The 143,666-nt window shown below is 46.3% G+C and overlaps 2 protein-coding genes and 2 long non-coding RNA genes across 15 annotated transcripts; 1 reads left to right on the top strand and 3 right to left on the bottom strand.

The window, feature by feature from the left end:
• Window positions 1–51,075: 51,075 nt before the first annotated feature.
• Window positions 51,076–68,221, bottom strand: LOC103691652 (uncharacterized). Of its 12 annotated transcripts, XR_015672374.1 has the most exons (10): window positions 67,299–67,599; window positions 66,073–66,237; window positions 65,867–65,967; window positions 62,219–62,423; window positions 61,753–61,875; window positions 60,271–60,451; window positions 58,943–59,033; window positions 56,028–57,057; window positions 54,697–54,779; window positions 51,076–53,750 (listed from the first exon to the last, which is right to left on the bottom strand). XR_015672374.1 is itself a non-coding variant. In XM_087637656.1 (8 exons), the coding sequence occupies exon 1, from the start codon at window positions 68,156–68,158 to the stop codon at window positions 67,628–67,630; it is 531 nt and encodes a 176-aa protein (XP_087493782.1). In that variant the 5' UTR covers window positions 68,159–68,221; the 3' UTR covers window positions 51,076–53,750; window positions 58,943–59,033; window positions 60,271–60,451; window positions 61,753–61,849; window positions 62,219–62,423; window positions 65,867–65,967; window positions 66,073–66,314; window positions 67,299–67,627. The 12 variants fall into 12 exon arrangements, 1 of the variants encoding a protein (XP_087493782.1); XR_015672369.1 differs by lacking the exon at window positions 56,028–57,057 and having other exon boundaries at window positions 66,073–66,314; XR_015672375.1 differs by lacking the exon at window positions 54,697–54,779 and having other exon boundaries at window positions 61,753–61,849.
• On the top strand, window positions 67,777–95,908 carry Atp1a1 (ATPase Na+/K+ transporting subunit alpha 1). Its single transcript, NM_012504.1, is given in 23 exon segments — window positions 67,777–68,025; window positions 77,462–77,572; window positions 78,329–78,388; window positions 79,960–80,163; window positions 80,716–80,829; window positions 81,238–81,372; window positions 81,481–81,598; window positions 81,993–82,261; window positions 82,748–82,946; window positions 83,629–83,738; window positions 85,666–85,800; window positions 86,251–86,443; window positions 87,608–87,783; window positions 88,754–88,890; window positions 89,838–89,988; window positions 90,258–90,426; window positions 90,549–90,703; window positions 90,863–90,986; window positions 92,149–92,294; window positions 92,416–92,546; window positions 92,969–93,070; window positions 95,090–95,181; window positions 95,553–95,908. Coding segments are annotated over 23 exon segments (3,072 nt in total). The 5' UTR covers window positions 67,777–68,013; the 3' UTR covers window positions 95,582–95,908.
• On the bottom strand, window positions 86,335–88,479 carry LOC148006733 (uncharacterized). The gene is made up of 2 exons (XR_015672380.1): window positions 87,981–88,479; window positions 86,335–87,930 (listed from the first exon to the last, which is right to left on the bottom strand). It is a non-coding gene; the product is annotated as an uncharacterized LOC148006733 (long non-coding RNA).
• A 5,436-nt stretch (window positions 95,909–101,344) lies between the features above and the next one.
• Window positions 101,345–119,157, bottom strand: LOC147996461 (uncharacterized). Its single transcript, XR_015672368.1, has 3 exons — window positions 119,004–119,157; window positions 114,400–114,717; window positions 101,345–101,822 (listed from the first exon to the last, which is right to left on the bottom strand). It is a non-coding gene; the product is annotated as an uncharacterized LOC147996461 (long non-coding RNA).
• Window positions 119,158–143,666: the final 24,509 nt, after the last annotated feature.

The raw sequence follows: 143,666 nt of genomic DNA, 5'->3' as shown, positions 1-143,666 counted from the left end.
ATGTGCGAGTCACAGGAGCAAAGCGATGGCTTCCTCATCCTTGTGATCTCAACTGAGACATTCTATGAAGAACAAAAAGAATGTTCTTAACTCTTCCTGGCTTCTTACCTTACCTACAGAGCTCACTCTGCTCTTAGTAAATTACTTCCCCCACAAAAAAGCACAGTTCTCTCTCTCTCTCTCTCTCTCTCTCTCTCTCTCTCTCTCTCTCTCTCTTCTGATCCTGAGTACTCCTGCTGACTAGCATACTGACCCTGCATCCCAAACCCAGTACTGTTAACAGCTCCTCACTGGATCCCAACTTTTGCTCTCCTCCCAACACTCCACCTATGACCAGCCAGACTGAGGCTTAGCAACTCTCCTTCCATTGTCCCTCATCCCTTCCATGGTCCTCATTTATATGAAGTCCTGAGACAGCCTTTTATCTCTCTACCTCCCAGGGACCTTTCCCCAGACCTGTCTTCCCTCATGCCTTTAGACATATTTCTGAACTGAATATGGTCATGTCAAGCCTTAATGTAAACCCCTGGAAGCCTATCTGACATCACCAGAAACAAGCCAGCTAGCATGCTTTATGGCCATTTGGCTTAGGGTAGCCTTTAGACCTACCTTATTATTTAATGTGTTCATCAACAGCAATACACTCCTTTACCTAGCTCATTAAAATTTTCATTCCTTCTACTGGGGTGAAATTCAGTGACAGAGTAGTTAGCTAACAGGATAGAGGCCCTGAGTTTGACCCCAGAACTGCAAATAAATAAATAAATAAATAAATAAATAAATAAATAAATAAATGCATATTTTGTTAGAGGGTTTGTCTGTCATTCGGCTTTACAAAAGCTAGAGTAATTTGGAAAAAGTGAATCACAAATGGAAAAAAAATGCCTACATCAGACTGGCCTGTAAGTGGGTCTGTGAGGCATTTTTTGTTTTGTTTTTGTTTTTAGTGATGATTGATGTAGGAGGGTTCAACTCCCTGTGGGTAGTGCCATCTCTGGGCAGGTGATTCTGGGGTGCACAAGAAAGCAGGATGAGCAAGCCAAGGAGAACAAGCCAGAAAGCAGTGTTCTTCCATGGCCTCTGCTTCAGTTCCAGCCTCCAGGTTCCTGCCTCCAGGTTCCTGCCTCCAGGTTCCTGTCCTGACTTCCCTCCATGATGGGCTTTAAGAAGAAATTAACTCTACTTCCTCAAGTTGCTTTTGATTATTGTCTCCCTCCAACTTTATGCCCATCCTCTTTTTAATAAGCCACTGAGTCTGGTTACTGTCACCCATACGTGCTTGGGTATGGGGCCATGCCCTGGAATATGGGCAACCTACCAGAGGCTGCACTCACAGAGAGAATTACCCTCTCTTCCCTACCAGCTATTGACTACCCATAGCTTCCTTGCCAGGGGTAGGGGATTTCATGAGCCTTTTCCCTATCTATTCTGAAACCTTGGCTGGCTGGACCTTGTGGAATAACCACAATAGTTCGTGAGTGTGGTGGCCAAGTCATGTCCAGAAGAAGTATTCCACAGCTTTGCTCTCCACCCAACAGCATTGACATTCTCCCCACCCCAACCCCTTCTGAGATATTCCGTGAGCTTTGGTGGCATGTAGAGAGGAGGGAGATGTTAGTATAGATGTCCCAGGTAGGACTGAGCACCTCATTGTCAGCACTTTTATATGAGTTCTGTTTGATCTCAGCAGTAGAAACCCTAAGACAATAAGTAAATGAATAACAGTATTTCAATAGGACTAATTTCCAATTTGCTGCATAATCCTGCATTTTAAATTTGACTTTTTTCATAGGGGAAGGGTCAGAAGAGGACATCAGATTCCCTAGACCTGGAGTTATGAACATTTGTAAGCCACCATGTGAGTGCTGGGAAGCAGCAGACTCAAATCTTTTGCAAAAAGCAGCAAGTGCTCTAACAGCCGAGCTACCTCTCTGGGCTCCAAAATATGTATTAATCGAGGCTGGAAATTCGGAGATGGGGAAAGTAGAAATTAACCCTGGGAGACAAGAAGACAAACAGGGCGGCAGTCTGGAGACAGTGGTGTCTAAACGGGAGGTCTGAACGAGGGTAGGGAAAAGCAAAGAGAAAAGCCACCTCATCTTGGAGAACTCAGAAGTGACAGGGGACGTTTGAAGCGATGATTAAAAGCTGGGTAAGTAAACCTGGGAGACTATTCACCTGGTCCAACCATACGTAACGCAGAGACGATCACTTCCACAGCGTTCCATCCCAGGGAAATCCAGCCTTAGCTTCAGAGGCTGGAGAGTAGACACGTGCGTGCAGAGAGTGGCTGGGGCAGAAGAGGTGTTGAATTTGATAGGCAAAGTCACTTGGTAAAGGGCATGGGCCTGATACAAGACAGTCTGGCAAGGAAGGAGATTCAAGATCACCAGGGCACATTGGCTGGGACCACATAAAATCTTGACGTGAGACTCAGTCAGACCTAGATTCCAATGTAGGTCTCACACACATTATCTAATCTCTCTGAGCCCATTTTAGCCCATATAAGTATGAACTAATACCGTGTTTCAGACTTGTGACGATTGAGTGTTAAGTCTATGGAGACACTTCGTGTGGGTGAGAGCTTAAGAATTATTAGGATGGTCTCTTCTGTCTCCGTTGGCAGGCTGCTCCACCACCTTCAGAGTCCCAGTTGTATCACCCACCTATCGACCAGACTCAGTTGTAGGACTTAGATCTATTAACGTCTTCCTATGTGCTACCCCTTGCCTAAGACCTGCCTGGTTTCTACAGTTGCAAGAGGTAATTAACTTCTTATTATGTGACGGCCCATGAGCTGAGACTTGTCTCCTTTTAGCTGCACAAAGCCTCAGTAAAGTCAGAAATCCATTTTATACATGAAGAAACAGGCTTAGAGATGTGACACGGCTGGCTCAGTCTCATGCTGAGCAAACGGCAAAAGTGAAATTTATAGCCAGGTCTGGCCTGACATTAGGTATCTGGTCTGTGTTGTGTCATTTCTACGAGGACAGTCAGGGCGGGGGGTCGGGGGTGGGCACTCAGTTGTGTGAGACTTTAATCCCCAACTATTGATGATTGCCCAAAGACTGAGTATGGCTGCACCTCCACACACAATGTGTTACACATCTAAATAAACAAAAGCATAAAAGCAGAATAATGAGACACACAAGTAACAGCTTTCAAAAAGAAAACAATGTAAACAAACAGGACAGCATTCTCTTGGGTCTGAATTCAGCTCCATCCTTCCCAGGCAGCTCACGGCAACCACCTCAGGAAGACTGGAGACACCAGCTCTTGTGATTTTGGATCCTAGGATGATGCTACCTCATGCCACAACCTCTCTCCTGTCACTGATCTGGAGAGACCCGGGTTGTGAAGACTCACGTTTGGGTGGCACTTACTAAACATTCACTTTTACTTGATGCCAGGACCCTTTGACAGGACTGGGGCTGAGGTCATTTGTGTTCTCAGAAACTGGAGCTCAGAGAAGCAAGGTCACTCACTCAAGGTCAAAACAGAGAGCCCTGATTTCAACTTTATCTCCTCACTCTACTCTAGGGTCTTACCCACCCTGAGTCCAAGTGAGGATGGAACTCATGTGTGGAGATTGGAAGACAATTTGAAGGAGTCAGTTCTATGTGGGTCCCGGGAATCGAACTCAGGTTGTCAGGCTTGGTGGCAAGCACCTTTAGCCATCTCGCCAGCCCTTCCTGGGTGTTGATTTGAGCCATTTTCTTATCTTTATAGTATATACTTTACAGATTTAAGGGTGCCCTCCACGATGCTTTAGTTACACACACAAGGTTCAGAAGGCTGTGCCTTGGCTTTCATTTATCTGTGGGCATCCTTTCTGAGTTCTCTTTCAATCCACTGATTAATTGGGACTATCTTGCTCAATTTCTCTATATATGAATTTCCCAAAATTCCTTCTATTACTGACTTTCAGTTTCATGCCATTGTAATCCAAGAGAATATTCTGGATGGCTTTCTCCTTTGTGAGTGCATTGAGGAACATGGTCTGTTCTGTGGAGTTTTGTCTCCTGTGGTTGTTGGATAATCTGGGTGTCCACTGATGTCTAACTCACAAGTACTATTGTTTTCTTCTCATTAACCTTCAGTAACCATGCAAAGCAATGGGTTCATGATATTTTCATACTTGAATATCAGTGTACTTTGTTATAATCGCCCACCTTCCCCTGTCCCAGCCACCCTTCTTTCTGGACCCCTCCTTCCCCAAATAGTCATCTCTGCTTTCATATAGAAAGTGTTTAATTTTCCTGTTTCAGTCTCTCTCAACCTTCCTAATGCCGAGACCCTTTGATACAGTTATTACTTTGTGGTGACCCCAACCATAAGATTACTTTCATTGTTACTTCAGAACTGTCATTTGGCTGCTGTCATGAATCACGATGTAAATAAATATCTGTGATTTCCAATGAGTTTAGGTGTCTCCTGTGAAAAGGTCATTCGCCTTCCCCCAGAAGGGGGCACAACCCCACAGGTTAAGAACCACTGTCGTATTTTCAAATATTTCATACATGTATAGTTGATAGAGTCTGCATGAAAGACACTGTATTTTCTCTCCCTGTCACCCCCTCTCTCTTGCTTCTCTACCTACTCTTTATAGACTTCCCTTTCCACCATACAATCTCCCTTCTACTTTTATACATATATATATATATATATATATATATATATATATATATATATGAGATCAGTCACTTTTCTGTTGCTATAATAAAACACCACAACCATGGCACTAATAGAAAGAGTTTAGTTCCAGAAGGATAAGTCTGTCACATCAGGGTGGAGCTATGCTTAGCAAGCAGCAGCCATGCTGAGATCTTACATCTTAGCCACAAGTATGAAACCGAGAGAGGGAACTGGATGTGGTTGCTGGATTTTCATTTCAAATCCACCCTGGTGACACACTTCCTCCAGCAAGGCTGTGTACCACCCAAACCTCCCCAAACAGCACCACCAATTAGGCACCAAGTATTCAAATGCCCAAGACTGTGGGGGCATTTCTCAACCAAACAGTAAGTTTTTAAATATACATTCAGCATGAGCCAGGTATACATCTTTTAACCAGAATGCTAATATCATTTACATGGGATTGGCATTTATTTAGCTGAAACACTGTTCTATGCTTTTTTTCTGGCTCCTAGGGTTCCTACTGAGATGTCTGATGTCTAACTCATAAGTATCATTGTTTTCCTTTCATTAACCTGTCATATCTTTCCTGACCGTTGACTTATCATTTTTCTTTTTCACCTTTTAGTCCTGTTTCTTTGTTTTGTGATTTTGTTATTGTACTACAATGCACTGTGTAACAGGCTCCCTTGGGTCATTCCTGTTTCTAAGTGTCTCGTGTGCTTAGACGTACGTCTCTTTCTCTAGATTTGGAAACTTCTCTGCTATAGTTCCATTTACTTTTCATGCCTTTGGCTTTATCTCATCTCTTTCTTCTACCCTGTGCATTCTTAGAATTGCTTTCTTGGTTGTGTCCAAGATCTTGGGTGTCTATGGTGAGTAAGGCTTACTTCTTTAATTGTCAGTTTATAGATGAAGTATTTCTCATGACCTTGTCTTTCAGCTCTTGTTTTTCTGGGATCCAGTCTATTGGTGATTAACTAATTATTTTCCCTCTTTTATCTGAGTCACTGAGTTTTTTATTACCAACATCTCTCTTTGTTCGTTTTTCAAATATCTTGCTCTTTGCTGGCTTTGCCATCTAAGTAGTAGGCTTTCTTTTCTAGGTCCTTCATTTATTTCCCTGTTTTACTCATTTACTTGCTTGAATCCTCCTTGAGTCATTCGCTGTTCATTCCACAAGTACGCTTTGGCTTCCTTCATCTGGCATTTTTATCCATCTTGATATCTTTGGGTTCAATAATTGAGCAGTGATGATCTTTTAAGTGTCTCACATTGCTTTGCTTGTGTGTGTGTGTGTGTGTGTGTGTGTGTGTGTGTGTGTGCGTGCGTGTGTGTGTTTCTGTGCTGTGACTTGTGTATCTGTTTGGGTAGACGTCTAAGTTTAAAAAGACAAATCCAAAGTGAGAAAGTGAGAATTCAATATTGTAGGCAGCAAACCAGTGAGAAAAGAATGAGAAGAGAAATTGAGATTGAGACGGGCTGTGATCTCAATCAGGCTTTAAAAGCTTTTTTGAACAGAGTCACGCACACAAAGCTGCTCACATGGAGACAAGAACATCTCTTGGAACTCTTTTCCCCACAGACAAACCTTGACTATCTTCAGGAAGCCACGGTCAAGTGACTAAGCCATAGGCATGGGTCACTCTTGGGCAGCCTGAGACCCATGACTTAGACCAGCATACAAAGAAATACGTAGATCGGATTCTCCTTGGGAGCCTGAACTTTACAATTTGAGAAGCAAAAATGACAGAAATAACACCACAGGCAGATGCCCAAAGACTGGGAACAAGTGCTTCCTGTGAGACTAGAGAGTCTAAGGCTAGCTGAAGTCACACAAAAGCCAACACTGTTAGAAACCAGAAACTGTGGGGTGAGCAGAATCAGCTAGGGAGGAGAGGAGCAGACGCTCAGCAGGGGGCCATGCGTAAGGAAAAGAGTAAGCTATGAGGCAGCCTGTACTGGGTCCTCTGGGAACTTGATGTCTTGCCAGAGCTGTTTAAGCCTGCATGCGGTCTGACAGCCACACCTCACTCCGACTTTCCTGGTAACTGATTGACAGTTGAGGGCTAAACTGAAGCAGACTCAATTTGACAGAGAAGAAAAAGCCTTCCAGGAGGCCGGGTCAACCAGGATGGTGCCAGGAGGAATGAGAGGGCACAGAGTACTTCTTAGAGTAGGAGATAAAAATGACTGTCACATGTCAGGTCTTCAGTAATGTTATGTCAAACTAAGTATTTGATATATAGATGAATGAATATAGGGCAAGGCCAAAAATTAAACTTTGAGTAACAGCATCAAGACTTTAAGCTTGGTACCATGGGCTATAGGAAACCTCAGCTGTCTGCTGTACAAAATCCTGAAGGTGTGGGTGACATTTCACTTCAACATTCTTATCCATAGCCAACAGTGATGGGCTGAACGCATATGGCTGAGTGTGAGAGCAGCCCATGGTGGGAACCAGAGCTACATGTCAGACTGACTGAGCAAAGATTCTACCAGAATGCCCAGAAGCTAGGAAGAAGCCAAAGGCATCAACCCAGCAGGCTGCTGTGAGAACTGATGGAACTCCTCGGCTTCTGGAAGCGGTTTCAACATCTTGGGATGGGCACCATTGGTTTTCAGTGGTTGGACGGGACAGAGGCCATTCGCCTCTTAGAGGCTGCATGTAGACCCGTGACATTCGGTCCCACAGGCTTCTGTAGCTGCTGTCATTTTCATACCTTGTCAACATGAAGACACATTTCAGCAGCCCTTGGGTCCTGAGTCTAGTGGCAGAGCCATCATGGGAAACAGAGGAGCTCTGGACATTTCCAGGAAGATACAAGAGGGAGTTTGCATTTCCCATCCCACAGCGAGTAAATAGAAACGGTGGAGTGGAGTCCTAGGGAGGAACAGAGAACTCCATACTGCAGGCCGGTCTGCCTATGCATGTAGCCATTATGGAAACCTGTGTGGAAGTCCTCCAAAATACAGACAAAGGAACTGTGTTGCCTATCACCATCTTACTGGGTAGTTACCACAGGGAAGAAAGTGAGTGTAAAACAGATGTCTGCCCTTGCCTCAACCCTGTTCACTGTAGTTTGGGGGCAACTAAGTGTCAGTCGGATGAACCAATAGCAAGGGACCTACGTGGTACCTGCAAGCCACAGAATACCACTGAGCCATAAAACCCCAAATCCTGAATTTATGATAACCCAGAAGGAATTATTTTAAGTGAAATGAGACAGAGGAAAAAAACAAACCTGCTCTGATCTCACTCATGTATGGGAGGTAAAGAGTTGTTCATGGAGAGAGCAGAATGATGCTGTCCAGAGATTTGAATGGTTAGAGGGAGGCCTGGGGGAAGGGAAAGGTACAGGTCAAAGGTTAGAGGGAAGGACTGGGAGTGGGGGTAGGGTGTAGGTCAAAGGTTAGAGGGAAGGACTGAGGGTTGGGGTGCAGGTCAAAGGTACATACAATTAGAAAGAACAAGTTCAGAGGGCTGCTGAATGGTCTGCAATCTCTTACAATCTGGAAAGATGAGCAGTGTGGATGATGAACGTTTCATAAAAACGAAACCTGCATGAAGCAATGTGTTTGATTAGCGAATTCCACAATATGTAAATATATTTAAATATCCTGTTGTATATCACACACACACACACACACACACACACACACACACACACACGCACGCACGCACGCACATAAACAAATAGCACCAAGCCATACGCTTTGCTGAAAAACCACACAGGATTTTTTTTCCACACAGACCAGGTTAGGTAAAGGTTTACTCTTCTCACAGTTTAAGGCCCACCCTAATGGGTAAGGAATAAAGTATTTTCTTGTTGAATGCAGAGCAATGAGCACAAGATCGAGTCCCCCCAACTATCAGTTTGTTCTCAGGCTCTGTTTCACATATGTGTGCAGAGGGATGTATACCAAGGAAACAGTGTTTGTGTGTGTGTGTGTGTGTGTGTGGTGTGTGTGGTGTGTGTGTATGTGTGTGTAAGTATGGTGTGTGCATGTGTATGTATGTATGGTGTGTATATATGTGGGGGGGGGTGTGGTGTGTGGTATGTGTGTATGTATGTATGTATGTATGGTGTGTATATGTGTGTGCATGTGTGTGTATGTATGTATATATGATATGTGTATGTATGGTGTGTGTATATGTGTGTGTGGTGTGTGGTATGTATGTATGTATGTATGTATGTATGTATGTATGTATGGTGTGTATGTGTGTGCATATGTGTGTGTATGTATGTATGTATGTTGTATGGTGTGTGTGTTGTATGGTGAGTGTGCTTGAATGGTGTGTGCATGTGTATGTATGTATGGTATGTGTATGTGTGTGTATGTATGTATGTATGATATGTGTGTGTATGGTGTGTGCGTATGTATGTATGGTGTGTGTATATGTGTGTGTATGTATGTATGTATGATGTGTGTGTGGTGTGTGTGTGTATGCATGTGTGTACATGCATATGAAAGCCAGAGGCTGACTTCCTCTGCTGTTCTCCTCATTTTTTTTTTTTGAGATGGATTCTCTCACTGAAATTGACTGGCCTATGAGTACTGGGGATCCACCTGTCTCTGCCAGATATGCCTACCTAGCTTTTACACAGATGGTGGGGATCTGAACTCAGGTCCAACAGCAAGCACTCTATCAGGTGAGCACCCGTACCCCTCTTACTCCTGTTTCTTACTCCATGGTATTAGAGATGGGGCAGGATATCTATCTGAATCAATGCCATCTACCACCCAGCCCCGGGTTTGGACTATTCAAAAGGATAAAATAAAGGGAGATGACTGTGAAGAAAGCAGCTGCTTAAAGTCAATCCTGTGAGCTAGGGGAGCAAGGGGAGAAAGGGATGTTGGGCCACATGGGGTCCTAAGACAAGAGATGCAAATCTTGGGCTTCCCTGTGGTGTATGGCCTGGCTGCCTCTCCAGCAGCCGGAGATGCTGGCTTCAGAGCAGGACAAAAAGAGGAAAGATGGCTTTGTTTCTGCAGCCACCCACGCTCTGGCTGCATTAAGGGTCACACTGAGCCCACAATGACTTTCTGACAAAGTGGACACAGCCTCCTGCAGGGCCAGCAATCCCACAACCTCAGAGGGAGGCTGGGAGAGCAGCAGAAAACACACCTGGTTCTCCAGCCTGCTCTTGTCACTGGGTGCTTTTAAAGCATGCCTTCCAGGGGCTGTTTTCATTCTAAGCTATCCACAGCCTCCCAGGCAGCAGCAAGATGTGGGTAGCAGGGACCAGCAACAGCCTTCACCAAGGGACCAGTGTCTGTGGAACACCTATGGATGTATACTGTTCCCAGCGGGAGCAGAACAAAGTCCCTTTTATCTTTTGCTTTCCAAAAGCCTTTGTGTGCCTTAGAAGCTGGGTTTTATTGCATTATTAAAGCCCCAGTGAGCCTGGCCAAGGCGAGGATCCACAGAGCTGTCCCAGGCAGCTTCAGCTGGTTCAGACTTCTCCCTGTGACCCCACCTGACTCTTAGCTGGGAGAAGCAGCTGCTGGGGAAGGGAATAACAACCAGGTAGGGAGAGGCTGGCCCTTGCTGAAGGTGCCCCCAGCTTCTCACTAGACTGGATCAACCAGTTCCCAGGAATTGTTCTAAGCATAACCCTTGTGGCCAATATTGTGTTTCTTAAAGGACCAGCAACGGAGTAAAGGAGATGGTGAGTTTGTAATAACCAGCGTTCTTTCAGCTTGAGCAAGGAGGCACTTGGGCAGTTCGAGGGTGCTGAGTGGTCAGGTTCCTGTGGGTTCTGGGACTTGGGGACCAGGAGGGTTGTAGCAGTTTGCTGAGGGCAGGTAATTCTGTCACTTTGTAACCTTCCAGCTTTCACAGAGTAGAGAAGGCCACCGACGGGAGGTGACTGGTCCAAGGTCTCACAGTAGCTTGTGCTTAGTTCTTTAATTCAGATAACTACAGCCTAGACTCTTGCTGAGCTCTCAGGGCTCCATTCCCTGGTTGGCAGGCTCAGATAACCTTCCAATGGTAGTGTGTGTCTGGTGTTAGTGCCCAGGAAGAGAAACTTCCAAAAAGGAGGTCTGACATGCAGTTAGCAAGACTCAAGCAGTCTTTGGTGCTTCTGATCAGAGAGTCTCAAGTCACACTCTCCAACCAGATCAGACATTGTGCAAGTGTGGAGAGACAGCTAAAGAGGATGTGGTACCTCAGTACCAGAACCTACCCTGCCCACCACCAACTGGGTAGCCATTTTGCAAACCGGCTTGTTTTTCTGATACAGTTTGAAACTTACCTTCAGTTTGTTTTGAGACAAGACCTTAAGCAACCCTAGACAACCTTGAACTCACACTGTAGCAGAGGCTAGCCCTGAACTGATGCTCCATCCTCCCAAGTGCAGGATCTCAGGTTTGCACCACCATGGTTCACCTTTGAGGAAAAAGTTTCCAGCCCTTTCTCTCTAATTTCTCTCCTACTTCAGTCTTACTCTACCTGCTAAGACTTTTCATTTCATTTATTTTTTTTAAAAAAAAGATTTATTGGTGGTGGTACGGGGCCTTTAATCCTAGCACTTTGGAAGCAGAGGCAGGTTCTGTGAGTTCAAGGTCAGCCAAGGCCAGCCTGGTCTACAAAGTGAGTTACAGGACAGCCAAGGCTGTACAGAGAAACCCTGCCTCCAAAAACAGAAAACAGAACAAAATAAGAAGATTTATTATCTTTATTTTTAATTATATACAGGGTGTGTGGGCATCGCAGTGTAAGTGCCCACAGGGGCCAAAGGCTGGATCTCCTGAAGCTGAAGTCACTGGTGGTTGCCAGCTACCTGATGTGGGTACTGGGAACAGAACTTGGGTCCTCTAGAAGTCTAGTGCTCGCATCTAACCCCTAAGGCATCTCCCCAGCCCTGACTTTTTACTTTTTTAAGTCTATGCTTTCCAGGTTTCTAAGATGTTGCTGAGCCCTGCTTGGGTTGTTCCATGCCCCTGAGCCCGTATTCAGGTCTCTTAGTCTACGGTCCAGACTGGCTCTCCCTGGGCTCACCCACTGCCTCTGTTCCCACATTGCCCCTCCTTTTCTCTTCTCTCCCTCCTATTTCACCCATGGAGCTCTCACAAAGTTGCTCCAAAGTGATTTGTTTATGAACTTCCCTTCCCTGAGGATCTGTCCTGTCCCACGGCGTAGCTGCCAGCTGTGATGAGCATTTGAAAACAGATATTGTCATGAATCAAAGATACATTCTAGATGCGATGAATATCTACTGTGAAGAAAGTGTAAAATATCATGATCATTTTTACTGTAAAGATGATGTTTCAGATGTATTGAATAAAGTCAAAGACAGAATTAAAACTACTTTCTGGCTTTTTTAATGTGACTACTAGAAAAATATTAAAATACATATTCAATGGCTGGCATTACCTTTATCTCTGTGGTTCAGGCTTCAAGCTTTGTAAGACCAGACACTATGTTATTCATTCTGCACCCCCAGAGTAATAACACAGACACATATGTGGATGCTGAAAAGCCTTTGTAGCAAGGCAGGTGTGGTGGTTTGAATATGCTTGACCCATGGGAAGTGGCACTATTAGGAGGTGTGGCCTTGTTAAGGGGGTGTGGCCTTGTTGGAGGAAGTACATCACTGTGGGGGTGAGCTTTGATTTCCTATGCCTAAGCTCCCATCAAGGCCGAAGAGACCCTTCTCATGGCTGCCTGCAGAAGAAGGTCTCCTCCTGGCTGCCTTAGGATCAAGATGTAGAACTCTTGATTTCTCCAGCACCAAGTCTGCCTTGCCTGTATGAGGCCATACTTCCCACCAGGATGATAATGGCCTAAACCTCTGAATCTTTAAACTAGCCCCCATTAATGTTTTCCTTTATAAGAGTTGCCTTGGGCATGGTGTCTCTTCATAGCAATGAAACCCTAAGACAGCTGGCATCACTGTGTGTTATTATTCCCATGGCCCACCTGCCTCCTCTCCCAGAATTCTTTGCCTGAACTATGTACAAGACAGGGCCTCTCCTATCAAGCACTCTGTAAGTGACAGGTCCTGAATAAATCTAGAAGACTTTTTAACTAAATATGTAACTAGAGAAGTTTTTAAAACTATTAGTCTTAAGATGGCATAATTTCTCAGTAGTCAAAGGTACCCAATGCCAAGCCTGAGCACCTGAGTCCAAATCCTGGAACCCAGGTGGTGGGAGGAGAGAACTGACTCCCAAAAGTTATCCTCCGACCTCCACACACATGCTCCATTGGGTTCTAACACCAACAAGGGGTCACCTCAGCAGCAGGATAGGTGAACTTGCCCACAAGGGTGAGGACAAACAAAACCTTCCTTCTTCCATTTTCTTATATGTGGGCTGCCACCAGAAAGTGTGGCCCACATTTAGGGTGGGTCTTTCCACCTCAAATGATCCAATCAAGAAAATCCTGCACAGGCCTGTCTAGCTACTTGGGTTTTAGCTGATTCCAGATGTAGTCAAGTTGCCAACCAAGATTATTAGCACCATCACACATGTCAGGGCACACATGCACACAAATACACACATACATGATAAATACATGTGGGTCTGTTTGGTTTTTTAAGTCTTGTTTAGTTCTGCTTGGGAACCATAGATGTGATATCGATGTTGATACCTTCGGGTGAGAGGGGAATTGTGTGGCTGCAAGTTTCTTTTTCCTCAGTGTGTGTGTGTGTGTGTGTGTGTGTGTGTGTGTGTGTGTGTGTGTACAGTGTTAGATGCATCCCCTTATCCTGTTCTATCTTTCTCATTAAGCCAACCTGGAGCTCACTGATTCAGTTAGACCAACTGGTCATGGGTCATCTGACTCTCACTCCAGCTACTGCTATTGCAAACACATGCTGAAATGTGTGGGGTTTTTATGTGGATGCTGGGGGTCATGACCCAGGTCCTTGTGCTTGCATGGTAAACACTTTGCCACCTCAATCATTTCTCTGCATCCTCTAAAATTCTTTTTTTTTTTCGAACCTGAGGACCAAACCCAGGGCCTTGCGCTTGCTAGGCAAGCACTCTACCACTGAGCTAAATCCCCAGCCTCTCTCTAAATTTCTTAAAACAAATGAACAAACTAAAAAGCAACTCTGAGCTTTACCAACAAATGCCAAGATAAAGTACGTAGACTACAGAGGCTAACACTAACTGTAATGATTATTACATTGTCATCCCCTGTGGTATGAGGTACCTTTTAGAACTCACCAGAGACTCACAGAGAAGCAGGAGAAACTTGGCTCCTGTCTTCCCTAGCTGGCAGCTGGTGCCTGCTTGTCTAGGCATGCTCAGTTCATCCAGGGGCTGAAAAGTTTCAGGCAGTCTGCTAGGTGATTTAGCCCACAGACCAGAAAAGAAGGGAACCTTGAATCCCAGGAGACACCCTAGATAAGGCTTGTGCTCTGAACCAATAGGATGGGGAATCTGTGTAAGCACAATAGTGGACATCAGCAAGATTATACCTCCCTGAAGAACTTGGCCAATGAAGAATTCAGGAGGCAGAGAAATACAATTAGAAATACAAAAATGCCATTTTGTGCCAAATCGGCGCGTCAGCCATTTTCTCTAGGCTGACACCCAACTTTGAAGGTTGTAAAATAAGCATCTTCTATTTCTCCCAAGTCTCCAGCACTCTTATTATGAAATGGGTATCAGTGCTTCTCACGTGGATGACAGTGGTCAAGGATGAGCTTAGCCTGAGAACTTTCCAAAGAAGGAAAAAGCTCAGTTCACATGACTCTCATCCCCTAGCTCCACAGTTCTACAGCCATGTGTCTTTTATTTAATCTGAGCATTTTCTGAAGTCTTGGTTTGGGACCAGGCTGTGTGACATCCAGGAACATTATCCCACTTAGATTCTGGGTGGACATCAACTGTAGATATCCTCAGGTGGGCACTGGCTAGGCTGCTCCCACCCTTATCTATTGAGAGGCTTGGCAGAGTCTTCAGTTACACAAACAACTAAGATTTAAAGTTCAAAACAATAGTATGCCCTTCATAATTTTTCTGAGAAATAAAAACCCTAGTGAACAGTTCCACTGGGGATTCCCCTTCGCCGTGAATTGCATCCCACACCATGCTGGCCTGGCTTATACTAATGGTGTAGACAGATGTTGGATCTCTAAGTTCATGTTTGCTGGCCAGCAACATGCTGTACCTTAGTTTCTTTCTGTTGTTATAACAGAATAAACGAGACTAGTTAATTTATAAAGAATAAAAGTTGGCATGGGAAGATGACTCAGCAAATACTTGCCCCATAAGCAGGGCAATGGGAATTTAGATCCCCAAAGCTCTGTAAAAGCCACGCAGGCATGGCAGCCCTCTGTAATCTCAACATACCGTAGAGGCAGAGGGGACACATTTCCTGGGGCAGGCTAGACAGGGAGATTAGCTGGAATTCGCAAGCTCCGGTTTCAGAGAGAGACCTTATCTCTGTAAGTAAAGTGGAGAGCACTGAGGAAAGACATCCAACATCAACTGACAGCCTTCTCACGAATGTACATGAACGCATGGGGGTTTTATTAGCCTTGCAAAGCCAGGTGCCTACACATTCAAACACGCACGTGCACACACACACACACACACACACACACACACGGTTCTAGAGGCTGACACTGGTGTCGGATTCGCTTCTGGTGAGGGCCTCATCAGGTGACACACAGCAAACATACTAGACTGGGTCTGTTCCGTCATCTTATTCAGCCATCAATGCCATCATGGGGACCTCACACAAGTGACCTCATCTATCTCTAACCACTTCCCTCCTACAGGCTCCACATCTAAATAATCTTGGTGAGGGTTACTATGGCTGGAGTGAAACATCAGGACCAAAAGCAAACTGGGGAGGAAAGGGTTGATTTGGGTTGTGTTTCCACATCACTGTTCATCATCTAAGGAAGTCAGGACAGGAACTCAAGCAGGGCAGGGCCTGGACACAGCAGCTGATGCAGAGGCCATGGAGGGCTGCTGCTGACTGGCGTGTTCCCCATGGCTTGCTCAACCTCCTTTCTTATACAACCCAGAACCACCAGTTAGGGATGGCCCCACCCAAAATGAGCCGGGCTCTTCCTCATCAATCACTAAATAAGAAAATGCTCTGCAGCTGGACCTTCTGGAGGCATTTTCTTTCATTATGGTTCCTTCCTCTCAGATGACTTTAGCTTGTGTCAAGTTGACATCAAACTTGCACCTCTACTCATGAATGAAACTGAGAGTCAAATGTCCAACCCATAGACATTTGTGTGGACGCATTCAAACCATAGAGGGGTCCTCCCTGCTCGGAATCATTACCGTCTTGATTAAAGGTAGAAAACCTGAGAACAAAAGTGTGTGTTCACGTGATGGCAGCCCTTACAGTTCCAATGACATCTTCCAGGATTAATAGCAGAAAGAAGATAACATGAAAAGGTAGTAAGGAGGGGGGAAATCCCAAGAATGCTAGTAACAAATGTAGATATTTCAAACTGCAGCCCTTTTGATATCTGTTGCTATGGTGCCTGGAAGGCTTGGCTCCTCAGAAAGCATCGTGTGCTGGGAAATTCATGCACATCACCTTACTGGCCAGGTAAGGATGCTCTCCCCATTTCATGAATAGGAAAGCTAAGACCCCTGAAGTTCGGTGACCTCAGGTTTATGACAATAGTAAGCAGATGTGCTATTAGTAAAACCCTGATCAATGTGTCCCCAGGGTGAGCATATCCCTGACCAGTCTGCGTCTGCTGCACCAAGCCACTGACCAAAGTCCCAGCGGCTTCCCATCTCCCATGTAGCTTTCTTACTTGACCCTGCCGTGGTTACCATGGTAACAGATTCAAATCTCCCTCTTGCCTTGGTTTGATTCTCCACTACATCAATCAGCGTTCTTCCCGCTGCAGTGAGCAGAAAGTCAGTGAAACTGGCTTTAGCATGTCAGGGACAAAATGTACTCATGTTCAGCAGAAGCCAAATAGTGCTTCAGGCCTGGCCACACTCAAAGCTCTTAGAGCATTAATCTGGGCCCTATCTATGGCTTTCATCTCACTACCCAACCTCCTAGCTTCTGAGCTTAGCTTTATTTTCAAAGGGCTCTCTCCTCTGAACAGAAATTTCACAGTCTTCCTTTCTCCCAAGGTCTCTACTATTCATATACCAAACATTTGTAGGAACCGGTGTGCCCAGCCCAGCACATTCCTCTGATCTCGATTGATGTCGAGTATGTATGCTGTGTATGCATCAGCTTGTGTTTAGCATCCTGAGTTTATACCTAAAGCTGTTTTAACCATGACAGAGTGGCTGCTTCCTGGTGATGTCATTCCAAGGGAGTTATGGGTCGTTTTCTCGTGAATGTTTCAGCACATAAACGCTGGGTTGTAAAGAGCAAAGGACACAGTTACTCCCAATTAGCACCAGTGACAGCAAGCCCAGAGCAATGTAGCAGGATCCTGCTGCTGTGTACAGGACTGCAGCCACCTCTGCTTAAACCTGCTGATGAAACAGTGGACCCTCAACTGACCACACTTGTAGATGCCTCAGTGTGTTTGTTAGGCCACAATCCTGGCCTTCCCTGTGGCCATGAGCTACATGGCTGCTTCTGCAGTGCCAAGAACTGCAGCTCTTTCTCTTCTGGGGAATACAGACCCCCTTTTACCACGAGGTCTCTGAAGCTTGGCCTCAGGAACCCTCACTTGTGAGATTTTCCTAAGGGACCAAGAGCTTCCATAAATGCCAGCTGTAAATAAACTCGGGGGTTCACCAACTCTATTTTGAATTTGAAAGGTAAGGTTTTTCTAACTGTACTTGGTTATCCCCCATGCTCTCCTGATTCCCACTCTAGTCATACTTCTCTCTCTAGGAGAGGTGATCATATAGAGTCCCCCAGGCATGCTGGGGGAAGAGAACTACATTGTGTTTGCTTTCATGTGGGTCACAGCCATTTCTGCACACATCGCACTATTGCAAGTCATCCAGAGGAGGAATAGCTTTCTAGAACATTCCTTTTGCCCACTGCACCAACTTAGCGCACCCACTGGTGTACTCTGGGACTGAGGATATGTGGAAATGAAATGGACTCCATAGTGCCCATCACTAGACACACTGGAGCCTCAAGGAAAAAGCAAATCAGAAATGTATGAAGGCAGAAAATATATGGAAAGTTCTCTCAAGACAGGCAGGATGATAATTCTGCTCTCTCCATACCTCGTCAAACCAGAAGTCCCTTCTTATCAAGAAGAAACCTGAAAGTGCAGTTATGAAACCATCAAGGATGAATAACTTCTGTTGTTGTTTTACTGGATTAGCGATCAAACCCAAGACAAGCGCTTGACCACTGAGCCCCAGCTAGTGGGGCTAGCCCTACAGCTCCTAATGATGAGTGTTGTAAGCAACAGAATTGATGGGGATTCCTATTTGCATGGTGTGGCATGGCGACACATGATAGAAAAGATTTTCAAGTTTGAATATAATTATAAAGATAAATATGGGGGGTTGGGGATTTAGCTCAGTGGTAGAGCACTTGCCTAGGAAGCACAAGGCCCTGGGTTCGGTCCCCAGCTCCGAAAAAAAGAACCAAAAAAAAAAAAAAGATAAATATGACTTGACCAGTGAAAAGATGAGGTGCCAAAACACAAGAAAATTTAAAAAAAAATCTGGAGCTAGAGAGATGACTTGGTGGCTAAGAGCAACATCCTGTTCTTGCAAAGGTCCTGAGTCTGGTTCCCAGCATCTATATGGATGATTACTCCATATAGTAACTGGAACTTGAATTCTAGAAGACCTGATACCTCTTCTACCCTTTGTGGCATCTATATTCAGGAATGCATGTGCTCTCTCTCTCTCTCTCTCTCTCTCTCTCACACACACACACACACACACACACACACACACACACACACACACATACTCACTCAAAACAATACTTCTAGAACGAAATTCTGATCCACCACGTGAAAACATAAAATTGCCTTCTCTTTTAAGTAGGGCTGTAATCAGCCGAAAAGACAATCAAGGGCCAGGGAAATAGCTCAGCAGGAAGACATCCCTGCCACCAAGGCTGATGGCCTGAATTTGATCTCCAAAATCTACATGGTAAAAGGGAGCCAAGCCAGGCAAGCTGTACCCTGACTGCATATGCACTCCATGGTATGTGCACACCCGTCCCCAGCACCCATAAAAAGAATCTGCAGCGAAAGCTTCTCAAGAGAAAACATGCGCTGTTATGCCAGCCAGTTCATAAAATACTTTTGTAGTACTTGTGCTATCTGTCACCTTTAGAACATTTAGTTTCTTAGGATTCCTCTCCCAGTCTTTATGAATTTTGCTATGCGTACGTGATGGTTTATCCACGCTTCGTAGTACTAGAGCTTCAACATCCCTACCCCCAGCCTTCCGCTGGCCTGGGAAGGATGGAGGAAGGGAAAGATAGTGAAGCCCAAGTTTGCTTTCCTCATCTGGGTCTGCATCTCTGTTGGAGGTCACGCATAGAGGAAAAGGGAGATGGGTCTAGGAGGAAACAGACAGCACATGTAAAAACGACTTGTTATTTTCAATTCTGTTTGTGTCTGTGTCTGTGTGTGAATGTGTACACATGATTAAAAGCATCAGTGCAGGTCAGGAGAGAGTGCCCCCGGGAACAGAAGGTAAAGTGTTGTGAGCAACTTCATGACATGGGCCAGAGAACTAAACCGGGGTCCTCTGCAAAAGCAGTAAGTACTCTGGCCTGCTGAGCCATCGCTCTAGCCCCAGGAACACTAATATAAAAGGGCAAAACAACAACAATAAAACTCCTTTCATTTACATTTTTGTTTGAAGACACCATGACCACAGCAACTCTTTCTTATATTTAAAAAAAAAAAAAGAAGCATGTAATTGGGGCTGTTTTAGTCTCAGAGGTTTAGTGCATTATCTGCACGGTGAGAAGCTTGGCAGTGTGCAGGCAGACATGGTTTTGGAGAGGTAGCCGAGAGTTCTACGGTTGGATCTGAAGGCAACATGAAGGAGAGAGAATGGGCCTGATTCAAGCATTCGAAACCTTGAAGCCCACCCACAGTGACACATTTTCTCCAGCAAGGCCACCTCCCAATCTCTGTCAAGTAGTGCCACTCCCTAATGACCAAACATTCAAATACATGAGCCTATGGGGGCCGTTCCTATTCAAACCTGAGTGTTCTCTCCTTGTGACGTGGGATCTCGTGTACGGGCTATTCTAACCATGATCTCTGTTAAGAGTGGTGGTGTATCTTGGACACCTTGGTGAGCTAAGTATATGGAGAGCCAGAGAATCAGCACCTAGATGCTTAAGTATGACTCTATGTTTAAGCATGTGCAGTAAAAGCTCAGCGCTCTTTCTGAGCACACCTAGCAACTCCACCACTATACCACCAGAATGCCACGCAAGTTCTCTGTTATTTTCACTTTGAGTGAGTCAGGCTTTCCCCATGTAGACCAGGCTAGCCTCGAACTCAGAGATCTGCCTATCTCTGCCTCCATCATGCTGGGATTAAAGGCACATGCTACCACCACACCACCCTGCCCCACACTGTGTCTTTGCAGTGACATCTTTCAGATGTGGCTTGTGAGATACACAAACCCATGATGACTTGAGCAGTTTCGTGGACCTTCTTAAAGAGAACACAACTATTTGAACCTCTTGACTTATATGGGTTTGCAGGGGTTTTCCACGTCAAAAGTCATGAATGATTTTCATTAGTCACCCCAGGCTGTATTTGGGGCAAGACTGGAGGTAAGCTTTGGTCCTTCTCCAAGCTGACCCACAATGCAGCCTGGACTGACAGCAGACATGATTTTTCAGTTCTAGTCTTGGTTGTCTGATAGAATGAGAATCCAGACATCTTCCTGACTTAGAGTCAGTCCCATAGTGTCTATGTCTAAGTCTTGTTTTGTTTTGTTTTTCAAGGTGCTAGGGATTGAATTCAGGGCCTGGTGCACATCTGGCGAATACTGTTCCACAGAGCTGTACTTGAAACCCAAGCTGCAAAGGTGGAGTACAGTTCACTGGAAGTCCGTTCAGTTCTTGATTCCGTCTTGCACAGCTGAGTGTAGCTAAACCCAGGTATTCCAGGGCTTGCTGGAGAGAATGCGGGAGTGACTCATGAATTTTTAATCTGTAAATGGCCACCCTTAAGTGTGTGAAGCCGGATCATCCTCATAAGAAGGTTAAACATATCCCTTATCTATTATTTCATGTGCTCAATTATTTAATAAATCCCTTTCTGTAGCAGGGCAGAAGTGAACTTCTGAATGCCCTCTCTGGGTGCTCATGAATTCTGCACTAGTGGAGTCCAACGCCAACGCAACTGAGCTTCGCTGTTACAAGGATTTACTACTCGTTACTCTGTATCCGTTCTCGGTTTTTTGACTACCTCATTTATGCTGTCTTATTTTTATCTTTACCAAATCTTAGGGGGTAAATGGAGCAAGGATAACAATTTCCATTTAACAAGTGTGGAGGCAGAAGGGAGGCTCAAGCTGTCTTCTATTAGTTTTACTTGACCTAGGGGGAAAATATGATTAGGACCCAGGTCTTCCGATGCGCCAGTCACCACAAAAGTTGTTATTTAGTAATGAATGTCTGCAGTGAGAAGGCGGGCACTCTGGTTATTACCAGCTACTTACCGTGTTAGCTGAAAACCCTAATGGTGCCAGATGACAGGAACTCAAGCAAAGTAAGTTCACTCACAAAAATAAGAGAGAGATTTGGAATTCATTCTAAATACTAAAGGAAGAACAATTGGGGAGTAGCCAGTTCTTGAAAACAAAGTGAACAGTGTCCCAGCCCCTCTAGCCAGTCCCTGTATACAGCTAAACATACCGTCTGAGCACTTGGTGCTGTCACCTAGCTCTAAGTCTGTGGAATACAGGGAAGACATTTGGATTCGGGTCAGTTGGCTACCAGTGCCCCATTCGCACAAACTTGTTCTCTAACGGATGTTTGCCATTGAGCCCCAGGAAGGAGATGCAGACACGCCCAGCACCTGTGCTCCTCCATGTGCGTGTGCTCAGGAGCCTCTGTTTAAATATTGATCAACAGTAGCCCTGTCACCATAGCCACCCAGTCAGGACCTCTCTGTTTCACCTCCCAGTGAAATGGGAGCCCCTCTGAAATTCAGGCTCATTTATGTCTACACTACCCTGCTCCTTGGGTATGAAGTCTGGAAGTTAGTTATTGCCAGACATTCCCTTACACACACACACACACACACACACACACACAGAGAGAGAGAGAGAGAGAGAGAGAGAGAGACTGAGACAGAGACAGAAAGAGAGTTAGAGATAGAGACAGACAGACAGACAGACAAATAGACACCTCACTACAACAAACATATCCTGGGCACATTTTAGATGTATAGGTGATGACAGCTCACAGATTGGGCCCATTTAGACATCATTCACAGGAGGCTGTTGTCAGAACTCATTTTCTTTTGTCACATTCTGTATAGCAGGTTGGTCACTAACTCACTGTACAGTGCCTCAGCCTCCTGTGTGCTGGGATCATAGACATGTGTCATGCACGGTCACACCCAGCAGTCAGAACATCTTCTACTTGCATTTAATGCCTCCAATAAAATAAATACTTCCAGTGTTCCCCTCTGCCTATGCTATGCCATGCTCTTCTTCCTTGGGTATCAGAGGAAAAGAGAAGACAATAAAAGAGAAGTCATACTTGGTGAATGTGGTCCGGACCCAGTAGTCTACGCAGATACATCTTCTCTTTTATGATCTCTGCCGGGAGCTAAGAGTTTAGGATTAGCTCCCCGTGTGTACAGAGTCTCCTAAACACTAAGCGGTTCACAGAACAACACAGAGTTGATCCTGGTCTGCTCAGCTCTGAAGATTCATCTCCAATGCCTAAATCTGGAAAATCTGCTTACGAAAGACAACTCAAGAGAGACTACAGCGAGTAAAATCGGTCTGCATCCACAGTTACCTCAAAGCCTGACATTTCACCACTGCAAGGCAAACTCATAAAATATTTTATGTGGTAGAACTGCTGATAAAGGCTAATCTGTTAAGGACCCAGAGAACAGACTGTTCCCTACTTACCTAATTGTTCCTTGATGCTAATGTCCCTAGTAGTGGAATGAAGAATCAATCAGCCTGCAAATTTCACCTACAGCCTTGGCTTTTCTCTGTGGCTAGAAAGTGATCTTGATATGTCATTCAACTTCACTGTGTCCTACTTGCCTTCTCTGTAAAATAGGCTCGATAAAATACCGGAGGCACCGTGAGGCTATATACAGTAAAACTCAAAGAAATAGTACCCAGGGAGTCTTGACTTGGGGGTTTGAGAAAGCTCAGAGAGTTTGAGAAATACAAACATGATATAAAATATTGAAAATAAATAACAGCTCCTGGACCACACTGTGCATACTAGGTCCTGTGCTGAGTGCTGAAGGCACCATGCTGAGTACTACGAGCCTTATGCTGAGTGCTGCAAGCCTGTGCTGAGTACTTATAAGCCCCGTGCTGAGCAATGCACAGGCATCGTGATAGATGCTGTGAGCACTGCAATGAGCACTGCCGGCCCATGCTAAGTGCTGTAGGTCCTGAATTAAGTGCTGCGTGCTCTAAGCTGGGTACTATAGGCTCTACACCGAATGCTGCAGACACTATTCTGAGTGATGCAAGTGCCGTGCTAAGTACTCCCTGCCCCACCCTGTGTACCCAGTTACCATTTCATTTCATTCTTTCAATCCTATGAGATAGGTCTTTGCACTCCTAATTTACAGATGGGAACAAACAAAGTACAGAGAAACGTCCCTGTCACACAGCTGGGAAAAGGAAGTGCTGAATGAGATCCCAAGCCCGAGGGTGTCTTTCCAAAGGTTGTACCATTAAGCTTTACCGGTTCCCAGATGTAAACCTAAACAGGAAAAGGAAAAAGAAGGGGAAGGATGGGGGGAGGGGGGGCGGAAGAGCTCATTACCTAATTATCAATTAATTATCAAGGACACACAGTTGATCTATACACCTTCCCAGGAGATTCACCAAGCCTATCCCTTACTGCAGTGCACCCTGGCAGAAAGCCTCTTTTGTCTCCGTGGGTAAAATCTCTGTGCTTGGCACTTCCTGACAAATCTTTCCCGACTTCTTCCAGCAACACACTGGATCACAGAGGATTCTTCCAGATCCTCTGTCTTTCAGCAAAAGGGCCACAACTCCTTCCCATCCCCTCAAATCCGCATGCCCTACATTCCTTTCCTGACCCCAGCTATTTCTTCTCCTCCTCGGGCTTCCCTGGCCCATGCTGTCAGAGTGAATCCATCCCACCACTGATTTCCATCTGCTCTCTGGTTTATGCTAAGCACTATGCCCAAATATAGGCTCTGCCTACATTCTTCTCCTGTTACATTGTGTCCGCCGAAGTCAGAACCTTGGTCTCTTCCTTCCATTACCCCCACTGTCTGACTAACTGGATAGGGCAACTGCCCATAAATATTTACTGAGCTCTCTTCAGATGCTTGGATAGAAACCAAGATTATTGGCATGCAATAAATATTAGAAATGCAGGTAATGATTTTGAAATCTCCCCTATCAGAGGTAATGGGAAAGAGAACTCAGGTTTAGTTCAAATGGTTAAGGCAGTTTAGATTCAACTGAAGGACTAAGCCAGAGTTTGAATTAAAACCAGCGTAGACCCTCATTCCCACTTGCTTGATGGCCTGAGCCCTGGTTGGCTACAGTTCTGAGAGCTGACAGAATGACCATCAATTCACTGCTAGCCTTGGGCCAAAATAGACCAAGTTGGCAGGTGGCATGAATAAAATGGGTGTTAGCACCAGGGCAGCTGGATATGAAATCTATCTAGCCCTGCCAACCTCGTGGATCTGAGTTCTACCTAGCCTGGTCATTCTCAGGGCTATTTATTTGTTTAATGTCATGAATCTCTTTAGCAACTGGCAGAGCCTATGGGCAATATCTTAATCTTAAGTTTTTAATGCATAAATAATGTATATAAGATGACAGAAGGAATGAATTTTATCAAAATACAAATGAAACAATGTCAAAATTTCTCTGAATGTTTACAACTGATGCTACCATAATCCTTCTGCTTCCTGAGTTCATAGGCCATGCAGTCTAGAGGCAGGCTTCATAAGAACCAAAATATTGACATAATGTTAAATATGACAGGTATTTCCAGATATTAGTAGCTGGAATGTGATATTAAGTGACCGGCAGGTTTTACTACAACCAGTGATGCTATTGCTACCTTGGCTTGGGGCTTAAATTTGGGTAAAATGAAACACCAACTTTCTGCTTGAGTCTTATTGTTAGAGGTGAGTGTGTTGGGGGAGGTCTCTCCTGCTTCATTCCAAATTCCACAAGAACAGTTGTTAGTACCCCAGAGTAGAATTCAGGACAAAGAACAGTCTATGTTTCAGTGTACTTGTCTGAAACAAAGTGTGGGCAGCCTTTGGTCGTGTTTTACATAACAGTGGGGGAGTTGAGGTTTCCTCAGACATTCTCTAGCATCTTCCTGCCAGTCACTCCCCTCAGCTGACCAGGGGGAAGCCATCACCAACCATACCCACTATGGTACTGTAGGGATAGAACACATGGCTTCCTGTGTGCTAGGGAAGAGCTCTGCCACCAGACTCTGCCACTGACCTATTGAAGGAAGACTTTTAAAATGCATTCCTCTCTCTCTCTCTCTCTCTCTCTCTCTCTCTCTCTCTCTCTCTGTGTGTGTGTGTGTGTGTGTGTGTGTGTGTATGTGTGTGTGTTTGCACGCACGCACGCAGGCGCACAGAAAGGGCACACTTGTCACCATGCAAAGCATGTGGAGAGAATAACTTGTAGCGAGTCAGTCCACTCTTCTACCTTGTAGGTCTCAGGGATCAAACTCAGGTCACCAGGCTTGGCAGCCAAGTACCTATCCTCCTGAGCCACCTCCCTGACTCAGAAGTTGTCTCCTGAAGCAAACGATTACTACTTTCCCAATGTTCCTTTCCAATCTGGAGTGTTGCCTTGAGAGAAGCACAGATGTTTTTGGAACTAAAAGCCTAAATTTTAAGAAACGAGAAAGGAAGTCTAAGTACTGGCTAACTACCGGAGGGCCAAACCCCTAAGTTCTAGCGAGATCTTTCTATTTCTAAGTTATAGAGTTAAGACACTTGCTGGCTCGGAAGAAAATCTGAGTGATCACAAAAACAAAATACACACCTGGAACAATCCCTCACAGCTCACTCCTCTCAGCCTCATAACACCGTGTGTTTCCCACCCTTCCTAAAGCTGCCATCTTTATTATTGATCCTCGTGTTGTGCTGACCCCCAACCATAAAATTACCCTGTCTCTACTTCATAACTGTGATGTCTGCTTCTGTTATGAGTCACCATGTAAATATCTGCTATACAGGCTATCTGATGTGTGACCTACCAAGGGGTCATGACCCACAGGTTGAGAACCATTGCTCTAAGGAGTCTCCATTGTTTGCCAAATAAGATAGTATTAGGAGTGTGACTCTGGGCGTCCAGGAGATTTCCCTAAAGCTTAGCAATGCATGTGCCTGTGTCCACAGAGCCTTACAGAGCCAACCCTCCAGCTGCTGTCCATTTTACCACAGTATTTTTACCATTCCTGGGAGACAGTATTTCCACGTACTTGAGAGGAAGGGCTTTCTCTGGGCTGAGGCCCTGGCCCTGCTCTTTGTCACCACCTGTGTAGTCTGTGGAAGTTTGGTAGTAGAAGGTTCCTTAGACTTCCTGTATCCCAGAATCACTTGGGGGAAACCATCAAACCACAGACTGTGGATGCACCCTCAGGGAATCCGGCTTAGTAGGCCAAAGGAATGGCCTGGGTATCACCATTTTAACAGGCTGCCGTGTTTACCAGGATAAAGCTTTACAGGATGTTTGAGCAGATTAGAAAACAAAGAAGATAAGAAGACCATAGAGTTAAAGTGTTAAGCCCCTCACAGAAATTTAATAGCTGCTAACCCTCGGGGGTGGATTATTATGGGGAGAACAGGATGACATCAGTCTTGAAGCAATAGACAAGTGGGGGTGGAGGGAGGAGAGGTGGACATGCTCCAGAATGAAAAACAGTGTTAGTGTGGATGGCTCAGCAGTCAAGAGCACTGGCTGCTGCTCTTGCAGCAGACCCAAGTTCAATTCCCAGTGCTCACACAGCAGCTCAAAAACAAAAACAAACAAACAAACAAAAAAAAACTTTAGCTTCAATTCCGGGGGATCTGATGTCTTCTTCTGACCTCTGTGGACTCAGGCATGCGCATGATGCACAGACACAGGCAGGTGAAACATCTGTACAAGAAGTGAAATTTAAAACAACAACAATGATAAACTAGCATGTTATGGCCGAGTGTGCAAAAACACACAGATTCAGAAAGCCGCCAGAAGCCGCACTTGACTGAAGCAGACGCGGATGGCAGGCGCATAGGCAGGGACAGGATAATAAGAGTCCTCTGCGGGACACCCGGTGGTTTCAGTGCTGTTTTGAAAGAGATAGGAAACCACTGGAGATCTTAAAGCAGGTCAGTAAGAGGTGGTAAAGACGTGAGGAGAAGAAGGAAGGACTCAAGGCTGATGCCCAAGTTGATATGGATGTGCTAATATGCAACCCATAGACGCGTCTCAGAGCGTGAGCTGTTGGGAGGGAAGATGTATATAAACCTGCTATACTTGAGGTCTCATGACGCATCCACAAAGGGACATCAAATGGCGGTTAGATATATGAGTCTAATGAACTAGAGAAATCTGGAAGCGTAAATGTAGCAGACCCTAAAATAGAGGTATATGTAACACAAGTTATATTCACAGGACTAGATGAGCTAGCTCAGAAGCCTTGAAGATAGAATTCTGCAGCATAATCAATAATGATGATGATGATGATAATAATAATAATAATAATAATAATAATAATAATAATATTGCAATCTCCAACAAAGCTGAAGTGGGCATGGTCTGTGCTGCCTCTTCCCATAACATCTACATGCAAGCCGATTGTGGAGTAAGTGATTGTCAGGGTCAGCCCTGGCCATCGGCAGCAACAGAGACCTATCCCGCACAGCACTTGGCTGGCTTAAGCCACGGGAGCAAATGGTGCCAACAGCCCACAGGGTGTTGTAAGCACGTGTCCTGGCTGATAACGATACAGGGTGAATGCCACCACAGCCCTGTCCTTCCCAACCCTCAACTGTCACTGTCCCTGGAGAAGGAGGTGGAGGGACAACTACTCTATGCAAGGAGGAGTTCTTCCCTGAGCAGTTTTTTTCATGAGCAAGTGTGCTGAGCTTGCCCTAGCTCAGAAGTCATCCGTAGAGCGGAAGATGCTGGCCCTGAGTCATTATAAAAATGAATCCAGTCCGCAGTTCTTACTTCAGATAAACAAGACACCAACGTGGATCTTACTTTGTACTGCCAGACCTGGGGCCGAGCCAAAGCTCCACAGACAATCAGGAACCTGCACCAGGCAGCTGTGAACTCTCACCTTTCCTTCTGCGGCCTTCGGTATAGTCTGGCCCACCTCAGAGCTCCAAGGCATGGTCCAGAGGAGACTGGGATATTAAGGATTACAGAAAAAAGGGAGCCCACACCATTTCTATATGAAATAGGACAACGGAGGGACCGTGGGGAGTTAGTCCACAGGGAGGGAGGAAAATCACATTGGAGACCATTCAAGGGTCTCCCCATTGGAAAAAGGTCTAGAAATTCAGTGTTCACAAGGAGCCAAGATGCAGGTACATTAGAAGGTAATTTCTATTTTCTTCCTCTCGTTCATAAAAAGATAAGAATTTGTTTTTGTTGTTGTTGTTGTTGAGACAGGATTTCTCTGTGTAGCCCTGGCTGTACTGGAACTGGTTCTGTAGACCAGGCTGGCCTCAAACTCACAGAGATCCACCTGCCTCTGCCTCCCCAGTACTGGGATTAAAGGCACGAGTCACTACCCACCACTGCCCGACCTAAAAGGTGAATTTTTAGCACGAGTTCATACTGAGACTCTTCTCTTATCATCCATAAGCCATATTTTGTAAAAGACAAGGCAGCTGTGGCCAGCTGTTCTTCAGAGGGTTTTCTTGGGAAGAAATACTAGCGCTTACCACTTGGGAGAATAGCCCTGTCCTGACTTCAGAGGGCTAGAGGTTCAGAAAGGCAACTACTGACTGGGGCACTGACAAGACTGTCACGGGCTTGGCAAGCCCAGGAACTGTTCGATCAGATGGAATGGAAACACAGTGTACGGATGCAAATCTCATCTCATAGCAGATCTTTATTACTACTGGAGGGGAAGGGGAGCCAAGCAACAGGGAACAAATCTAAGGCTGCCGGACTGCTGACACAGAGCAGTAACAGTGCAAAAAGCCCTCCAGTTGGAAACGGTCTGTGCAGCCAGCGATAAACACCTGGGCATGCCTGGAGCCATGGAATTCAGGGTCCCAAGTACCTGAGGCTGGAACATACTCGTCTCACCGGCTGAGTCCGTGAACTTTCCAGATGAATTTGTCCCTATTTTAATCATCAGTTGACATGTTAAGGCTTTAACTTTAAACCTAAAGAAACGACTTTTCGAGGCAGTGTTCCATGAAAAAGAGAGAAGTGGGACAAAGGCCATTTCTGGCCCCAGCGCTCTGGAGAGGGAGGAGGCATGGCGAGCTCAAACTAAGTCTTGGCTCCTCCCCCTTTGTGGTTTAGGCTCCTAAAGTAATCTGAGTGGGCGTGGTCATTCATCTGTCAGTCAGTAGCCTAATTTAGAAACCCAAGGCAAAAAAAAAAAAAAAGGCAGAATTTATTCTTTCTTTCTTTCTTCCTTTCGTTCTTTCTTTCTTTCTCTCTATCCTTCCTTCCTTCCTTTCTTTTTTCTTTTTAGTTTTTGTTTTCCTTTTGTTTGTTTTTGAGGCAAGATCTCATGATATGTAACCCTTGCCTAGAATTTGATGTGTAGACCAGGCTGGCCTTGAATTCACAGACATGCCCTGCCTCTGCCCAGTGAATGCTGGGATTGAAGATGTATACCACCACATGAGCCAGGGGTCCCTTTCTTATGGTTCTCTACTACCTACTCTAGAAATGGGAAAGGGCAACTCTCCTCAGGAACTAAGAGGTGCTGGTTAAATCCTTACAGTTTGAATGAGGTAAGAATCAACATCACTGGGGTTGGAACCTTCTTTAATTTATTTGCTGCTTTATGACATTTTCTCAAAGAAAATCTACTTGGGGACTTGGGGTAGAAAAATCCAGCCTCCTGGGTAACATGACCAGTAGGTAGGCCCAGTGCCCTCCAGAGCTCAGCATCTCCCAACACTTCCCGGGTCTCCTCTAGGACAGCCCCTGGGCCCTTCACTCCTCTGAGTTCAGCTGAACAACCTGAGTTGGTCAGCACCACTAAGAGTCTGCCTTGCCTCCAGCTCCCTTCACCCGCACACATAGGTTTGAGAGGAGATGTTGGAGGAGACCAGAATGGCTGGCAACTTGGCCAGTATTTGTCCTGATTACTTTAGGAGGCCCCAGGGCCAAGTCTGAAGTAACCCTTTAAGTAAACCAGTAGCTTGGATCCCAGGAATAGGCTGCTGCTGGTCTCTGGAACCTTCATTATATAAGCCCCGAACCAACAAGAGTTTGGTTGAGCTGTGCTCGTGGATGCCCTCTCTCATTCACTGTCGGCCACCATGAATAATCCCTGTGATGGCCAATTATACAGCCGGTCTAAATTAATCTCCTGCAGAATGAATGCACCCTTAGTACTCACACCAAAAACAAATTAACGTGTTCTGCTGTGGGAAAGGGAGGGGGCTCTCCTGCTTCCAAGCACATTGTATCAACAACCCACTTACTGCTCTCTGCTCAACACTCCAGAGCTACTAAAAGTCAAGGTCACACATGTCACTGAGAACCTATAATTAACGTGCAAGCATAGCATTAGACTCTCTAGACTGCCTCACTCTGCGTAAAATGGGGAGAGGAGAGGGAGGTGGTTTTTTTTTTTAATTGGGAGAGCTTTAGGAAACATAACCTTTACTGGGTCCTAGACTTTGTTTCTGTTATAAAGAGATAAAAATATGTAAAATAAAATCTGAGCTGGTCAGTGGTGGTGCATACCTTTAATCCCAGCACTTGGCAGGCAAAGGCAGGCAGATCTCCAAGTCTGAAGCTGACCTGGTCTACAGAGTGAGTTCCGGGACAGCCAGGACTACACAAAGAAATCCTGTTTCAAAAACTAAAATTAAATTAAAAATAAAATAAAAATAGACCCTGTTGAAATGGTATAGCCATCTTTTAGAGGGGTTAGAGACAGTAGCAATGTCACAGCCCAGAGAAGCTAATGAAGTACAATTCATTCCCATTCAAGCACCCCACCTATGTGTGCATGTGCATGCTCACGCGAGTGCGTGCCCACACACACACACACACACACAGACACAGACACAGACACACCCACACACACCCCACACACACACACTCTACAAATAAGGAAAATGTGGATCAGATGAGGTCGGAGATTTTCTTCCCATCCTAAAGCTGTCAATCTGCAGCGATTGAGGCCTTGACTATGACCTCACAAACCAATTACAGCATAGCCACTTAATATCTCTCAGGCCCACTATTTTTGCTTATGCTGCATTTTAAACAATATCATCAGACTCCTTTAGATGAAGCCAACCCTGAAAGCCTGCCTGGCCTGTGTCCTGCATGCATTGCCATACACAAGTCCTCCCTAGCTCTCAAGGCTCTCTCTCTCTTTTGTTGGGCTTTTGTGACAATCAGGGTGAGCTTATTTCTGCAAAGCCAAAGACAGCAAGCAGAAGACCATAGCCTGGGGCTTGTCCTGGGTAGGGAAAGGCAGTGAGGGGCAGTTGCTGGGTTTCAGTTCTGTGATTACTCGGAGACTGGGAAGTCCAATGCCACCTGTACTTGGAGCGGTTCTCATGAGTGCAGTGTGGGCTGGGGTTGCAGGCAGGGGCATTTTCTAGGGTTCCTTGGAAATTTACATGTGCAGAGAGGGTTAAGAACTACTAGAAAGCAAAGTTTGCATATCAGGTAGAACTGGAATTATAAAAGTCCCTAACCCTGAATAAAAGCCCGTCTTTACACTCTGACTTCCTGTAATAAACTAGACAGCAAGGATCTAAAGCCTTAGACCTAAATGGACCAGATTGTTCATTTAGGCTTTGGTCAGAACTATGCAGAAAAGCAGTAGACTACTTCTGGTGGTCCTGATCCCTCAACTTCCTGATATAGGATCCTGAGCGATTTGACGAATCACAAATATGTGGGTGTGTGTGTGTGTGTGTGTGTGTGTGTGTGTGTGTGTGTGTGTGTGTACCTATATAGGAGTTGAAAATAATTCATATTCATTTATTCTGTTGCTAGGATAAACACCATGACCAATAGTAACTTGGGGAGGGGAGGGTTGATTTTAACTTACTGTTTATAGTCCATAGTGCAGAGAGGCCAAGGCAGGAGCACAGGGCCAGATCTTGAAGCAGAAACCTCAGAAGAATGCTGCTCACCGGCTTACTCCCTCAGACTCTCTCAGTCAGCTTTCTGGCACAGCTCAAGCCCTCAAGCCCACTTGCCTAGAGATGGTGCCACCCACAGTGGGCTGGGCCTTCCCACATTCATTAGCAATCAAGAAAATGCCCCCACAAGCTTGCCCAAAGGCCAATTTGATGGAGGCAATTTCTCAATTGGAGTTCCCTCTTCCCAAGTTGGGTTAGGCTGATAAATTAGTATAGCAATTATAATACCGAAAGCAGTTCTGATAGATAAATACATAGATAGGTAGATAGATAGATAGATAGATAGATAGATAGATAGATAGATAGATAGATAGATAGATGACAGAAAGAAGGGAAGAGTTGTGATGCTATAAGCACATCCGTTGTGGTGGAATATTACAACCATCTAAATGTATTAGCATATAGTGTATACTGCTTTCCCGGTACATTTGACATCTTTCCCCTTCCCTGTAGACACCGATAGGTCAGAAAGTAGCCTGAAGCCATCCTGGGAAGGAGACAAAGAGTGAGGGTAGTCATAGGGCCTCGCATTGTGAGAGGTATTTGTTACAGAACCAATATATCTGCATTTCTCTCAGCCCTGCGCACTCTCCCTTTTGGTCAGGATGTCGATCTCAGCTGTACTATTGTATGACATGATTTCTTGAGAGACATGAGAAACTGTCTACTCACCCCAGGTAGAGAACTGACAACAGAGTAAAGTAAGACCACTGGACTCCAACTTGGTGAACCAATGAGCTTTGTAGGAGTCACTGACAGGAGTGTGGCTGAAACAGAAATGATTAAAAGACAGTGGCATCACCAAAGCCCACTGCACCATGGGTTGACAGCTCACAAAGCTGGGAGCCTGGAGCACAGAGCACAGGCTGGAGGCAGCTCAGTCGGCTGGAGAGTGTCCTCTCCAGACAACTCAACTGATCTGTTCTATCGTTCAGGCAGCTTGGTTGGAAGTCTTCTAGCCAACAGAGCCAGTGTCTCTCTGCAGTCTGTACAACTTATATGTGTTTGGGGCGGGAGGGCCCATGAGCACCCAACTGTATCTGGTGCCTTTGTTCCCTGTATTTTCTTTAGCGTGTATATCAGTTAGTTCCTCTCAGAGCTCTCAATGCCTGAGCATTTAATCCTCTGCTCCTGATCATAATTTGGCATCAACCTTAGTCCAGTGGAAGCACAGTGCATCCTCCCAGGTCTCTGCTCCATTGGTGTACCTGTGGCCTTTTATTCCTATTCTTGCTTTTGTGGAACACTCCAGAACCAGTCTCTAGGTCAACACTGCCTCAGGCTCTTCTCCAGGCCCTGTGTCATTTGGAATCCACATTTCATAACCCCAGAGCACCGGGCTTACCAATGCTGTAGGGGCAAAGCTCTACCTCACACAGGAATGTTTGCTCCCTGAGCATCACCATTCAGCTTGGGCGGGGAAGAGTGAAGCACAGAGGAGTGCCGAGTAATGCAGCAGCCTCACAGTCCCATGATGTCATTGCTCAGGGAACTTAAAGATCACTATCTAACAGCCACCGGCTGCCTCTTCCTGATGGTTTTGTTGAGTAACACTGCCATTGCTGTGTGGATTTTTGCATGCTAGGCAAGCGCCCAGCCCAGGTATCTGGAGTGTTTAAATGGGAAACATGGCTACAGACTCCAAGCCTTGGGAATTCCCAGCCCCTTTTTCCTCATTTTCCAATATCTCCAGGCCATTCCCCAGCAGTCATTAGATATGTGAACCAGTCTAGTGTGTAGTTGTTTTTACTAAAGTATGAGAGTCTTCCATAGTAGAATGCACACTTAGCAGTGTTTAAAGTTCCCATTGCACAACCAGTGGAATTCATGTCTAGATCACTAAACAGTTTGCCGTAGGCCCTTCCTATCTTTACTCCTCTATAAATTGGCTTGTCCATTCCTTACATATTTCCTTTTAACACAGTATCCATAATTGACTGTCAAAGCCTTTGTCCACTGAAAGAAAGAAAACCTCTGTCTTTCCAGATTTCCGTTTTCTCCTGGAGCTTGGATGGAATTTTTCTCTCAGCACTGGAATCTCTGCTGCAGCAGGAATCTAGGAGGGGATGTTAGCTGGGACCTTTTGTGTGCTGAACTATAGCCTTGGAACCCTTTATCACGTGCTTGGAATCGCAAGTCACCAATAGCTGACATGACAGTCAGGCTGAGTCAGTGAGACAGGACTACGAGGCCTCCTTCTGAGCGGGAAGGTGAAGATGAGGGCTCCAAGCTGATACACATACTGGAGAGCAGCCAGAGATGGGTCTATATGGGCGCATCTCCCATGGCACACAGATGCTCCTTCAGGTATTAGCCATGTTGCCTGCAGAGTCTCCATTGTCGCCTTGGACAGGAAGCGTGTTGGCTCCAGGTGTCACATGTTCAAGGTCCCATCACCTTCCTGGGCAGCCTGTGACCAACAACTCTTGGAGTTGGTTGATAAAGGCCTGGCCTTCTTCACCTATATTCCAGGCAACTCTAGAATAATATTTCTGCTTCAGAGAGAGACAGTACCATGGCCAACCTCCCCACCTCCAATATCCACTGGCGTACACCTCACTGTCTCACAAGCTCTTCCTAGAACATGCCTCCTTGCTAATCTCCACCTCAGATGCCGGCTTCCCAGGAGACATCAGGCTATCCCTGGAGTAGCTGAGAAATGCAAAAGCCCTGCCCCATTTTAGAATCTGTAGCTGATTCATAAGAACCATGAAGTTCATAAGGACCATGAAGTTCCAGGCCCCGACCAAGTAATGAGTGGGTGAGGAAGGCTTCTGCAGGTGTGATCTGTACCCCAGGATACCCTGATCCCACCTTTTCCTGTCTGATGGGGATAGGTTGCCCTTCGCTAACTCGCTAATAGGAGTTATGAAGAGATTATCTTGCCATAGAATTACAAGAGGGCTGAAAGCACAGAGAGCAAGGGGCTGGAGGGGGCGGGGTAAGGAGAGGGGCCCCAAACTTCTGCAGTGAGCAATGGGAAGAGGATATGAAATGCATCCAGGAAGAGACGAAGAGTCTCCCTGGGCATATGCTCAGTGGGCTTTGAACTCAAGCAGTGAATGGATCTTCTCTGGGTGGCAATAGGAGCCTAATCTAAGAAGCTGTCCCTAAAACTGTGTATACATATTCAAGGAGCCAGATGGCCTCACACCTGAGGAAACTCCATTAGCCTAGCCACGTCCATCTAAAGGTTACGCTAAAGGAGAAACATTTCAACCTAAGGCAGCATAGCAAGAGCTTATGGTAGGGCACATGCTTGCATGTTAAGGGCTAACAAAATGCTCCATCGCAAGGCAGGGCACGTTCAATAGAATCTTCTGCTGTTCACAAACACTGCAGCCTCTCTACATGTCTTCGTGCAGGGATATCTTGACAAAGTTTTGGCCTTCACGTGGCTCTTTCAATAAAGGTCCCACAGTAGGCAAGGCTGGCTAGGTGACTCTCATGAAGGGCATTCTCCAGCATGATTTACTTATGCTGGTCTGTGGCCTTTTCCTGCTCAAGGCCAAGTATAACAGGTGGATACCAGGACAGTGGAGAGGGTAGTCCAGAATGGTGTTGGCATTTGTTGAGACAGTGTCTTGTGGAGACTAGGTGAGCACTTAGCTCACAATGACCTGAGGATGACCTGGAACTTCTGGTCTTCCTGCCTCCCCCTCCAGAGTACATGTATCACCATGCCCAGGGCTTTTTACACACTAGACATTATTCTATTAACTGAATTATAACTCCAAGCCTCAACAGGTTTCCTTCCTTCCTTCCTTCTTTCCTTTTTTCCTTCCTTCCCTCCCTTCCTCCTGTTTTTCTTCTCCATTCTTTCATGTGGCACCTGAAATGACACCAATAGCAGGGACATTGGCGCCCACCAGAAACATCCCTGCTCTGATAGACAGATGCTGTGGTCTTTAAAGAATGGGAAAATGCCCATAACTTTCGCTGTTCTTCCACTTCAGTGGCCACGCTCATGAACATGTGGTACAGAAGGATAAACACATTTGCTTTCCACGGGGTAGGAAAGAAGAGTAGCTGAGCGCCATGCAGGCTGAGAAGAGCACAGAAAGGGGAGTGTCTTCCTCCCCTCCACCCCGACCCAGGCCTATGTTGAGATGCCATCGAAACACACTAATGCCTGTAAGAAACAAGCTTAGGAGAAACAGAGCCCCATCCAGCTCCCAGACTGCACAGACACCAGCAAACTCTAAGAGCTGCAGAGAAAAATATCAGCACAGAAGCTACAGCCCAAAGTCAGTGTCATGTCACAATAGCAAAATACTGAGTAATCAGTGATTCAGGTTGTGGAATGAGTGACCACAGCTTTGACCTTAAAAGATCAGGTTCTGTTTGGGTGTTTTGTTTTTAGAATAAGGCTTGCTATATTGCTGGTCCTCAGCTCCTGACTCAAGCAGTCCTCCCACCTCAACCTCTGAGGTACTAGGATTATAGGCCAATGCCACCAATCCTGGCTACAACTTGCCTTGTTTTAAGGATTTGTACATCGAACATCTAAAAACAGCTTTGCCAGGCAAAGGCCATGCCCTGGTGGAACTGGTTTCTGCTGGAGGCTCTCAGGAGAATCTGTCTTGCCTAGCCTCTAGCCATCTTATAAACCCTCTTCCTCCTTGCTCAAAGCCAGCTATATAATATCCCTTTGACCCTCATGGTGTCACATTCCTTTCTACCCGCAGCCAAGGGTATTTTAAATTTTTTAAAATGTTTCTGGTGTGCTGGTATGCTGGCTCTGTGGATAAAGGCAGTTGCCACAGAGCCAGACAACCTGAGTTTAGTGTCTGGAACCACAGAGTGGAAGGAGAGGACTGACTTCCACAAATTGTCCTCTGACTTCAACACACATGTCCTGTGACCCACGTGGGTGCCTGTATGTACACACACACACACACACACACACACACACACACTCACTCACACACACACACACAGAGAGAGAGAGGTACAGACAGACAGAGACTGTTTACTGAGTAAATAAAACGTAACTTAAAAATATCACATAAACAAACCAATTCCCTCAACAACCTTAATTCAAAATGGTTTAATAGGTAAAGGGCTAGCTTTGAAGGCCTGGTGACCTGCATTAGATCCCCCCATAACTTCCATAAATATGGAAGGAAGGAAGGAAGGAAGGAAGGAAGGAAGGAAGGAAGGAAGGAAGGAAGGCAGGCCACAAAGCAGTCCTCTGACCTCTACATGTATGCATGTGCCATCACATCACAATGAAAATAAAGTGTTTTTAAACATTTGTGAGGGATGCTTTGTTTTAGCGTTATCTCTGAGCATGTGCAGGACCATGGTGTCTCAGCTCGCTTGAGCTGACCTGGGAATGCAAAGAAGATGCAGATTCTGTAATTGATGATAAAGGCTTTAAAGCTTGTGTTCACTATTCCAAGAAGGATGAGTGGAAAGACGGACAGTCTTGACAGAGAGATAGATATTATAAAGACAGTCCAAATGTTAATTTTGGAGCCAAAAATAGAACTGAACTCCTACAACTCCCCGAATAGACGAATAAAAACTGAGCAGTGTAACTGAGAGGAAGAGGTAGAGAAAAGAGATCCTTCCAGCTCAGAGGGATGGTGTCAGCATCTCTAGTGTCTGTCACTGGAGTCCCAGCAAAGGAGGGAAGAAATAATGACTAAAAACGCCTCAGATTTTGACAAGAGATATGAAGTCAAAAATTCTAGAAACATAGTGACTCCAAACAGTATAAACCCATAAACCCATCTCCAGATGCACCACAGCTAACTCAAAACTATTCTTATGAAGACTTTTAAAACATCCAAAACAATGGCTTCTTACTTACGGAATAACAGGCCAAATGATGAGGATTTCTTAGCCATCATGAATATGCAAATAGAGATAAGTTACATGTTTATCCCCATCAAATAATGATGATGATGAAGGAGGAGGAGGAAGAGGAGGAGGAGGAAGAGGAGGAGGAGGAGGAGGAAGAGGAGGAGGAGGAGGAGGAGGAGGCCCAGAATAGCACAGATGTGGTGTTAGGGTATGAGAAGGTTGGTGGAAAACGATGTAAGCCAACAATGGTAAAGGGTAATTAGGTATCAACTATTAACCCTTTTAATAGACACGCTTCTTTATCCTCAGTTTCACATCTAGAAATTTATCTCATAGGATTATTTTTAGGGGTCCTCTAAGATGTTTATTACAGCATCATGTGCAATGACAAAAACACACTAACTAGTAACTGACTAGTTATCTAGTCATCTAGTAGTACCTCGTTATCTAGTTTATCTAATATAGTAACTAGATAAACACAACTAACTGGTAAGATGTTACAGACTGATGCCGATGAAGTCATTCTTAAATGGATAACAGAGCCCCACACTGGGATACAATGTACCTTTTAGAGCAATTACTCTGGAGCCAGGTCTGTTGGCATGGGAAGGAAGCTATGATATATTGCGAAACAGCAAAATAAAATTTGCCAAACAGTACATGCATAAATCAGGACTTGTAATTGTGCCTGTGTGGCTATAATTGCCGAGGAAAAGAACTGAAATAAAACCAATGTGATGTCAGCTGTCGCTGCTGGGAGGGGACCAGGAGAGTAAAAAAAGAACATTTATTCTTTATTATATTCCTGTATGGATTTTATGAAGAGCACTCTCCTGCAGGGCTTTAGTCTTAGAAATTCATCAGTCTTCCATTGTTTTCTGGAAACAGCTCTCACCCATTTTTTTTTTACAGAAATTCAATCATTCCCGGTAAGGAAAATTCATCTCCCGGTAAGGAAGCTATTCAGTGCTGCATAACAAATTATGCTAAAATTTACCAGCTCAAAACATCCACCATTGTTGTCTCATGAATCCTTTAAAGACTGGGAACCTTGAGTGACATGGCTAGGTGCTGTGGTCACAGGGTCTGTGCTGAGGTTGTGATGAAGATATCGTCTGGAGCTATAGCCATCTGAATGCTCGCCTGGGGTGAGAGGGTTGGTGTCCAGAACTCCCGATATAACTTGTCCAAGATTCTCATTGGTCTTGATTCCTCATCATGTGGGCCTTACTACAGAGTGCTACTAGGCCAGCTCCCTTGTCCTGGTGTGACTGTTCAACAACCAAGACAGAACCACAGTGACATTTGTATTGTTTTCAAAATGGAGCACTGAGACTTCTTTCTGCAGTGCAAGCGGAGTTGGGGCTTTAGTCATGTATGCGCCTGTGGGTAGGTGCAAGTGTGTGTGTGTGTGTGTGTGTGTGTGTGTGTGTGTGTGTGTGTGTGTGTGTGTCTGTGTGTCTGTGTGTGTGTGTCTGTCTCTCTGTGTGTCTGTGTGTGAGTGTCTGTATGTGTGTGTGTCTGTGTGTATGTGTCTGTGTGTGTGTGTCTGTATGTGTGTGTGTCTGTGTGTGTGTGTGTGTGTCTGTGGGTGTGTCTCTCTCTCTGTGTCTATGTGTGTGTGTCTGTATGTGTGTGTGTCTGTGTGTGTGTGTCTGTGTGTGTGTGTGTCTGTGAGTATGTCTCTCTCTCTCTGTGTGTCTGTGTGTGTGTCTGTATGTGTGTGTGTGTCTGTGGGTGTGTCTCTCTCTCTCTGTGTCTGTGTGTGTGTCTGTATGTGTATGTGTCTGTGTGTGTGTGTCTGTGTGTGTGTGTGTCTGTGTGTCTGTGTGTCTGTGGGTATGTCTCTCTCTCTCTGTGTCTGTGTGTGTGTGTGTCTGTATGTGTGTGTGTCTGTATGTGTGTGTGTCTGTATGTGTGTGTGTCTGTGTGTCTGTGTGTCTGTGTGTGTGTCTCTCTCTCTGTGTGTCTGTGTGTGTGTCTGTGTGTTTGTGTCTGTGTGTGTATGTCTGTGTGTGTGTCTCTCTCTCTGTGTCTGTGTGTGTGTCTGTATGTGTGTGTGTGTGTGTGTGTGTGTGTGTGTGTGTGTGTGTGCCAGAGTCGGTATTGGTGGTGATACTCAATTGCACTCCACCTTAATCTTTGAGACTGAATCTGGAGCTCACCAGTTCAGCTAGACTGGCCAGCCCCTGGGCTGTAGGCTCTACCTGTGCCCGTGGGCTTACAGACACATGCACCTGTGCCTGGCTTCTTACATGGGTGCTGGAGATCTGAACTCAGATTCCCGTGCTTAGTACCAAGCACTTTACCCACTGACCCATCTTGCCACCCCTACTGTGACTTCTGTTCCAGTCTACAGGACATGCAAGCTGACTGTGATGGATGAGGAGAATATGTGGAGACAGAGAGCATTGTGCTCCCTTTGAAGACACCAAGGAGAGAACGTTCCTTACTCTCTTCCTATTTGAGGTCACCGGCCTAGGAACCTAAGTACAGACCTGTTCTCATGTCATCACAGGTAAAGGGGTTTGGGGACTTCCAATCTTGCTTAAGAAGAAAACCTTAGGAGCTAACTAGCAACATCAACTCATAGAGACCCCAATCTTTTCTTATCAACAGGGAAACCTCAGTTTACCCAGAGTGTAGTGAGTCAGGAACACTGGGAAAACTTCAAGTATGAACAACTGACAGAGAGGAGCCAGGCAACTCAGCCACGGTCCCTTCAACAGGCCCAGAGCCTGTCATTCGCTTCTGCCCTGCAGTCCAGGCATCTAGAAGTGGAAGTACTTGCCAGTTACAGACCAATGGGAGAGTCCTGTTAGATTTTATTCAGAAAATATCAGAGGGTCATCAATAAAATCTGAGGATTTTCCTGACATATGTAAAAACAAAAGATTTGTATTTCCTACCCTGGAGTATGACTGGATGGCTTTGTACTGGCTTGTTTCTGTTCAGCCAAGCATTTCACTAAGTCTTGCATAATGTGCTTGGAGAAATAATGGCGAGGGCTGCTTCATTGCAAGTTAGGCAACCCTTATTTGAAATGTGCTGATTAAACCGTTGTCAGCTTGAAAGAAGTTGCACACCTTAGGGCTTTGAAATTGGCCCTGCCTCGTGCAACATTTTTAATGAACTAATTGGAGAAATTTAAAAAAAAAAAGTGTCCGTTATATTTGCAAGGATTGTCTAGTTAGGTGGGAGAGTTAAAAAGTGGAGTCAATGTTTTTACAGGTTTCTGAAAAGCTGAAACAAAAGATGGGCCCTCCTGAAAGGAAAGGAGTGGTAAACGACATAAAGTCCTGCTGGAGTCTAAAACAAGAGAGATGTGTGGCACCACTGATGAGTTCATTTAGAACCCCTTATGGGATCCACAGATACGCCAAGTCGGCCTTTTGTCAAGTCTGCCCGCTAGGTAATGGGAAATTATTCTGCATTGTGAAAATATACCCAGAGACTGAGCCTGATGACCAAGTGTGTGGATTCCCGCTGCGATCAGGAGCTAGGAGAGCTCCAGGTTCATTCGTACATTTAGCTCCAAGATCACACTGTGCTCTACTAATAACGATACCCTTCATGACCAGTCTGGTAATTGTGTTCAAAAAGAGAGGAAAAGAACATTGTACAAACACATTCGAGCATTGCCTAATAGAAAGATATATTTACCAGGAATTCTGCTGGAATCTGGAAAACACACATGTTTGGGTCACAGAACCCGAGGGTTAAAATAGGATCTAGGGATGATGGGGAGCTGATCAGTCATACCCTCCCCAGATTCATGTTGAAACCAAATCCTCACTGTGACATTAGAGTGTGGGGCCTTTGGGAGGCAACTGGGTGATAGGCTCTGCCTGACCTGTGAGAGTGAGGCTACCACACTGAATGCTGCCACCTGGATCTCAGAATCCTCCAGAGCTATGAGCAGTGCCAATTAGCTGCTTACCAGTTACTCTACTGAGGTATTTTCTTATAGTGGCTTGAATAGATTAGCATGGGGATATGAAAGGGGGTCTATGGGATATCTCACCGCCAAGATCCTTAGCCTTGGTTTTCATTCATACACACTCCCACTTCTACTTATTCCAGAATGAATGCTGGTTCTTCTCTAAAAGATTTTTGCCTGCGCCATTAAGGTTCCCGATAAATGGACTTTAAGAAAGATTGCCTGATAGACTCGTCCTAAGTGATGGACTCTTTACAGAGAGTTTCCTCTGCTGGTGCCAGGAGACGCAGGAGGACCATTTACCATTGCTTGCTTGAAGACAGAAGGAACCGTGAGGTGAACGATATGGCTAGTTCTTGGAGCGGAGAGTCCCAGGAACCCAAACCAGCTGATCAGCCTGTAAGGAAACAGAGACTTCAGCCCCATAGCCACAAGAAATGAACCCTGCTAGTAGCCACCTATGGGCTTGGAGGGGACCCTGAGTCCCATGAGGAAACTGCAGCTTCGGCCTGATAAGATCCTGAACAAGGCCTGAAGCCATGCTGTTGGCACTAATTAATCACCCTTGGTATACCCCTCTAGCAAAACAGTTTATTATAGCCAACGGAGTTTAAGTAATTTGTCCAAAGGCACACTATTCACTGAAGAACACAGATTCTACTAAACTCTCTGTTCACCCCACCACGGCACCACAAAATCTCAGTTTCTTCCACTACCTTTGCTACTAAGCGGGAAAGTCCTTAGAAGAGGAGTTCATGAATGTGAGCTCTCCTGGAACCCTCCCCTGTTCTGAAGACAAACTACGAGGAGTGCTGCAGATAGCTGTGGACATCTACAGAGTGCTGACTGACTGTGCATGCTGCACTAAGCTGTGTTTAATCCTGGATGAAAACTCCACCAAGACGGAGAGGCTAAGGGCTGTGCCTGTGGTCCCGCAGCAAAGTGGCAGAGCTGAGATGAGGACACAGGCAATCTGGAGCCCGAGCCCACGCTCTTCCCACTCTGCCTCTGAGCTCTTCTGTATTCCTGGTACCAGACAGGGTCCTTTGCATACATTTTCTCAGATATTCGCACCATTCCTATAAAAGACTTATGTCCTCAATTTCATATCCAAGAAACCGAAGTGTCAGAGGGATTAAATAAACTTGCCCACGATCCTGGTTTGAATGTAAAGGTTGGGTCTCCACCAGATCTATGCTGTTCTGAAGTTGTTTGTCTTTCTGCACCGTAACCAGCTTCTCTATTGTCCACCCAGGATCTGGCTGAGAACTGGGGTCTAGATCTTAGTTCTGGGAAAGGTGCAAAAGGGATAGGGACAGAGGAAGGTGATGTCTGCCAGCTGCTGCTTCAAACAAAATGCACCTACATGTACAAAGACCCTGGAGCTGGTTGTCTAGCAACATCTCTCTACCTCCCAAGTCCTCTCCATCCATCCTGACCCCCCACCACACATCCACCCAGTGAGGTATGCAAGGCCCTTGGGAGCCCTTCACTTCGAGGCTGGATTTATGCTTCTTTGCCCAATTCACTAGGAAAATGCTTACCGCAAACAGCTCATAGGAAGTCCAGGTAGCATAACATCACGTGCCACTCATGACCCTGGAACAAGGCAAAATAGAGCTGCCCTCTGCATAGCCTGTCTTTCAGCATTTACAGGATAGGTAATGCTTTGAGAAGGAAAGGTCTAATTTGGGACTTTCTGTCATGTCCGTTCAGGTTTTTAAAAAGAGTTTTGTGTTTCTCATGTACCAGGTACTTTAAATAGTCCTTTGAAATAAAAATGCTTGATTGGGATAGAATTAGAGCCGGCTGTCTGCTTTCTTTTTTTCATTTTATCTTCCACATTTGAAGTCAGAGCCTCTTAAATTTAAACTTCAGTTCAACTAGCCTGAACAGCCTCAGGGCTCTTCTTGTCTGGGAGTCAATGAGACAGGATAAGACACACAATGCAAAGTTTTCTGCACTCTTTAAGCATAAACCAAAAGGCTGTTCAGAAGCCTCCCGCTTCACCAAGAGTGGGAAGCACCACTGAATCCCAGCTATGTTAGCACTTTCATGGGTTCGGCCCCTTCTGCTTTCCTTGCCTCGTCTTCCATCAAAACCAAGGCAACAATATAAAAGGCTGTACCTTGTGACTATATTGTGAAAGACCTAAGATATACATCCTCTGTGTTAGACAACAGTCATTTCTCCCTTAATTCTAAAAGGGAGTAGAATGTTCTCACAGGCTTCTGAGAGGATTGCAGGTTTGTGCAGGATTGAGCCACTGTGCCGATGGTAAGTGACCCTGCTGAGACAAATGCTCCTAGGACACTGGTGCCCAGTCCCTTATGTGGAGCTGGGACAAGAAAGACACAAGTTGTAGCAACTGCCTTCATAGGACCGGAAACCCAGTTGGCGGGAAAAATAAGTTTGCTGACTTGCATCACTAAAGTGTGGAAAGTCAAACGTGGTGGCCTGTAAGGCAGTCACCAGCACCCTTTTCTTACTCACTCGTATTCTCATTTAACTAGCGATACATTTTCCCCAAAATATGGTCTTTTTTTTTTTTGATGCTCTCCTTAAAAGTCACCTAAATCTTCCAATTCACAAAATTTCAAAGACAAATGGAAGACATCTTTAACAAGAGCAACTGGAGACTTAGGCCATGAAAACGGGCGTCCATGGAAGAACTGAACAGAGTCTTTTGAAATCACAGATTACGGGGAAACATCCAGAGAGGTGAGAAGTGATGCTGGTCCCCGCGAAGACAGCTAGGATGCAGAATTCTAGCAGAGTCCACGGGGATTTCTAGATTGGGCTTTGGTGACCATCAGGAAGGAGGACACAGAGACAATGTATCCACTGTTGTGCTAAATGGCTTGAGATACTTCTGGAGAGGAAAAGGCTTCTCGGAAGTCAGAGCCTGACTTTCTATTTGTAGTAAGTAAAAACACTTGTGGAATCAAGTGGATACAGTTGAATAAGCCTAGTGACAAACTGTCTTTACAGTTCAGGTACCCAGAGCAGAGGCCTGAACTAAAGCTAATGCCCTATTGTACTAGTTATGTTTATTATCACTGTGGTCATATATCCAACAGGAAGTAACTTAAGAACTGACTTGCCTTGTGCTTGTCACTGACCTCTGTGCTGAGGTCAGTGACAAGGAGGTCATCACAGTATCCCAGGGCTGTGCTGATGGCAGTAGAGGTTAATAGTAAAGTCTAGAGACATCCAGAGACCTGCTAACCGCCATGCAGCACAGCAGAGGCAGGAAAAGACACCCAGAGACCAGCCCTTCACCACGGGCAGAGGGGACGATAGATGCACAAATTCAACCCCCCTCTCCATGGAGGAGGGAGAAGACACCCGCCACCATGCCACTGTAGACCTCCAGAGGCCTGCTTACCCCCATGCCGTGCAACATGGACAGAGGAGGTTATCCAGTGGCCTCCCAGCTGCATGGCCCACCTTCAAGGAGAGTCACTGCAGTGTGCAAGTGTGTGGTGGACAGATGGGAAAGAGAAGTGAAACCGTGGGAGCGTTGTGAAGGGAAACGAAACTGGAGGCAGAAGGGAGGAGAGAAATAGCCTTTTGTGAGTGGCCAGCCCTGCCACCTAAGGCCATGGCAAAGTCCTGTACTACGCCTCCACTGAGGGTCATGTTTGGGTCCACGGGCATGCAGTGGCAGGGGAATGTGTTGATGTCCATGGCCCCACAGAGACCATGGGGATATTCCTGATCTTGGCAGTCACTTGGAACCACATGGATGGCCAAGGGCTGTAAAGAACTGGCCCTGACCTTCACAGTTCTGGAAAGTGGGCCCTGTCTCCCACCAGAGAGGAGGGAGAGGCAGGTCCTATACATTTTCTGAGCAGCAAAATGGAGCTGGCCCTAGTGGAAGGGGCATGAGTGAGCTAGCCTTGAGGGCAAGAGTGAGGGAGAGATAACCCCACCACTCTTCCACCATAAGATGGCATGGGTCCAGGGCTGATGCCCTCCCCACCCCTCTCACTTCAGTGCCTACAGTAGTTGAGAGAGGTGGCCCTTGGGTCATCAGAAAAGGTGAACTTCTGTGGCCCTCACTGTTTGTAGTAGTAGGGAGAGCACCTTGGGTGACACAGTGGAACTGACTCCAACAGTAAAGGCACAGGTGAACTTTCCCAGAAGGTGTGCGAGTGGGAGAGCTGGCCCAGCCCTTTGCCAGCTGTAGCACTTGGGAGAGTGGGCCCTGTACTCAACTGGGCATCACAGTAGAACTGGCTCTGGAGGCATACGTGCAGGTAAGTAAGCCCCAAAGGCACAAGACCAGGAGAGGAGACCCTGCATTCTGTCTACTGTGGCATTAGGTAGCCTAGCCACAGCAGTGCAGGAGAGCTTGCCTCTGTCAGGTGCTTCCTTCTTCACAACTATGGTACAAATTCCACACCATAAAATTCACTGAATTCATCGATCTTAGTGTATTGATGGAGCTATGAACATATCAGTACGATCTAATTTAGGAGTACACCTGCTTAATCATTTAGTAAAACTGCATTGTACGGTTAAAGCAACTGCCAAACTGCCACTCCATTTTACATTGGTACCCACAGTGTTTCAAGAGCTCCATGTTCTTAACAGGACTTGTTATTGTCCGTGTGTGTGTGTGTGTGTGTGTGTGTGTGTGTGTGTGTGTATGAATGTGTGTGTGAATGTGTGTGTATGTGTGTGTGTGTGTGTGAATGTGTGTGTGTGTGAATGTGTGTGTGTGTATGTGTATGAATGTGTGTGTGAATGTGTGTGTATGTGTGTGTGTGTGTGTGAATGTGTGTGTGTGTGTAGGTCAGAGGTCAACTTCAGTGTCATTCCTTAGAAGCTATCCACCTTGGGTTTTTTAAAACAGAGTCTCTCCCTTGGCCTGGAACTGATTGATTAGGCTACCTGGCTGGCCAGCAAGCCCAAGGATCCTCCTGTTTCCAATATTCAGCGTGGCAATCAGATGCCCACAGCATCCTAAAAGATTCTAGGCATCACATCCAAAACTCCATGGTTGTGTGGCAAGCACTTTTACCAAATGAGCTATCACCACCCAACTCAGGCCATCTCAATCCCGGTGCTTCTAGTTTGCATGGGGTGGTATTTAAGTATGCGTTGGTTTGCAGCTCCCAGTGGCTGATGACAGTGAACGCCTTGTGTTAATTGGCAAAATGCATCACTTTTATCACCATGCAAAGCAGGCTACAGCTGAAAGTCAGATTGTAGAGCACCCATGTAGCACACACAAAGCCCGCACATGAAAACAGTTACGATTCTGTGTCTACACCTATAATCCTCAAACTTAGGAAGTGGAGAAAGGAGGGTTAGAAATCCAAGGTCATCCTCGACTAAATAGGGAGTTTAAGGCCACACATGGAACCCTGACTCGGAAACTAAAAACAAGCACAACCACCCCCAACACTAAGAAATAAAAATATCTTGATAGCTACTATGGCATGTAATCATCCAGATGACCTTTGACCTTTGACTGTATGCAGTGAGGCTGCCTGTGCATGAGTTCTCCATTTCACTATTGCTGTCAAAGCTTTGGGCCAACTTCTGCAGCAGCCACATTGTGCCAATGACTAAAATGAAACCATCACCCAACGCACTGCCCTGCCGTCCTGTTCTCGTTGACCACTGTGGAGCTGGCCTCTCTCATTCTCAACTGAGCCATTGATTTTGTTGAATCTAAGAGCTGGAGTTAATGCTTGGCCCTACTGAATTTCATTCTGTTACTCATCTCAATATTGTCACCTGTGAAACAATATGTCATCTCTTCTTGCTCAGGCAATCGACTTCTGCATGTCAGAAATATACAAGAGATGGATTTTTAAAAAATTATTTATGTGTGCACACATGCCTGAGCGTGTGTGTGTGTGTGTGTGTGTGTGTGTGTGTGTGTGTGTGTGTAAATACCTTTAGAGACCAGAAGATGGCATCAGATCTCCTAGAGCTGGAGTAACAAATGTGGTTGTGAGCAGCCTAGCATGGGTTCTGGGAGCCTAACTGGGGTTAGCTGGAATAGCCACAGAAGCTCTTAACCAATGAGTCACTTCTCGCCCCTAAGGGGTAGATTTTTCACTATTACATTTTTTGTCATTCCTGAATCAAAATGAAGCTAATTTTCCATAGGTTACACAAGCACTCAATTATGATACATGAAAATCTGTTTCTTTTTAAGTGTTTCAAAAATCAAAGCAAATGCTGGAGGTCCATACAGCTTCACGGTCTCATTCCTCAGCCCGGGGGCACAGTTTTAATACATTGGAAATTGTTTCAGGTGATCACTACCGTCAACTTGGCCTCAGAGTAAGAGCCACTTTTAGTAAGATTTTCTATTAACGAGGAGAGCAAGCATGTGGGTGATGTGATCAAATGTAAGACACACCTTCCTATCATTTTAAAATAGCTGGTATTTTGTCTTTGTCAGTTCCACTCACATACACAATCCACCCTGCTCATATCTACTCCCAACCCCTTCATCACATTTTAAATCCCATTTCACTGTCAGTAGGAAATTCACCTTGCAACTGTGGTACCATTGTCACCTTTATGCGTGAATGCCTTTTAATTTTTTTTTTTAGGTTTATTTATGTGCATGGGTATTTTCCCTGTATGTGTGTAAGGGCACCATGTGTATGCAGTACCTGTGAAGACCTGAAGAAGACACCAGTTTACCCCCCAGCAATGGAGTTACAGATGGTTACCATTACACACCATCATATGGGTGCTGGGAACCAAATCCAGATCCTCTGCAAGAACGAGTGCTGTTTACCACTGAGCTCTCCAGCCTTACATGCATGGGTTTCTTTACCCAGAGTCCATTCATAGGCTATCTCTTCCTTGAAGTCCCTGGGGCCTTCTGAAACTTGGAGTCAGTCCATTTCTTTGACGTTCCTCAGCCTGTGTTTCTTCGTTGGTGTTAACGCCTGTTTTATTTCTACCCCTTTTCCAGTTGTCTTGGTTTGCTTTTCTGTTGCTGCGATAAACACCCGTTACCAAAAGCAACATGGTGAGGAAAGGGTTTGTTTGGCTTACGGCTCATAGTTCATCATCAAGAGGAGGTAGATACAGGAACTTGAAGGTAGAAAGTGATGCAGGGGCCATGAAGGACCGCTGCTGACTTACCTCTTGATCCTGGGCTCATATTCAGCTAACAGATCCCAAGCCCAGCTCCCTAGAGATGGTGCCACCTCTACGTCAATTAGCAAAAAAAAAAAAAAAAAAAAAGCCCCAAAGCCAGTGTGGTGGCGACAACGCCTCAACTGAGGTCCTCCATTCCTAAGAGTACCTAAGAGTACCAAGGCGACAACAACCTAATTATGGTACCTTCCATCCTCAGTCCCTAGGGTGCTCTCTGCTACAGCTCCAAGTCTAGTGTATTTCAGTCTCCCGGACCAGCTTGGCTGTGTTTGTTTAGGCAAATGTGAATTCATAAGGGAATGTGTGTATGTCTGTGTTTTAAAATATGTAAATCAAATGGGGCTATAAGTCCTGTTTGATTTCTTACTCAAACATTGTTTATGAAAACCGTCCATGTGCTACATGGAAATCTAATTTATACTCCCGCAAGCTGAACTCCATTCCATCACACACCAGAAGTTTTTATCTATATCCTTCAGAATGCATGCTTGCCTCGGAATATCACCTCGTGGACAACTCCGTAAATCTACTGCACCTACACTGCTCTAGCTGTCAGAGAAATTTCCCTCAAAGAGGAATGTGCCGTTTCTGCTAGTGACCAGTTCCTCTGGGGTACGTCCACAAGAAGGTGATCACTGAATTATAGGTTCATGGACATGTAATTTCTATAAAATCTGCTGTGCTGGTCTCCAGCTAGAAGAGCAGTATTTAGCAGTATTCAGAGGCTTTGTTTCATCTTCTACTCTGCAAAACTCACTCCTGCCTGGCTGCATAGATTTTACCAGACTCATGAGGTAAAGTGGCCTCTCAGTGGTACCCTGTGGCATTTCCCTGTGATTGCTGGTCCTGGTGAACATCATCTCTTTATAGGATATGCAAATTGTCTATGCTTGCCTACTGTCCTGTGTGTGTGTGTGTGTGTGTGTGTGTGCGCGCATGTGTGTGTCCGTGTGTACATGTGAAAGCCAGAAGTCAATCCCAGGCATCATTATTTAGGTGCTGCCACCTCGTTTTTATTCAAACAAGGCCTTGCAGTGGCTAGAACTTGCAGATTTGGCTAGGCTGTCTGACCACCGGTATCTGTCTTCCCTGTACTGGGGTTATAATCCCTCACAACCAAGGCCAGGGTTTTCATACATGCTCTGCAGATCAAACTCAGGTCCTGAAAGCACTTCACCGAATTCTCGCCCCAGCTCTTACTGTTCTTTTAAATTTTTTCCATTTTCTCTCTTATTGCTGATTGCCACGAATCCTCTGTGCACGCTGCTACAGATGCTTTAAAGGTTTCATGCCTTGCAGCGATCTTTCAGAGTGTCACCAACCGTTTGTCACTGTCCACTTTGTCTAGACTGGACTCAAGTCTTTTTGCTTTTGATTGTTGTTAAAATTCAACCATTTGTTTTTTGAAATCTTGTGACTAGAGCTTTTCCTTAAGAGAGTCTCAGCTTTCCAAGGGCAGACAGATATCCCAATCTTTTCTCCTATTAGCTTTAGGGTGTTCCTTTCATATTTTAACATTAATCCATCTTGAAGTTGTTTGTGAATAGGTCAAGACAGGGCTTCAACTGTGCATTTTTCTCCACATAAGACTTTCTCCAAAGCATATTCTAAATAGCCTCTTGGTTACTGCTCTATGTCTATGGAGAAACACCATGACCAAGGCAACTTATAAAGGGAGGTGTTTACTTGGCTGGCTTATAGTTTCAAAGGGTTGCCCATGATCATTGTGGCAGAGAAGGCAAGCAGGCAGGCAGGTAGACAGTCATGGTGCTGGAGCAGTAGTTAAGCGCTTACATCCTGTCCCTAGGCAGGAGGCAGAAAAAGTGAGACTGCGCCTGCACTGAGTTTTTAAAACTTCAAAGCCTACTCCTAGTATCACCCCTCCTCTCCCAAAGCCATATTTCATTTCATAATCCTTCCTAAACAGTTCACCAACTGGGAACCAAACATTCAAATCCATGAGCCTATGAGAGTCACTCTCATTCAAACCACCACACTGTCCATCTGCCGTGCTTGTCCATCTGTTTCTCATCGTTTTATCAACCCTTTCTCTGGGGAAATAGACCAATGACAGACCCAAGCTCCATTCCACTAAAGTCCAACTTGGTGAGTTAATAACTTTATTTTTACTTACAGAGCATGGGTGAAGAATTATTTATAGGTATATTAATGACCCCAAAGTAGCCACACAACCACTCCCAATGTCAATGATGGGTGACTTCCCCACCACTGCAAATATGGAGTCACTCCCTTCCACTAGCCTGCCACAGACTGTATACTCCCAAGACTATGAGACCATGTGCAGGTGGAACAGAATTATATACAACTGGCTGGGAGGTTCAGGAAGAAAAAGCTGGAGTCTCAAGAGAAGGTGTAATAAGCTTCCCCATGTTCTCTTTTCCCCTGTAAGGGAGCATCAGTGGTCAACAGGCCTGATCTTGAAGATTTCCTGATTTTACATGGTCGCAGCCTCTCCGATGAAGAACAGCTGCTGTGTTGAGTTCCGTCAGTGCACTGCAGCACAAGTGACCTTGCTTTAGGGATTCTCCATCGGTTTATTTGTTTGTTCTGCACCTTCTCAACAATGTCTCATTTACTAGTCGAGTGCTCCCATTCCTGTGTTTTCTTTTTCAGTGTTGATTACTCAAAAGCCTTTATTACTTTCATAGAAAACTCAAAATGAGTTTATCACAATCCCACAAATTCCTGCTATGATTTTGATTTGAATTGTGATGAAATCTGTAAAGCAATCTAGGGACAATCTAGGGACAAATGCCACCAGAGTAAGACTATGTTTCCCCGATCACTTGTGTAGATTTTTTTTCTTTCCTTTAATAAATAATGAAGCTGCAGTCCTATGTTTTATCTGTATAATGCACTTGTTGCCATTATAAATAGTGTTTTTTATTTACAATAAAAGTATCATGTATGATTACATGTATGTAACCTTATGAATGCCATATGCTCTATTTGAACTTCTGTGTCCTCTTCAGGGTTATATTAAACGTAAGAGAAGTCAAGATGTGAGGGATACACCACCTCCTCTGTAATCGTGTTTAATCTATGTCATGGACACATCCACTGTAGCTTTCACTTGTAACCAGTGGTCCCAATGAAACAAATCTTTACAAAGATGAATGCTTGCGCATTGCATTTAACCTCAGTTTCCTCAAGATGTGAGTCAATACTGTGTGTAAAAAGAAAGGTAGGAGAGCTCCAGCCTGCAAGTCCATGTACTGGGGTCAGAAGACTTGCACGTGTTTCTACCCCTACATTTGACTTTGAGCTAGCCCTTAATTCACCTGAGCCTCACCTCTCTATCCCTGACACAGAGCACTAAGCCATCACAAAATCCCAAGGAGATATGTCTTGCATAGGGCTTGGCAAAGAGAACCAGTAATGGCTATTTGAATCCAAAGGCAACGTATTCTTCAATTAGCTACAATAAAGAGAATAAATGAATTGAAAACTCCCAACCTATCTCTAATGATTAGAAATCATGACCAAGCTTACTCTAGCCAGCGATCTCAAAGACAATTGATAATAGTGTGTACAGATAACACCTGCATTCCTGAAGCATGATTAAAGAGCAAAGTTCTCATCTGTGTCTCTGAACTTTCTAGAACAGTCTTAGGAACTTTTATTTTCTGGGAATCTGTTCTGGGTGAAGGAGGAAGCTGATGTGGGTGGTGAGATACTCTTCCTCTGCAAAGAGATAATTTCAGCAGAGTCCCAAATAGTAAAGTGAACTTAGCAGTACTGCAGTGTAAACCTTATGCGTATTAAAAGAGACATGCCCCTTTTATCTCAGAGGATCCATTCCCAGACCCCCAGTGAATGCTTGAAACCCAGATAGCATCAAATCCTATATGCACTCTTTTCTCCTATAAACAAATATTAATATTGACAAATAATTTATAAAGCATAGTAAATGATTACCAACAACTAATAACAAAGTAGAGCCATATAACAAAATGCTATAATAAAAGTCACTTAAATTAATAAACTGCTTATTTCTAATAATTTTCTTTTCAATATTTTCCCATGATGATTGAACACACATAACTGAAGTCTTAGAAAATGAAGAGATTACTGTGGCTGAAGCAAATAGGAATCATTCTCGGTGCCAACTTCATCCTACTTTCTATAATGAGGTGCCAGAGTGAAGGACCATTATAGAGTGTGGGTTTATAAGTAGTAGGATAGCATATGGCTTGCTGTGGGAGGCTCTGAGAAGCCTTCCTGGGGTCCTACAGCTGAAATGGCGGAGGAAAGGCACTAAGATCAAGTCATGAGAGCCATGATATTAAGAAATGGGCCAAGAAGATTCAAAGCACAGGCCTCAGGGACAATGTTAAATACTTCCCCAAAAGTTGACCTCCCTGACCACAGGGCAGACATATTCTCCTTGGCCCCCGGATCCTCTGCTTTATGGTCTTCACTGGGCTGTCATCATGCATTATCCTGCTCATTCATGTCTGCGCTGTTGTCGATCATCTCTTTGAACCAACTCTGTCTTGTTCCCATAACTTCCTTGTTCCGGCACCTTCATTGTAGATCAGTAGTAGGGCAGAGTGGGTGTTCAATCCATGTCATGTTGACTAATGAAAGGAGCCCAGATCTAGCAGAAATGGGGTAACAACTTGTGTTAGTCACTTTCCTCTTTGCTGTGAAAAAATGCCCGGTGAACGTGACTCAGGGAAAGAAGTGTTTCTTTGGGCTGGCTCAAGGGTGCAGTCCATCACAGAGAGGAAGGTAGCCATCCACAGGGCATCTGCAGTCTGAAGCAGAGAGAGACAAACACTGGTGCTTAGCTTGGTTTCTCCTTTCGAATCGTCTCCAGCTCACTGAGTTGTGGCTCCATGAAGCTTCTCTGGAAACTTCCTTACAGCCACGCCCAGAGGTTTGTCTTGTAGGTGATTCTAAAACCTACCAGCCTGACAGCTAAGAATTAAGCACCACACAGTAGTTTCCTGCTTCTTCTCCTCAAATAGTGACCTCCATGAAGGAATTAAAGTCACAGTTGGAGCCTGCTATCAAACACTTGGGTGAAAGAAACAACCTCTAGGTTAAGGTCTACCTCAGCCCATCTTCCTGGAACTTTATTCATAAGGCGTCCCTGCCCTGCTTTAACACCCTGTGAATCCACACGTTCCTGATTTGTGTTTAGATAACTACCCCTAAGTATGCAGAGATGTAAGGCCCATGGTGACCTTGGATGCATGCATGAGTCATGCAGCAAATTATGAAGCTCCGTAAAGGTCTGTTTATTGCATGTGGAGGGAGGGCTGTGGGGAAGGGATTTATACGAAGAGACATGCAAGTGTTTTGTTCTTGTTACTGATACTCAACTATCATTATCATTATAATAATCATTATTGATAGGGTCTTCAAGTTATCATGTAGCCCAAGCTGACCTCAATATCCTCCTGTTTCAGCCTCTGGGGTGCTAGGACTATAGACTTGTGCCATTAGATCAGGTTCTAGCTTTATTTTTTTTTTTTCAAGGAGAATTAAGAAACCAGGGAGTAGAAAGGTGACAGACAACTAATAAAAGTTTTTGAAAAGAACTTTTAAGGGGTAGGGGGAGGGAAACAATAACCCTAAAACCATCAGGCAAACCAGTAGGGGGTGTTAAAGATAAAAATCACCACCAGGAAGTCAATGGGAATGTAGTTACAGCAATTGCTGCAAGATCTCTGCTTCCCTGTAAGTAAATGAACTGACCTTTCAAAAGAAGATTGCCTTGGGTTTGTTTTGTTTTTTTTTAAATCTCATTTTCTGTTTCTGACTTTGTTTCCAACTTTTGTCTGCATAAAAAAAGAAAACAACACAACAACCACAAAGAAACAGATTTCCCACAAGTCCAAGGCTAGCCTAGTATACAGAATGAGTTCCGGGCCAGCATAGGCTATATGGAGGGATCTTTTCTTAACCCCTCCCAAGGAAACAAAAACTCCAAGGGTATTGTTGTAAATAAAAGTACGTTTTTTAAAAACTGCCTTGCATTATTTCCTCTTCTGCATTTTAAAAAATTCATATTATATCCCTTATTACAAACATATAAACTATGATGTAAAAAAAAATGAGTAGTCTGGACCCACAAGTCTGTACGTTTTAAGCCATATTTTATGATAACATTCAGAAATGTTCACTATTAAGCTCTTCTATTTTTAAAAGCCTAGAAAACTAAAGATAGAGAACATTTTTCATTGCGTTTCATTATATTTAAAATGATTATGGGCTTCTGGGTATAATTACAGGTGAATTTTTTTTTTTTTTGGTTCTTTTTTTCGGAGCTGGGGACCGAACCCAGGGCCTTGCGCTTCCTAGGCAAGCACTCTACCGCTGAGCTAAATCCCCAGCCCTACAGGTGAATTTTATTTCTTCTCTTTTTTAACAGTTCCTCCAGCATTTCTGAATTCTGGTCAATACATATGACCCTTAAAGTTCAAAAATGTTAATAAGGATGCTGAGATAGTTTTATGGGAAAAAATCATATTTCACATATCTTTTGAGTAGGTGGGGGATCGATTTTGCCCTTCTGTTTTAAAGGGAAATTACTGAGGCGTTGGGGCATTGTGAAAACGCTCTGCCTGTAATCACAGAGTTCATTCCAAGAGCTGGAATCTGAAAGAGAAACCGTGCTCCTGCCCTGACTGTGCAGATCTGTGACGATCTCCCAGCCCACACTCCATGCCCTGGCAGAGACAGCCTGGGTGGACACTCAACCTCTGGAAGGACTTCCTCTTTGCCCTGACTGTACCTCCAGGAAGGCAGAGACTGGGCTCGCTTGTGACACCCTCTAGGCTTTAGTCAGGGGAAGGGAAGAGCCCTGAGATGGTCGCCTTGGTTTGTCTGGCTAGGACGATTTCAGATACAATTGCTGTGGCAATGCAGGATTCCCACGCTTCCAGACGACTAGGTGCCTAACTCGGTAATGCCATGCTCCTCTCTTCTTGAGACTCCTCAAGGACAGGGTCTGTCCCTGTTCTTTTCCAGACTCCTTGACAAGGCCTAGGTACGAAGACTTACGTGAACATACAATAGCCACTCACCAGCTTTAGGAATTGGTACCCTGACAAGGTCAGCCTTGGACCGTGGATACAGAAAGCAATGGTTCACTGTTCAAATGGGGTGGGGTGGTCTGACTTTCTCCTTAGAGAATCAAAATTGACTTGTCCTTTTCTTCTCTCATCCAAACTGTTCTTATTTACTGCAGTTTTTAACAGTAAATGTGACGACAGCAGTTTCCTCCTCCCTTGTCATGTTTTCCCGTGTGGCTCCTTCTAATATTTTAAGTGCCGATGACACTTTTTCCCTATATTTGTTCTTGGTTCTTGATAAGTCAAAATACAAAGCTCTAAATTATTTTTTTAAATGGTTACCTGGACCCACCCATGGAAATCTGGCTTCATCTGGTTCCAGATGGGACCTAGGCATCAGTATTTCTTATTCAATCTCCTTTGACAATTCTGATGCTCAGCTGAGTTTAAGAACTCAACTGCCTTAAACTGTGAGTCCTTGTCTCTGTGACATATTTAGTATCTGTGATTTATCTGATGCCAAGTCTCTGGTCAAGAATGCAGTGTCCAATTATAACACAGATCCCACGGGGAAGATCAATTTTAGGATTTTCCATGTGGCTTCCAGAAATGTATTGTGGTGAGAAGGAAGCATTGTCCGGTATTTTATATTTCCCCAATGTCTCACTGACCCCCAAAAGAAGTTCCTGAGAGAACCTTGTCTTCTTGATGTTCACAGAGGCTGTGGGATAGCCCTCTTCCACAATCACAGTGTGAGTTCCCTACAATAGCCCAGTCTTTCATTACTGGTGGGGGTGCTGTGAGAAAACAGAACACCAAAACTGATACCTATGTTGAAACAGACCAGCTACACTGCTAAGAAATCAGTTCTTGTGTCTGAGGTCCTGGGACCTCGGGTCCCTCTGCCTCCTTGTGCCTTTTCCGTAACTTATCCAGAACGCATACACTCCAACATATAGGATTTGATCTTCTGGACACCATGCATGGACCCAGTGTGGGAAGATGGAGTCCTAGCAGATTCCAGACCAGAGAAGAGGCCATTCTGCATAAAAGGAGAGAGAGGCAAGGCTAATGGAAACCACAGCAGCAGGAACACGGTGAGTTGATACTGCCCACTTGGCAAGAGAAAGAGCATAAAGAGACAGCAGTCTCTCCCAGGCTTAAAAATGTGAGTGACTAGATCAACAGTTCTCAACCTGGGGGTCGTGACCCCTTTGGGGGATCCCATAACAGACATACTGCATATCAGATATTTACATTACAATTCATAACAGTAGAAAAATTACAGTTATGAAGCGGCAATGAATAATTTTATGGTTGGGGTTCACCACCACATGAGGAACTGTGTTAGGAAGGTTGAGAACCACTGTTTTAGATGGGATAAAACTCATTCTGCGAAGGAAATTTGAGGACTTCAATGCTCGAGGACAAGATACTACGGATAAGACAACTTTCTAAATTTAAACAAGTGACCCTTTATTAGATTAAAAAGGGAGCGCCAAGGCTTCCAGAGCATCAGAGAGCTGCTGGCTGGGAGTTGGTGCTGACAAGACCAGGCTCCTCGGTAACTCCTACTTCTCTGCCCCAGGCTCCAGAATGTGTGTACCAAGCATATCCCCCATCACCTCTCACCTCAGCCACTGCCCACCATATCTTCCTTGAAAGGCTCCTGTTTGCCCCTTCTTTGAGAGAAGAGGCTCTGAAATGGAAGGGAACAAAGGCACCCAGCAGCATGGCGTACCTCCCTGAAGGTGTGAGGTGGGCCCAGGGTTTTATGCTTGTGGGGAGAAGTATCTCCCAAGGAAAGAAGCATAAAGGACTCTTCCTGAGTGTGTAGACCAGGCTAGCCTCAAGCTCACAGAGATCCCCCTGCTTTTGCTTACAGAGTTCTAGGATTAAAGTCATGCACTACTCTGGTCCTAATGGTTTTGGTCCCTGAACCTAGAAACCCTGCAGAGGTTTTTTTTTTTTTTTTTTTTTTTTTTTTGGTTTTGTTTTGTTTTGTTTTTAACTTAGCTTTACTCTTACATCAAGTTGAAATGAGAAAGATGCTTTTTTGAATGCTCTACAGTTGAAAATTATAGTGTGCATTTATGTATACATTTAGATATAACTCCATAGGCGAGAAAGGAAGGAAGGAAGGAAGGAAGGAAGAAAGAAAGAAAGAAAGGAAGGAAGGAAGGAAGGAAGGAGGAAGAAAGAAAGAAAGACAGACAGACAGACAGACAGACAGACAGACAGAAAGAAAGAAAGAAAGAAAGAAAGAAAGAAAGAAAGAAAGAAAGAAAGAAAGACAGACATTTCTTTTTTTTTTTTTTCTTCTAGACACAGAGTCTCTCTTTGTAGTCCTGGCCACCCTGGAACTCTCTATGTAGACCAGGCTGGCCTCGAACTCCGAGATCTTCCTGCCTCCTGTGCTGGGATTAAAGGTATGAGCCCCACACCTGGCTCACCTTTTTGTCTCCTTTCCTCTTTGTTTTCTATTTCTGAGATTAGCTATTTAGCCCATGCTGGCCTTGACCTCACCCTGCAACACCCCCCCCCCCCCCCGTAGATACATCTCTCTAGAGAAATGAGGCTTTGAAGATGTACTGTATGAATACCCAGGCCATCATGGAAAATTCCATTTTAAAGGATTTGGGTTTTTTTTTATTTGCATGTTTTAGATAACCCTCTTTTCCCCTTTTTGTCTTGTTTAGAAGCAAAACATTTCTGTCCCCAAAGCTGATTGTTTTCTAGTTGCCCTACAGAGGAGGAAGCTGCTGGAAAGGGCAAGGCCTGGAAATCATTCCAATTAAGCATCAGCTCTTAAGGCAGCAGAGAAACCTTTGTGCCCTCAGCCTTATCCCATCCGGTAGGAGGAGGTTGGGACCGTTATTCCTGCTGTAAGATTCTTATTCCATAAAGTCCTTTGTAAAACTCCATACCTGTGGGAAGAGCTTCATCCAACGCAGAGGCCGTCTTCCAACTAAAACCCAGATGTTGTCTGCACGAGTCACCGGGCTGCACCCAGCTCTGCTACAGACCCCGGGGAACAGAAGAAACAGGCTGAGACACAAGACTTGCTCATGGCCATCCAAGTTCCCAGCTCCTTGCTTTTCTCGTCTGCGCCAACCCTTCCTCTTGACATCAGCAAGGTCACTCCATGTTAATACAAGACAGTCTTGGCTAAGACAGCCCTGGCTGGGAAGCCACACAGTTAGCGCTATGATTCCTGTGCTCTCTGAGTGTATGGTTCTGAAGTGGGAGGGGGAGCCTGGGCTGCAGCCCCCTCATGCTGTGCATCCTCCTGAAATACATCTCCCGTTGGTGAAGAGGGGTGGGCAGCTCCATAGGAAGCAGCGGGGAGGAGGAGGCTGACATTCCTCCAGGGCTGCCCACTCCTCCTCCACTATTCGAAAATTGCAAACACTCAACTCCCTGACTCTTCAAGGAGAGCGAGGTGATTTAAGCCACTTGTGTGACTTTGACATGGATGTCCAAACAGGAAGCCAAAGGGAACTGGCGTTTTAGCGTTGGGTTTATAAAGAGAGCGTGTGACCAGGAACCGACAAAGCCAACCATTCGTGCTGTAATTCTCAACTGTCTGCAGTCAGGGAAACCTCCCCGTGCATCGAGGTAACATGATATAAGGCGGCTGTCACTGCTTAGAAATTAAGGTCTCTCCAGTGGCCGTGGAACGTGAGCAAGCCTGTGTTTAGAAGTCAAGGCAGGGGTTGTGCTGCTACTTCCATACCTGCCAAGAGCCGCTGATGTGAACCAGGCGGCCTGCTTCAAGCAGAATGCAATTACCCAGATGGCAACTGCTTCTTAATTCAAAACTTTCACAGCGGCTTTTTTTTTTTTTTCCATTATGAAAAATGAGAGGGCGAAGAGAATATATTGAGTTTGAGCACTTCTGGTTTATGAGATTAGAGCTATGGGAGGGAAGTGTGTCTCTGGCCTGTGCTGGCTCCCTGCAGCTCCAGCCCCAAGCAAGATGCCTGCCTGGCATGGTGTGGCCGCTGCTTCCTGGAACATAAGTAACCTGCCCGTAACACAGCTCCCTCTTGGGTTCATTCTTAGGAGGATGGAATAGCTTTCCTCAGCTAATTAGCAATTTTATTAGCAGATGGCATCTACTTCTGGGGGGGGGGGGGAGAAAAGGAAAATAGGTTTTAAATTGCATTTGGAGACAATTCGACAGTATTTTTCTCCCTAAGGCTGTTCGGCATCAGCCCCTACAGTGAGGACCCTGGGCTTCCAGGCTTCTTACCCTGAAGGTGTCTTGTCTGGACAGCAGCTGCCACATTTTGGTGGTCTTGTTCGCCTGGTTCTTAACAGGCTATGTAACAGCCAGCTATTCCAACAGGCAGCTTGTTGGGTGACCCATGCCACCTGACTTGATGGGACCAGCTGGCAGTGTGTCAGCGGCTAAGTTGCTTGTTGGTTGAGAGCTGGAGACAGGGAGTGAGAGAGTGAGAGCACAAGTAGGCTCTGCTCACCCGCCCTCCTCTTTTACATCAATGTCAGTGGACCTTCCTCCTTCTTGGGCCCTTACATCACTGAGACGAAATAGGTGTTTAGAACCAAGTAATTCTTTACACTTTCGGAATTGTTACTGTTTTGATTTGTTACTACCACTGTGAGCATCGCCACCATCAGCAGCATCTGTACCACCACCATCTGCATCTCTGTCACCTCCATCAGCACCCCATCATTTTCACAATCATCTGCATCACTACCACCACCACCACCACCATCACCACCATCTCCACCACTACCACCACCACCATCTCCACCACCACCATCTCCACCACCACCACCATCTCCACCACCACCACCACCATCACCACCATCTCCACCACTACCACCACAACCACCATCACCACCACCACCATCTCCACCACCACCACCACCATCTCCACCACCACCATCTCCACCACCACCACCACCACTACCACCACCATCACCACCATCTCCACCACTACCACCACCACCACCATCACCACCACCACCATCTCCACCACCACCACCACCATCTCCACCACCACCATCACCACCACCACCATCTCCACCACCACCACCACCATCTCCACCATCTCCACCACCACCACCACCATCACCACCACCACCACCACCACCACCACCACCATGACCTCCACCACCATCTCCACCACCACCATCTCCACCACCACCATCACCACCACCACCACCACCATCTCCACCACCATCATCTCCACCACCACCACCACCATCACCACCACCACCGTTATCTCTATTCATCTCTCCCATCAGCATCTAGTCCACCATCATTGTCATCACCCACCATCACTGTCTCCACCACCTCTACCTCTACTGTGATGTCTGCAATCAAATAGCAAATGTCAAGTTGGCAGGAACCTTTTAAGAAAGCAGAACGCTAAGATTCTTCGCCACAAAGAGCAAATATAACCTGAACGCTTTGGGCGACTGAAGCTAAATTATTAATTAATTTGGACTCTTCTTCCTTTTCCTATCCCCTATAATGCCAATCTTTATTGTGAGATCGGTTGCCAGGTGGCTTAATTTTTCTTTAGTCAACGCAATTGCATTAAGCACTGGTTTCTGACAATGCCAATAACAACAACAGAAAGCCTCTGGTCTATTCGGGAGTTTCATTTAACAGCCTGTATCAGGAAACCAGAAGGGGAGAGGGATGCCCTGCCTTCCCAGAAAATTGGGCCATCTTCGGGGTTGGGGCTGTATGTTAACGTACTGTGAAATGTATACTGCAAGTCCAGTCTGCTTTCTCTTCCATCCTCAGCAGTTTAGAAAGCGCGGTTGGGAGGAAGTAGTGGATAATGGGGACGATGCTGGAAACGAAGAGATACTGTATGTGCTTCAAAATAAAACGAGTAGGCCATCAGGAAGGTGGCGGGAGGAACAGATGTCCTGAGATTCTGAATTCAGCAGGGCTGGAGGAACGTTGATAAGCTGGCTGCTGTGGAAACCTAGCACACTTTCCTTCCTGCCAAAGAAGTCTTTGCAAAGCCACACCCCTTCTCAAAACCCTGCCACATCTTCCTGTGTCTTCCAGAATGAAGCTCAAGTCCCTCAGCAGGTTGTTTGACAGCCACCTCCCCAAGCCACACGGGCTCCTCTCCCTCCTGACCCAGGCTCCAACCGTTATGAATTGCTAGCCCACTGTCCTGCAGACCAGGCATAGAGTCTGAAGACTTTACCCATGTGATGTGCTCGATTGGAGTTTCCTTGATCCTCCTGATCTGTCTCTGAAGGTCCAGTCAGGGTTTTTTCCTGTCTCTTGGCAGAGCTGGCTGCTTCTTACTTTGTGCTTTGGGGACTTGAGATCCAGCTCCTCTCACCATGTTACTAATTGTCTCCTCAAGTGTCTTTCTTGGAGGATGGAGAGGGAATTCCTTTTGATCTCTACACATTAACACCAGACATTGTGTCAGGCTCTGTAATAAGCCTGGAGATCCTGTAATAGTTATTCTGGGGGTGCTTGGGAGGGGGTTGTTTGTTTGTGCTTTGAGGGGGTGTTGTTTTTTATTAAATGGTTCTTATTGCCGTTAACTAATACAGGAGTACCAGAGTTATGGGTTGGGGAAGGGTCTTTATGAGAGAGGAAGTAAAAGAGGGAACACTTCCTAGGGACTTCCTTGTAAGAGTTCACACATGGGGGTCATCCATCACTAAAATGGCAGCCTCCTGGCTAAACATAAGCTGTTAGGAATTGAGCTGGTTACTATTTTTGCACCTGACCTACTTTTCTGTTGCTTCTATGACCATTACAAAAGCTTCCAGACTTTTATAAATGAATCAAACTACACCAAGATGGCCTTGTATTCTCTCCTCTTAAGGTAGCTCTTTCCTAAAAGAAATTTTGTATATTCTCTGACTCCTAGCTCTGGCATCTTGGCATCTCTAGAAGAGTGTTTCTTTCAGTAGGACCAACCTCCATACAGCACCTTTGGTTGTTTTTGTATAGAACATTTTCAGGCCAGGAATAGTGAACCCATCTTGGCCAGAGATGGCATTTGCTTCCTTCCTCATGACTTTACCCTCCTGAAGTCAGTCACCCATGTTGCCTATTCTAGACTCAGGGCATGCCCATGCTCAGATGCTGCACATCTGGATGGCTGAAGATGAAACTCTAGGAACAGAGTATTTCCAAGTCCCAGATCCCTTCCTTTTGCCATTTGATTTTTCTTTGCTGTTCCCCAACCAGTGTTGATCTGTGTAAACAATGTGTTTTTCACTGCAAGGATGCTATACTGTTTCACAGTGTTTGGGGTTGAGATGAAGGGAGTAGAAGTCTTGGGTAGTGAGTGCTAGAATGTAGCTATCTTTTTGCTACTTTGTGGGTTCTTTTTCTTTTCCACCCTTCTCCACCCTTTTTCCATCTTCCAATGCCCTAACACTAAAAAGGAGAGGAAAAATGATACAAAGAAAAGGAAGTAACATTATTGTTAGAGTACTCCCTGATCATTGGGGGCATCTAGTTCCTTGGGAGCAAGTTTGATCTTTACAGCCTTCAAGATACCTAGTATCTTCCTCCTCTTCCTCCTCCTCATTCTCCTTCTCCTCCCTCCTCCTCGTCCTCCTCTTCTTCCTCTTCTTTGCACATGAATATTTAACAAACCTCAACCAACAGCAACCATCAACCACCAACCACCACCTCTGGGGCCCTGGCATTTATACACCCTCTGAAAAGTTCGCAAAATGTCAAACATCACACAATCACAGAGACTATCTGCCACTGGCAAAATCACATCCCTGCAAAAGGCAAATCATAGTCAGCTGTTCTAGACCATCTGAAGCGTATCCCACACCTGGGATTAAAGTGAAAACATACTCCTATAATGTTTCTGTCTTTCTACACTAGAAAACAGAATCCTGATTTGTAAATTCAGGACCCAAAGTAGAACACAGAAGAAATAGCTAAAAGACCTTTACTGCTGCTTTATTTTTAAATGCTGCTCTTAATGAGAGTAAATTATTTAGGTGACAGTTTCCTTAAAAGGATGGTAAGTAAAGGACCTACAACGTAGACTGTTATGGATGGCGATAATCCATGACAGTCACCATTGTATGCTGAGCCTTTGACATTCCCAGAGGTACAACCTGAGGTCTTCTGTAGCCATTAGTATGGAAGGATATACCAAAAAGCTTTCAAAAGGAATTAAGAGCTCAGCAGGAAATGGAATTTGGGAGGAAAGCTTACAGGAGCTGGAGTTATTTCTCTGCCAATTGGGATGGCGAGCTATGTGCATGGACTGTGCTTTTAAAGTAGGCAGTAATGGGGTGGTGAAATGGCTCAGTGGGTAAAGGTGCTTGCTGCCAAACGACAACCTAAGTTCAATCCTTGGGACTCACAAAGTGGAAAGAGAGCCAACTTCTGCAAGCTGTCATTGTGTATGCTGTGGTGTGCCCTTCACCTAAAGAAAAAAAAGTAGGTGTGATTTTTTTAAAATTAAAAATCAAGCAGGCAACAATTTTTCTGCTGCCAAACAGGAAAAAAAAAAAGGTGGATTTTCCTTGGAGGGGTAGAAATGAGTTAGGAAGAACTTTTCAGGTGATAAATAGGGTTTGAAGGAAGGAGAGGGGCTCCTTCTGGGAGCCTGGGAATGGGAAAACATAAAGAGGGATACTTATAAATAAATGTTTTCATGCTAACTCTAGGGCAAGCAAGGCCAAGGAAAATCTCATCATCCTAAATTCCTAGCTCACTGATGGCCCAAGTATTTGCTTCCTATAGAAAATGCTAATTAGTGTGGGCGCCCAGCCATCTCCTAAAGTCCTTAATTGCAATTGTTTATTCAACTCTGCAAGTGCTCACTCTAAGTGCTAATGTTCTTGGCTCAGAACCCTGACTTGCATCATATTTTTCATACATCTGCTGACTCTCTTCACGGTGATTGGGTCAATGCTCCTAGCCGGGATCAGAGCCTCCTCCTGGAGGCATCCATCCACACCTGGCAGCCCTGAGGTCTGCAAATGCGGAGACCAAGCCCATCCATTTAACTATGCTCCAAGCTAGCAGCGTTAAGGAGTTGCTAGATTAAGAAGCAGGGAGGCCTAGTGTTCATGACTCCCTGAATCTCAGTTTTGTCATCATAAAAGGAAGAGCCTGTTCATCTTTGATTTCTAAGATTTGATTCAGAAATCTCTCCTGAGAATATCGAGGGAAATCCCTTTCCAAAAAAGGTGAACTTTTACACCTGAGACCGCCAAACCCCCATCTTAACCATGCCTTGATTTTACTTGATTCTGGTGTTTTGTGTTGTTTTGTTTCCCTTTTGGTTTTGTTGTTGGTTTTTTGAGACAGGATTTCATCCTGTAGCCCTGGCTGTCCTGGAACTTGCTCTGTAGACCAGGCTGGCCTCGAACTCACAGAGATCTGCCTGCTTCTATCTTCTGAGTGCTAGGATCAAAGGCATACACCACCACCACCTTTACTTGGTTCTCTACCCACATCCACAGCTCTGCATTTCAACAAGACAGGGAGTCTTTCCATTACTTGTCCATGAGAAGTTGGTTCTATGTTTAGACACGGAAGTATGAAGTTCAAGTTTAAGTTGGTTTAAGTTTCCAAATTCAAAGACCACACACACACACACACACACACACACACACACACACACTGTGCAGTTTCACTGCTTCATTTGAAGCCATGTAAGAACTCCAGGACAAGTTAAAAACTATTGAATAAAGTCAAGAGCAAAATACAGGGTTTAATTAGACATCCATACTTATTTTGCTCTTTCCACCCTTGAACACAACCAGAAGCCCAGGGTCCCCTGAGAGGCTGGCAGTACCCCACAGCTGCAAGGAAGCAGCTGAGGAGAGAAGACAGCATCTTGACCTACCTGACTTATCTTGATGGATGAGTGGATGAGTAAGGAGGACAACAGCTCTGGCTTGTGCTTCTGATATTTTCCTTGTTGTGTTTTCCCGTTTAGATCAGGGCCTATGGGTAATTAATCTTAAAGTAAGGTCTTCAGTAAGCAAAGCCTCCCGCACAGTAGCAGCGATCTGCCGGGCACAGTAATGAACTTTCTTAAGTCTAACTCACATGCTGCAGCCTTCAGTTGAACTAGCAGGGCTGGTACTACAGGGCTCTGGATTTGGGGGTCTCTTTCCCCAGAATCGTGATTTTTGAATTTTGCTTACAATTCATCTTCTCTCTGAGGCCCGAACTGATTTCATCAAGTCTGTGGATCACTGGAAGAGATAAAGGCTGTCTTCTGCTATAAGCAACAGTTGTATAAGCAACAGTTGTTTCTAAGAAGTGCAGAGAATTGCTCTATGGAAGAACTGATAACACAGTGATTAGTTGTTTTGGGTGTTTTTCCTCCCTCCCTCCCCCCTTTTCTTTTTTTTTTAAAGATTTATTCATTCATTTATTCATTTATTTTATGTATGTTGCTCTCTTCACCACCACCACACCAGAAGAGGGCAGGCATCAGATCTCATTACAGATGGCTGTGAGCCACCATGTGGTTGCTGGGATTTGAACTCAGGACCTCTGGAAGAGCAGACAATGCTCTTAACCACTGAGCTATCTCTCCAGCCCCCCTCCCCCCTTTTCTTTGCAAGCCCCACATCCTACAAAAAGCATTGGCGCTTGAAGTTGATAGGTCTAGATCTAAGAAGTTAATGTTTTCCTTGCTTCTCCCAGGAGTTTCCAGAGATGGAAATCGAGTTTCTCCACCGAATCCTGCGCTTTCCCAGAGTGCTTGCTTTCCTGACATTGATGATGACGATGATGATGATGATACTTTGTTATTTTTAATGATAAGTTTCAGCCATCATAGCACCTGCTAAGCCACTGAAACGGAAGCCCTGCTCTCAACTTTGCCAGGCCAAGAGCGGGCGACTGGCTGGGCGTGAGACTGATTAGTCCCTCAGGGTAACCAAGGATGCTGTGCATGATGTGGGGCGCTGCTGTTGGGAGGTGCGGAGCTGCAGAGCGTTTTGAGCCACCTCTTTTACTAAAGATAGGTGTTCTTTTGGGTTTCAGATTTCTCTACCATAAAAAGGGGAATCTCTCTGAAAAGCAGGTTAACACCCCTCCCCCCTCCTCTTGCAAGTAGATTTCATTCATACAGTGCTGTGAATGAACTTCTTACTGGCTTTTTTTTTTTTTAATAGTCACTTGGGGTCATAAGGAAAGGGAAGTGTAAGTGACGCGCGCACGCGCGCGAGTGTGTGTGTGTGTATATGTCTGAAGCATTTCTCTAGTGGTGGAATGAGAAGTTGTAAGAGGATCCCAGAACAGAGGAATCAAAGGGAAGGTACCATCTGCAGATAGGTGCGGGCCTGGATCTGCAGAGAAGAGTCCCTCGGAGTCGCGCAGCTGCTGTCCAACCCCGGCCCCTCGAGACCCCCGACGCTCTAGAAAAGCTACGCTGAGCAAGTGGGCTAGCCCCGACTGCGCCGCGCCGCACCCACTGCGGACCTTCCGCGCTCTACTTCGCAGGCTGCTCAGTCAAATACCCGGTCCTGGAGGCAGACGCGCTCCGTAGCCCTCTAGAGACCGGGGCACTCGGGTACTGGGCCCGGGCGCCCTCCTGCCGGGAGCCCGGGCTAGGCAGCGGCTAGCGTGGTCCGGGCCCGGCGGGGAGGGGTTAGAGGCGGAGGCGGAGCCAGCTGGAGCCGGTGTCAGGTTGCTCCGGTAACGGTGACGTGCACGCGTGGGCGGAGCCATCACGCAGGTTGCATATTTTAGGAAGTGAGGAGGAGGCAAGGGCTGGAGCTGCGGCTGGGTCTGGGGCGCGGAGCCTCGGCGGGAGGAGGCGGACACGTGGCAGCGGCGGCGGCAGCGGCAGCAGCAGCGGCGGCAGCAGCGGCGGCCTCGGTCCGGGGCGCCGGCCGTCCTCCCTCTTTCCTCCGGCGGCAGCCCTAGTTCCCGCCTCTCGGCTCCCCCGGCTCCACTCTCCCAGCCGGGAGCTGCTCTCTCCTCTTTCTAGTCTCCAGCCACAGGACCCGGCGCGGGGCCCGCAGCGCCGCCACCATGGGGAAGGGGGTGAGTGTCTGGCGAGCCCGGGCCGCGGGCGGGGGCGCGGGAGGAAGCGGCTTGGAGACCCGGCTCTCCGCAATGGAGGGGCGGGTGCTGAGAGCCGGCAGCGGCCCTGGAGGAGTAGCACCCGGGGCGGCATCCCTGAGCCCGGCGCCTGCCCTGCCTGAGCCCTTTGGTCGCCTTCACCGCGCGCCTTGCGCTTCCTTTCTCCCTCCTCCCACCGTGCCCAGGGAAAGGAGCGCTCCTCCCCTTCCCCCGGGGAGCTCCGCCAGGGCCCCCTCGCGGTGGCCGTTCTCGCCGCGGCCCGGCGCCGGCTAGGGCAGCCTCCGGGTCGAGACTCCCTTCTCCAGGAGGCTCTGGGGCTCGGCCAGCTCCCCGCAGAGGCGACCGCCCTCCCCCAAAGGAAAAAAACTGGCTTCCCCTTAGGCCGAACCAGCCCAGCGAAGCTAGTGCCAGAAAGGGTGTGACTTCACAGCCCAAAGATAGCCTTTAAGGTATACTTTTGAGAGCTTTAAAATGGGCCACTGTCCATAACAGGATGTGCCTTTGGTAACTGGTGTTGTCTTAACGGTGGGGAGGGGTGTGTGAATTTATGTTAGGGGACGATTCTTAAAGGGGGCTAGGCTGACCCTCTAGGGCCGCAGGCTACTGTCAATCCAACAAAGGACTGGAGACTGGACAGTTAATGGTGCTAGAAAAGCCATGCGGGTTTCCTGCACTGCTGTCTCATCCAAGAGGTGTTCCGAAAAGAATGAGGGATTCGGGGCACGAACAACGCCGAGGTCCCACCTTGATAACTGCTATCCACCTCGGAAGAGTTAGTTCCTGACCTCTCAGCAGCAGATAAAAACTTAAAAAATAACCCTGAAAACATCAGTTCCTAGGTTGAAAAAGCACCAGTCATGAGAATACAGGTGGGAGAGTCCACTCCACCCTCTTCAGGGCTGACCAAGCAGACGAGCTGAGGACACTCTGCAGGTCCTAAGGCACCTGGGTGTATACTGAGATGGAGCGAGAGCACATTCTTTGGAGACTTGGAAGAGACGATTATAAAACGTGGCCAGGAAGAGAGATTAGGGACCCTGACGGTGCCCCCGCACAGGTTTTGCAGCATCGCAGCAAAGAACTGATTCCCTCCTGGCCTCCACTTCCAGGATGGAAACCGGATCTGTAGGTCATACTGTTCTAGCCGTTCCTATAAACCATTTATTCGTTAAAGCCCCATCTTTTTATCTCCTATCCCTTCAAAAAGAATCTTTGTCATTTGGAGACCTTGAGCAGCTTTTAGGAGCACAGAGACAGGCGGAAGCCTAGGAAGGTGAAGTGACTTGTTCAAGGTCAAACGGTTGTTTAGTGACAACAGGTGCTCTACAACCTGTTGCTCTCAAGCTTATTCATAACGTCTGCCTCTGAAGCATCGTTTTGTGTGTAGAACTCTAAAGTTCTCCTCCAGAAGAAATCGGGGTGTTTGTAATAGTAAATAAACCAGGAAGATGTTTAAGTTGGAGTTACGCCTTTAGGCCTAGGGCATATACACTGGAGTAGTGCAATAACAGTTCAACTGAGAGTTTGGTCAAGTTCAACCTAAGTGTTTTATGAACCCTAAAGATGTCTAGAGTACTTAGTATTTGAAGTACTCTGATACATTGGATATTAAATTGCCTGCATGCATTCATGTATGAATGCCTGTCTTTCTCAATGACTTACAATGGCAAATTGGTCAGAGGAATATTTCATACTGAAATGTTGGGATTTTTCCACATGGGGATTAAAATGTGGGTGGAGCAATGACTAAAGCCCTGTTGATAATTGGTTAACCAAGAAGCTTAAGGGCAGCTAATTTTTAAGGTCATCGTGATCTTCCCCCACCCTCACCCCTTTTCTTAAGTGCCATCTAGGGTTTAGGTGTGGGTGATATTTCCAGATGATTCTTCCTAGCTTTCAAAACTGGGGTCCTGAACGTTTGGTAAGAAAAATGAAGGACCAGCTTGCTGAATCATTCCTGGGATAAAATAGGATTTTGTTCCTTTTTTTTTTTTCTTATTCAGTGTTTATTTGCCAGTGACTCGGCTTAAATCCTCATGAGGCCTACCACCCACAACTGTTTAGCTCACCAAAGGTACACATCATAATTGTTTAGAAATGCAGGGGACTTGGTTTGTTTTGTTTGAAGTTTATAAAAGGTGGGAGAAGGGAGGGTCTAACCTAGCCTTTCATTTCAGTTCTGGATTTGGTTTAATATTAACTTAGATGCTGAGAAAAGAAATCCTAGCTTATGGGTAGTGATTTAAAGACCAGGCAGGGAAAGAGGCTCTAGTGGAGGTGACACAAGGTACTCTTGTCAGCAGGAATCTTGGTTGTAGGGTAACATTATCAGCCGCCCTTTTGGAGCTAAACTCGAAAGTGTGAGTAAATGCCCACTGGCTGCTATAAAGCTAGTACTTTAGACTCACAACACGGTGAGGCAGAGTCTTCCCAATGGAGAGCCGCTCAGCCTGGATAGGAACAAGTAAGGCACTTAAAGGACACACTGGGGCTGGTCCTGGAAGTCCCGGAAAACAGAAGAGTAGGTTGTTTCCACCTTTTCTCTGCCAGTCATACAGTGTAAGAGTGAAACAGTTCCCTGCCTGGAAGGTTCTCTGCCCCACTCCCCACCTCCACCACCACCCCCCAATTATAAGGCTGTATGTTCTTGGCTGCTGTCTGTCTGTTAATTTGTAGCGTTCTCTGTTGGCAAGTTTGTAACAATGGTGACTCACCTTGGGGTGAAGAGTAAGAAATGGGAGGCTGCTCTTTATAAACCCAAGATGATAGAAAACACCCCCCACCCCACCCAAAGAAGCTTTAGAAAGATCTAGTAGGGCGTTTATCCAGATGAGAGCTAAAACTTAAAATCACATTTAAGACTAAAGAGCAGGCCCAGTGTCAAGACAGAGACTTGGCACTCACACTGGTCCATCCCTGCACTCTTCAAAACCAACGCCTAAGGATTTCTTAGCAACAAGTGCACAGAGAAGTGTCTTTCTCTTCTCAACAGACTGTTCTTTTAGGAGTACCTCAATAATGAGAGGGAACCATTAACCAAAGAGCCCTGAAGGACTTTGTATGAAGAACTAAGTTAAGTTTTTACTTCATGGGGAAGACAAACAATTTTTTCGAAAAAGCAAAGCCTCGAAGCTCTGGTTTCTGGTCTGGCCAGCTGTAGAGTCCTCACCCTGAGGATCAAATGGAGTCATCTTTGTGCTGTGTGGAGAGTGTGCCATAGCAGTATGTTACTGCTGGGGCTTACTAAGTCATGGGACAAACAGACCTTCATAAACTGCTATTCTTCAATCCCAGGCCCTTTCAAAGCTATGGAACAATTTTCCTTTCCCCTGAGAAATATTAAAGATAGGAGGAAATGAGAAATGCTGTTAACTGCTCCTCCAGGGTACATTGGTATGACTGGGCACTCTATCACTGCCCAACAAGCAAATCCAGTCGGCAGCATCTTAGACATCCCATCAGCATTCACGTTTCAAGGGAAGACTTTCACCATGAGCGGTGGTCATCTTTAACTTCTTGAAAGTGTCATAGGAAGAGAGAGTGGTTTCTCAGCTAGAAACACTGATGCCCAGGGCCCCCTGCCAGCCAGCAGGCCTGAAGAAGAAATCCGAGTGTCAGATCAGATGGGCTCACAGTAATCAGAGTGGCTGGGTTTGGATAACAAAGCACTGGGCGGATTGTTTCTCCAGCCCTGTCTAATTCTAGACTACTCTGAGAATATGGCTAGGGGGTACTAATATGAGGTAAAGGGAATGTTACAATGTGACATCTTTAAACACTCCGGCATTTATATGTATATTTGGGGCGGGGACTAAGGAGCCTAGTTGTGTCTGAACATTCTCACTTTGCCTTGAATTGAGAGTGCGAGAGGAAGTATGTTCTTTGGCTGGAGTCAGAGCGAGTGTTCTCTGCATATGACTCACCTCATTAGCTGTGCTGAAATCTGGTGTGAGAAATCCGTAAGACGTTCTTAACATGTATTTGTTGGATGTTTGGGGTAACAGGTTCTGTGAATTAGAAAAGAGGAAACACACACACACACACACACTTTAACCCTGATTTGGTTTCATTTGGGTCCTGAGCCAAAGGTGTTGGTGTTGTTGTTGTTGTTGTTGTTGTTTTTAGTCCAATAGACCTCATCCTCTAGTTGCTTTGTGACTTTACAATGAAATGCATCTGGGCATTGTCTCTTAGCGGGTTTTACTCAAACCCCATTTAGTAACAGCTATCTGCTAACAGCATTGTCTGCCGGTAATTTGAAAGGTTGATTGATGGTGGCTCTGGCTCTATCTTTGGGGCCTTCATTATTTGAGGACTAGTAATCACTGTAACATTTTGTCATCCCTGGGCCCCGGTGTTTATCTTTCCAGTCTGTTCTCCTGATGTTATTCAGAGCCTTGGGGCAGTTGGGGTGCGCAGCCTCTCTGTTTGCATGCTCCCTGTCGTGCTTCCATGGCACCAAGCTGCGCTTCTGAAGCCAGTAAGCACCTTTGCCCACTTCCGGCCCAGCAGTCCGCTTGCTTCCCAGGCTCCTAACCACCTGTTAAAGAGTGGTCTCCTGGAAACTGACGGCGGCTCTGCTTTTTTAAGCTATTCCTCTCAAACAAGTGATGGGGCAAGCAAGGGGGCTTATGAGGGAGGACAGGTGGCAGGTGGTGAGGCGCAAGCAGAACATTTTTGATTCATTCAGGCCTCTTGGAGAGGTCAAATGTCCATGGGGCTGGTGCTTTTTAGTAAGTACAAGAACAAAATGCATTTTAAGAGGAAGATCTAAAACACAGTGACTCTTCACATACTTTAGGATTTTTTATTTTTTTCAAATGGTCATGGTATGTTCTGTGGAAAGGTGGACTGGCAGGGTTGTTTGAGAATTCAGTGGGGAGGCATGTTTGGTGATGTTCCCGTGGGATGAGGGAACCCAGTGGCTAGAGCTGTGGCTGATCTCATCCCTGTGGCTGATGAACACAGCCCAGGTTTAGATACAGAAGTGGGTTCACAGGGCTCTGGCTCTGTAAGAGTTCATTTCTCAGCATGTTGTCTTCAGGTGTGAGAGGAGGAACCCACGGCATGGGATGGGGGTGCCCCTTGGTTACCTCCTCTGCAGAGAAATTCTATTCCAAAGGGTCACTGTGGGCTGGAGAACAGCTAAAGGACCATAACTGTCTATCCCTTGTCTTCCATTTACCAATTCTTACCTAGCCCAGGCTTTGGTACAGCCCTTAGGTCCCTACCTAGAGAAGATGAACCTATACTAAGCCATTTAGACTCAGGATGGTTGGAAATGTAGGACAGATTGATACTTTCTTTAACATGTCTCTGAAAGCTACCTCTATAGGAAGCAAGGAATGGCAGTAATGTGAGTAGTGACTGGGTTATCACAGAGACCTTTGTACAGCGCTGGGCAGAAGACCTTTATAGACAGAGCTGAGCTTGAGGTTTTGATAAGAGAACCAGGAAAATTGGGGGATACTCCCCCACTTTATACTAACAGTTGGCCAAAATTAGGCAGAGCCTTTTGTTGCTGAATCAGGCTGTGTCTGACTTCCCTGCCAAATTGGAGTTTGCTAAATTGAGTTTGAAGGTGCCGTCTCCCTAGCCCTCTTGGCCAGCTGTGAATTGGCAACACTGGAGCAGTTACTTTGTGTTTGTAGCCTCTCTCGCTAGTCAAAAGCTTCTGTTCTGGGTTCTGGAAACAATGTGGGGGATTGTTTAGTTTTGTTAGGTGTTCTGTTTTTAGATTCTACTAACCAAACTATCAGAATGCATTAGGTAAGTTAATAGTTATGACAGAGCAGGTGTCTAAGGCTGACTGTTCAAGGACATGGAGCTGGCAAGTGACAGTGTAGAGTAATGACGTAGGCCAGAATTAAAAGTGCCATCCACTGACCTGGCTAAAGTGAGTGGGGATCTTAGGCTTCCACCTTTAGGCAATTCAGAAGGGATTTCAGAAGTCTGGAAAGGGCCTCCCGAGTTCTCTGACTGTAGAACCAGAGGTGTTGCTGGTGAGTGGAAGCCTTAGAAGATACCCCTGGGTGCTAGTGCTATGTGCTCTGGGGGTCACATAGCAGAGGCAGTGCTAGTGCCTCTGTAGGCCTCAAGTGGCAGTCCACTGGGGAGGAAGATCTCTATTTAAGTCTCACTGCAGTGTGTGTGTGTGTGTGTGTGTGTGTGTGTGTGTGTGTGTGTGTGTGTGTGTGTGTCAAATTGTGTGTGTGAGTATGTGTGTGACTTTGTGAGTTGTATGTGTGAGCTGTGTGGGTGTGTGATCCTCACTGTTACTGTAATTGGTAAATTTGTAGCTGTCTTCTACCTTCCCCAAACACATTTTCTCCTATAAGTGATGAATTAACTGAAGAAGAGGAAGGATTGTTTTCCACTCCAAAAGGTCACGGGGATTTCTTGTTCCCTTATTGTGAGGGCCAGCATGAAGTCTTATATATACATCTATTTTGTCCTTTGTTCTTCCCGTCCAGGATTTTCTCCTCCTTCCCCCCCTATCCCCCCCTCCCTCAGCGTGTCTTCCTCAGGTCCAAAGCACACAGTAGCTTTGGGAATCTGGGAAGGTGGAATCCAGAGGACACATAGGTTAAAATAATGACACACACCCAGCCTTGAAGTGTCACATGGAGTAAACAATGCCTTGCTATAACTTCCTAGTTCTTAACTTAGAATGGAAAAAATTAATAACCTAGCTGACTCCCCTTTCACCAGCTGCCCCTTTGAGGATGGCACAGCCTGTTGAATGTCCCTTCCAGATAAGCTCAAAAACACTCAAAGGGAGTCGCTGGAGTCACAGTCACTCCTGCTCTGTGGGGCTGAGTGAAGAAGGAGTCTCCTTTTCTAACTGAGAAAGGAGAAGTTCTGTGCCTGGTGCCCAAACAAGCAGGGAGGTCAATGGAGTCCGAGGAAGAACACCGCACCACTTCCTGCTGTGACCTTTGTTTTTAAAAGAAATAAGGAAAATGTTGTCTTACCCCACACCACAAACTCATACTTTTTCAGCTTTGAAATTATAGTCCTTAGTGCCCATAGGAACCTAAGGATCTCTTGATCCGCACCAGGAAGAACTAACATTAAATTATTGTTTTACTTGTGGGCAAGAACTGATCGGATAAGCTTCCTCGTTCTTTTAAACAAACATTGCCTACTGGAAAAATTAAGATTTTTGAAGAAATGATTTTACATGTTAATACTATTCATGTTCCTTTACAGATGCCCCCATTTAAAGTACCTTACATAGCATGAATTTATAAAGGGGTTTGGCTCTTAGGAAATGTAGATGCCTCAACCTTACTCTCAATGGCTGGGACGGTACAGGCTGCACACTGCCTTTGTGATGGCTGATAAAACTTTGGAAGGTGTCCAGGGAGGGTTGGCCTATGCCAATATTTCTCTTCTCCCTTTTGGAAAATGTGAGAAGTCTGAGAATAACTGAAGCACGCAGACAGTGAGGCTGGGGGATTCTAACACTGCTCCTCATGAAAGTGTATTTCCTTGAAACTGAACTTGCTTGAAAACGTATAGGGTGATTTCTTTTTTAAAAAATCTGTTTAAGCTGGGCATGGTGGTGCACGCCTTTGATCCTAGCACTTGGGAGGCAGATGCCAGACTAGTTCACATAGCGAGTCCAGGACAGTTAGGGCTTGTTACACAGAGAAATCCTGTCTTGAAAAAGAAAAGTCAGTTTAATCTGGCCACCTATGTGAAGGAGCCCTGAGTCGACATCTATGTCGTGGCTTTACATCATTGTGCTTTCCTGTCAGATATGTAGAGAAATGCGCCCACCTCTGGTCAGAGCCCTCTAGTTTGCTTTTTATTCAGTGCATGTAGCAGCGTCTTTCGTGCATGTGTTAACTCCAGCACAGATCTCCACTCGGAGAGGCACTTGGAGCTGCACTGACTCCATAGCAGAGGGAGAGAATGTTAGGAATGTTGACTGTCCTCCACTCTGCAGATAAGATGAAGAAGATTCAAGTGCCCTGCTCTCAAGGAAAGTCACTTGTCAAGTCACACGGTGTTGAATAGCGTCACAAATACCCACTTCTCCAACACCCACTCATCGGAGTAGGCTTTCTCTTTGAAGCTTTCTAAAATCAAGTGAATGTTGTGTTTTATTTGCTACTTACTAACTAGAAGTGACTGAAATACATGTTTTTGAGTTTTATTTTCATTTGGGACAACAAAACCAAATGTAGAGGGGAGAGTTCCCAGATGTAGCTTGAGTAGCTGTTAATGTACCACTTACGTTAGGAGAGAGACCCACGGAATAATAGCAGCAGCATCACCAAGCACTCATTTCATTGTAAGGCGTCAGCCTCTGCCCACCCCAGCCCCTCCCTGGGAAGTGGCCTGCAGCCCTCTCCACGGACTGACTTTAGAGTACCAAGTCCTGGTTTCATACACATCGGCTCAAGCACTTCAACATGTGAGGGAGTAGAAGGATCTAAATTTAAACTATAGAATCAACATTTTCTCCAAAAATCCTTCCAGTTTTGAGAGGCGTAGGTGGATCCTGTGAATTATGCGATAACTCACACGCTTTTTCTGCATCCTGCTTGTGTCAAAACATTTCCAGGGCCTTTCATTTTGGGAGATTTTATTTTAGGTTACAGAATGGGGTGGAGACTCCCTTTCTTTCATTTTCTTTCCTTCTTTTTTTGTTTTTTTGTGGCTTATTTAAAATTTCTTAGGGACTTTTAGATGTTTCGTTTCACTCTGAAAAAAATGAAATGTAATTAGTAACTTTATGTGAACATTAATGGTGTTTAAACTGTGCCTAGTGGCTTTACAGAGAAAAGAACTTAATCATGTCAGAGTGACTGGCACTCAGATGTATCATTAAATCTTCAGAAATGCTGACTGAGTTACGTCCTTACGTTGTCCTTAGGAGTTGGTGACTTCCCTTGAACCGCTTTAACTGGTGGCTAGTAGGGTGCAGGACTTTAGCGTCTTGTCTGTTTGATTCACCATGCAAACTTAGGCACTGGATTACTAATGGAAACATGGTTTCATTCCTTCAGTGGGCAAGGCAGAAGACTGCAAAGTAGGGATTTTAACATTATAGCCACTGTTTACTCCAAGTGCCTGTTGCCCTAGCGAGGCTGTTTGAAGCCTGTTACAACTTCCCCATTGTTCTTAATACACAAATGCCTTTAGCGGTGGTGGCTGTAATCCCTCATGGATGGATTTGTTAGGTACAGCACAGTGTAAGCTCCTAGGTTGTGTTGTGCTGAATGTTAACCCAGTGGTAGCTTCCATCCCTCCAACACACATACACACACACACACACACACACACACACACACACACACACCACAACCTTGAGTTCCCAGGTGCTGCACAGAGCTCACCCTCTCTCTCTCTCTCCCTTCTCCCTTCTCCCTTCTCCCATCTGTAGGTTGGACGAGACAAGTATGAGCCCGCAGCTGTATCAGAACATGGGGACAAGAAGAGCAAGAAGGCGAAGAAGGAAAGGGACATGGACGAACTCAAGAAGGAAGTGTCTATGGTGAGTACTGGGAGGAAAATCGGTTGGGTGGTTTTTCTTAATTAACTGCACCTTACCCTGTGAGTGTGTGCTTCTGCACCCTACCTAGGGCAGAGAACTGACAGGGTTGATGTTGAAGAGTCTTCATTCTGAAAGCTATTAAAGGGTTAAACAAGGTCTTTGTCTCCCCTCCATGAGCAATGCAAGTGTTCTTGGTACCACAGTCTGAAGGATGCTGATACTACAGCGGTCTTTAAGGAGGCCTCAGGGACTTAACCCATCTATAGCCAACCTGGACAAATGAAGTGGCCCTATCTAGACAAGCGGTTCCCAACCTGCCGGTTGCAATCCATTTTGGGGTCGAACAATCCTTTCACAGGGGTTGCTTATCAGAGATGGACATTACGATTCATAATAGCAAAATTACAGTTGTGAAGTCGCAATGGAAAAACTTAATGGCTGGGAGCCACCACAACATGAAGAACCAGATTAAAGGGTCACACCATTAGGAAGGTTGAGAGCTACTGTCCTAGATATCCAAGAGCTGTTGGATTTCTCTGACTCAGTTCAGCAAGTGATACTGGACCTCTGTCACCCAGCATCGGCTCCCCCTGAGGAAGCTCTCTCAGGAGACAGTCATGAGGTTGATGCGTAGCCTAGGCAGCTGTGGGAAGAAAGTTTCGGTGCTGAGCTGATGAGGGATGAGTAGTGTGGATGCTTTTTTTCCCTTTTGATTTCAGGGTGTATAATTCTTTTTTTTTTCCTGGTTTCCCTTAGGACGACCATAAACTCAGCCTGGATGAACTCCATCGTAAATACGGAACAGATTTGAGCCGAGTAGGTACTCATTAGAAGCCTGCTGTATCAAATCATAGTTTTCCCTGTGGTATTTTGTCCCATCTTACAGGTCTGACCTTAGTCGGAGTATTGTATGACAGCCACCATTGGCTGTGTGACATGTACAGAACTTGGGCTTGTCTGTAGCCATTTCTTCCCTGAAACCTTGTTGGAGTGGACATTAGTTTCTCTGTTTTCTAGAACGCCAGGTTTTGAAGCAGGTTCCAAAGCCAGGCTCCTTCACTTTATTTGTCTGTGTTTGCAAAACTGAGAGACACGCAGCAGCTAGCTGGGGTTTTAGCAGTTAGTGTCTTGTGCCTTTCTCAGCCTGGTTCCTGGTGGTGTGTCAGAACTTTGTTACCCTGTGGGACAACCTGTGTACAAACCTCAAAACACACCTTCCCCCCAGATGTGTTTTGTATCTCTAAGTTTCCTACCACCAAAAGGGTTCTACTCAGCCTCTCTGCTCGCCGTGGGCCAGGCTGCCTTCTCAAATCATTTCACCCATTATTCTTTGTTCTTATTAGATTCTTAGGTCAGCGGGCTCTCTGGGACTCCAAGTCAGTCAACTCAGACACTGTGGGCCCCTTACTTTGTAAACTGGGGTTAATAGCCTGTAAGAGATGATCATTAAATTAGGCAGGCTAGTTAAAGGCCCCGACCCAGTGCTTGGAGTGTGGCTGGGGCCCATGTTAGGTCGTTGTTTTACTGAGCTGACAGTGGGTTCTGCAGCAGGCACATGAACCAGGTGAGGAGGCTGAGTAGTCCACTGGTTTTTCTCTCAAGCTATTTCTTCTTTCCTCACTTACTAGGCAGCAGCAATGTTAAAAATAACAGACACTGAGTCCACGGAAGCATACTTTAGACTGAAATGAGTTCTGTCTCTTTTTAACCTGATATTTCAGCAGTACAAAAGTAATCCTGTTCTCTCCTCTTAATGTGAGTCTTGTGTCTGCCACTGAGACAGGTTTTAAGGCCCATTAGACCATGCAGACTGCTGTGCAGTGCCCTTTCCAGTGAGCACTGTTAAACTGACAGGTTTCCCAGGAGTTAGCTGAACTATGTGTGCGGGTGAGCCCTGCCCTGCCAGACCAGTGTTTTCATTACCATTGTGAGAATGGAGTTCTGTACTTACAACTTGGCTGTTAACTCAGTGAGACTTGGATTCCTGCAGAACAATTTTCCTGCCCTCCTGTGTTTAGATGTCCCTCCTTCCCCTTATAGAGACAGTGTACAGAAAACTGTCAGAGCTCCTAACTCGCAAAGCCAAACCAGTTAGTTAATATCGAGATCTTTTCGGTATAAAACTTAGGGGGAAAAAAATCAACCTGATTCAGATTTTCCATATTTCCTTTTAAAAGGAGTTTTAAATGAGGTCTTAGGGTATTTTGGGTTCCTAGGGGAATGGGGTTTGTTTGTCTTTTGGAATTTCCTGCTTATTTTGGGGGAGTTAGCCAGGCTTCACCTGGCTCTGCAGCCGAGAGCCTGTTTCTTCCGTGGATTTCTTGTTGGAAGAGTGTGGTAGCTGATGCTGGTGTGCTCTGTCTGATGTACACCTCTCTACTCCTCAGGGCCTAACACCCGCAAGGGCCGCTGAGATCCTGGCTCGGGATGGCCCCAACGCCCTCACGCCCCCTCCCACTACTCCCGAGTGGGTCAAATTCTGTCGGCAGCTGTTCGGTGGCTTCTCCATGTTACTGTGGATTGGAGCCATTCTTTGTTTCTTGGCTTATGGCATCCGAAGTGCTACAGAAGAGGAACCACCAAATGATGATGTGAGTTGTGTAGTCACGGTAGCGCCATCGCCTCCTAGACCTGTGTGGTCTTCCCTTCCTCTCCCACTCTGGGTCCTCCTACAGCAGGTCTGCCTGATGGTGCTAGTGGCTTTGCTCTGGTCTTAGCCTGGCTCTGGCTCCCAATAGTCGATGTGTACTGGACTTGCCTAGAAAAGTCTGTTCTGTAGGAGTTCTTGGAAAGATACCATTGTTTTCATGAAGCAGGGGAAATATACTCACCAAGGATATTTGGAAAAGACCATTAAGTTAGTGGCCAGGGTTGGGGATTTAGCTCAGTGGTAGAGCGCTTGCCTAGCAAGTGCAAGGCCCTGGGTTCGGTCCTCAGCTCTGGAAAAAAAAAAAAAGTTAGTGGCCAGGGATCTGTAGCGGATTCTGTCTCTGTCTGACCCTCCTGCCTGCAGGCTCTAGAGAGATAAATGTGAAGACATGAGCTCCCTGTCTCTGAAGCCGTGACCCCTCCAGACGTGTTTTTTATCCAGTCTGAGATACCTGACTATTCCATTTGGCTCTAACCTGTCTGCTTCCTTCTAGCTGTACCTCGGGGTCGTGCTGTCTGCTGTCGTCATCATAACTGGCTGTTTCTCCTATTATCAAGAAGCAAAAAGCTCCAAGATCATGGAATCCTTCAAGAACATGGTCCCTCAGGTACCCAAGGCTTTATCCTTCCCTTTTGGGAGATTGACAGCTCTCACACCATAAATTAGTGTGACATTAAGATAGTCCAGGTATTAAGCGGTGTTGCCTAAGAGGTCTCAGAACAAGGGCAGTGGTTGGGGATTTGGCTCAGTGGAAGGGCGCTTGCCTAGTAAGCACAAGGCCCTGGGTTCGGTCTCCAGCTCCGAAAATAGAAAAGAAAAAAAAAAAAGAACAAGGGCAGTGCCGAGTGGGAGGAGCTCTGGGTAACTGTTGAGCTGCAGTGTTTTGTGTAAATATGAGGGTGCTCTTTGCTGCAGCCCCGGGGATGAGTGCATTTGTAACTTGGTTTTCTTCTTGAGCTTTACCCTTGCTTTGTTGGGCTCCATCTAACGGTGTCAACCGTCTTCCCCTCTGAAGCAAGCCCTCGTGATTCGAAATGGAGAGAAGATGAGCATCAACGCAGAGGATGTCGTCGTTGGTGATCTGGTGGAGGTGAAGGGCGGAGACCGAATCCCTGCTGATCTCAGAATCATATCTGCAAATGGCTGCAAGGTAGGCAAAGCAGGAGACCTCTCTTGGCTAGGTTGGCTCGGTAGACATGGGCACAGCAGCCCACGGTGAGACTGGGGAATCACCTGGTACTATTTTCCTCACACACAGGTGGATAACTCCTCACTCACTGGTGAATCAGAACCCCAGACTCGGTCCCCGGATTTCACAAACGAGAACCCCTTGGAGACAAGGAACATTGCCTTCTTCTCAACCAACTGTGTTGAAGGTGGGCTATTTAAGGCACTCTTTGGCATGTCTTAGTAGTATTGTGGGTGTTAACAGAAGGAGGGGGGCACAGTTCTTCATTTCATTGGCTTTATCCTGACAGCTTTTCTCAGCACAGAGCAGAGAGGCTTTACCTGCTGCCAGGAAAGTCCAGGAAGTTTTCCTTTCATCCTCACAGTGCTCTGTGCTGGTAGCAATAGGCCAGTGTGGCTTCTGCTCTCCTGGCAGTGTGTACCAATCCCATCACTGGATTGCTGCTTTAAAACAGGCAGCAAGTTACCCAGAGAGCTGATTCTGCTTAAATAAACGACAAGAATCTACATGCGTGTACTCTTTGAAACCAAGCACATTCTCTGGCCTCTGGCTAACACAGTTCCCACACTCCTTTTCTCAAGGAACTGCACGTGGCATCGTTGTGTACACTGGGGATCGCACCGTGATGGGCAGGATCGCCACCCTTGCTTCTGGGCTGGAAGGCGGCCAGACCCCCATTGCTGAAGAAATCGAGCACTTCATCCACCTCATCACGGGTGTGGCCGTGTTCCTGGGGGTGTCTTTCTTCATTCTCTCTCTGATCCTTGAGTACACCTGGCTCGAGGCTGTCATCTTCCTCATTGGTATCATCGTAGCCAACGTGCCGGAAGGTTTGCTGGCCACCGTCACGGTAAGATGCCTGGGACAGCAGCAGTTGCCATCGCTCAGATCAGCTTGTGTGGGTGCAGGGCTCAGCCAAGAGCCTCTGACAGGGAGATGCCAACTTCTATATTTATGTTCTTTATTTATGTCTGTGCGGTCTTTGGTTCCACATCACATGGTAAACTTTGACAGAGAAAACATTAGCACAGGTTTATAGAAGCCCCAAAGCATATCATGTTTTTAAGTTATGTAATCCAGCTCAGGGCAATGGAAAATAGTGACGTGGAGGTCAGTACGGAGGATAGGCTTGATAAGTTCTGTTTTGTTACGTTTTTTTATCACATTGTTTATTGGAAATGGGAGGAAGTCCCTGCCATCTTCATGACATCATGACTCCGGGAGAAGGTTGAAGAAATTGCATGTTAAGCAGATGTCTTCTATATTGAGATGTAGTGGAGTTCGTGTGCTCCCGCCTGGATGGGTGATGTCCCCGTCTTGCCTGCCATGTCTGCAGGTATGTCTGACGCTCACTGCCAAGCGCATGGCGAGGAAGAACTGCCTGGTGAAGAACCTGGAAGCTGTGGAGACCTTGGGGTCCACATCCACCATCTGCTCCGACAAGACTGGAACTCTGACTCAGAACCGGATGACAGTGGCTCACATGTGGTTTGACAATCAAATCCATGAAGCTGACACCACAGAGAATCAGAGTGGTAAGACTGGAGCCCACCTAACGCCGGAGCTCCTTCTCACCTTGGCCTATTTATTTTGTGTATCTGTGGGTGCGGGCATGCCATTACACACACATGGAGGTCAGAGGACAGCTTACAGGAGTCTGTTCTCTCCTGACGTGTAGGTCTCAGGTCATCATGCCAGCCTTCACTCTCTGGGCCCTCCTGCCCTCCTACTTGCTTCTTTCTAAGCCCATGACACTGTTCTGGTTTTTGGTTTAATAGTTATTGTTGGATGGAGAGAGGGAGAAGGTAGAACAATTAATTTGCCCTGTGCCCACGAGTAGGAACTACTAGACGCTAATGTCTTTAATTAGGAGGTGGGATGTATCATTTCAGATTTTTATGGGGCTTTAACAGAACTGATAACTTGGCACAGTCTTCAAAGTGAACAAATATTAGGGCCAGAGAGATGGTTTAGCAGTTTATCTTATAGAGGACCTGGGTTTGATTCCTAGAGCCTGGCAGGCAGCTCACAAGTGCCTGTAACTCGAGTCACTGGGGAATCAATGGCCTTCTTGTCTCTCTGAGCACCTGCATGCATGTGACCCACATAAATTCACGAGAGTGTGCCCGCACACACAGAGAGCACACACATATAAATTAATTTTTAAAAAGCCAACACATCGTGTTTCTGTCATGTGTTCTTGCTTCCTTCCATCAGGGGTCTCCTTTGACAAGACGTCAGCCACCTGGTTCGCTCTGTCCAGAATTGCTGGTCTCTGTAACAGGGCAGTGTTTCAGGCTAACCAAGAAAACCTGCCTATCCTTAAGGTATGCCTGCCCCTGAGAAGGGCTCTGGCCTATTTGGTTGTTTGGGGTGGGGAATGGGGATAAGGATGTGGTTAGAACATAAGAACGCCATCATTCTTTCCAAACAGCACCTTGCTTTTGTATGTAGACAAACAGCTTCATTGCAGAATGCTCGAGATTTTTTGTGGGAAACTTCGCTCCTTATAGCAAAGATTGTGTTGCCCAGAACTCCAAAGTGATTTCAGTGGCCACAGTCCATACTGATCAAGGACGACTAGAAAAAGAAAGTAAAAAATCACACCTGAGAAAGTCTTGGTGAAAAGCCTCAGTAGACCAGTTTGTACCCCATCCCCCAGACAGCACCTAACCAAGGGGACAGTGAGACTGCCTTACTGATTCTAATTGTGTTCGCATGTTCAGATACACTAGATTCCAGTAAATCTCTTAAGCCATTAATGTTCTTAAAATAGCTCAGCTATTTCCCTTATCTTACTACTTGCTCTTAGCTTGCTTGCTAATGATGCAAAAATAAGATCAAGGCAGTCGCAGCCTCCTGGAATACTCACACAGTTTGCGGTGGCTGGGGTTTTACTGTGTTGCTCAAGTGCTACTGAGTCTCAGAAGAACCCCGAGTTACAGATGTTCAGGTGCTGGGGGAGGTTCCCGGGCCCCAACTGTCCTCTGTGATGCTGCTGGCCTGTGGGAGTTCTCTATATAAACCAGCCATCAGCGAATGAGCTCAGACCTAACTGAGGCAGCTTGTCTTGTGAGGCTGGGCTTTATTCTTTGAAGGCTGTTTGCTTGGCGTTGGGTTGGAGTTGGTTTAAGAAAGATGTTGTTTAGCTTGGGAGTCACTTGAAGATGGCTGCCTCATGTTTTGCCTTACCTCAGAGTGGGCATTTTCTATCTTTCTTGACCAAAAAAAAAAGAAAAAGAAAAAAATTATCAAGAGATATTTGAAGGGTAGCCAAGCTGTGAAAATAATAGCATTATTTTCCCTCCCTGTCAAGGTTTCTGAAAGTAATTTTATTCTGCTTGATAGTTGGCTTTTCTTTTCTTTTCTCTTTTCTTTTTTTTTTTCTTTTTTTCAGAGCTGGGGACCGAACCCAGGGCCTTGTGCTTGTTAGGCATGCTAGGCAAGCGCTCTACCACTGAGCTAAATCCCCAACCCCTCTTTCCTCTTTTCAAATGGTCATCACCACCACCCCTCTCTCACAGGGCTGCTGTCCTTGTGAGAGTCTGTTTGCTCACCTTCGTGTCCAGGCTCACATGTCAGAGGTCTAAAATGCTCACCTGTATAAAAGTTGTTTACAGGAGAAATGCTTGGTAGGTCAAAACCGTTGTGTGGTCATGTGAGTAAGTGGATCATAGAAAACATAGGTGTGTGTCCCAAAGCAAGGACAGTGACTTAACACCACCTGATTATGCTACTGCCAGGGCTGGGAAGAGCGTCCAGCTCACAGGCTTCAAGCCCAGATGATTTTGCACATTGCACATACATGGAGCCTTTGACAGTTTGTGCCTGGCTCTGAGCCCTAAGCCATGTCGCTTTAAAGGCTGAGGCAATGAGTGATATAGAAATCTTTGAGGTTGGTTGGTTTGTTTGTTTGTTTGTTTTGTTTTTTCCCATACTTACAGCCACAAGTGTTGAGTTGTGAATAGTGTTGAGTGCGAGGCTTTGTAGCAGCCCAGGGGAAGGTAAAGGCAGACTCCAGTAGGTAGGGAAGTCGGTGATGTCTCCAGGCACCCTTTCACCTGAAGCTGATATGGATGGGGAAGGAGGTTAGCCCGGAGCCTGGGGCACTGTGAACAGCCTGGTCTGGGTCACTTCTCACCTCTTTTCTCTGCCACTGACAAGATTGGAGTACATCCAGAGTTTACTATTTCCCAGCGATGCCGTATGAATCAGCCTTCCCAGGTCATTAACAGACGATGTCTCTGTTCCCAGCGTGCAGTAGCGGGAGATGCTTCCGAGTCGGCGCTCTTAAAGTGCATCGAGGTCTGCTGTGGCTCCGTGATGGAGATGAGGGAGAAGTACACCAAGATAGTGGAGATTCCCTTCAACTCCACCAACAAGTACCAGGTGTGCCAGTCAGGGACACTCACACGGGGCATGGGGGACCCTGGGGCGCGTGTGCTAGAGGAAGAGACATTCTTCACGCAGTCAGGCTCCCCAAGCTCTGTCTGACTTTAAATTTGGGAGTCTCCTTTTATTTGAATATCAGTAGGAGAAATGAAACCTCTCTCAGAATGTTGTTGGGGACCTTGGAGTTGGGGGCTGGAAGAGGAGGGAGATTGTACCAAGCGTTCTCCAGGAGTTCATGATTGTCTCTGTGAGCATGTGTATGTTAGATGTGTCTTCACTTAGGCATACAGTAAATGCCTGCTTCTGTAAAATCAGCATGTACCGTGAGAAAGGAGCTCTTAGTTTGCTTTATATTATAGCAGGTACTAACTGGTTAGGAAAGCCGACCTTCCTCCCTGAGCTGCCTCGTGCAGCCTCCTAATGCTTGCGTCTGAATGATCTTCACAGCTCTCCATTCACAAGAACCCAAACGCATCGGAGCCTAAGCACCTGCTAGTGATGAAGGGCGCCCCAGAAAGGATCCTGGACCGATGCAGTTCTATCCTCCTCCACGGCAAGGAGCAGCCCCTGGACGAAGAGCTGAAGGACGCCTTTCAGAATGCCTACCTAGAGCTGGGGGGCCTTGGAGAGCGTGTGCTAGGTATGCAGGTGACCGCCATGGCTCCTGAGCACAGCTGTGTCAAGCACAGCGATCTCCGTGTTCTCGGGGTGTTCCTCTTAACGTAGGGGAGCCACGCTGCTGATTACATTGTTTAAAGCAGAGGTGTGGAGAAATAATGGTTATATTGGCAAACAGTGTTGTTGCTTGGCTGACCTGTGGCTTCACGATACTCAGTTCTATATGGCAGGAGGTGGGGGTGGCAGTTTATTGTTTAACCTCATTGTTATGGCCATGGTCTTTAAGCTTAATTAAAATCTGTTTGTTTCTGGTGTGCCTAAGTAATACCTAAGATGACTGTTCTTGGCCCCTGGGAAGTGACCACTCCACTCATAAAACCAGCAGCAAGCCAGAAAGCCAGGATGCTGACTGTATCCTAACCGGGCAACCGCTGAGGTTGGCACAGAAGTTTATTTTGCCCTCTGTTCAAATTTATTTGGGCAACTGGCACTAACAATATTTTATATATTGGTAGATACAAATCCATTATTTGATTATTCCTGGTATCTAAAGGTACTTGAGAACCAATCACTTGGTCTAGTTCTCTGGGTCAGACACCTTTTCCTACAAAACTAACCTATAGGCAGTTTCTCCCACATGTCTGCCCAATAGAAAGACTACTGTCTTCTCTAAGGTCATTTTGCTTTTTTGCTTTTCCCAACCCCAAGTAAGAGGGATCTACTCTTCTTGGGACTGTCACACAGTGCTGAAGGCAAAGTCTGAATGTCTTATGTCTTAAAATGGACAGCCATGTGTTACAATCACAGCAGGATGTCTGTTCTGTGTCCGTCTTCAGAGACGCTCCTGTGAATGCCCATACAGGCGCTCAGTAACAATGACTAGATAGGAAGAAAGTCTCAGTTTTCCAGATAAGGTGCCTATGTATAATTCATCACACTGAGCAGCCTAACGGCATGGTGCTAAAGCTAGTGGTCCAATGGTCCCCACACTGAGTATTCTTGACCCTGGATAATTCTTTCTGAATTCTGTCCTCTGGCCATTTTTATTCTCTCACTGACTCTGTATTATTCCTAAACTTTGACATTTAACATGTAGCCCATACAGTCATGATGGTTTGAAGGACTGCAATTGACCCTCACAGCCTATGGCACTGGAAACCTAACAGGTACTTGCCCTCCCTTGTAGGTTTCTGCCACCTCCTTCTGCCTGACGAACAGTTTCCCGAAGGCTTCCAGTTTGACACTGATGAAGTCAATTTCCCCGTGGATAACCTCTGCTTCGTGGGTCTTATCTCCATGATTGACCCTCCTCGAGCTGCTGTCCCCGATGCTGTGGGCAAATGCCGCAGCGCTGGGATTAAGGTATGGCCTGTTTGTCTCCTTGGCTTTGTCACAGAGCTGTGGTTCCTGGTCCAAACACTGCCCTGGTCCATACAGTGCTCCCTCTCCCTCTCCCTCTCCCTCTCCCTCTCCCTCTCCCTCTCCCTCTCCCTCTCCCTCTCCCTCTCCCTCTCCCTCTCCCTCTCCCTCTTCCTCTCCCTCTCCCTCCCTTCCCCCACCCCAATAGTGTCTATCCATCTCTCATTTCCTAAGCCTTAGGTGTAACCCTGAAGAGTCAGATACTCTTGAAAGGTTGAGGTTTAAATTTGGAAATGCAGTGAATGGCATGCTACCCCATGTTTTGAGCTGGCTTCTCAGTGATTCGGTCTCTGTTCTTTTTCTGAGGGCCTCAGTACTGTGCTGCCTTTACCCCCGAGGCTGCTTCTGCTGTCCTCAGGCTCCTGAGGATCCTTCACTGAGAAGCTTGATATTAATTATCTTTTCAGTACTTTATTTCTTTTAAAGGATACTTTTCTAAATATTAAAAAAAAAAAAAAAGAAACCATGGGCTGGGGACATGCTGCGTGGTTAGGGACCTGAGTTTGGTTCCCGGCACCCACCTGACGCAGCTCACAACCACCTGTGGCTCAGACTCCAGGGGACCTGATGCCTCCAAGGACTCCCGCACTTGGTGTGCTGTCCCCAACCCCTTGACACAAACTCATACACACATACTCTAAATAAAATCTATAGTCGTCCTCCAGAACCGGATGAGTGTGGAAGTGCTATCCAGCAGTATACACGGCGTCCTAGTCCAACCGATATTAGGTCTTCTTACTCTGATAGTTTTAAAAAAATGTGACTTTTATGTTTCTGTAAAAAGAGATACAACATAATGCATTGTGGATATAGTCATGGCGTTGGGCTGTGTTTTTTTCTGAAATATGTGTTTATATTTTATGTGTTTATATTTTTGATGAGTTGATGCCTACCATTCAGTTTCCTGTTTCAGGTCATCATGGTCACAGGAGACCATCCAATCACAGCCAAAGCCATTGCCAAGGGGGTGGGCATTATCTCAGAAGGTAACGAGACCGTGGAAGACATTGCTGCCCGCCTCAACATTCCAGTGAACCAGGTGAACCCCAGGTACGGCAAGAAGCTGAAGTATAGTCCCTTCCTGGCTCTGGACTGATTTGTTTCTTGGCTTGCACCAAGGGAGTAGGGAGTGCTCCCACACTACTAGAGAGAGCGTGACCTTGTTGCTCATAGGGAGAGGTCACATTAATCCACATGGTGCTTGCTGTTCTGAGTTCTTACTGTGATGATGTAATAGGCAGGGAGGGAATCCCACTTGCTGAACTGGGAAGTAGAGGCTTAGGGATGTTCAGAGCGCCCGGAACTGGAGAGGTCAGGTGATAAATTGTCTGCACTAGCCACTGGGCTGTTCGTGCTTGGTCGGTTTCCAGCTCCACACTGAAGAAATAAAGGAGAAAAGACAATTGTTCAGGTAGCTCAGGCAACAAAGAAGGGAAAGTTCATCAAAGTAGAACGTGGGTAATAGAAGGCAGGTAAGGTGTTCGGGCGGTAATGGTGCTTGCCTGGTGACCTGAGGTTGATCCCTGGAACACATCTGAAAGTAGGAGAGAAAGGACCCCACTAAGATGTCCTCTGCCCTCCACATGTGTGGCTTGGCATGCATTTCTACATACACACATCAGCCACATGCATGCACACCCGAGCATACATGCACATTAATTAAAAAGCATATGGTGGAGACTGATGTTTTGTTTTCATTCTGGTGTGGTCTGGGCTTTCTTGCCCTAATTTGGGTTTAGGAAAGGGTTTCTCTCAGCTCTGCCATTTCTAAGAATGTGTCTGTTAGTCTGTCTGATGGAGTTGGGGAGAGGGAAGCGGCAAGCAGGCCTCCCACCCGTGGCTGTGAGCCTTGAATGAGGAGATCTATATGACAATCTATAAATACTGAACAGGACCAGCTCTTAAGTGACAGGGAAGTCATTTGGGTCTTGGTTCTATTGTGGAAGTGCTGTGGAAAGGGTAGGTGACCTTTGTTACTTTCTTGGTCCCAATTCTAGAGATGCCAAGGCCTGTGTAGTACATGGCAGTGACTTGAAGGACATGACCTCTGAGGAGCTGGATGACATTTTGCGGTACCACACGGAGATTGTCTTTGCTAGGACCTCTCCTCAACAGAAGCTCATCATTGTGGAGGGCTGCCAGCGGCAGGTCAGTGAGCCACAATGGCCATGGGGCATCAGGCTCTGGGGAAAGCAGCACCTAACTAGAGAGAACAGGCTCTCTGTGTGGTGGGGAGTTCCAGGCGAAGGAAGAAGGATTCAGCTGTACTATAGCCCAGAGCTAAGCCCCAGTGGAGTCTTGTGGAACAACAGAATGGGTGCTCCTGTCTTCAGTGAAGTGGAGGTTGCCAGAAGGCCCTCCCCTAATTTTTACCATTGCTGTGCTTTATTAACCTACCCATCTCCTCCTCTGGACAGGGTGCCATCGTGGCTGTCACAGGGGATGGTGTCAATGACTCTCCAGCTTTGAAAAAGGCAGATATTGGGGTTGCCATGGGGATTGTTGGCTCAGATGTGTCCAAGCAAGCTGCTGACATGATTCTTCTGGATGACAACTTTGCCTCCATCGTGACTGGAGTAGAAGAAGGTGAGAGCACCTTTAAGAGGCTCACCAACAGCTCATCCCAAAGGGCAGTTAGCGAGCTTGTGCTCCGTTTCATCTGTCCGTTTCTTCAAGCCCCGACAGTAAAAACATTCTTGCTTTTCTAGGTCGTCTGATATTTGATAACTTGAAGAAATCCATTGCTTACACCCTAACAAGTAACATTCCGGAAATCACCCCCTTCTTGATATTTATTATTGCAAACATTCCACTGCCCCTGGGCACCGTGACCATCCTCTGCATTGACTTGGGCACTGACATGGTACGTGAGTGTCATAACCGTGCAAGTAGTGGTAATATATCCCCGAGGGCTGCTACCAGGTCTTGTTCCTGGGACCCGTGAGTCTGGTATATGAAAAGAGGTTCTCAGTGGAGCAAGAGTTTTATAATAAAAGGTTCTGTTCCTTCTCGCCTCCCGTAGGTTCCCGCCATCTCTCTGGCCTATGAACAGGCTGAAAGTGACATCATGAAGAGGCAGCCCAGAAATCCCAAAACGGACAAACTTGTGAACGAGCGTCTGATCAGCATGGCCTATGGACAGATCGGTGAGCCTTGCCCCTGTGTAGGGCATGTGCTAGGAAGGACCTGGTGGGATAAGCTGTGGCAGGGTTCAGACTGGAGAGTGATGGATGAGGAGAGAGCTCAGCTATAGAGTAAGGCTCTGGGTTCAGTTCTGAGTGTGCAGTAAAGGGAGATGGGGACCAGACTGGAGTCTGCCATGGAAGACGTCCTCAGCTGCCTGATTGGTGGCTTTTGTGATGGCAGCGGTGGCAACCTTCCCATCTGAGAGCCCTGTGCAATATCAGTGCCTGGGTCTGCACTTGTCAACTTAGACGCTTCCCCTGGGTGTGGGGGTGGGGGTGGGGGTGGGGGGGCACATCGCTTTGTCTCATGGGATTGAGAATTTGACACCATAAAATCCTATCAGTTTGACAGTTTGCTCAATGGGTCCTCTCCAAATGATGGTTTATTCGCCCATCCCCATCTCCCACTGGTTTCTGCTCCAGCAGACTGACCAGTCAGTAGGAGAGCTGGTAGATAGGAAATCCAAATCCCCTATTTCTTAATGGCTGTCTCCTTCAAGAGAGCCAGGTGAAAGCCACCATGTGTGATTGGATCTGGCCAGCAGTTAGGTCTGTGAATACTTGCTAGAGAAGGCATGGGTTAGCAGTATATAAAAACTATGACCAGTGTTTATTAGTTGACCCTTGGCAGCAAGGTCCCACATCTTTGAGGAAGACCAAGTTTTGAAAGAGTGATGACTCTGTCCTGGGAAACTTGGGTTTCCTGGCTGGATTGGATGGCAAGAGAAAAAGGGTGGTCATCAAAGTGGCAGTGTGTGGAAGTCTTAAAGTAGAAAAAAATTATAATTTTTTAGATTAAATAGTAGAAAAACTGATTTCCTATTGGGTTTGTGCCCTGACAGAAGCAGCTAATGGGGGAGGGGGTGTTTTAAAAGGAAGACCTTTGTATCTTATTCCCAAAGAGCAGAGTGGCCTTGAGCCCAGTGTGTTCCATGTACTCCCTCCCATCCCTCAGCATGTAAGGGACAGCCTTCCTGTGCCTTCATCAGTTGGGGATCCCGGAAACCCATCTATTTCTGTCTCCAGCTCCAGAATTCTCTGGGGCTGCTGAGGTGATGGTGTGGAGAGAGAGGAGAAGGTGCCTTGGGTCAGGTCTAGCACTCAGAGGGTTTTTCCAACTTAGGTATGATCCAGGCCCTGGGAGGCTTCTTCACTTATTTTGTGATTCTGGCTGAGAACGGTTTCCTGCCCTTTCACCTGTTGGGCATCCGAGAGACCTGGGATGACCGCTGGATCAATGATGTGGAGGACAGCTACGGGCAGCAGTGGGTAAGTAACCGTTTACTGGGGGGATGGAAGCCAGTGCTCCTCCAGCCCTGAGGACCGGCAGCATGGCCACTTGTGCGAGCTGGGGAGGAGCCTGGGCTGAGGTGCCTGCTTCACCTTTCAGACCTACGAGCAGAGGAAGATTGTGGAGTTCACCTGCCACACGGCCTTCTTTGTCAGTATCGTGGTAGTGCAGTGGGCTGACTTGGTCATCTGCAAGACCAGAAGGAATTCTGTCTTCCAGCAGGGAATGAAGTAAGTTGTGAAGGATCTGGTAATTTTACACAAACCCTCAGAATAAATTCAGCACCCGACATCCATGACCTAGTTCCTGGAATCTCCACCGGCCTGCACCCTGAAGGCAGCATCACGTCAGGATACCTGTGAATAGAGCCCAGCGTAAAAGTTTTAAGCCTGAAGGGTAGTTTAGGTTTGGGTTTTCTTGCTTGTTTCTAAGTTCTCCCCGCCACCTGCAGATCTCAAGTCTGTACAAGGATGTTACAATGTCAAAATGCTATCCATGCCAGCCAAGAAGAACGCTCAACCCCCTGCCCCCACCCCCACCCCCATCCTGCCACTCAGATCTCGATGACAGCTCATGCTGCCACCTGACACACAGCACCAGGAAAGAAATCTGCATTTGCAATGTATGAACTTTTGTCTCCCTTGAATTTTAGGAACAAGATCTTAATATTTGGCCTCTTTGAAGAGACAGCTCTTGCTGCTTTCCTGTCCTACTGCCCTGGGATGGGTGCAGCCCTTAGGATGTATCCCCTCAAGTAAGTTGAGCCTCTTACATTCCAAAAGGTGTAGACATAGTCTGTGTGCCTTTTCCCCTCCTGCCGAGTGTGAGTTGCCTGAAGTCCGGGTGGTGTGTGAACTAGTTCCTCTGCACTAGACGACAGGAAAGCCAGGAGAGCCAGGCCTGCCAATAAACCAGACCGGCAAATCTAGACCTTCCAGAGCCAAGGATTTGGCCCAAGGTGAGACTGTACAGGATCTGCTTCCTTGAGATTGCTCAGCGGCAGACTGTTGAGCCCTCAGGTCCTCTGCTGCAAAGTCCAGCTGTCCTTAGAGCCACCTAGAGCTGTTCTGGGACCTAGAGGCCCAGGCCCAAGTCCTGTTTGCTTGCTGTAGTCACATATCACTTCCACCTTTCTGGAGACTCCAAAGGAGTTTGGAGAGGATCTGTGCTTCCCTTGACCTCACAGTCAGTTGTGAGGGGAGCTCTGCAGCTTAGAAACTAAATTCCCAATTTGTTCTGTGTTCAGAAGCAGCCCGGCCTTAAACATAGTGAATGAATGACTTTGTGCTTCAGTTTTGTGGCCTCAGTTTTTATACGCAGTGCTCACCACAAAGTCTGGAAGCCAGTGGAAACTTCCACATCCATTTGCTGCTGTCCAGTAAGTGGTTGAGGCTAAGCAGCTACAACTTGATTAAACATGGTGAGCGTCAAAATACAACACTCTTCCAACATAAGATCCTTTGAGAGCATCAGCCTCTTGAGTTCCACCCGGCCCTGACATTGCTCAGACGCATCCGGGCCTTCCCGGCCCCTTGCCAACGTCCATGCACTGATCTCATCTTAGAATCGAAATGCTTTGGCCTCATCAAGTTTACAGTCAGAGTCTATGGCGCAAGGTGGGGCAGGCATCCAGGGTGTGTCTCTCAGCCTGTCCAAGGCCATTGTAGGTCAGTTCACTGTTATCCTCCCTACTTATGTCTTTGGTAAGGATGTTCCCACCCAACCCATCAATCCTGATGGCCCCTTTGGGCTGGAGTCCTTGCAACATCTCTGTTGGCGTTGGCTGTTTCTGCTCTCCAGATAATCTTTATGGCTTTTTCTGGTTACTGCGTCAGGTTCCGTAGTACCCTGCATAGAGTACGGGATGCAGGAAGTGTCCAGGTTGGATTATATTGGCCTGAGCCTTGTTGAATGAGAGAGGGACAGAAAGGTCACAGGCTGCCACACAGCCTCTGGGACGTCCCAGTGAGGAAGAGCCGAGCCTCAGGACACTGCCCTTTTCTGGACACTTGACTCTTCTGTGACCTGACTTGCTCCTGGCAGCTTCTCCTCCATTTGATCGGGACTTTGTTCCTGGCTGAGGCTCTGAGGTCACCTTCCCACTGCTGTTCTGGGCACATAGGAAGGGCGGAGACTGCAAAGCTGGCAGGGCCATCCTTCCTCCTTTGTTTATCCAGGAGCCTGTAGTCAAGGAAGCCTAGTGCCTGCAGGAGGCCTCCCGGAGCCTGTCTCTGCTGGGGACCATGTGGCAGCCTCTCCAGGCTCCCCGTCTGAAGACCTTTGTCATCTGTCAGGGCTCAGCTGGTCCTCCCGGATTCCATGGTCAGAGACCATGTTGAGGGTCTGAATTAAGTGGCTTTGACCCACACTGGCAGTGCTTTGTCTGCCGATGCCAAGGCGAGAGACAAATGCGCTTGGGAGCTTCAGTAATTCAGGAAAGGAAGAAAGAAAATGTTCATGCACTCTCAGATCGGCAACAGAAAATAGTGGGTTCAGCCTGACTCGTAGGAAAACTAAGGCGAATAGGCTTCCAGCATACAATGTAGGCTGGCCTCTGACGCTGGGCCTAGCAGTGTAGGGAAAGCTGCTTCTATTGGGTTTGGGGAGAATTGTTTGTTTGTTTGTTTAATTTTGTGAATGAATCCATAGTTAAGTGTGCCTGTGGTCAGCTTTCTGATGGTTTTCTGGTCACTTTGGAGAAGATGTACGCCTTCTCTGTCTTCCTTTGACTTGTTTCTTGTGTTGTCTGACTTGGCGCTGATTTAATTTCCAGACCTACTTGGTGGTTCTGTGCCTTCCCCTACTCCCTTCTCATCTTCGTGTATGACGAGGTGCGGAAGCTCATCATCAGGCGACGCCCTGGCGGTAAGTGGGCCAACAGGCAGGCTGGACACCCTCCCATGTCAGGTTACAGATGTGGCTTCCACAGACAGAACTGAACTAAGGTAGAAACGCATCGTGGATTTTAAGACCTTAACAAGTGCAAAGCAAATGTAAAGACACCCTGGACATAAACCAAATAATAACACAGTATTCCTGGAGAGAGTTAATTAGCTCCATCTGAGGTCCGGGGTACACACATGCATATGTGTGAGCGGGCACGCATGTGCATGCGCGCGCGCACACACACACACACACACACACACACACAATTATCCTTAGGGAGTCACTGTCCTGGTTTTTCCCAAAAGTGGACTCACTACATATGTCCCTCTCTCTCTCTCTGTCTCTCTCAGGCTGGGTGGAGAAGGAAACCTACTACTAGCCCACTGCCCTGCACGCCGTGGAACATTGTGCCACACACTGCACCTACCCCTACCCCCCCTTTGTGTACTTCAAGTCTTGGAGCTCGGAACTCTACCCTGGTAGGAAAGCACCAAAGCATGTGGGGATCCAGACGTCCTGGAATGAAGCATGTAGCTGTAATGGGGGGCGGGGGGAGGGCTGCCCGAAAAACACCGTGGACGGGGACGACAGCGGGGAAGGTTTATATGTGCCTTTTTGTTTTTGTAAAAAAGGAAAACCTGGAAAGACTGAAAGATTACGTTTTATATCTGGATTTTTACAAATAAAGATGGCTATTATAACGGAATTCACTTCGAGTCCTTGTGCTTCTTGGGCAGAGGTTGTATGTGAGGAGCACCGCAGTGTTTCCACTGGCGGATCCCCAGGCCATCAGCTCTGAAGCATCTCCTGGGCCTTGTTAGGAGAGGCAGCCCAGCCCTGACAAGGCTGTCGGCAGACTTTAATAAGCTCCCCAGGTGACTGACACCCACATCGGAGAGCCAGGGGCCGGGAGGAAACTGTTCCTATTCTTCAGATACATGAGCTTCCCTGACCCATTTTCCTGGACACGGCCCTGGTTACCATAGCCATAACCCCACCTGTTCCTTGGCTCTTGGCTTCTTAGTGAGGAACACTTCACCTGGAAGAATTCCTGACCTCATCCAAGGCCTATGCAAATCTCAGTCCCTCAGGCCTTCCTGCTTGCTCTCCTAATCCAGCACAGCTCCAAGTGCCTCAGAGCCAGTTTGTTCTAAATGGGAAAGTCTGCATGGCTGTCAAGCCTGTGTGGTCTGGTACTCAGTCCATAAATTCCTCCCTAAATTAGCACCACCAGCACCAGTTCTAGGAAGCAGTTATGTGCCAAGAGGCCTTGAGGAAACATGAAAGGTTCTGAGGTCACGTGGAGTGCTAAACAGGGCTGTTAACTCTTTCATTGCCACTCCCGAGGGAAGCTATGTTCACCTCTGGTTCCAAACACTGACCTTCATCTACCAGATGATCTATGTGTTCTTCTGAGAAGTCGAACCCATTAGTCATGTTTCCGTGCTGCTCTGAAGTGTGCATGGGTGAGCAAATGCCACAAACCCCATTGCTACCACTAGAACTTCAAGCCTGGGACGAGCATCTTAGTCCATCTCCTGCCTTGGGCTCTTTACCAATCACTGTTTGCAAGCAAGTCATCTTCAACAAGAATTGTCTCTCAAAGCAACATCTAAACTGGGAGGAAAGATGAGACCCTGGGATTAGAAGGCTCCCCACCAAGGTTAATGAGTTGCCCTGGGGTGTCCTCTAGAGGAGACTTCTCTGTGACCTTAGACTGCCCCCAACTTGTTTGTCCCAACCTTAACACTCTATGTTCATTTTCTGTCACTCCAGGGTGTTGGCCAGTGAGAGTACACTGACGACGAAGGTGAGGGCTACTTAAGGATCTGACTCAGCCTGAAACCTTAGGCCCTCCCTGGAGGACGGCTTGCTTGCTGCCTGCCAGAGCCCCTCTACTGTTCTGTTCTAGGAAGTTAAGTAGCCTGAGTTCAGGGCAAGCTATTGCCAAAAACAAATCTAGTGGCTGGGGCTTCCCACCCTTGTGAAACTGAGCACTAGGCTATCCTCCTCACACTCAGGCTTCATGAGCTATGAGGAATCTCCTCATAGTAACAATTTCTAAGGATGACGTCAGTGACCAGTCAACTGTCTGTGCCCTACAGATGGGCATCTGAGCCTTCTCTGACCACCCTCTAGAGTGGTCCCCAAGGCTTTGGCCCGTGCACCATTTCCTTTACTGGTCCTTTAAGCCTCTGAATGTGAGTCTTGTTGGCCTTGTAGGTCCTGAGCTCCCACCCCTCCCTGTGGCCATTGCACACTTTTTGTAGGCCACAAACAAAGGCCCAAGAAGAACAATGACTTCTTTTCCTCTCTTTGCTCACTTCCCAATGGGAAAGTGCTTCCTCCCTCTTCCCTTGACAGCAGCCCACTGAAACCATGTGACTGAAATCACATTGAGCAGACCGTCCAGTAATGGACACTCCTTAATCCTCTGTACCCTCAGTGACACACATGCCACATGCCGTACCACTCACTTCCAGAACAGCTCCTGTCCTAGAGCCATCTTGGCTCACTCAAGCCCCTCTTCTCTACCAGCTCCTTGCTCCTTGGTCCTCATGGGAATAGCCTCCTACCCTTCTCTCTCCTGGCTCTGTATTCCTGCTGGGGTGATCTACACCTTTAAGCTGATTGTTCCTCCCTAAATCTGCTTGAATCTTGGACATGTTCGTGTATTCGGGAATTAGACAGTCCACAGGAATTAGACAGTTTACGTAAAGGGCAAACCTATTTGAGTACCTGCAGAAAGAACATAATCTAGGCAGTGATGTGTCCATTACCTGTTCCCAAGCCAAAAACTTTGAAGCTCTAGAGACCTCCTCCCATGCTGAGGCAATCGCCAGGATGTGGGCATCAGTAAGGTGGCCAAGGACACAGGCTTTGCGTTTTCAGCCCAGATTCAGGTATGGCTGCTTAGTAATTGAATGACTTCTCCTCATTTATATATCTGTATGTATGAGTGTGTGTGTATATTTATATAATTATGTAATTATATATATATCGTAGTTCTGTATATTGCATAATTACATATGTACATAATTACAGTATATAACATAGAAAGTACACCATGCCTATGCAGCCATAATTTTAAATCGGAGGGTCACTGGTGCCACTATCTCCCAAAGGGAAGAGCTTAGCCTATCTGATCTAAGCCCAGGGTGCCACCAGCCTGTGATCTAGGCTTACGGTCCCTCTCTCTCAACACCGATGTTTGAAATCAGAGTTTGAAATCAGAAGGACAAGCAGATATCTAAAGCTAGATATGGAGTTAGAGTGGGGGACCACGTCTTAGTCATGAAGAAGACAAGATCTAAGAGGTACAGAGGCATCAGTAAAGGCACTGCACCCTGGACTGCGGGTTCCAGAGCATTGTGGTTGATCTGGGTGTCACAGGATCTCATGAGAACCCCTCTCTCCCCAGTGAGGATGGTCTGGCCCATCAGATGGCTGACTTGTGCCTCATAACCAATTCTAACTACAGTTGCTAATGTGTTCTGTAGTCACCTACCACTCGGAACTCTGTGCTCAGCTCAGTGCTTCTCAGTGTCACACAGTGGCCAGAACTCTCTACTCAAAGAGAAGGGCAAAGAGACCAAGCCCAGAGTCCCATGTAGCACAGAAGGGAAGACAAAGGGCAAATCTGGGGGCAGGATCACACTTTCCCCCAAACCACTCCCCTGAGGTGCAAACACAGCATGTCGTGATGTTCACAGAGACAGGGCCTCCTGTTGGGCACACAGACAACAAGCACGCACGCACGCACGCACGCACGCACGCACATACGCCTATGGGAAGGGGACAGTTCTCCTGCGCATCTGGAAGCGGGGTATCTCTGGGTAGGCATCGAGGTATTGGCTCCTCAGCTCTCCTAGGTAAGTCACTGGCTCTATAGGCCTCTCTCCCCATAGAGTGTGCCACGGCCATTACCCACTCCTCACAAGGTTGCTGCAGAGATCAAATAAACCGCAGAAAGGGCTTGCATGTGGCTGGGCCTTCATAAAGTTAGATAAAAGTTCCCCCAACCCGTTTCAGCAAAGGTAAAACTAGGGAAAGTTTGGCGTTCCTACTTAGTGCAACTCTTACTTATACATCGAACTTATCACCGGCCAGGCAATGTTCTAAATAATAACCATCTGCTAGTGAAGCAAGCAACAACCGGAAGTTCAGAGATGCGAGGTGACTTCCCTGTGCCATACCACTGACAAGTGACTAAAGGTGACACATCCACCTCCCCAGCCCATACCCAGGACACCCAGCACGCCATGTGGGATGCTAATGCTTTGACTCTGGCACCCCAGATGCTTGGCAAGTTTTGACCTTGTGGTAGAGAGCAGTGCTGAGGCCCAGGGCCTGGGAAGGGCAGCGCTTTTATGAGGAACAAAGAACAGGGGAGGTTAGAGCTGGCATTCAAACCCGAGCGCAGAAAGTTTCTCGGAAACCGAGTGCAAGCTGTTGAACAGTTACTCAAATGAATTTGCCCCCAGGACCTGAGTAATCTGGCTGCGAAGCGGGTAACCAGGAAGCGTGAAGGCAGGCAGCTATAATCCAGAGCAGCTCAGCCTGCTTCTCCCATCGGGCCCCAGGGCAGTCTGTCTGGGGCAGCTTCCCAGGGAAGGTGGCAGGTCTGGTTCCTCCTACAGGTTGCAGAGGATAGTTTCTGGGTTTCAGCATTGCTAACCGGTCCCCTAGTTGTCAGAGTTTTACATGTCTGTTCTGTTGTTGCCGCAGCTCACAATGGCGGTAATTTTTTAAACACTGTGGCTTTCAGACCAGCTTTTCTGAAAGGCAGAGGTCCCTTCCTCTTCCCTCCTGCCTGTCCCCTCTGCCCTCCCTTCCCTTCCCTTTCTCCATTTAGGGCTCTGACTCAGTGTAGTTAATCTGTGTGTAGGAAAGCAGAAATGTCTAAAGAGGCTGCTCGATACTTGAAGAATCCTTTTATAGTACGAATAATGGATCCACTAAAAAAACCTATAGCAAGGTTTAAAACTTTTTCCTGGAGTGACAGACAGGAAGGGCATGGGTGCCAACCGTTGCCCTGGAAACGTACACTCTCCCTTTACTACAGTGAGAGTCCTCTGGGGTGAGTCTCCCCCCACACCAAAGCAGACAGTGAAAGCCTCAAAGCCAGCTCTTTGCCCCGTGTGCCTGTGTGTCCCTGGGCCATCTGTTTCCATTCCTCAGCCCTGGCACCCACGGGGGAGGGGAGCCAGCATCCATTGAGCGGCTGCTCTGCCTGCATCACCGCCCGTGGGAGTTTACCATGTGGAATCCCAGGAACCAGATACAAGTAGACACTTCACAGTGAGAAACTGAAGCCGGGAAAAGCGAGTGACTGGAGTGGATGGGGAAGTATTGAGCACTGTCTGTGGAACGTGGTTTTGACATAGGCTCCATCTGGGCATGCGTATAAGAATATTTCATATCACCATTGGTCGTTTTAACCTGACGTGCTCACCCTACATCTGAACTCTCCCGCGCTCTAACATAGCACAGTGTAGGATCCGAGATGCGCTTGTTCCCAGACGGCAGCAGCGATGCTAGCTAGCAACCAGATAGCCACATCCCTGTTCTTCTGCAGCAGCCGGCTGAATCGCACTTCCCACCCTCCTGGAGGGTCAGTCAAGGGACTCTTTGAGGCAATGGGATGTGAGCTAACACATGTATCACTCCCTGGCTCAACCACAAGCCTTTGGTGGTGGTTTGAAAGAAAACGTTAGCCCATAGGCTCATAGGGAGTGACATTACTAGGAGGTGTGGCCTTGTTGGTGTAGGTGTGGCTCTGTTGAAGAAAGTGTGTCACTAGAGGTGGGGAGGGGGCAGGCTTTGAGGTTTCAAATGCTCAAGCCACACCCAGTGGCTGACTCTCTTCTTGCTGCCTGCCAATTCAGATACGGAACTCTAAGCTACCTCTCCAGCGTGTCTGTCTGCGAGCCACCATGCTTCTCACCGTAACAATAATGGACTAAACCTGTGAACTTGTAAGCCAATTAAGTGCCTTATTAAGTCCAATTAAGAGTTGCTACGAGGTCATGCTGTCTTCACAGCACTAGAAACCCTACCTAGGATGCCCTTTCACACAACACTATCGTCCCCTTCACCTCGGTAGTCATCTTTCCATGTGCCTATGACAGAACACCTGACATGATGGACGGAGGGAGGGTTTATTGTGGCTCATGGTTTCAGGGTTCCAATCCCCAACTGACTCCATTGCTGTGGGCCAGAGGTCAAGGTGTGTTCTTGTCACATAGAGGGAAGCACTTAATACCAAACCAGTCTTCCTCAGCTGACAAGATACAGATTGAGGAAGAGGTAAGGCAACATACAGCCCCTAAAAATACACCACCTGTCACCTATTTCTTCAATTAGGTCCCATATCTAGAAGTTTTCACCGCCTCTCCATAACACCACCATATTCCGAATCCATCCACAGATTAGTTCACTCATAAACGCAGAGTCCTCGGGACTAGATCCGCCCCCGTCGATGACTGGATCCATCGTCAGCACCTGTGCCTTTTACAGCAACGCTCACATCACAAGACCCAACAGCTGCACGTCTCGGGTTGGGTGGGGGTGGGGGGAACGGCGGTGCTCCTTAGCACAGGTTCCTCTTTGAAAGCACCCTGAAACCACACAGAGAAATTTAGCTCTGGAAAGTGGAAGCCAAGCATCAGAACCTATTAAAATTCCCAGGGTACTTCAGCCAATGTGAAGCCAATGCTAAGAGCCTTTGCCTTAAGGCAATGCTCTCAAAACCATCGAGTCTGCCAGTATCTGCAACACCTGTGGACTTGCTAGACCATGAACTTTCTTAGCCACGTGGGATGGTAAACACCAGCAGTTCCAGAACGTGGGCAACTGAGGCAGGGGGATTGCACATTCATGGGCTGCATAGGAAGTTTAAGATGCATCCTGTGCTGTGTACCTTGACTAGGAAGGGATGAAGGGGGTGGGGGACTGGAAAGGAGAGGGGAGGGGCTCAGGGAGGAGGGAAGGAGGCAGTGAGGCAGGGAGGGAAACTTCTTTTAAGCTCTCCAAGTGATTCCTGGAGTCTGAGAAGTCAGCCTAGGAGGAGGGGAAACCACAGAACTGAAGGTGGCTGAGTCCTGAGTTGTGGGGTTGTGGTGGGATGTGAGATTCCCAGCGTGGGACTGCTCAGTGTGTCGCACTACTACGAGAGTGAAGAGTCAACTTTGACTTCACCAAGCCATTGGCTCCATAGATGAAGCTTTCGTGTGGCTGAAGAGAGACGGTAGAAGATTAAACAGTGGGGCGGGGGAGCTAGCTTGCGCCGGCAGCAGCTCATTTGTTTTATTTAGTTTTATGAATTTTGCAAGCCAGCAAACTTCACCTTGGTAACGCAAGATTGGCAAAGGTTGGAAGAGTTACACCATGGAAATTGTCAAATACCACAGACTGGACAAAATGGGCTTCCCCCCAGAGCAGCTGTAAAATGCCAGCTAGCACACCGATGGGGCTGAGCACCAGAAAGTGGAAACGCAGTGGGGTGGCTGCGGCAAGCCATCAAATAAATGCCATTGCATGAGACTGCCCAGCACTCAGGAGCCACTCTTCAGCATCCTGTGTGTGCCAAGTCCTGGGACTCAGAGCCTCTGGAAGCTGAGAGGCTGGCACTTGGAGAAGCAGAGTGGATGAAATTTCAGAAGCATATTCCATGTACAGAATGTTTTAAGGGAAGCTGTAGAGATGATTCAGCCATTAAGAAGACTCGTGGCTCTTGCAGAGGACCCATGTCCAGTTCCCAGCAGTCACATGATAGTTCTCAACCACCCGTACCTTTGGTTCCAGATCTGACATCCTCTTCTAACCACTGAGGCACCTGGCATGCACACTATGTGCTACGGTGCATGTACATGCTCACCCCCTCATAAATATTTTTTTTAAACTAGACTTTTTTTCTGGGCATGGTAGCACATGCCTTTAATCCCAGCACTTGGAAGACAGACAAAGGCAAATCTTTATGAATTTGAGTTCAGACTGATCTACATAATGAGTCTCAGGACAACCAGGTGACATCCCCTGCCTATCAAATCCATGACCTCTCCTTCCATAATCATTATTTTTACATATATATGTATATGGAACATGAAGGTGTGCACGTGGACAACACGCTGAATCCACTCATTGCTGCCTGTGTTGTCTTCATATGGCCGTAGGCCTGACCACTTATGATGGATCTCATCTCTGGAGAACGCTGCTTCTCCCTTCACAGCCGGTGGTAGCCCAGAGCTTGTTATTTGGACTGAAGTAGAAATTCCTAGTTTCTTCGAAAAGTCAGCCATGTCAAATGGTGTTTTGCTGGGGCACACGGGTGAAAGGATGTTTTGATAGAACAAACACATGAAAGGACCTCAGATGAAGGAGAATAAATATGACTCCACAGACAGTGGGAGACGAGCACTGAGCATTGGTTTGGTTTGTTCCGCCTCGCTATTCTTCACTAATAATGACATGCTCCTATAGGTCCGCCTCACATAGTGTTGTTGAGCTCCACTTGTGGTAATGTCACCATGGAGAGAAACTCGCCCGAGAGCTGCTCATGAGGTTCCTGTGGCTTCTGCAGCCTCCCCTCAGTTGGAGAGTCTTGCGGTTTCTTCAGAACTGAATGCCAGCTGCTGGTTCGCGTGCGGTGTCTGCCTGCCTGCCGAGAGGCCTGGTCTGCAGCTGCTGAGTCATACTTGGTGTTTGCTGTGGGACTGAAGCACTGAGAAGGATCAAGCTTGCTCCCAGTAGCTAACAGGTCCACCCCCATATCCTAATACTGTTCTCTTCCACTGCCTCTGCTGGGCGGTGGGCAAAAGGAAAGGTTGAATGTTTATTGAAAGTAGGTTGCAAAAGATTTATGCCTACAGCGGATCTTGTGAAAGTTTCCCATTCCCATTTCCTTATCAACTGGACTTGGAATTTTGCAGTCCTGCAAACACTATATGTGACTATATTATAGATGAAGACGGTAAGAAATAAAGGGAGAGGAAATAGCAAGCCAGCTTTAATAAACCAATATGTTTACTAAGATGGGTATGATTGTGTGGTAACGAACTACCCAGAATTTTAACACTTGGCAATCTAAACTACCTTAACACATAATTAACTACCTGAGATCTATTTAAATATTTCTCCCAAAAGACGGAAAGGGTCTTCCTTAAATCTATACCACTGGGACTTTGGCCAATTATTCATCAAGTGATTGAGAAGGCAGGATATTTTTATACCATGAAAATGGCTCCATTAAGATATTGTCTTAACAAAGTAAATGTGTATGAATTGAAAAGGTATAACCATTTGCTTCATTTCATTATTATGTGTGTTAACTGTGTATACTATATTTTGCATTGTATTTTGCCATTTCTCAAACCCAATGGTACCTAACGTGATATCCTTCGTTTAAGAATTATTTGGGGGTTGGGGATTTAGCTCAGGGGTAGAGCGCTTGCCTAGCAAGCACAAGGCCCTGGGTTCGGTCCCCAGCTCCAAAAAAAAAAAAAAAAAAAAAGAATTATTTGCACTGGTCATAACACATTCAGTAAGTAAAGATTAATGTGCAATAAATACTGTCAGTGTCTTTCTCATGCTTCAGTTTAAGTTCTATTTTAAATAGGCATATCTTCCAAAATTAAACAAATAAAACCTAAGACCAAATAAACAAACAAGAAAGAATGGTTTGAGGAGGCTTTTTCAGTCTTGGCCTTGCTAATAATTTGGGGAAAATCCTTTGTGGAGGATTCTTCTCTTGTAGCCCATGCCCCATACCATGTTTACCAGCACCCCTGGTCTTTGTCAACATCCGTGTATGTGTGTGTGTGTGTGTGTGTGTGTGTGTGTGTGTGTGTGTGTGTGTGTGTGTGTGTAGGTAGGTAGGTTCACTCTGGCCCTCATGAAGCCAGCTTCCATGCTTCTCAGCCATAGCAAGGCAGTGTTTAGTGATGGAAAAGCATGAGAGACAAAGTCGCCAAGTCATAGAGAGAACAGCATGCTGTGCTGTGGGGCTTCTTCCTCCTTCCTCTTTTATTCCTCTTTTATTCTAGGTCCTCAGCCTAGGAGATGATGCCACCCACATTCAGAGCAGTTCCCCCTACCCACTGGTAACATCCTCACAGACACTCTTATTACCAATCTTCTATACATGTCTCAAGATGGTCAAGTTAAGGTCGACCAGCACATAACCTTATCCACATTGTGACTGTGAAAATTATCTCTAGACATCACCAGATGTGTTAGCATCACCGGATGTGTGTTAGAGAACAAAATCACCCAATCACCCTTAACGGAGAGCCAGTGATTAAGAACAGTTTAGAAGCTGCAGGTGCTGGGGTACACCTGTGATGGGAGCAATGAACACACAGTGGTAGAGGCATCTGGAGTTCAAGGTCATCCTTGAAAGTGAGAGGCCAGCCTGAGCTACATGATATCCTACCTCAAAATGGAAAAGAAATTGGGGAGATTGAAGGGAAGAGACCTTTATGCTTCTCCTGAGAAGGGATTGAGCCTCAGCCAATCAGCCCCTTAACAATTTAGGGAAGCTGCTTAGCCTGGACCATAATCACTTGGAGGCCATCTGTGGCTATTTGTGCTATACTCGTCTCTTCCGTTCTCAATGTCCCTGACCATGCCCCTCCCTTCTCAGCCACACAACACCCAGAACATATATCATCAACCTCACCAAGAGAATCCAGGGTTTCTAAACTCCAGTGGCTTCCCTCCCTCCCTCAGGACAATATGGTGCAGTGGCTAAGAATACTGGCTCTATGGACAGACTGGATCCTAGCTCTATTTCCACTTAATAGTGTGACTTTAAGATATTTGGCCTCTCTGGGCCTCTGTCCTCTTGTGGGTCAAATGGAGACACTCCTTCCCCCTTAAAACACCATAAGGCAACACAGATAACAAGTGACCAGCACGGACTGTCTCTCACTATACAACTCTTACAGAATACACTGTGTCACAGGCTGTGGACACAGAGGCACAAACATGCTGCTCAGTATAGTGGGGAAGACAGAGCCATGATCATGCCTCAAGATGATGGGTGGTAAGTGCACGAAAGGCTGCTCCTAAAGGAAAAGCCAGACCATGCTCTGGGACTGAAGGAGGCCTCTTAAGAAAAAATGGTAGATTCTGAAAAGCCCCTGCTGGCTTTTTGTCCCTTAATCTGACCTGTGTCCCCCTGATATATGCTATATGGGGTGGGGGTGGGGGAGTTGAAGGAATGTAGGAAGGCCAAATCTTTCTCCAGTTCTTTTTGCTATTTTTCTCTATCTTGCCAAACTCTCACTCTTATAACAACCCCAGGGAGAGCTGCTGAATTTTGCTAGGGATCAAATCCAGGGCTACACACATGCAGAACAAGCTCTCTATAGTGCTGTGCTGTGTGACCTATCTTTTTTTTTTCTTTTTTTGGGGGCTGGGGACCGAACCCAGGACCTTGCGCTTCCTAGGCAAGCGCTCTACCACTGAGCCAAATCCCCAACCCCTGTGTGACCTATCTTAACCAATTTGATTTGATATTTATCTTTTTAAACATAACATGTGCTTGTGACTGTATGAGGTTATGTGCACCCATGTGTGCAGATACCCATGGTGGCCAGAAGAGGGCATCAGATCCCCTGGACGTATAGGCCCAAGTGATTTGTTGTCTCCTTCTTTTTTTTTTTTTTTTAGATTTATTTATTTTTATTTTATGTGGATGAGTGTTTTGCCTGAAATTATGTCTGTGTTCCACTTGTGTGCAGAGTCACTGAGGCCAGAAGAGGATGTTGAATCCTCTGGAACCCGAGTCATAGATGGTTGTGAACTGCTATGTGGGGTCTGGGAGCCCAGCTGGGTCCTCTGTAAGATCAGTAAACATTCTTAACCACTGAGCTATTTCTTTAGCTCCCTTGGTGGTTGTTTATATTTATCATCATCATCATCATCATCATCATTTTAATGTATTTTTGCAACATGAACGTTTTTCTGTTTGTGTGTGATTTTAATTTTTTTAATTATAAAACATTTTTGACAGGACACGGAAACACAGATGGTTATGAAACAGATATGTTATCGTCTACTCTGAATGATCACTGGCATCATGTCTATCTTTATTTGTCTGTTTATGTCTGTCTATCATGACTTCTTTCTGAGTTTGTCATTTCACCTATAAACACTTTGTAGAGTGCTTGCCTAGGCCCTGGGTTCAATCCCTAGTACTGAAAGGAGAAACAGAAATTACTTTTTAGATCATGGTGCCACATTCACAGGACTATAACAGGAACCACACTTACTTTTGTTTATCCCCCGTGCCCTTGGTTACACCCTATTCTAGTCTAGTCTAATCAAATTTCTCGCTGTATTTTTTACATGGTGAATATCACCCACTACACCAAACATATAGGCTACAGGTGATTCATGATCCATTGTTCGAAAAGTCAACTTTAAGTCCCAGATTTCTGTACTAGGGACTTAGTCAAGTAAGAGAAAGCAGAAATAGAGGTTATTGAGGGAGGCTTTTCTAGGGAAGAATGCCGCAGAGGCCCACAATGGGTCTGCAGCAATCAGGTACCTCCCCCCTGTGGAGGGCCAGCACAGAGGGAGCCCTTGATAAGCTTTTGTTGCTGGCTATGTTGCCTCCCATGGCTCTTCTCCCAGAAAACCTTTCTGCTTCTCTTCTCCCAGGATGCCTTTCTGGGGTACTTTTCTGGGAGTGGGGAGACTAGAACTCTTGCTTGTCTCTCCTCTGCCTGGACTGTGTGACCCTGGGCGGCCCCAGAGCCTGCTAATTAGAGATGGCTGAGAAGATTTCTGACAGCAGTGCCCAGCTCTAAACTCGATATCCAGTGCCTCTAAGGGCCAGGGTTCACCTTGATAAGTCCCCAAAACAAAGCAAGGGGACAGATTGCTTTCAGCAGAGCACTCAACCTCTGAATACGTTGTTGTTTAAAGCCCAAGGCTGGGAACATTCCATGGGCTGGCAAGCTCATTCTCCTCAAGGTCAGGCCTTCCTCGGCATTTCTCATTAGAAATATGTCCCACGGCTGGCCCTGATCCTGCCCTCTCAGCTTTGGGGGCAGTTATATAATTCTCAGGAAGACCTAGAAATGCAAGCATATGGTGCCCTCAATTTCCAGCACAGACACACTGCTTCTTATTTTTAGCTGGCACTGAGAGATGGCTTTTACACATAAATACATGGGTACACATGCGTATGCACACATGTGCTCGCACACCTGACATATGGCCACATTTATACTGCAGTGTCTCACCTCTTAAAGTTAAATACAACACCTGGAGCCACACACAGAAAGGGGAATCAGTGCGTTATTTAGGCTGGGCCCACGTGGGACAGGACACAGGCGTGGGTACCACTGCAGAGCCAGGCCTTCTCGTGCTCCCAGCTTTGGCTTTGAGGGTTTGGGTAGCGTGCAGCTTAGCCTTGAATTCGCTTCCCAAAGCCAATCAAACGCAGTCCTGCACACACAACAGCATCTATTACGTGTGTATATCGAATAAAGGGTCAGGGAGGGTTAGAGATGGCTCTGTAGGTAAAAGCGCTTGCTGGGTAAGTCTGGTGACCTGGACAAAGCCAGATAAAGATGGTTTCACATCTGTAGTCCTAGCAGTCTTACAGCGAGACAGGATACAGAGGCAGAAGACTGTCTGGATAACTTGGAGTACACAGCATAGCAGAAACACCAACAAGAAACTCTGCCTTAAGAAAGAAGAAAAGAACTGATTCCAGAAAGATGTCCACATACATCTGGACAGTGGGAGCAAACCGTCCGGATCGAACCAGTCTCACACTCGGCCTCGGCTGTTTATTCCCTGTGACCTACAACAACCTTCTCTTCACTTCTGCATCTTTCTTTCCCAATATGTAAAGTGGGCAGAGCCCTGAGGGTTAAATAAGGATTAAGTGAGATTACAGGGCAGGCACCATGGCTACCACACAAAGGGCTTCACGCATGCGGCTGGCAGGTACTAAGGTGCCCTTTAAAGACAAGGCAAAGGCTCTTCCTCTGTGCTGTTCGGAGTGGATGTGTGTCAGTGTTTCCTTTGCTTACTCTAAAGTCTGATTTACTGGAGAAGGGAGCAACTGGCCTAAGCAGGCCCAAAAGTCAGCTGCTTACAGGGAGCTACTTACCCCATCCCCCACCCCTTACCTAGAGGCTGCAGGGCTCCCTTGGCTGGCAGGGCTGGCTTGCAGAGACACCACTGTTGGCTTGTGCTAGATTTCTTTTGCATTATCTGAACAATGTCTAGACTCGTGCGTGTAGTGTCCTGGGTAGAGCAACTTAGGAGTACACAGTCTCGAATGATAGATGGGGCAGAGGGTAGGTGCACCGGAGAGGCCCTGGCACAGTCCTTACTGTTTGCTGGATGCCTGACTTGGTTGGTTCCTTTCTGCTCCCTGCTCACGGTGTCAGCCTTCTGTTTCCTTACATTTATAAAAAGCAGCTGCAAAATACACTTGTCAACTATAGTGCAACCTATGCATTATGGTGGGGAAGGAGGATGCCATCAGCAAGTCCTGGGCAAAGGCTCAATTCTGTATGCTATTTTCTCTTAATATTTACAGCATATCTGTTAATTCTGCTTTACAAACAGTGAGGCCCACAAGTAGGCTATTGATGTCCAGTCACCAAGAGCAGAGAAGGTAGAGAAAATGATGTATTTTAGCACCAGCACCTGTAGTCATGCATCCCAACACCAATCCTTTCAACAAACGTCTGGCTCCTTGCTCCCTTCAAAGCTGCAAATGGAGTCTTCTCTGAGACTGCTTTGCAACCCATTCTCTCTCTCTCTCTCTCTCTCTCTCTCTCTCTCTCTCTCTCTCTCTCCCACACACCCCCACCAACTATTAGCAGTTTTCCTTCCAGTTGTGTTTAGCCCAGGGGGTTCCCGAGGAGTGTTTTGCATGGACAGTACAGACAGTGCCTTCTCTGTAAACACTTCTGGATGCCCATGATATCCAATGGGACAGCAAATACTCACTTGCTGCTCTCTGACCCCTTTGTCTAACACACAACGCGAAAAGGTCACAACTCAAAAAGAAGCTAGTTTATGACTGGTTTCTTTCATGTTTCCTCCCAACCCTGATTTTTCACAAACTCTGCCACACTGGGAATTCTATTTTTAGGATCGACAGACACAGTGGTGACATTCAAAGATGTCTGCATGCTAACAGACCCCGTGAATATGAGGATTGCATAGCTATGGGGATTAAGGTATTAAAGTTGATAATCAGATGATCCTCAAATGAGAAGGTTATACTGACTATAAAGATGTCAAGGTCACTGTGAGGATCTCGGAGGGGAGGAGGGAGGCAGAGAGAGACAAGACTATGGATGGTCATGGAGAAGCAACACTCTGCCTTGACGGTGGAGAAAGAGACCATACACAGAAAATACAGATGGCTGTCCAACACTGGAGAAAACAGGCAATCTAATTCTTTTCCATTAAAAAAACAAAAACAAAAAAAACAAAAAAAAAAAGACAAGCCTGCTGGCGCCTCCACTTCAGCCCAGTGAGACCCAGCCTACAAAGTTGTAAACTGATATGCTTGTGTTGTTTTAAGTCATTAAATTTGTGATCATTTGTTACAGCTGTAATGGGAAAGTCATATACAGCCAAAGCCCCCTGTGATTTCAAGCCTTTCTCCCTACCAAACTGTGTATCCTAAAGGAGTCTCCCTTCAAAATTGAAATGCAGTCCATGATTCTGAGATGTACATTGTGTCATACTGAAAACGTCCTTAAAATCAAGCCCTAACAAACGCTCTGCCTGCTTGCAATCCTAAGTGTCGGCACTCAGTCGTCTCTAAGGCTCTTGTAATCATGTACTTCTTAGACTCAGGAAATGCGACTTGAAAGGGTCAGAAGTAAGCTAACTCATCAGCACCCTTGGAGAGTGGGGCAGAGTTCAGACATCACACAGAATGGAAAGCTTCAAAGGAGAACTTAGTTCAAAGAGGAGATAGCGGGGAAAGGACAGATGGTTCAGTGGCTAAGAGTGCTGACTGCTCTTACAGAGGACCCTGACTCAGTTCTCAGCATCCGCATGGTGGCTCACAACTGTCTGTAATTCCAATTCCAGAAGATAGAACACCCTCCTCTGGCCTCTGGTACGTTACACCTGGTGTACAGACAAATAGGCAGGCAAAACACCATACACATGAGCTAAAAATAAATAAATCGCCGTCTAATACTTTTTAAAAAGAGAGGGAAGATAGGAGGGGAGGTTTGCAGATAGGAGAGGAGACAAGAGAGAGGAAGGGGGGAGGGAGGAGGGGGGAGGGAGGGGGGACAAGGGAGGATTGTACTAGGGCCTTACGAAGTTTACATTCTGGCATAAGAACTGAATTAAGAGCTTCATTTGTTTTCTGAAGCAAGTGAGGCTACAAGAAGTTTCATAGACCACATCTTACAATGCCTTGCAGAGTCAGTAATTAATCAGGTAAACATAAATAAAATACATAGTTTCAAGCATAAACAGAGCTTCCCTTTACAGAATGGAAACTCTTATCTTCTCTGTGTGCCTGCTAAGGATCAGATGGCAGCCGAGGAGAGACATAAAGTAACAAGTAACCCACGAAGCAGGAGTTGGTTCTCTCCTACCATGTAGGGCCTGGGGATTGAACTCAGGTCAACAGGCTCGGCAGCAAGCACGATTACCCACTGAACCATCCGATCAGCCCCAACCAAAGGTAAACAATTGAAGGGTATTTGACAATCATGGAAGACACTGAAGATCTAAAAGATGAAGCAATTTCTTCAAAATACAGGAACATTTCGCTAACCCCTAAATAAGGCAGGAATTCTTCGTTCAATTTTAGTTGAACGAAGTGGCCAGACACTGCAGTCCAGGACTTCTTATTTCATCTTCCCTTCTATAAAAGTGAGCTATCGCCTGGTGTCCAGCCAAGGGCCGGTGGAGATGTGTCCCTCTGGAAAACAAGCTGCCACTGCCCATACAGAATTCTGGGCAAAAGGACAGCAGACCTTTGAAAGTCACACAGAAGAAAAACGGTTTTCTGCTCAAAGATCCACCTTTACTCTCTGCAACTTACTAATATAGCTATTAAGGGCTGGAGGGTTTTTATGTCGAGCAGAAAAGCAAGATTTAAGAAAGAAAGCTCACTGTGGGGCTCAGCTGAACAGATCACAGGAGCTGAGGATTCTGGGTTTCCCTTACTCCCTCTGCAGTCCTTAGGCACTGAGGGACAAAGTCAACTTGCTCTCAGGGTGGTGAGCCGTTCTCCTGACATTTAATAGTGTTGGAACTGACCTAAGGAAAGATACAGGGAGACTCAAATGCAGACGAGAGCAATAAACACAGCAGCCCCATGCAAATGAATGGGCTGGAAAAGCTTTAAAGGAGGACAGGGAACTACTGTAAAGAGGCACACTATCTTTACAAGCACATCTGGAGTTTCAAACTTGTCATGTGAAGTTCTGGGAAGCACAGCCCAACAAGTAAGGAAAATGCTCAGGCCATCGTTGATAGAAACGAGGTTCTCCACATGTTCGTGTTCCATGGAACCCGGAGATGATACAGACTGTTACACTGTAATTATCCAGGCAGGAAAAAAAGTACAAAGGTACAAGTGCCTTTCCCTTCTGTTTAGTTGTTACATTGTAATCATCCAGGCAGGAAAAAAAAAAGTGTAAAGGTACGAGTGCCTCTCCCTTCCGTTAGCAGACTACTGAAACAACTACCCCCAACCCAAAGGGGAAGGCCGAAGCCCCATGAGAGTCAGAAGAGGACCTTGCCTCCCAGGAAGGGAGTGCACACAGTCTGACAATTTACCAGACCACCTTGCCAGCCAGACCAGAGCTGACATAATGCTGAGGCAATGATGGGCAGGATGCCATTTTTGTTTAATTCTTTAAATTAATTTTGACATCCTTGGTGTTGTCTGTCCCTCCTCCCTCCCTTTCCTGCACAGACCACCCCTCCCCCACCCCCACTCCCCCACCCCCACCCCATTGCTTGCTAACCAAATCTTCTGGCCTCTACTTGAAGCTGAACCTTATGTCTGACTCTAGAGGATGAACTTGAGGACCACTTTATTTGCTCCTCTTCTCAATGTGTCCATATTGACTAAATCTCTTTGCTCTGCTTTTCCTCTCTCTTCAGTTGGTTTACTGGGGATGGGTGGCAGAGCCTAGCTTGCCGAGCCTGCCAGAGCTTAAGGCAGGGATCTTCGACCTTCTTAAAGCTTCGACCTTTAATACAGTTCCTCAGGTTGTGGTGACCCCAACCATAACATCATTTTGTTGCTGCTTCATAACTGTAATCTTGCTACTGTTAGGAATCATAGTGTAAATATCTCAGATGTGACCTCCCAAAAAGTTGTGACCCATGGGTTAAGAACCACTGGCCTAAGGTGTTTATCCTAAAAACTCTGGTAATTATATTGGGTCTTAAAAGAGTCAACATGTTTTGGAGAAGTAAAACTGCTTACAATGGTCTGAATGGGTAACACTGTAAAGCAGCTACAAAGAATAACGAGCCTCTGAGGGCAGGAGCCATACTCTGATGCTGGATGATCCGAGGAACACAGGGTAGAGGAGCAGATAGGAAGGGAAGGAAGATGAATTAGGTTTAGATATGGAAGGAAAAGGGCAATTTAATGAGGAAATGAAGAGCAGGCATTCGGAGCAGAGAACACAATAAGAAGAAAAGACAGAGGTAGGAAATTGCCCGGTCGGTTTACAGAAGGGTGAATCACTTGAAAGACGGTGCTGGGAGAGGGGTTGGATCCACTGAGAGATTGGATGCTGCTCTGTCGGAGGAAGGAGGCAGAACACCTAGAAACCAGAGACACTCTGTCAGGTGTCCCTTAGCTCCCCAGCCCATCCTATCACCTCTTTAACTCAAGATGAGCACGAATGTACTTCTCCATAGAAATCTTAGAGATTATGTCTCACTTAGGTGGAAGCACACAGTAAGGCTTTTCCACCCAGCGTTTGGCACTTAGCGTGTAAGTTCCTCTAATGCAGTAAGTGTCGAGATCATGTTCCCTTTTTATGACTAATGTTCACTATGGATATAACACATTTGTTCTAACTAATTAAGGATTGAATCTAGTACCTTATAAAAAGCTTGACAGGTCCTCTACCACTGAGCTGTATCCCCAACCCTTCTTGGCTCTATTCCCCCACCAGTGGCCGTCCGATTACAGGTGCCTTGTCAGTGGTTACATACCCGAAGAACACCAGCAGCCATTACAAATAGCTCCTAGAAGTTGGGCCACATGTGCCCAGCCCCCATCTGTGCTGGAATGTTAATGGGTTCCGTCTTGCTCGGGTCTCCTGCAGGTAACCACTGTGACTGTGAGTTCATGAGACACAGTCCATGCTGGTCCAGCATCTTCTAGCACTTCCTTTATCCTCCGACTCTTAGGTTCCTTTTGCCTCCTCGTCCACAGTGTTCTCTGAACGTTGGTAGGTAAATGTTCTGAATGTCTTGTTTAGCGCTGAGCACAGGAGGACCATCATTAGCCCTGGGGATTGCTATTGAATTCTTGCAAGAAAAAATAATTTGTGTTAAAAAGAGAAGGTACCAAGCTTTAAGGGGAGAGAGAGAGAGAGAGAGAGAGAGAGAGAGAGAGAGAGAGAGAGAGTGTACCGAGAGCTTATTTAAGCGGCTGACTGTTGATTTTGACACACAGGTCACAAGATGACCTGCTGTTAACTTGGAGAGGTCTAATGCCCCTGCCTTAGTTTTGATGAAGAGATTCAAAGGCTCAGAGGAGATGGAATACTTAAATAGATTTGCTGTTCAAAACCAAATCCTCAGTAAAGTTGCTGTTATTGCTTTCAGCGAGTGGGACAGCTTGGCAAAGGACACCTCCATAACTTATGTGGGGGACCAGCTGCATGGTGTCTCACTACAAGAAGCCAGATTCCCCAAACCTGAAGGAATCAGGCCACGCCCACTGCAGCTTTCTCTCTGAGGCATAAAGAATCTATGACATCTGTGGCCTCAGAGCCCCTATTTATACTTCTACCCTCTATGCCTCCTGTGTCACAGGCTGTCCTGTTGCCCTGAAAGGATATTGTCAGGTGTTTCCCTATGCTCTCTCAGGCTCCCTCTGGGCATGTCCCCTCATCCCATGTATGATTCTCTGTTATCTTAAGCTATCCTCTTAAGGCTTCTCCCCAGGTTTTAAAGGCGCTTTCTCTCTCTCTCTCTCTCTCTCTCTCTCTCTCTCTCTCTCTCTCTCTCTCTCTCCATCACGTCATTGCAGATATGATGTACTACCCCTTTATAATATTCTCTCACCTCAAGGCCAGATCACAGCTCCTGTGGTTGTGAGACCCTCTCTCTCTCAATGATGCTCACTTCTGAAACATAATTTCATGTCAGCTCTTTTCCCAAACCAACCGCTATCACTGTCCTATTGTTATAGTGTCTACCACTTTGCCACAGTTAGGAATGATTTCCAGAGGAACTTAAGAGTTTGGGCAGCCAGGAAGTTGACTGACATTGACCTGGTTGGTGTTAAGTCACCCAGGGATATAGCCAAATGCATGAAGTTCCTGCACTGGCCACAGACTCTGCAGAAATAGCTACAATCTGTAACCACTACAAGACAATGTCTGGACGGCAGCTAAGTTTGACTAAGATGGCCACTGTCTTCTTCCTTTCTCTGTCTTTACTCCATTCCTGGTCAGAAGGAAGCTTCAGCTGAAGTTCTGTAAATGTCTGTACTTCCAAATTTTTACAGAGGGTGACTTTTGCCTTTGTCCTGAGTAGCAATAAAGGTGTTTTAACAAATACATAAAATAAAACTATACACACACACACACACACACACACACACATACACACAGACACACACACATATACACACACACATACACACACACATACACACACATACACACACATACACATACACACACAGACAAACACACACACACACACACACACACACACACACACACACACACACACACACACTAATCCTCCATGATGGGGAGATCCAGGCTTAGGGAATGAATGGCTTCTCCCCTGACACTACTCCACATAACACTGCTTCTGACCAGGGAACCAGCTTTACAGCTAACGTTGTGCATCAGTGGGTTCATTCTTATGAGATTCATTTGCCCTACGATGTTCCCCACCATCCTGAAGCAAACAGTTTGATAGAGTGATAGAATGCCCTTTAAAGATACAGTTACAGTGCTGATAGGTACAGTAGCTTGCAGGGCTTGGGCAGGCGTTCCCTTAGGCTGTATATGCCTTGGATCTAATGTATGGCACTATTTTACCTATATCCACAATCCACAAGTCCAGTGGATCCCTTTTAATATATTAAAATATATTGGTCTGTTCCTCTAGAGAACACATGACCCTCACTTGAACACATGACAGTTGTAGTTCTCTGTTAGATAATCATTGTTCCTTAAAGAGACAGGGAGAGAGGGGCTGGGGATTTAGCTCAGTGGTAGAGCGCTTACCTAGGAAGCGCAAGGCCCTGGGTTCGATCCCCAGCTCCGAAAAAAAAAAAGAACCAAAAAAAAAAAAAAAAAAAAATCCAGAAAGAGACAGGGAGAGGACTGGATAAAACAATACTAGTAAACACTTAATGATGCCTGGTTCTTAGCAAATACTTAGTCATTGCTACCATTTTTGTGTTCCATATCATAAACATTTCTAAGATGCACATTTTTATTTACATGAACGACTTCACACTCGCTTTTCACTCTTTCTTTTCTAAATTTCTGCCTTCTTTTCTCCCCACCCCACCCCACCCCACCCCACCCCCCTCTCAAAGTTTTATGTAGCTCAGGCTGGCCTCAAACTCACTAAGTAGCCAAGAGTAACCTTGAACTCCTGGTCATCCTGCCTCTACCTCCAGAGTGCCGGGATCACAGGTGGGCAATCCCTCAGGGCTTCCGGCATGCTGGGGGAGTACTCTACCAACTGAACGTCTCCGGGCCCATGTGGGGTATTTCTCTAACCGGATTTATTCTCTTTAGCTGAAACACGAAACACGAAATTTCCAAATCAAAGGGTATCTGTAACCTTATAGCTCTGCCAAGTTACTTTCCCAACCAATGACAATACATAGCAGGACCGGAAACAGGAGGACCATCATTAGGAGGGGATTCCTGTTGGATTTTTGCAAGAATAGGGTTTTTAGGGATGAACCTTCTACATACCCATCAAGAGAATGAGTGGGTTGGGTGTTTGCTGAATTCAGGGCAGAGCCAAGTGAGAGAGGAGAAACAAACCCCAGTCAGGAAAGGGCCTCTGGGGTCAGGGAGGAGGGTAGAGATAAGGAAGCCTGTATGTTCTCAGTGTCAGTCAGTGCGGGAAGGGGCAGGGCTGCCAGTTCACAGCGGCCTGCCAGGAATGTTGCAGGTAAACCAGAGAGTGACAAGAGATTGCTGAGATCTAACTTGGTAACAGGAAAGGTGGGAAGAGGGAGGGTACCAAGTCCATACAACAACAACAACAACAACAACCACACACACACACACACACACACACACACACACACACACACACACCAAGAATAATTAGAAGAACCTGTTGGGGGAGTCCTTGACACCGTGTAAGGAAGCCGAACTCCTGGCATCCGACGCACCATTATGTAAGCCGCCCTGTTGGGCGTTCAGTGCAGACATAACGCTATTTCAAATGTCTCATGCTATCAGATCGCTTTATGCCCTCATCCTGATCTTTCAGTTCTTTCTCCTGCACTCTATGCAGCGAAATGGCCGTCCTCCCAATTTACAGACACAACAGGAAAGCTGCCCACCCTAGGGAGTAACGAGGTACCCCCTCCACCTAGAAAGTTCTCCCCCACCAGACACCCACACGGCTCCCTCCCAAATTTCCTTTAGACCTTTATGTCATCACCAAAGACAGCCCCGGGCCTCAGCACTGCATCCTCTGACTGACTCCTGCTCCTGATGCCTGACACCGGAGCCCTCTTTCTCAGCCCTGAGCCCTAGCTCCCTTCTAATGTACGGTGCCCTTTCATTTAATATGGCTCACAGTTCTCACTTTTCTCCATCTAGGAGTGAGAGCTTGTGAAAGAAGGAGGAGACACAGAAGAGGAAGAGGAAGTGAAGAAGGGAGGAGGAAGTAGGAAGGAGGGAGAAGGACAGGAGGGAAGGAAGGAAAGAAGGCAGGAAGGCAGGAAGGAAGGGAGATTACCTATATGCTGGAGGGATTTTGTCTCTTCACTGACTTATTGAGCATTCTGAATGTCTGCACTCAGCAGTTGAACAAATGAAGGGCTTTAGGTGCTGATGCTCGGTGCACGTATTGTGGCTTCAGGGCTTACTCTCAGCTAACCACGCCAAGGACTGCTTCAAGGTCCACAGAGCTCTCAACAGCCCTCCATATAAGAACGTTCTCCTAGATGTCTATCATCAAGGAAACTGAGACACTCAGGGCGGAAGGACCTAGCCTGTGCTACTTCTGCTGCTTGGAATGCCGAGTCCCTATGGTCACATCTCAGGCACTCGCACCCTGATCCCACTTCGTCCCCATGCTGGGCAATGGTAGGGACTGTGACTAGAAACGTCCCTTGTCTAGTGTCTAGGGTGAGGGTGGTAGGCCAGGACAGCTGCTGCTCCCCAGCACTGGGGTAAACCCTGCACCACAGCTGGCCACCACCCAGCAGATAAGGACTCAGCTTCCAGCCTTGGCTCCCTGGTAATCAGCAGAGTCCAGATCACCCTGGATCTGCCCCTCCACGTGTGCCTGGGAGGACAAGAGAAAAGGAAGACGAGAGGGCACAGCAAATGAGGTCAGGGAGAGGCAGGCAACGGAAATTCTAGACTCACCAGGAGCCAAGGGGGCTGGGAGGCCGGAGTTGCTGGCTCTGCTCAGCGGGCACCCAGTGGGCAGAAATCCCATTGCCTGGTTCTCCTGGGGCGGGGGTTGAAGGGCGGGCTGTATCTCTGTAGTTGTATTGTGATGGCAAAGGAGGAAGCAAGAGCAGCTGATCCAGCCGGGCCGGGAGTGCCCACGTGTGCACAGACCCGCCTTTGTTTTCTGGGCCCAGACAACGGCTGCATTCTTCCCCCACCTCAGTGACGTCCTTCATGGACATGTCTCCAGCATATATTGTTAAAAGATTGAGCAGCTATAGATCAGATAACATGGCAGTCCCTCTAGTACCCACTCTGCTTGGGCTGTGGCTCCCCTTGTCACTGAGCACAGAGTGCATAGCTGGCCCCAACCCTGGGCATGAGGCTCACAGGGGTCTCTGAGAGCTACAGACTCAGCCTCTCAGAGGTCAGAATTTCAGAACTCAGGTGCTTGAGGGGCCCTGAGAGCCAGTCCACACCTCAGGGAAATGACAGACTCAGGGACAGAGGCCATCAAAAGCATAAACTCCCCAACCTCAGTGAACTTTCTGTTAACTAGCTTACTGAGGTGATAGGATCTGAAGGGGTTGGGGGTGGAACCAGTTAGATTTCTGAGGGACAGAGCTTCTAGGCAGAGGGAATATTATGGGACTCTCCCAAGCTGCCAATGAGACCTACTGTGTGACTATTCCCCGTGATTCCTGGCCTCACACCAAAGGCCTTAGACAACATCCCAAAGGAGCCAGAGGGAGACAGGCTTGGAAAAAAAGACTTGTCACTAGATTGACTCCTAACCCTGACTGATTATTCCCAAAGCAAATGGTTTTATGTGCCAAAGCCAAATGCAACAGATAAAGCACCTGTTATCCTGCTTGGTCACACCGCAGGACCACTGATGGCTCAGCTACTTTGGGAAGCGCATCTTTCTCTAAATGTAACAAAAACATCCTTTGGCTAGCATAATGGTCACTTCCCCTGGCCTCCTAGGCTTATCTGCTCACGGCTGGAAAACTTGCTTCTCCTTCCAAGGAAGACAACTTCACACTGTAAGATCTTGGAAGAGAGATTATCCTTTCTAACCCTTCGTGTTCTCACCATAAAAAGGGGCTCATGAAGCCAGTGAGGTGGCTCAGCAGGTAACAGACTTGCAGCCAAGCCTGAAGGCTTGAGTTGATCTCGGATAAGATGGGGTTTATAGTTCCTGCCCTCATCCCCTCACAGCTGATCTCAACCTGCGGTTGCTACCCTCTGGGTTGCATACGAGCTACCCTGCACATCAGACATTTACATTACTGTCAGCATTCTGTCTGAGCTCCACCCCACGGTTACCTGGCAACAGCCAGCTGTGCTCCGCCCCACAGTTACCTGGCAACAGCCAGGTGTGCCTGACACTATAAAATGGTCTGCTTGCCCACGCCTCATTCTCTTGCTCTTGTTCTCTTGCTCTTACCCTCTTTCCCCTTTGCCCCTTCTCTCCCTGTTCCCTTCCCCCCTTCTCTTCATGTGCTCATGGCCAGCCTCTACTCTACCCTACTCCTCTACTCTACTCTTTTTCTTCTCTCTCTCTCTCTCTCTCTCTCTCTCTCTCTCTCTCTCTCTCTCTTTCTTGTCTCATCCTTTCATTAAACCTTTCCACGTGGAACTGTGTTGGCCTGGTGGGGTTTGTCCGGATGCAAGCCGAGATTTCTACCCAACAATTACGATTCATAACAACAGCAAAGTTACAGTTATGTAGTAGCAATGAAAATAATGTTATGCTTGGGAAGGGGTCACCACAACGTGAGGATCTGTATTAGTGTCACAGCGTTAGGAAGGTTGAGAACCACTGCCTCACAGGCTACTGTGAAGATTGACTAAAGTAATCAGTAAACATAATGATGACAATGACAATGACAGCTGCTCCTGCCCTTAAAACTGCTGTGTTTGGGGGTTGGGGATTTAGCTCAGTGGTAGAGCGCTTGCCTAGGAAGCGCAAGGCCCTGGGTTCAGTCCCCAGCTCCGAAAAAAAAGAAGAAAAAAAAAAAAAAAACCTGCTGTGTTTGGTTGCTGTACACCGAGCTATATAGAATAGGGAGACAATACATGTGTTTTTAAACTTCTCATATTTAATGACTATATATTAAAGTTTCCTCTTTTTGGTATACAGATCTACAAAGTTTAATACATGTGTAGACTTATGAGAGACTCAGAATGTCCCATGGGCACAGAAAAAATCCCCTCACACTATGTCTTTGCAATCACACCCGAAGCCACTCCTAAGTCTGAATCCATGCTCCATCTTCTAGGTGTTTGTCCGGAACACCTCACAGACTGAGTGCCTCCACATACAGTCCTTTAAACCTGGATTTGGGAGATAATACATATTTCACACCATAGTAAGAGGGATAGAGAGCTTGCCTCTCCCATGTCCCCAGTGGCAATCTTGTAAAACAGTAAGAAACAGGCTGTGATAAATCACAAGGAGCCCGCTTCCTGCTCATGCTGCCTCTGCTTCCAAACCCCACTGTTCCTTAGCTCCCAGCAAACACTAATGTGCCCTCTATTTAGTGTTTTGTTTGGGGTTTCACTTTTGTTTTTCTTTAACCCAATGTAAATCTTTGGAGATGTGCCCAAGTCATTGTGTGTATGAATTGGGCATTCAAGTAACTACAGCCAAAAGAAAGATTGAGAATATTCCATCACCCCAGAAGTCCCTGCTGAGGGTTATTCAATGGCATAGATGTGCCACAGCTTGTTTTTTACCACTCACTGAAGGACATCTGGATGTCCCCAGGTTTGGGTTGCTATCAATACAGCTGTTATAAACATTGATACATGGACTCTGTTGTTACTCGATGTCTGAGCCAGGGCCTTGCTGGACGGCCTAGGACTCCAGACATTGCTCAATTTTCCTGAGCATCAACGTGACTGTCTTGGCTGCTTGGAAGTGGCTCTGAAGGAGGGTTGCCCCATAACCCCCTCTGCCTTCCTGCTCCAACTCACCCACACTTCCAAACCATTGGATTCTCCCTAGCATGACCCACTTGTCCTTCATCTTTATGAGTTTAGGTGTGTGTGTGTGTGTGTGTGTGTGTGTGTGTGTGTGTGTGTGTGTGTGATGTGCATGTGTGCACATAAGCATGTGGCATGTGAGAGTGTACTCACCAGAGCAGGTACATGTGGGAGTCAAGGGCTTAGACCACATATCTCCCACGATTGCTTCTCTACTTAGTCATTGTTCTCGGAGCCGAGTTTCTTACTAACCTAGAGCTTGCTAGTGTGGAGAGAGACTGGCTGACCTGCTAGCCTCCCTGAGATCTGCCTGCCTCTGACCACCAGTGCTGGGGTTGTGGGTGTGTGCTGCCATGCCTGGTATCTACTGGCTGCTAGGGAGCCAAACTCCGGTCCTTATACATGCTCAGCAAGCACTTTGCCCAGAGCCATCTCCCCAACCCCCGATTTTAATTGGAATCATTGTGTAAGCTAAATCAATGGGGAATGTACTTCCTCCCATCCACTATGTTCTGAATGCTAACAAAGAGCTGACGTTGTATGCGTGCATGATGAGTGTCTCATGTCTACTTGCACCACAGTCTTGACTCTTGCTGCTCTCTAGAAACATCTTTCCTGATCAAATCCACGAAATTATCCAGTTACGTTGCCTGCAATCAATATCTGGGAGAGAGTGAATGTTGATATCGGCTGTTGGTTCATTTAATGAGCATCGTGGCTGAGGTTCAGCTGGGTGCTGGGATGACATGTGAGTGAGGTGGGCAGTGGCCTTGCCCCCCATGAGCTCACTGACGTCTAGCAAGCAGGAAGCACCACTGATGAGGTAACTGTTCTAGATGACAGGGGGTCCTGCTGAGAGGAAACAGAGTGCGCTCTTGGACTGTTACGGGGACCCACGACCAGCTCTGGGAATGAAGAAGGTGCTCCAAAGGAAGTGATATTTAGTCTGGGCATTAAAAATACTTAGAATCGAATCAGGTGTGGTGAGTGGCATATGCCTTTAATCCCAGTACTTGGGAGGTAGGGTAAGCACTCATTACTCTGTAAGTTTGAGGCCAGCCTGGTCTACGTAGAGAGTTCCAAGCCAGTCAAGTATACAAGGTGAAACCCCATCTCAAAAAACAAAAACCTTAGAATGCCGGTCAGTTCTTTATTTATTTTCCTACATTTTCCTTCCTTGCCACTTTCTTATTGCCATGTGTCTATAAATTCTGATAAAGGTTTCATCCACTGATCCTCTAGTTAACGAGAAAATAAAAAACAGATAAAGAATACAGAAATATGCCTTTCTGATTATGGTGGTGATGAAACTGGTGAAAACAGAGACCTTGGGACCCTCCCTGGCCACGTTCCTCCAAGATTCTACTTAGGTACCCTATGCAGATCTGGAGTTGTGGGATCCCAAGAAGCATTTCATTCTGCACTCCCCAAAGGGCTGCGTACTCGACAGTTCACGCAGAACTGAAAGTGAACATTGCTTCCATGAGCCAAACCCAGGGGCTGCCACCCAGAAGTTCTGAGAGAGAAGGATGCTGCTCACGTGAAAGAGGTCCATTTGGCCAGCAGGACGTCTGGGGATGCCATCCTCAAGTCTCAGGAGATGTGCACGACGCCACTAGCTTTTACCTCAGGTACTTTGATGCTCTGAGAGGCAGGTTTGCACAGGGGAGGGAAGTCCCACTGCAGGCTTGGCTGGCAGTTGCACTCCTGCATTTCGGGCCCCTAGGCCTTTTCTTAGGCTTTGTTTTAGGGACACATTCCCTTTAAGGATTCCTACTGCTCTTAGTCAACCGTGGGTTTGGGAGGGAGAGATTAGCATTCGCACAGGGGCCTGCTGTGTTAGTGACCAGCAGGGAGCCCCAATCAGAGAAGGGCGAAGCAAAGATGGGGCACCCTGGGAAGGGAGTTAGGAGGGAGGATGCCCTCTTTCTGCCCTGCAAGTTGGTCCAGCATGTAGGCTTAGATGAAGATTCCAGGCCCTCAGAGAGCAGGCGTCAGCACTGTGGTTATCAAGCCCTGTTCTGTGTGCCCTCCATCCTTTCTGACTTCACTTCCCATACTTTGGACAATCCAATCACTGTCCTCCTTAGCACAGGTTCTGACAACCCCTGTAATAGGATCCTTTGGGAGCTCAATTAATTCTTCCAGGGAAGGGCTCTGGAGGCCTTGCGTGTGAGGCTCAGGCTATTTCTCTGGATGTAATATGGCCCTTCAGTCCTTCCTTGATGTTTCATTCCTCCCCTCTCAAAGCAAATCTCTGTTCCTTTGTTGATCACACACTGCTAGAAGAACCCCTGCTTATCTTTACCTCACTTGTGGATTTCCCCCAAGACCAAACCAACTCCTAAGAAGGTAAATTCAGCATTACAAGGTCAAGGTTGTGCTTTAAACAGCAGAGGTCTATCTGGGCAAAGTATAGAACCACAGGTTCCTTTTTCTCCTGCTGTGTCTTATCCTTGGCTCTTCAGCTAAACAGTCCACAGTTATTCTTGACCCTGAGGCTGACCTCTTCGAATCTCATCCCAACAGCAGTATCTTCCCAGGTGGCTATGGCTGCACGTGTGTGATCTGTGCAGAGCCACAGGCAGACAAACGCAAACACCTATCTCATTACCTCGCCTTTGTCTTCAGCTTGCTAGTCAAGCCTGGGCCCCGAATCAAGCCACTCGCAGCCTTATCTTCCTCATAAGACAATGAGGGGTTGACATTCCTTACTCTGGTTTGCAGAGAGGCATAGTTTTAGTCTGACACAATGAGACTTACTAGTTGTGAGCCTCAGGATGAAGTGCTTGTTCCTGAGAGGATTCCTTTTCTTTTCTTTTCTATAAGAATGGAGATAATGTGCTGGGTGTGGTGGCAGAGACCTTTTAATCCCAGCACTCTGGAGGCTGAGGCAGAGGCTGGTGGATCTCGGTGATCTATAGGCTATCCTGGTCCTTACTGTGAGCTCCAGGACAGCCAGGGCTACATACTAACACCCTGACAAAAATAGACAATGGTGTGTATGAAGGTGCTGTGAGGAGCATGGTATGACTCTAATAATAACAGAGGCCACTACATATTACTAGAAAGTTCTTTTCCATCCTTTTCTCTTCCCTTCCACATGACCTACCCATGTCTGCCTCTCTGGGAACTAACCCAACAAGGACTGTTTCTTGAATGTATGTAGTGAACAGGAAAGAGCAAAAGGCCAATATTTTTGGGAAACAGTGAATTTCCCATATTTTGTCCTCTTTTGGCTTCGGTGCTTAGAACAGTGTCAGATATATAAGCAGTACTTCAAAACTGTTCGCTGAGTGCTTAAATGTTCTACATATCTACAAAGATATGTAGAGATGCCTGTATGGTGTCATTATAGATAAGTGACTCAGACAAAAATCTGACCTTGCTTTTCCCACCTGCAAAGTTTGCTCATCTCAATGGAGTCCACTCAAGCCAGAAGCCCAGGGATTCTTCCTTGGGTCAATCTACACTCTCATCATCCATCTATGATTAGTGACCAGCATATCTAGCTAATTTACTTTCTTTTTTTTTTTTTTTTTTTATTAACTTGAGTATTTCTTATATACATTTCGAGTGTTATTCCCTTTCCCGGTTTCCGGGCAAACATCCCCCTCCCCCCTCCCCTTCCTTATGGGTGTTCCCCTCCCAACCCTCCCCCCATTGCCGCCCTCCCCCCATAGACTAGTTCACTGGGGGTTCAGTCTTAGCAGGACCCAGGGCTTCCCCTTCCACTGGTGCTCTTACTAGGATATTCATTGCTACCTATGGGGTCAGAGTCCAGGGTCAGTCCATGTATAGTCTTTAGGTAGTGGCTTAGTCTCTGGAAGCTCTGGTTGCTTGGCATTGTTGTACTTTTGGGGTCTCGAGCCCCTTCAAGCTTTTCCAGTTCTTTCTCTGATTCCTTCAATAGGGGACCTATTCTCAGTTCAGTGGTTTGCTGCTGGCATTCGCCTCTGTATTTGCTGTATTCTGGCTGTGTCTCTCAGGAGCGATCTACATCCGGCTCCTGTCGGTCTGCACTTCTTTGCTTCATCCATCTTGTCTAATTGGGTGGCTGTATATGTATGGGCCACATGTGGGGCAGGCTCTGAATGGGTGTTCCTTCAGTCTCTGTTTTAATCTTTGCCTCTCCCTTCCCTGCCAAGGGTATTCTTTTTCCTCATTTAAAGAAGGAGTGAAGCATTCACATTTTGATCATCCGTCTTGAGTTTCGTTTGTTCTAGGGATCTAGGGTAATTCAAGCATTTGGGCTAATAGCCACTTATCAATGAGTGCATACCATGTATGTCTTTCTGTAATTGGGTTAGCTCACTCAGGATGATATTTTCCAGTTCCAACCATTTGCCTACGAATTTCATAAACTCGTTGTTTTTGATAGCTGAGTAATATTCCATTGTGTAGATGTACCACATTTTCTGTATCCATTCCTCTGTTGAAGGGCATCTGGGTTCTTTCCATTTTCTGGCTATTATAAATAAGGCTGCGATGAACATAGTGGAGCACGTGTCTCTTTTATATGTTGAGGCATCTTTTGGGTATATGCCCAAGAGAGGTATAGCTGGATCCTCAGGCAGTTCAATGTCCAATTTTCTGAGGAACCTCCAGACTGATTTCCAGAATGGTTTTACCAGTCTGCAACCCCACCAACAATGGAGGAGTGTTCCTCTTTTTCCACATCCTCGCCAGCATCTGCTGTCACCTGAGTTTTTGATCTTAGCCAATCGCACTGGTGTGAGGTGAAATCTCAGGGTTGTTTTGATTTGCATTTCCCTTATGACTAAAGATGTTGAACATTTCTTTAGGTGTTTCTCAGCCATTCGGCATTCCTCAGCTGTGAATTCTTTGTTTAGCTCTGAACCCCATTTTTTAATAGGGTTATTTGTTTCCCTGCGGTCTAACTTCTTGAGTTCTTTGTATATTTTGGATATAAGGCCTCTATCTGTTGTAGGATTGGTAAAGATCTTTTCCCAATCTGTTGGTTGCCGTTTTGTCCTAACCACAGTGTCCTTTGCCTTACAGAAGCTTTGCAGTTTTATGAGATCCCATTTGTCGATTCTTGATCTTAGAGCATAAGCCATTGGTGTTTTGTTCAGGAAATTTTTTCCAGTGCCCATGTGTTCCAGATGCTTCCCTAGTTTTTCTTCTATTAGTTTGAGTGTGTCTGGTTTGATGTGGAGGTCCTTGATCCACTTCGACTTAAGCTTTGTACAGGGTGATAAGCATGGATCGATCTGCATTCTTCTACATGTTGCCCTCCAGTTGAACCAGCACCATTTGCTGAAAATGCTATCTTTTTTCCATTGGATGGTTTTGGCTCCTTTGTCAAAAATCAAGTGACCATAGGTGTGTGGGTTCATTTCTGGGTCTTCAATTCTATTCCATTGGTCTATCTGTCTGTCTCTGTACCAATACCATGCAGTTTTTATCACTATTGCTCTGTAATACTGCTTGAGTTCAGGGATAGTGATTCCCCCTGAAGTCCTTTTATTGTTGAGGATAGCTTTAGCTATCCTGGGTTTTTTGTTATTCCAGATGAATTTGCAAATTGTTCTGTCTAACTCTTTGAAGAATTGGATTGGTATTTTGATGGGGATTGCATTGAATCTGTAGATTGCTTTTGGTAAAATGGCCATTTTTACTATATTAATCCTGCCAATCCATGAGCATGGGAGATCTTTCCATCTTCTGAGGTCTTCTTCAATTTCTTTCCTCAGAGTCTTGAAGTTCTTATTGTACAGATCTTTTACTTGCTTGGTTAAAGTCACACCGAGGTACTTTATATTATTTGGGTCTATTATGAAGGGTGTCGTTTCCCTAATTTCTTTCTCGGCTTGTTTCTCTTTTGTATAGAGGAAGGCAACTGATTTATTTGAGTTAATTTTATACCCAGCCACTTTGCTGAAGTTGTTTATCAGCTTTAGTAGTTCTCTGGTGGAACTTTTGGGATCACTTAAATATACTATCATGTCGTCTGCAAATAGTGATATTTTGACCTCTTCTTTTCCGATCTGTATCCCTTTGATCTCCTTTTGTTGTCTGATTGCTCTGGCTAGAACTTCAAGAACTATATTGAATAAGTAGGGAGAGAGTGGGCAGCCTTGTCTAGTCCCTGATTTTATTGGGATTGCTTCAAGTTTCTCTCCATTTAGTTTAATGTTAGCAACTGGTTTGCTGTATATGGCTTTTACTATGTTTAGGTATGGGCCTTGAATTCCTATTCTTTCCAGGACTTTTATCATGAAGGGGTGTTGAATTTTGTCAAATGCTTTCTCAGCATCTAATGAAATGATCATGTGGTTCTGTTCTTTCAGTTTGTTTATATAATGGATCACGTTGATGGTTTTCCGTATATTAAACCATCCCTGCATGCCTGGGATGAAGCCTACTTGATCATGGTGGATGATTGTTTTGATGTGCTCTTGAATTCGGTTTGCCAGAATTTTATTGAGTATTTTTGCGTCGATATTCATAAGGGAAATTGGTCTGAAGTTCTCTTTCTTTGTTGTGTCTTTGTGTGGTTTAGGTATAAGAGTAATTGTGGCTTCGTAGAAGGAATTCGGTAGGGCTCCATCTGTTTCAATTTTGTGGAATAGTTTGGATAATATTGGTATGAGGTCTTCTATGAAGGTTTGATAGAATTCTGCACTAAACCCGTCTGGACCTGGGCTCTTTTTGGTTGGGAGACCTTTAATGACTGCTTCTATTTCCTTAGGAGTTATGGGGTTGTTTAACTGGTTTATCTGTTCCTGATTTAACTTCGATACCTGGTATCTGTCTAGGAAATTGTCCATTTCCTGAAGATTTTCAAATTTTGTTGAATATAGGTTTTTATAGTAAGATCTGATGATTTTTCTAATTTCCTCCGAATCTGTAGTTATGTCTCCCTTTTCATTTCTGATTTTGTTAATTTGGACACACTCTCTGTGTCCTCTCGTTAGTCTGGCTAAGGGTTTATCTATCTTGTTGATTTTCTCAAAGAACCAACTTTTGGTTCTGTTGATTCTTTCTATGGTCCTTTTTGTTTCTACTTGGTTGATTTCAGCTCTGAGTTTGATTATTTCCTGCCTTCTACTCCTCCTGGGTGTATTTGCTTCTTTTTGTTCTAGAGCTTTTAGGTGTGCTGTCAAGCTGCTGACATATGCTCTTTCCTGTTTCTTTCTGCAGGCACTCAGCGCTATGAGTTTTCCTCTTAGCACAGCTTTCATTGTGTCCCATAAGTTTGGGTTCTTCATAATGTTGTATCTTCATTTTCATTAAATTCTAAAAAGTTTTTAATTTCTTTCTTTATTTCTTCCTTGACCAGGTTATCATTGAGTAGAGCATTGTTCAATTTCCACGTATATGTGGGCATTCTTCCCTTATTGTTATTGAAGACCAGTTTTAGGCCGTGGTGGTCCGATAGCACGCATGGGATTATTTCTATCTTTCTGTACCTGTTGAGGCCCGTTTTTTGACCAATTATATGGTCAATTTTGGAGAAAGTACCATGAGGAGCTGAGAAGAAGGTATATCCTTTTGCTTTAGGATAGAATGTTCTATAAATATCTGTTAAGTCCATTTGGCTCATGACTTCTCTTAGTCTGTCGACATCACTGTTTAATTTCTGTTTCCATGATCTGTCCATCGATGAGAGTGGGGTGTTGAAATCTCCCACTATTATTGTGTGAGGTGCAATGTGTGTTTTGAGCTTTAGTAAGGTTTCTTTTACGTATGTAGGTGCCCTTGTATTTGGGGCATAGATATTTAGGATTGAGAGTTCATCTTGGTGGATTTTTCCTTTGATGAATATGAAGTGTCCTTCCTTATCTTTTTTGATGACTTTTAGTTGGAAATTGATTTTATTTGATATTAGAATGGCTACTCCAGCTTGCTTCTTCTGACCATTTGCTTGGAAGGTTGTTTTCCAGCCTTTCACTCTGAGGTAGTGTCTGTCTTTGTCTCTGAGGTGTGTTTCCTGTAGGCAGCAGAATGCAGGGTCCTCGTTGCGTATCCAGTTTGTCAATCTATTTCTTTTTATTGGGGAGTTGAGGCCATTGATATTGAGAGATATTAAGGAATAGTGATTATTGCTTCCCGTTATATTCATATTTGGATGTGAGGTTATGTTTGTGTGCTTTCATTCTCTTTGTTTTGTTGCCAAGACGATTAGTTTCTTGCTTCTTCTAGGGTATAGCTTGCCTCCTTATGTTGGGCTTTACCATTTATTATCCTTTGTAGTGCTGGATTTGTAGAAAGATATTGTGTAAATTTGGTTTTGTCATGGAATATCTTGGTTTCTCCATCTATGTTAATTGAGAGTTTTGCTGGATACAGTAACCTGGGCTGGCATTTGTGTTCTCTTAGGGTCTGTATAACATCAGTCCAGGATCTTCTGGCCTTCATAGTTTCTGGCGAGAAGTCTGGTGTGATTCTGATAGGTCTCCCTTTATATGTTACTTGACCTTTTTCCCTTACTGCTTTTAATATTCTTTCTTTATTTTGTGCGTTTGGTGTTTTGACAATTATGTGACGGGAGGTGTTTCTTTTCTGGTCCAATCTATTTGGAGTTCTGTAGGCTTCTTGTATGTCTATGGGTATCTCTTTTTTTAGGTTAGGGAAGTTTTCTTCTATGATTTTGTTGAAGATATTTACTGGTCCTTTGAGCTGGGAGTCTTCACTCTCTTCTATACCTATTATCCTTAGGTTTGATCTTCTCATTGAGTCCTGGATTTCCTGTATGTTTTGGACCAGTAGCTTTTTCCGCTTTACATTATCTTTGACAGTTGAGTCAATGATTTCTATGGAATCTTCTGCTCCTGAGATTCTCTCTTCCATCTCTTGTATTCTGTTGGTGAAGCTTGTATCTACAGCTCCTTGTCTCTTCTTTTGGTTTTCTATATCCAGGGTTGTTTCCATGTGTTCTTTCTTGATTGCTTCTATTTCCATTTTTAATTCCTTCAACTGTTTGATTGTGTTTTCCTGGAATTCTTTCAGGGATTTTTGCGATTCCTCTCTGTAGGCTTCTACTTGTTTATTAATGTTTTCCTGTGTTTCCCTAAGTGTGTTCATGTCTTTCTTGAAGTCCTCCAGCATCATGATCAAATATGATTTTGAAACTAGATCTTGCTTTTCTGGTGTGTTTGGATATTCCATGTTTGTTTTGGTGGGAGAATTGGGCTCCGATGATGGCATGTAGTCTTGGTTTCTGTTGCTTGGGTTCCTGCGCTTGCCTCTCGCCATCAGATTATCTCTAGTGTTACTTTGTTCTGCTATTTCTGACAGTGGCTAGACTGTCCTATAAGCCTGTGTGTCAGGAGTGCTGTAGACCTGTTTTCCTCTCTTTCAGTCAGTTATGGGGACAGAGTGTTCTGCTTTCGGGCGTGTAGTTTTTCCTCTCTACAGGTCTTCAGCTGTTCCTGTGGGCCTGTGTCTTGAGTTCACCAGGCAGCTTTCTTGCAGCAGAAAATTTGGTCTTACCTGTGGTCCCGAGGCTCAGGTTCGCTCGTGGGGTGCTGCCCACGGGCTCTTTGCGGCGGCAGCAACCAGGAAGACCTGTGCCGCCCCTTCCGGGAGCTTCAGTGCACCAGGGTTCCAGATGGTCTTTGGCTTTTTCCTCTGGCGTCCGAGATGTGTGTGCAGGGAGCAGTCTCTTCTGGTTTCCCAGGCTTGTCTGCCTCTCTGAAGGTTTAGCTCTCCCTCCCACGGGATTTGGGTGCAGAGAACTGTTTATCCAGTCTGTTTCCTTCAGGGTCCGGGGTGTCTCTGGCAGGGGTCCTGCCGCTCCTGGGCCCTCCCCCACGGGAGCCCAGAGGCCTTATACAGTTTCCTCTTGGGCCAGGGATGTGGGCAGGGGTGAGCAGTGTTGGTGGTCTCTTCCGCTCTGCAGCCTCAGGAGTGCCCACCTGACCAGGCGGTTGGGTCTCTCTCTCACTGGGTCTGGGAGCAGAGAGCTGCTGTGGGCCGGGATCCGCGGGTGCTAATTTACTTTCTAAGCACCCTCTAATGCTCTCCTCTCTGCTTCAGGCCACCACCACAACATCCTAACTAAAATCCCTCCCTGTCAGCATTGTGGAACAGATTGGCCAACATCATCTTTCAGAACTCTGTCACTGCCTTGTAGTATTACTTACTTCTCTTGTTGCTGTGACAAAATGCCTGACAAAAACACTTTAAGGAAGGGTTTATTTTGGCTTGCAGTTTAAGGATACACAGTCCACCATGGTAGGAAAAGCCTGGCAGCAGACAGAGCTTTAGGTAGCTGGCAACATTGTATCTGCAATGTAACTTCAAATCTGGGGGCAGAGGGATGAATACTAGTCTGGTCACTTTCTCCTTTTTATCTAGTCTGGGCCCCTAGGCCATCCCAGGAAGCTACCGGTAGTTAGAATGGGCCTTCCCATCTCAAGATACCCTAATCTAGAAGCTCCCTCATAGACATGCCCAGAGATTTGTCTCCTAAGTGATCCTAGATCCTGTCATGCTGACAGTCAATATGAGTCATCACTTTTAGTGAAAGCCCTCACGACTCCCTTTGGCCCCAGGAACTGGCTTTAAACTGAGCTTACTATTAGAGTCACCCAAGGATGTCAGAAACTGGAATCTCTGATGTGGGTCCTAGATCTTTAGGTGACTGACTGGTGGTTAACCATTGTCAATTTGATTTGGAATTACCTTGGAGACAGCTGCAGAGATGAATCATTGCAGGAGTTTCCAGAGAGGTTTAAGAAGCCCCATCCTGAGTGTGGGCAACACAATTCCATGGACTAGTGTCCTGGACTGATAAAAGGCAGACAGGAGAAGACACAGACACCAACATTCATCTCTCTCAGCTTCCTGACTGCAGATGCAATTTGATCAGTCATCTCATGATCTTGTTGCCACACCCTTCTGTCATCGCCAAGTGTTTCCCCTCTTAAATCACCACCCAGAACAAATCCTTCCCCCATTAAGTTACATCTTTTCAAGCATCTGGCCACAGAGAAAAAAAAAAAAAAAACAAGTAACTAATAGCAAATAAACAAGTATCCGGTAGCCAGCCGGATTGGATTTCCTGGCTTCCAGTTGGCAGGCCAGTTCCTCTGCCAGGTGTGGAAGGCTCTCCTTAGCCTGCCTCCCGCCTCCTTCTCTCCACCTCATGCCTCTCTCTCCACCGTGAGTGTTTCCCTCTGTCAGTGCTGATAGCTGAGTGTCACCCATGTGCCTCGATTCTATCTCTATTAAGATACTCTGCCTCGTCCGCCATGCCTACCTCTGGTGGACTCCTTCCAGCTCCATCTCGGCCACCAAGAAATTCATATGTAATGACTTCTGTCTAGGTCAAATTCAAAAAGGGTAATGCTAATGCTTTAGGAGTCAGGAGAGTGATTGATTACATCTCGGTGGGAGCCTTTGTTGGGGTTTTATCACAATGATAAGCACCATAACCAATTAGCAACTTGGAGAGGAAAGAATTTCTTTCACCTCATAACTTACAGTCCTTCATGAAAGGAAGTGAGAGCAGGGATCCGGGGAAGGAACCTGGGGGCAGGAACTGAAGCAGAAGCCACAGAGGAATGCTGTTTTCTGGCTTGATCCTTGTGGCTTGTCCAATTTACTTTCATATACCACCAACGACCACCTCCTCAGGAGTGGCACAACCCAGTGCTCTGAGTCCTCTTCTATCAATTAGCAATCAAGAAAATACTCTCATAGACTCACCTAGAGGCAATCCAAGGAAATAGTTTCTTAATTGGGGCCTCTTTTTCCAGATAATTCCAGCTTGTGTCAAGGTGACTTTAAACAAAAACAAACAAACAAAAAAACCTAAGACAGTGGAACTGGGGACTACTGACTGGGAGTGGGCAGGAATTGGTGTCTAGGACTCACATTTTCTCTTGTTTGAGAAAGGGTCTGTCTATGTAGTCCAGGCTGGTCCTGAACGCATAGCAATCCACCTGCTCTGCATCCCAAGTGCTGGGATGATTAACGCCGTATGCCATCATCATGCCTGTCCAGTCCTGTTTTTGCCCTGGGTGCTGACTACCCAGGTTTTCTTTGGTTTCCTCAAGCTGTATGCTGTGGTTTTGCAGTTGTTCTACACACCCAGATGTTTCAGACAGCACTCCCTTCAGGGAGTCTTTGTGAATAACTTCCCTTCAAGGCAACCTGTGTCTTTCCAACTTCGGATTTGCCTCACCTAGTCCTCCATGGCTCTGAGCACTCAGACCCGCAGTCGTATTGACATTTCTTTTTCTCCCACCTGGACTTGTTCTCTTCAAGGACAAGATCAGAGACATGCCAGCATTTTACTTAAGGTGCCACAGATGTGTGTGAGCGGAGCAGAGGCAGGGAGGAAAAGAAGCCTGCGCACAACTGCATCTAATTTCCCCTCCTCCCTTTTGAGAACTCGAGACACAGTATCACAGAGCTGCTCTCAGTCACTCAGGCAGGAAATCCGAGCCATCTCTCTCACCATTCTTCCAAGCCTGAGCCAAATGGACCACATTCCCACCCACCACCAGGCTCTGTCGCCATTGCCGTGAACCCTGCGGTGCTCTGCTGGATTCTCTGTCCACCCGGGCCAGTAGCAGAGCCTCTGATCTCATCCTGTGTAAACACCACAGCCAAGAAGGGCTCCTGAGGGAGCATCAAGTCGGCCTGAGTTCATCATCTTTCGCTATTGCTCAGCTGGAGAGAAAACATTCCACGGCTCCGGGCAAGCTAGACAACAGTTTTTACAAAGAGCTTTAAGGACCAGAAGTGTTTCCTGTGGCTAGTTATGAGCTAAAATGGACTCACCAGTAGGCAACTGGGAGGCTCCTTATACTTCGCCAACTTTGCTACCCTGTGTGCATGTCCCCTTGGGATATCCACAGTCTAAGACTGAAATGGCCATGTATATCGTGTGTGTGTGTGTGTGTGTGTGTGTGTGTGTGTGTGTGTGTGTGTGTGTATACACGCTGAACATAGTAGGAAAAGCCCTGTATCTTCATTCTCGTTTTATGTGAACCAAAATATGAACAGGGCATACTATGTGGATTGTAAACATTTAGCAATGTTTTTTCTAGCCCAAAGTTTCAATAATTCTTCCATAATCCTCCCCCAAATCATGGTCATGTTTGTCACAGCAATACCCCAAATTCTCTGGTACCAGCTTGTCCTAGTTAGAATTTCTTTTTTAAAATATTTATTTATTATATATGAGTACACTGTTGCTGTCTTCACACACACCAGAAGAGTGCATCAGATCTCATTTCAGATGGTTGTGAGCCACCATGTGGTTGCTGGGAATTGAACTCAGGACCTCTGGAAGAACAGTCAGTGCTCTTAACCGCTGAGCCATCTCTCCAGCCCCTAGTTAGAGTCTTTACTGCTGCAACAAAAACACCATGACCAAAAAGCAAGTTGGGGAGGAAAGGGTGTGTTCAGCTTACACTTCCAGATCATAGTCCACCACTGGAGGAAGTCAGGACAGGAACTCAAGCAGGGCCACAACCTGGAGGCAGGAGCTGGTGCAGAGGCCATGGAGGAGTGCTATTCACTGGTTTGCTCTACATGGCTTACTCAGCCTGCTTTCTTATAGAACCTTGGACAACCAGCCCAGGGGTGACACTATCCACAGAGATATGGACCCTCCCCTATTGATCACTAATTGAGAAAATACCTTTAAAGGTGGATCTCATGGTGGGGGGTGCAGGATTTTCTCAACTGAAGCTCATTTCTTCTTGGCTCTAGCTTGTGTCAAGTTGACATATAAGACCAACCAGCACAATGTTTTACGTGGATTGCTGTGGGCATTCATTGTGAGTTAGCACAAGCGACTTAGCTATTAGAAACTTCCATACAGGTGTAAGTATCACATTACATCACCAGAAGGCCGTCTTTGCAAGAGATGGGTACATTTTAAACTTTACCTCTTTTAAAGGAATTTCAGAGGTTACTGGGGAAGCTAGGGGGACAGTGACTTCCTGGCCAGCATGAACCAGGACAGGAGGGCATGTCTGTGGATAGAAGGTCACTCATCTTCCCCAGGAGTTGTATTCCACATCTTGAGAATCTTTTCTCACTGGTTCTCAGCAAGTCCCTCTCTAGAATCCCCATCTCAGGACTCGTCAAGATTCAGGATGGCTGTATTTCAAATCTTCACTGAGGCCCCTGCCTTATTCTGTGGCCACCACTAATGGTAGCTCTTCTTTTGGGGGAAATGGCTACAAATATCCTTTAGGCTTCTGCATCATGGGTTCCTATAAAGCCTGAGGAGCATGGAAACATCCACACCTCTGTTAACATGTCCTCTCACCAGACAAGTACTGAAGATGAGTTTGGAGAGGAGGCAGTTCCTAGCTGCAGACCTTCAGCTCATCAAAGACTGAAAGCCAATGCCAAGGAAACCTATCACCAACTGTGTAGTTGTGACACAGGATGCTCTGAAATTCCCTCTCTCTTCATGTGTAGGTATATGTGCATTTATGTGTGTGCACCATGTGTGTTTGGAGGTCAGTGGTCAACACTGGATATTGTCTTAGTTGCTTTTCTATTGCTGTGATAAGACACTGTGACCACAGCAACTTGTAGAAGAAAGAATTTATTTGGGGTTTACAGTTTCAGAAGGTTACAGTCTGGTAGCAGGCCAGCAGGCATGGCACTAGGGACAGTAGCCTAAGTTTACATCTATATCCATAAGCACAAAGCAGAGCGAACAGAGAACTAACTGGGAATGGCATGGGATTTTGAAACATCAAACCCCACACCTCCTCCAGCAAGACCACACCCATTGATTCTTCCCAAACAGTTCTACCAACTGGGAACCAAGTACTCAGACATACGAGTCTATGGGAACCTTTCCCACTCAAGTGCTACAGATGTATTCCTCAACCACTTTATATTTTCAAGACAGAGGTCTCTCACTGAACCTGTAGCTCACTGATTCAGCTGGCTTGACCAGCCAATGAGCCCCAGGGATACCCCATTCCTTCTCTCCTCAGCACCGTGATTAGAGGTTCATGCTGCCATGCCTAGTGTTTTATGTGGATGCTAGGCATCAACTCTAGCCCTCTTGCTTGAATGGCAAGCATTTTCCCAGCTGAGCCATGCCCCCAGCTCTGAAATTTTCTTTCAATAAGGTGTATATGCTGAATAAATCCTAGGTGAGAGTTTGTGTTTGTAGACTATCTAACTGTGAGGGCTGAGACTCAGTATTGTGAAGTTGAGGCTAAGCATATGTTTCATGCCATACTCTCAGGATCACTGGGAAAGAAAGGGAAGGTCCAAGTACAGAGGTTTATTCAAGGTTATGGTTTCTCGTCGCTCTACTGAGAGCAGGATACAAGCCACAGGGAAAGATGTGTCTAGAGAGTCGTTTTGATATCTCGTTTGCTCTTCCTAAGAAAATTGTACCATTCTAGGTTGGGGGTAGCATTCAAAGGTAATCCCACATCAGCACCTCACACCAGACAGAGGGGTACATAAAGCACCAGCCTGTTCCAAGATGCATCCATCTACCAGGCTCTCGTAGGACAACAGGGTACCATCTTGATCTTTGGTGAGAATGGTTAATCATTTGGTGTCTAAGTTGCCTATGCATAAGCGACTCCCCAATCTTTCAAAGTTGCCTGGGAATGTGGCTTAGTTGTTAAGTTGCTTGGCTGGCATTTATAAAGCCCTGTATTTGAGCTCCAATCCCACTTAAATCTGAACATGGCTGCACACACCTTTAATGGTGGAGGGAAGAGGGTCAGAAGTTCAAGGCCACCTTTGGCTACACAGTAAGTTTGAGGCCTGAGCTGCATAACACCCTGTACAGCAGTAAACAAACAAAAATGTTCAGAAGAAGAGAAATCGCCCTTACATCTTGACCAGCATAGGCATTTGCTCCCTACCCACCAAATCTAGGATCTCTGCACTCGTCACTCATGAGGGAATTCGTTGAGTCACATGTAGAACAAATAAATGTCTGATGACTGAAAGGCCAGAGGTAATGGAGATGCAGTCTTCCATCTAAAGAAGCATCGGGAGCCAGTGGGAGAGTAGCAATGCTGACGACTCCATGGGGGTGAATGGACTCCGGGCCTGCTGTACTGACAGCACAGTGCTGTGAGAGCTCAGAACCAGCGCAGAAGGGACGCTGCAGAACACATTGCTAAGTGCATGTGATCAGCTGGATAGTGGAAGATGCTAAGCCAAGTCACGCTCTGCAGGGGAGCCCCTCTCGGCCCACTGCATAGGTACCTATGCCCCTCTGCCCATTACAGCTTCTCTCTGGAGGCTCTGTGATGAGTTATACTCTCAGCAAGTTGGACCCAAGAACTGCTCTCTTCCATGCTCAATAGCTCCATTCTCCCAGCTGAAATCCGGCCCAGCATTGGCCTTCCTGCATCGTCAACACATCCTCAGATTTTTGCATCCTGCTGCTCCACTAACAGCCTTGGAACTAGGCAGGAGGCTCACTCAGCCTGTAGGAAAGCTATTTTGTTCTATCGTCCTACCTAAGACTTGGAGGTGGGGGGCAGAGACAGAGACAAGACAGAGACAGAGAGAGGAGCAAAAGATAAAGCAATGACATTGGTGTCAGCATCAGGAGTCCTGTCCCGAGGCAGAGCTGTGCCCAGCATCGGCTGCCTGGTGACTTAATGCAATTAAGATCCCAATGAGACTTGGTGATTTTTCACAACCTTGGTGTCTGGGACTTGTCACTTTGAGGTTCCTGAAATGATAGTCTCAGTCTAACTGCAGAGTGGAACCAAGGTGACGCCTTCGGAAGACATGATCTCACCAGCCCTGGGTGTCACTGGGTCAGGGGAGTGTGGTGGAGGCCCCAGGGATGTTGGAAAGAGCAGTGGTGAGTCACCATGGCAACAAGGTATAGGAAGGGAGGAGCTTTGCTGAGACCTGGCTCCCTGGGAAGCTGAACAGAAAGCCTGGGACAAGCAGCCTTGACCTAGTGAGCCTCAGTCTTCTCATCCTTAAAATGTAACCAATTAAAATGCTATCAAATTAAATTTATTATTACAAATCATAACTTTAAATGTTATTCAATTAAATAAACATTAAAAATATGGAGGTGCATGCCTGTTATTCCAGAGGTTGAGTCATGAGGACCATGAATCTGAGGCTAGCCTGAGCTACACAGTCAAGCCTTGTCTCAAAAGTGTGGCAGGGGTAGGGAATGTAGAGACTTAAACACTTGTGAACTTTTTTCCATAAAAATAAAAGGATTACAAGGAGGACTTACTAACTTATAGCTCAGAGAAATAAAAAGTCTAGAATTCAGGACCACACATAAAGAAACTGGCGCTGGAACTGGGGAGATGGCTCATTAGGGAAGTGCTCTCATAAACACCAGGTACTATGCGATCCCAGGACTGTGTGTGTATGTGTGGGAGGAGAGGGGGGCCAGGTGTGATGGTTATCGGTTGCAATTTAGCACTGGGGAGGTGGAGGCAGAAGGATCCCCAAGGCTTACTGGCTCAGGTGGCCTAGTAAAACTGGTGCTGTCCAGGTTAAGAGAGAGACCTTGTCTCAAAACAATAGGGTGAAGAGTGATAAGAATATAGCTGACACCCATCTGCCTCTGATCTTCACACTCACACTCACACACATACACCACATATACACTACACATACAGTATATGACACCAACATATCACACATATCATACAGGCCATACATACACCACACACACACACACACACACACACACACACACACACCTACAATATACATACAATATTTGACACTAACATATCACACACATATACAGACCACAGATACACATATACAACACCCATACATACACATACCACATACACATACAATATATGACACCAATACATCACATACATACACCATACATACACCATACACACAGCATACCACACATACTACACCAAAATATCACACATACCACACATAGACCACTACAAACATATCACACACATACCACCCTTACACATACTACATGCACATATACACTGCACAATAATGATGTATGTACATACATCATACGTACATCTCACATATACACACACATACACACCACAGACACAGACCACATCCACATCATGCACACATATATACACACAACATATCACACACACACACACACACACACACACACACACACACACACACATATTCAAAGTAATTTTTTGTGTACACGAGAGACAGGGTTTTATGTAGCCCAAGCTGTTCTCAAACTCACTGTATAGCTATGGCTGGCACTGAACTCCGTCTGATCCTGCCTCTACCTCTTAAGTGCTGAAATCACACAATGGACCACAAGCCTAGGCACTTTTAAGATTTTTTTTTTCTTCAATCTTTTTTTCCTTTTGAGGGTGGATTGTGCTCATCTCTTAAGCCCTCTGGTTCACTGAAACAACAATTAACAATTATTATAATAAGCAGTGTCTGCCCTGGCTATGTGCCAGTCAGCCCTGCGTCAGCCTCTTACAGGTATTAGCTCTCCTGTGGGGCAAGAATTTTACAGATGAAAAGGGGTCAGAGGGAAAGGTCATCTGAGTCAGAGGCAGGTGAGCTGTCCAGAGGCAGATCTGGACAGGGCTGGAGGCTGGCTTCCTGTGAGCCAGTGTGGTTTTCTAGGCCCTAAAGGGCAGACCGCCACCATTCTTCCTTTCCTGGCTCCTTCTGAGACCCTAGTCAGAGGAGGGATGGAGGGGAAATGGAGCTCCTGCTTCCCGTTCCCATCCCATCAGTGATGCAGAGATAAGCAGACCCTTATGGAAGTGATGGCTTCAGTGGCCTAGCATATTCCCCTGGTTCAGGGTTTAACCCTCACCTCATTCACTCCATTTATCCTGCTCTGAAGCAAGCCCAGGCAAATGGAAATTGAAGGCCCGTGCTCCAGACATCTCTCTGGGGAAGGACTTGGCACCTCCTCTTCGTACAGCTTTACTTGAGACTGCAGCCAGCAATGGAGGAGTAAACACTGCTCAGGAAGTCCCTACGGCCAATGACATAGCCAGTGGGAACTCGAAGGGTTAATATCTTCACATTGCCTTGAGATAGACCTAGATCCAGCCTCAGTTTGGTTAGGAAGAAGCAGGGGAGGATGGGAGAAAAGGAAGATCAACCATTTTTCTCCAAGGAGGTTTGGTTGAAAGGAGTCAGCCTGAGCAGACACCACAGGCAGGGAGGCCCCTGGAAGAACTTCCAAGCTAATAGGACATCCTTTCTCTCAGGTAGACTCTTTCTGCAGCAGATTCCCGCCACTCCACATGGCTTTGTGGTAAGGCTTTATCCTGCTGACCTCTGGCCCAGACATCTCAAGGGCAGTTGCTAGGCTGGCACAAAGTGGACCTTGTGTTCCTGTCTTTACCCTTACCCTGTGTGGTAGCTTTCTTGGTTCAGGCCTGGTCTGTACCCAAAGTTCAGTAGAACCCCAGAGGAGGAGAGAGGGGCAGACAGCAAGCACACAAGAAGCCATGTGTGCGTGGTTAGTGTCCCTGCATAGACAAGGCCAAGTCTAGGTTCTGGCCTTGTATCCCTGAATCTCAAGATGGACATGAGAAGTAAAAGCAGTTTAGACCAAAAAAAACAAACAAAAAAAAAAAAACAAAAAAACAAAACAAAACAAAACAAAAAAAAACCCTAGAGAAAATTCTGGAAAGTAAAAGTTTAACAGAGCAGCAATGGAACTAGCAGGCTTGGACCAACGTTCCAGATCCTGACAGGCAGAGCAAGAGGCTTAAGCCAAGACTCAAGGCTGGGGAGTTCATATATAGGCACCTATGAGAGAGAGGCATCTGGGGATGAGGAGAAAGGAAGGGAAGGGGAGGGGAGGGGAGGGGAGAAGAGGGGAGGGAGGAGAGGAGAATAGAGACAGAGGGTGGGGACAAGACACATCTCTCCTGAGTGTGTCCTCAACTAAGCTCTACTCACCCTTCACGTCCCATTGGTGCCATCAGATTATGAACCCACTGGGCTGTTTGTCTCCCCATGAGGGCAGCCCCATATGAGTTCTGGGGGCTGAACCCCCATCTTCTACAAGAACAGTAAGTACTTTAATCACTGAGCCCTCTGCAGTTGATGTGCTTTTGATTCGTTTCCAATCCTTTACTCTCCAGACGTGATTGTGTGTTGTCAGACAGGTCCCCACACATGGTATCCCCATTCCAAGGGACACGGCTGTGGTTGTGTTAGCTGCTGCCAGTTTCCCTAACCAGGGTAGCAGCTCAGATCTCAATACCAGCCCAGGTCACCTGCTAGGTTTTCATGCACTGTTACGAAATGTCACTCTTAAATATCTGTGGCATTACCAGTGCCAGAGGCCTCTCTGGGAGGATGAGCATCCCAGAACCTTCCATAGCAGGTTGGGACTCCACCTGTCTTTCCAAACTGCCTCCATCCAAGCAGTCGCATGTCAAAAGGCTTTTAGCGGGTAGCTCTGAGCTGGGACAGGTCTGGTAAGTGGTAATATTAACCATTTGAAGGATAAGATGTGCATGGGGAGGGGCAGGTAGGTGTGTGCCATTGGGGACTTCCACATGCCACAGGAGTGAGAGAGCGTGCCAGTAGAACTCAGGGCCAGCATAAAGAAACCTCAGCCTTTCCAGATCACCTAACCCTCTCCACCATTATGTTCACATTCAAAACGTCAGTTGGACGGCAGCTGCCCAAGATGACTTATTTATAGCACACACTATAATTATGCCCCTTCACACCCAACCCTCAACCTCATGGAACTTTAAGGCAAACCTCTCAGAAGGCTCGTGAGGTGCCAGCTGATACTGTTTCCACAGCAGATGTCTCGCAGCTGTCTGTCATCTGTGGCTCTCCAGACTGTGGGGCTGACGGCACAGGATGCAGCCGGGCGTGCCCAGTGGAATACCAATGTTCTGTCACCTTATCCCTCTTACGTACAACCCAACAATAGGGCCGCCCGGGGAGGCTGTCACTCTACACGCTCCTGAGAACATTAAGGACGTCCCATGATCTAAGCACCCGTGGCCTCTGGAGAGTACATGGCCCTGCATCCCCAGCAGGCCTCTCAGGCTGCATCCAACTGAATGGGAACGGGAAGTCCAAGAATCTAGTAGTTGCTCAGTCTCAGGAGACTGGGTGTCAGCTGGTCCGCTGTGTAAGCTGGATCCTGAGGAAGTAGGATCCAACGGAGGTTCCGCAAAGTGAACTCCAGCACGTGAAGAACAAACAACTCTACCTTCTTCCATTTCCCTATGTGGGCCTCCAGCAATAGGTATGGCCTGGATTAGAGGTGTGCCTCAGGGTTTGGATTAAAAAAGGTGAGCCTCGGGCAGGAGAGATGGCTCAGTGGTTAAGAGCACTGGCTGCTCTTCCAGAGGTCCTGAGTTCAAATCCCAGTAACCACATGGTGGCTCACAACCCTCTGTAATGGGATCCGATGCCTTCTTCTGGTGTGTCTGAGGACAGCTACAGTGTACTCACATACATTAAATAAATAAATCTTAAAAAAAAAAAAAGGGTGAGTGTCCAGCTGGATCAAAAGCTTGTGTCTTCCTGCCTCAATCCAGATCACGGGTGTGCCCTCCATTTCCGGATTGCAGTGAAATAGTCAACTTGACAACAGAGTCGCTATCACTGCCCCCTCCTTCAAACAAGCATCTCTGATGGACAAGGAAACAAAAAGAAGGCCAACTCCTAATGCCTTAGACCCACGGGGTGGGGATCACATTTTTATTTATTTATATT

The sequence above is a fragment of the Rattus norvegicus genome, chromosome 2 (assembly GCF_021556685.1).
Source record: "Rattus norvegicus strain SHRSP/BbbUtx chromosome 2, alternate assembly SHRSP_T2T, whole genome shotgun sequence".
Taxonomy (NCBI): domain Eukaryota; kingdom Metazoa; phylum Chordata; class Mammalia; order Rodentia; family Muridae; genus Rattus; species Rattus norvegicus.
The sequence above is the reverse complement of the archived record's forward strand: the minus strand, read 5'-3'. Positions and strand labels throughout refer to the sequence as shown.

Coding starts and splice junctions, on each gene's coding strand:
- LOC103691652 (XM_087637656.1), bottom strand. CDS start 68,158: ATGCCGCCCCGGGTGCTACTCCTCCAGGGCCGCTGCCGGCTCTCAGCA.